At 53.1% G+C, this 142502-nt stretch overlaps 1 protein-coding gene across 1 annotated transcript; it reads right to left on the minus strand.

The window, feature by feature from the left end:
* Positions 1-24502: 24502 nt before the first annotated feature.
* Runx3 (RUNX family transcription factor 3) lies at positions 24503-48163 on the minus strand. The gene is made up of 5 exons (XM_041652502.1): positions 47717-48163; positions 45423-45579; positions 37811-37915; positions 30339-30488; positions 24503-26259 (listed from the first exon to the last, which is right to left on the minus strand). Exons 1-5 carry the CDS (start codon positions 47990-47992, stop codon positions 25727-25729), a joined length of 1221 nt encoding a protein of 406 aa, XP_041508436.1. The 5' UTR covers positions 47993-48163; the 3' UTR covers positions 24503-25726.
* Between the last annotated feature and the right edge of the window lie 94339 nt (positions 48164-142502).

Here is a 142502-nt window from a genome sequence, read left to right on the forward strand (position 1 = left end):
TATGGGGTTTAGAAGAAATAATCAGAAATGGGAAATGAAAGCGTGAACATTTGAAGGAGGGGGGGGGCAGAGGGGAGGGCGGGGGAGGGCGGGGAGGTGTCCCACCAGTGTAGCTCCCAGACAGGGCCTTCGGAAACGGATTTGAAAATGTGAACGAAAAGGAGCTGTTGGAAAGCTTTGCCGTGGTTTATGGGGGTGGGGTTGGGGTGGGGGTGGGGGTCGCTGGCTCCATTCCTCATGGCTTCAGTGGAAAACACGCCCCCTAGCGGCTGAGCGGTATTACAGTCCCAGCCATTTTCACTTACTGTCCATTGCTTAAGGACTAGTATCTTATCCACTGGCGCCTTGGTCTTTTCAACTAACTTATATGTGTTCTTTACAAGTTAATGATATGAAAGATTTTTATTTATTATTATTAGTGTGTGTGTATGTGTGTGTGTGCATGCGTGCATACACACACTCCAACACACATGTGGCAGGCAGAGAACAATTTTTGGGTGTCGTGTTTCTTTTTCTATAGGTTCCAGTGCAAACTGAGGTCTTCAGGACCGTGCCACAAGTGGCCTGACATCACCAGCCCCGATTCTAATGGCCTCGGTTTTCTTTGTGATCTCTGCTGCGAACATCTTCTCAGCTTGTTTTTAGTTTTGCTCATTTTAATCCTCTCTGTCTTTCTCTCTGTCTCTCGTGTGTGTGTGTGTGTGTGTGTGTGTGTGTGTGTGTGTGTGTTTTACAGGGCTGCAAGTCACGAGGACATGTTCTCTTAAGCAGCTTCCCTCTTCCCTGGCCTCAGCCTGGCCATATATATCTACATTTTACACAGTGGGTGGGGAATAATAATTCTAAAACGTTTTTAAAAATGGAACCTCACATTTTTAGTGAAATAGACAACCTTGAATGATTTTATACATTTTTATTGAGCTCCACTGTTGTCCGCAGGGCAGCTTGCATGGTCACAGCGTGCTGGCGGGGTTTGGGAAGCTAAAGGATGTGGCGCTGGAGAGGTGGCGCTGCAGTTAGGAGCACTGGTTGTTTTTCCAGAGGACCTGGTTCAATTCCCATCACCTACCCAGTGGCTTACAACCATCTGAAACTCCAGTCCCTCTCTGGCTTCTGGGGGCACTGCATGCGTGTGGTGCACAAACATAGAAACATGCAAAACACGCACACACATGGGAGAAAAAGGATGCTAGCAGCTCTTGTGGGGAGGGGCCCTGCAGACCTATCCTGCCGCTAAGCAAAGGTAGCCGATATCCCGCGTTTATAAAGCACAAGTGAACTTTGGCTATTCTGTGTTTATATGTGTGTGTACATGTGTGTGGGGGGGCGTTGTCACACCCCCCTGCATACACATGTGTGCTAGAGGCCAGAGGTCAGTGTCACATGACTTGCTCAACCACTTTCCACGTTCTTCCTTTCTTATTTTATTCTATTTTATTTTGAGAGAAGGTCTCAGTATGTAGCTCTGACTGGCCTGGAACTCTTGAAGATCCACCTGCCTCTGCCTCCAGGGTGTTGGAGTTAAAGACTTGCACCGCCACACCCTGCAGGCTTTTTGAGACATGGTCTCTCACTGATTCAGCTAGACTGGCCAGTCCAAATGCTCCAGGATTCCCCGTCTCTGCTTCCCTAGTGCTGGATTACAGGGTGTACCCCGTGCTCTGCCTTCTGTGTGGGCACTGGGGATCCCCTTCCTAGCACTGGATTACAGTGCACCCCATTCTCTGCCTTCTGTGTGGGCACTGGGGATCCTCTTCCCTAGAGCTGGATTACAGTGCACCCCATTCTCTGCCTTCTGTGTGGGCACTGGGGATCCCCTTCCTAGCACTGGATTACAGTGCACCCCATTCTCTGCCTTCTGTGTGGGCACTGGGGATCCCCTTCCTAGCACTGGATTACAGAGCGCACTCAGTGCTCTGCCTTCTGTGTGGGCGCTGGGGATCCCCTTCCCTAGCACTGGATTATAGGGTGCACCCCGTGTTCTGCCCTCTGTGTGGGCGCTGGGACTCAAGCTCACGTCCTACATTTGTGTGGCAAGCACTTCACTCACTGAGCCATCTCTACGGCTCCAGAATTTTGACAGTTTTTGATCTTTGCATCCATGAAACCATAAACCATGTCCTCTCTGGCATCTGCATCTCTTGCTCCACTTCATGTCCGTTCCATCTCACCACTGAGCTTACGGGGCAGGAAACTCTGCTCCCCTGCACTTGGGCCTCTTCACGCTGTACCTCAAGAATTTTGATGGTCTAGCAGCTGACTTCTGCAGAGGGAGCTATGGAGACCAAGACAGAAGTTGCAACACCTTGATGACCTCACCTTGGAAGTTCCACACCCTCTGGACCACTGGATTAGCCCCATTCAGGATGAGATGGGCTTCTTCAGGAGGTGGCATCACCAGCAGTCTCGCAGAAGTTGGAACCGTTATTGATCCATTGTCGATACTTTTATAGTCTTCCCCATTGGGCTATTCGAAATGATAATTCCTTGCTGCACTGGTTGACCCTGACACAGACATATTTATGCACATGGCTTCTTCTTTCTGGATTCTCCCAAACAATCCATTCTTTGCCAAAGGACTCTCTGGGTCAACGGATCTTGCCCTATTTACGGTTATTGTTTCCAAGAGAAGAAAGCCAATAGTGGCCATATCTACTGTGGCTTTTTATTCGGTACCAATGTTGCCAGTCTAGCCCATGTGCCCAGAACACAAGTCAAGCCTCGGTCCTAAAGAAAAATGCAAATGACGGCAAGACAGGTGGCTCAGTAAACAGGGTTTACTGCTCTTGCCGGAGACCCGAGTTTGGTTCCCAGCACCCACACTGGTGGCTCACAACTGCCTGTAACTCCAGCTCGGGGGATCCAGTGACTTCTTCTGGTTTCTGAAGGAATCTGGTTTCTCTCTCTTTGTCTCTTTGTCTTTCTCTGTCTCTCTGTCTCTCTGTCTCTGTCTCTGTCTCTCTCTCTCTCTCTCTCTCTCTCTCTCACACACACACACACACACACATATCAAATAATTCTTTAAAAACGAAATGAGAGGGCTGGAGAGATGGCTCAGAGGTTAAGAGCACTGACTGCTCTTCCAAAGGTCCTGAGTTCAATTCCCAGCAACCACATGGTGGCTCACAACCATCTGTAATGGGGTCTGGTGCCCTCTTCTGGCCTGCAGGCATACACACAGACTGAATATGTGTACCTAATAAATAAATAAATATTAAAAAAAAACAAAATGAAAAAGACAAATGACATACACCACTCTGGATTATGGTCTCTTGTTGGCTGATGGATGGGGTGGGGTGTCCCTGTCATGAGGAAGTGGACCCTCTTCTCCAGAGTGCCTGCATGATTGATTGGTCCTCTGCATGTTTTGAAATCAAATGTCCTACCAGAGGTAGAGAGAACAAGATGGTCTTGGGTTTGATTTTCGCTCCATTAAATACCAACTAGGTGAACATGAGCAAGGTGCCCCACCTGCATGCCTCAGTATCCCCACTGGTGAACCAGGGACCAGAACAGCAGAGTCCTGAGTAGTTGAGACAATGGATACGGTGTCTGTGCCACCACATCTGCCCCATGGCAGGCACCAGTGAGGGTGGTCCCCTCTCCTTTGCCCATTTCCTTTCTGGGTTAACAAGCTTGGCGCCCCTTACACTCAATGGCTGGAAGGCTTCCGACGCTGTGTCTCCTGGGAGGAAAAGAGAAACCCCATCACGGTGTTTTTTGGTTTTTTTTTTTTTTAATTCTCTTTCTCTAATTATAACAGCAATGCATATTCACTGTAGAAAAATCTGGAAGCTGTGGGAAAGTACGAAGAAGGAAATCAAAATTACCCGCAATTTCACGCCCCAGATCTGCCACTGTTCGCATGTGGGTGTGTCCCCTGCAGGGTGTTGGGCCAGGTCTTATTTTGAGAATTCTAAGATGTGACTCCAGGGCAGGGTGATGATTCTGAGGCCCAACACTACGAAGGACGGGGCTGGGGAGAGCCCGCTTTCTGTGGCAGATGTGGAAGTAGATAGGATTTCAAGACTCAACTTCGCTGCAGAAGCAAGTTACAAGCTGGAGGGGACGGAACTGTCCTTCATCCTCCCCGGCTCTACAAGTCGCTGCCCAAGCTGAAACAGACCCGTGGCTCTGACTGCCTCTGGGCTTCAGTGACCAGGGCTAACGTGTGGCATGGGGGCGTCCTGGCAGGGGAAGCGCTTGGGGGCTTGCTGGCCTGTTCCTTCCTCGGAGAAGATGAGAAAACAAGCCTCCTGCCATCTCTTCGGTACCAGCTGAGTGAACACCGGCATGCTGGGGGGGAGGGGGGAGCGTCTCACCCAGCTCCTCATCTCCGCATCAGCATCCCCACTGCAACAGCTGCCTGGGACAAGGGCCTTCTAAACACACAGCTTTCACCTGTGCATTTGCAGGGTTGAGCCTGTGACCCACTGGCCATGATGCTCTGGGACCTGTTCATCATGATAGCACGCAAATGGTGGCAGCTGCAGGACAGGGTACCACTATTTACCTCATGGCTGGGATGATGACAAAGAGGAAGATTTGGGGTCCCACAGTCCCCTTCAAAGTCAAGTTCCTAGTAGCCAAAACCCTTATTCCAGACCCCACCCTTACATTTTCTAGTCCCTCTCCCTTCCTCTAGAACAAGGGCCTTCGGAGAATATTCTGTGAAGTGAGTCCACAGAGAAGCCCCTGGTGCACAGTAGGTGCTGTGTGCACAGTAGGTTTCTTATTAGCAGCCACACTGTGCTGTGCTCAGGGAGTCACAGTAGGTACTCTAAACAGATTCCAGAAAGAATGTAGGTAGGTGTGTCTGACGTGAAAACGGAAGGTTTCTCCTGCTCCAGCCCAGCCCAGAAGTAATCTCCTTTGAGCAGCGCCAGGAATCTTCCAGGCTTTCCTCAAGTGTAGTGACCCCTGCAGAACCCTGCTGGTGGGGACTGCAGTGCTGGTGCCCCATCGCAGGGTACCTGGAGTTGGCAGCTGGCCTTCTCCAAAGCAGCAGGTGAGCATAGGTGTAGTGACGTTTTTGTTTGTGATCTAACAAATAAAGCTTGTCTGAAGATCAGAGCTAAGCCACTAGTTAGCCAGAGGTCAGGCCGTGGTGGCACACACCTTTAATCCCAGCACTAGGGAGACAGAGGGAGGTGGATCTCTGTGAGTTCGAGGTCACCCTGGACTATGTGAGATTGAATCTGTCTGAAAAAGAAACAAAGTTCACACTTTTGATCCCAGCATTTGGGATGACACGCTTTTAATCCCGGCCCTAGGGAGGTGGAGACAGGAAGGGATGTGACTGGGTGGAGGGAGGAATGTAAGGCGGGAGGAGACAGGAGCTCAGGGCAGTCTGGAAATTCATAGAAAAGAGATGCAGTCTGAGGACTCATGGGGACAGGAGCGCCCCTTTTGTCTGAGCACTGGTAGAAGTGAGAACTCTCTAGTGACTGGCCGCTCCGCTCCTCTGATTCTCCAGTCTTCACCCCCTGAGAGCTGACTCGGAGTTCTCATTATTAAGACCAATTAGAATTCATGCTACACAAAATTCAGCAGAAATCATGGAAGTGCTGCTGGGATCCTGGCTGGCATGGCAGCTGACAGTCAGTGCAAGAGAGAATGCTGTCTGGAGGGGGCGGGCCGCGGGCGCTGCTATTGGGGTATCCAGCTATCACTCGGCCCGGGGTGAATCTAGCTGCCAGAGAAGACAAGGTCACAGGTAACCTTGGTATGGTTGCTCAAGATGTCCCAGTGGAGAAAGAAGAAGTTAAGGTGGTGTGTGTGTGTGAATGTGTGTGCAGGAGCTGTATGAGTCTGTGTGTGTGTTAAGTGTGAGACGAGATGTGTCTTGTGCCAGGTGAACGCTCAGGACCCGTGGGAGGGTGCAGAGGGAACTCCTTGCAGGTGAACAGGACACGGGATTCTGGGGCATGACTTTGAGCACCACTGCCGGGCATGCCCCTGTCCCCAAGACTGAAGAGGGCCTTGCTCTGTAGGTGTGTGCAAGCCTGTGTGCATCTGACCAATCCCTCTTCTCCATCTTCTCTAATCCCAGCCACTCCTGTGTCATCCTCGTCAGGGACCTCGTGGGGCTCAGTGCCTGGCGCGATTCAGTGTTGCCGGCTGTAAATTGCCTCTTTACCTCATTTTCTGTCTTCCCTGGCTCCTCCCAGATTCTCCGCTCCATACTGTGGGTGTGTTTCTTGCGTGTGGCCAGAAGTAGAACACACCCGCCACGGGGGAAGGAAGCGGCCTCTGGCTTGGGGGTAGAACTCTGAGTGCCAGTGAGGGATCCAAGCTTCCTCTGTTTATCCTGTTACTTCACCTAGGACCTGGTATCTGGGGCCCTGGGATAGAATCTGACGCCACCCGCTTCTCCTATCCATGTGCCCCCCCCCTTTTTTAAACCTCCATAGACTCCTCTGGGCTTGCTTCTTTTGTTTTGTTTTATTCCTTTTTTTAGTAACAACCAAAAAAAAATATGTATGTTTGTTTTCCAAGCTACTGACTGTGTAGCGATAAGGCCCTTCCATGGGGCTGGAGGGGCAGCCCAGAGGTAAAGAACACTTGCTGTTCCAGCGGAGAAACCAGGGTTCAGTTCCTGGCACCCACACTAGGCACCTCACAATTATCTATAATTCTGCTTCTAGGGGATCCGGTACCCTCTTCTGGCCCCTGCACACATATTGACTCAACCAGGCTAACACATGTAAGCATAAATAAAAATCAATAAATCTGAGAGAGAGACGAGGGTGGGTGAGAGAGAGAGAAAGAGCGTCCTTCCTGTCAAGCCCTCTGCTAACCTGGTCCCCTGCACACTGCAGAGGCCAGCTTAGCTGTTTTTCTCTGTCTGGGATGCACATCCCGTCAGTCTTCCACCTGCTAAGGTGTCAAGTGGGAAGGAGGACAGCGAAGCTGCATTGAGCAGCCTTCCCCAGGAGAGGGGTTGATTCCTCGGACACCCCCAGAGCTGGGAAGTGCAGGTTTCGGGAGTGGCCTCTTCCCTCTTTCCTTTGGGCAGATGTCATTTGTTTTGGGAAAGTTTCTAGTTTTCCATCTGGGAAATGGGCTTCTCACATGTCCAGCAAGCATTCACATCTGTGCAGGTCTGAGCAGAAGCAAGGAGGGATGATGCTGTGTGTCCACTCTACATATGTGTTGTCTGTGTGTGTATGGGTGTGTGTGTGTGCACATGGGTGTGTACGGGTGTGTACAGGTGTGCCCACGGGTGTGTACAGGAATGCACATGGGTGTGTATGGGTGTGCACAGGGTGTGTAATGGGTTGCCCACGGGTGTGTACAGGTGTGCACATGGGTATGTATGGGTGTGCATGTGGGTGGGTGTGCACTTTGTGAGTGTGCATGTGGAAGTCAGAGGGTGACACGGGGCATCTTCCACATTAAATTGTGTTTGTTTTTAGTTCTCACGTCTATTATTGATCTTGTGTTTGTGGGTGTGGGTGGGTGCAGCTTGCAGATGACATGTACCACAGCTTACAGATGGAGGTCAGAAGACAACCCACACTGTGGGTCCCGGGACTGCACTTGGGTCATCGGGATTGGCAGCAAGCATCTTCCCTACTGTACCCCCTCACTGGCATGGCACACTGGGCTTTGAGACAGAGTTTCTCACTGAATCTGGACAGGCAACACTGGCTGGCTGGTGAGCTTTGGGGATCCCCAGGCCCGCACCACCACGCCTGGCTTTTTATGGGGTCACTGGGCATCCTCACGCTTCATTGGCTGAGCCGTCTGTCCAGACACACCACAGACATCTGTGCAGCTGTAAAGGAAGTGAAATCCGGAATGGAAACGAAGCCTCTGCAGGGAGCTGAGTGGAACTGGAATTGCGTGTCACAGTGAAATAAGTCACACAGAGATAAATGTCACATGATTCTCTCACACGTGCAGCCTAGGCTTCAAATTACATGTGTGTACACGTGTGTGTGCGTGAGTGTGTGTGTATGTGTGTGTGCGTGTACGTGCGTGCGTGTGTATGTGTGTATATGTGTGTATGTGTGTGTGCACGTGTGTGTGCACGTGTGTATGTGTGTGTGCGCATGTGTGTGTGCGTGTGTATGTGTGTGTATGTGTGTGTGTGTGCATGTGTGTGTGTGTGTGCGTGTGTAGGCCATGGAGCTAAAAAGGGGACCCTGGGAGGAGGAGAAGGAGGTCTTCTGGGAGGGAAAGAGAGGACTGGAGCATCAGGGATAGTGAAGAAGAGAGGACCATCAGGGAAGGAAGGGAACTAGTTGGAGGTGAGAGGCATGGAGAGGGATGCGCGAAAGGGGACGGGATGAGAACAGGGATAGCAACACACACGTGTGAAGATGTCCTCACCTATCACTCTGCATGCTACTCTAAACTTTAAAGGAGTCAGTTGTGTTCCTGGGTCCACCCCCAGCTTTCTAACAAACAATGACTCCGTCTCCTGCACCTCCAACCCCCCAATCCCCCCTCTCCCGTTCCCACCCAGGAGCTGCTCTGGGCCAACAGTGCCGACATGTCACATGTCAAGTGGGCCTGTTTCCTGACCTGGACACAAGGTGCGGGGTCTGTCCCAGAAAACACACAATATGAGCGTCACTCACCGCCAGGCAGAGTGGGGACCAGGAAACGCAGGTGGGTAGAAGAAGAAGGCAGGTGTTTGAGGACTCAGTGCGAAGCTGTCAATGAAGGCAGAAGGGACGTGGGGACAGTGTTGGGCTGTTGGTGGGGTGGGAGCAGTCTCTTGCCCATGTTCAATCTTCACATGGTGACTGTGGCTCCAGAATGTGTGGGGCAAGGTCCTTGTCTCATGAGGCTATGCTGGCAGGGACTCAAGAGCCAGCACAGTCCGCTCAGGTTGACAATCCTCCTGGGGCGCAGCAAGCATCATGTGGATGTGTAGGGAGAGCCAGGAGCTATGTGCTAACTGATGGAGAAGCCAGGGCAAGGAGCCCGGGCTCAACTGCTTTCCTTGACATACAATTCTCGGGGTTTAATTTTTATTATTGTTTGTCTTGGAGACAGGGTCTCTCTACATAGCTCCAGCTGTCCAGAACCTCTCTGTGTACACCAGCCTGGCCTCAAACTCAGAGATCCACCTACCTCTGCCTCCCAAAGTGCTGGGATTAAAGGTATATGCCACCTGGGTGAGGCAAGACTTAATTTTCTTTTTTTTTTTTAAATATTTATTTATTTACTTATTATGTATACAGTGTTCTGTCTGTGTGTATGCCTGCAGGCCAGAAGAGGGCACCAGACCTCATTACAGATGGTTGTGAGCCACCATGTGGTTGCTGGGAATTGAACTCAGGACCTTTGGAAGAGCAGGCAATGCTCTTAACCGCTGAGTCATCTCTCCAGCCCCCAAGACTTAATTTTCTTTAAACAGAATAGAACAGAATGCTAAAACGTGTGGCAGAGGCCTTGGGAGACCATGATGGGAGAGGGGGAGGAACTGTCCTGGCTGTGACTGAGGGTCACAGGCAGGGTAACTTACAGAGACGGTGTCTTAGGCTGATGATCCTAAAGGCTGTGGGGATCAACAGCCCACACTATAGCGTGACTGAGACCTTGTAGCTGAGGTTGCGAGGTGCCAGGGAAAGGAACACTCAATCTCTGTTCTACAAGGCACAGCAGTTGGCTTCCCCAGAGTAACTGTGAAGAGAACCCATGATTCATGCATCCAGAAATGGAGGACTCTGCTCCCCAGACTGGAGCTTATGTCCTACCGAGAAATCCTGTTCACATGTCCTGTGGGGGATTATGTGACCAGTTTAGAAGATGCTTGGATATTTGGTTTTTAGAGAGTGAAACAGTTTGGGAAGGATTGGGAGGTGTGGCCTTGTTAGAAGAAGTGTGGCCTTGTTGGAGGAGGTGTGGCCTTGTTGGAGGGGGTGTGGCCTTGTTGGAGGAGGTGTGGCCTTGTTGGAGGAGGTGTGGCATGTCAATGCTTTTGTACCATTCCCAGTATGCTCTCTGCCTTCTGCCTGCTGATGTTCCTGCCGCCATGCCTACTATCACCTTTGCAGATTCTCGCTCCCTGGAACTTGCAAACCCAGTGAAATGTTTTCTTTTATAAGTTGCTTTGATCATCATGTTTTATCATAGCAATAGAAAAGTCCTTGTCCTGAGTGAGTTCTTTGGCCATGAGTTATAAACTCAGGTGAAAGAAACCCTTAGAGATAAAAGAATCCACCTGTATGTCCTTTGATTCACCCCTTCCACCTCATCCCTGCTGGGCAGTGTCCTTCCCCTGCTTGATCTCCCCCAGTGGGCACCCCATCCCCTACCCTTCAAAGCTGCCTATGCCGTCTGCAGCAGGAAGCAGAGAGCGTGCACTGGGGCTGGCTTAGGGCCTCTAAACCTCAAACTCCGCCTTCAGTGACCTTCACCCTCCAACAAGACCACGCCATCTGAACTTCCCCAAACAATGCCACTAACTGGGGACCAAGTGTCCAAGCATCTGAGACTATGGGAGGACGGTCATCCAGACCACCACACTGTTGAGGTTTTCTGCTTGCACGTGCTGTGACCATGGCAGACTGGCCCACCAGCTGCCCGTGAGCACAAGGCTGGATGCTCCCTGCTTCCCAGTCGACAGCCTATTGAGAGGCATAGATTTCTTTGGGCTTCCCTTTCAAGGAGGCCGCTGTGAGTATCAGTAACCTTGACTCTATATGGGGACATTGTTAAATGGTGGCTCCCCCAGTGTGGGCTCACTAGGCCTTAACTGCCTGAGTGTAGGTTTGCTGGCCTTTGCCAAGACATCCTACAGAGGCCCATCTTTACCCCGCCTCACTAAGCACTGAGTACCCCATTTCTGAGTGTCCCAGGGGACAGAGTCCCAGTGGGGAGCTGGAAGCTTGGAAGCCCCAGAGCATCTGTGCCCCTCTCCTGTTGACTGTCTGTGGGGACGTTCCTTCCTTCAATTTTCTCACTCTTAAATGGGGGTGGTGATGGCAGTTGCCTGTCCCCAGGGCTTTTGGAGGCCTTGCCAGGCTTGCATATGGAAATCAGTCTGCAAAACTGTGGGACAAGGGACTGTCCCCAGCACTCTGGAGAGTTAGTTCTTCCTGCTGGGGCTCCCCTGAGGCTCTTCCCTCTTTTGGAGGAGGCAGCTTCTGCTGCTGACCTTTGCCAGTCTGGGCAGAGCTGGCGTATCTGATGGCCATCTCCTGGAAGCTGGCATTTACATAGGCGGGCATACTGATGCCCTTACCTAAGGTTAAGCCCAGAGACTCAGGCTTGAGAAGGGTATTTCAGGTCAGCCATCTGTACACAGCATCAGGAGGGGCTGGTGTTCTTCTGAATCCAAGCAAAGAAACAGAAGCTCTCCTTTTGTTTGTTGTTTGCTTGTTTGTTTTTCTTTCTGAGACAGGGTTTCCCTAGCACAACAGTCCTTTTCCTGGAACTCAATCTGTAGACCAGGCTGGCCTTAAACTTGGAGATCCACCTGCCTCTGCCTCCCGAGTGCTGGAGATTAAAGGTGTGCGCCACCACTACCCAGTCAGAAGCACTCCTGTCTCTGGATAGACAAAGGGACTTAATACAGAGGGTTAGTTACACAGGCTTTAGGGGAGCTTAGGCCAAGTAAACCAGGAGACAATGAGTGAACCTTGAGACAGAACAAGGAGGGAAAGGCCACCATCCTGAGGATGGAAGGGCCAGGAGAGGTGATGGCGTTAGCAGAGCCCAGAGTCCTGGCTACTGGGGTCATAGGAAGCTTGTTTGGCGGGACCTGGGACATACATAGAGGAGACACAGCTGCTTCTGGGGACCTGCTGAGGCAGGATACTCCAGCTTTTCTCTTCATGCAGCTGAAAGCAAGCCCAGGAAAGGCAGCATGCAGTCAGCCCCTGTGGCACAGGAGGAGCGCCAGAGTTGGAGTCCAGCACTGTCATGGTGATTTCCAGTTAAGCTTTGGACACGGGGAAGCTCACTCTCCTGACTCTAAAGGCAGCAGCTAAGAGTCCATCTAGTACAGACCAGGTCAGCAGAGCGGGAGGATTTGGCTACCGTGGTGAGCGAGCGTGAACCTCTATGCAGTCCCTAACCTAAAGCCGGGCTTGCCTTCGGAGCAACGGTGTCACCAGCCAGCAATAGCTCATTCTCCTGCACTCTGCTAATCTTCACCTTCCCACAGGAGATGAGTGCTCCCAGGAAGCTTGCACCCCGTGCTGAGCCACAGTACCCAGCGTTCTTTCCCGGCACCAGGCTTCCGTCTTTACTGAGCATTTATGCTCTATTCGTGTGAATTTCCCGGTCCATCGTGTCGGGTGTGGCGTTTAGGGAACTCAACTCTGCTACCTCGCATTTGAACCAGTGCAGGCACCCACAGTGTGGGGGCTGCTGAGTACTGCCTAAACCACGTCTGCTGGAATTCTCCAGAGCCCAATGGCTGAAGGTGAGCCTGCGGAGGCAGCGTGACCAGTCAGCGTGGCAGAGCTCAGGTCGGGGTCTGCCTGGGAAAGTCATGTTGCTCAATCACAGTCTCAACCACGTGCTCTTCCTCCCACCCAGCTGCGCAGCAGGGTGAGCCCCCAGGAGCCCTTTCCAGTTTGGCTGCTGGAGCCTGGTTCCTAGGTCCCAGGGTCTACGTCAGCCCACTGCAGACAGAAATCACTTCCACAGCCACTTCTCCATTCTGAGTGAGCAAGACGCCAGGGCAGGATGGCAGGTCTGACCACAGGACAGATGTTCCCACATGTGGAAGTGGGCTCGAGCCTGCCACACTGTTCTCAGGGTCTCTCCTACCTCGGCTGCGGGTGACATGTCCAGTCGCTGTCTGGTTGTCGATTCTGCGTCTGTATCTCGTGAGAGCACGTTTTCATTTGCATGGTGCTTGGAAGGGGGGGCAGGGGCCATGACAACGGTGTATGACCAACCGTTGGGGTCTCACAGAACCTTTACCAAAGCCCTCTAGGGCAGAGGATAGTGCTACCCCTATTGTGGAAGTAGGGAAATGGAGGTTCAGAGAGGGTAACTGACTTGCTTAATGTCACACAGCACTGCACACCTGGAACCTGTCTTACAGTTTTACCTCTTGGCCCAGTGTTCTACCCAGATCTGGAGAGCAAAACCAAAACAAAACAAACAAACAAACAAAAAGCACTTTTTTTTAATTTTATGGTTTATTTAACTTTATTTTATGTGCATTGGTGTGAAGGTGTCAGATCCCCTGGAACCGGATCTTCAGACAGTTGTGAGCTGCCATGTGGGTGCTGGGAATTGAACCCGGATCCTCAGAAAGAGCAGTCAGTGCTCTTAACCGCTGAGCTATCTCTCCAGCCCCCAACAAAAAGCACTTTAAAGGGGTTTGTGGTTCTATTTGAACAGATCTGTGACATCATTCAAAGTAGACAGACCTCAGGTGGGCGGTGGTAGTGCATGCCTTTAATTCCAGCCCTTGGGAGACAGAGGCAGGAGGATCTCTGTGAGTTTGAGGCCAGCCTGGTCTACAAGAGCTAGTTCCAGGACAGGCTACAAAACCACAGAGAAACCCTGTCTTGAGCCACCTCCACAAAGTAGATAGACTTCTGCTTCACATGCCCTAGGAAGTAAAAATGCTGTCAATAAAATTACAATTCTTTATAACTTAGAACTTTTTAATCCTACTCGTAAGAGTTCTTTGAGGTTTATAAGCACTGTGTGTGGTGTTTGCACCATGGGAATTAGCAAACATCACAGTTCAGGGGGTTTGTTGTCCAGCTTACTAGTTCATCAGTTCACCAAGGAGTGTAACTCCGATGTGTCAGGAGAGAGCTGTTGGCTCACAGCCGGCAGACGCTGCTCCACCGCCCATGCCTACTTAGGAAGCTTTGGTTTGCTCTAGTTTTGAGAGGTGGTATCATGTAGCCCAGGTTGGCCTCAAACTCCATCCGTAACTGAGGCTGGCCTTGAACTCCTGATTCTCCTGCCCAGAGTGCCGGGATTGCGGGGATGGGTCACCAAACTGAACTTGGACACGGCGCTTTTCAGCGAGTCCCCAGATGGCAGAGAGCCGCTGGCACAAGCTGAGCCATTGTGTGGCCAGTGTCTGCGACTCCCCGGTGAGGAATGCCGCTGAGCCCGCCTGCTTCGCCACCTCCTCCACCCTGCACCCACAACGGTTTGGTTCCTAGGACTTGAAGGAATACTCCTCCATTGTCTCTGAGGGTTCCCCAAGCCACAGAGTCGCCTACAAGTTGTGACGTTCAGCATCGGCAGGCAGCGAGAGAGCCCCGCAGGCAGCGAGAGAGCCCCGCCAGAGCTGCGGTGGGACACACCCAATTCCAGAAATACTAAAACAGGACAAACCCAATCTCCCAGAGATACCCAAACACAGTGTCTCACCATTGAAGATTGTGTTTTTCTTACAGGGAATGGGGCCTTGCGAAGATATACATTTTGAAGGTTGAGCCTCACAAAGTGGCCAGACCCAGGTTCTCCTGGCTAGCGCCTTCCCTGGTCTCCTCCCCTCCACCAGCTGAGCTGGACCTGTCTTTGCTACCATCTTGGTTCATGCCAAGAATACATGGATAATTCAGAATCTCCCCACCACCGCGGCATCAGGCTGCTGCAGGCAGTGTGGTCTGTGCCGTGCCTTCTATGCACAGGGGTCTTGGAATACGGCCTCGACACCGTTTGCAATGATGGTTCCAGTCCATAGGTACCTTTGTCACCTGGGAGCCCCTACAACTGGGTTTAAACTCCATATTGTATCCCCAAAGCCAAGTATGTCTCAAACAGGTCAAGAGCCAGGCAAGATCTGAAGCCAGGAACACATGCGTTTGCTGTATAAGGCAGGCTTGGAGAGGGCCGCTTTCTGTACTCACGACAGCAACTAGAAGCCACTGATGTAATATGACCTGGAACAAGCGCCATGGAACTCACTATGACAGTCATGAATTGATTTTAATATTTGAGACAGGGTCTGTTCATGTTACCCAGGTAGGCCTTGAATTCATGATCCTCAATCTTCCTAGTGGTTCAGTTATGGGTGTAGGCCATCATACCCAGCTCTGACTGTTTCTAAATGACACCTTGAGAGACCTCAGAATCATGTCTTCTGTGACTTGGTCCCCCTGCCGGGATGCAGGCCAGACTCTCAGGTTGAGTGGTACCCTAGTTCCACTTCTGTGGCTGTGATAAGATGTCCTGATAAAGCAGCTTCGGGGAGAACGGGGCTACTTCAGTTTACAATTCCAGGCTTTGCCAATCATTGTGGGGACGTCAAATCAGGAATGCTAAATACCTGGACACGTCTAGTCAAGAGCCCAGAGTAGCGCATGCAGGCAAGGTCAATGCTGGCCGGGGCTCCGTCTGATTTCTTCACTCTTATAGTTCGGGACCTCCTGACTAGAGAATGGTGCCACCCACAGTGGGCTGGGTCTTTCTCTACAGCAATCATTTTAATTAAGACAATTCCCCACAGACATGCCCACAATCCCCTAAGACAAGACAGACAGACAAGACAATGTAGACAGTCCCTCACTGAGACTCTTTGCAGGTGATTCTATGTTGTGGCAAGCTGACAAAGTTAAGGGTCACAGAGTGGGGGGGGTGCCTGTGGGGACAGGCGGGGGTACCTCTGCTCCAGAGAGAGCACAGGGAGGGGGAGTGGCATAAAGGAGGGAAACATCCTGAGCCAGACTGAGTGGAGGCGGTGGGGAGATGAAGGACGGAATGAGGCCAGAGAGCTGGTACCCTCCCTCCCCCAATCCTGGGACATGTCTTCAAGCCAGAGTCAGAAGACATGGACTTGTGTCCCAGCTCTGCCACGTCCTACCAGTAGCCAATGTCTTCTCTGAGCCTCAGTTTCCCTAACTGGAAAACCAAGACAAAAGCACACAGGAGTGTTTGGCTGTCGGGCTCAGGGCAGTGCATTCACAGGATGCTGAGGCCTCCCCCAGTCAGACTTAGAGTGTTGTCTGCAAGTGGATTTATGCAAACGTCAGCACTGGGGAAATTACCAGAAATGTAAATTCCCAGGCTGCCCTGGCTGAGTCAGGAGCATCCCAGAGATGGCTCATGTTTTAGCACACACTCTTGGAGCGTCTAAGGAAGCCTGTGATCTGAGAGTGGACTGTTAGCTCACGGTTCTGTTGATTGACAACCCTGTGACACAAGAACAGTCGTCATGTGGAGAAAACGTGTCTGTCATCCCCACTGGACCTCAGCTTCTGACTTCAAGATAATGTGATTTTATCTTTTGTTGTGTGTGTGTGTGTGTGTGCATGTGAGTGTGTGTGTAGTGTGCATGCAAGTATGTGCGTGTGTGTGTGTGGTGTGCAAGAGCATGTGTGTATTGGTGTCTTCACAGGCATCATATCTGGTAGTTGTGAGTCATCTGGGATAAGTGCTGGGAACCAAACTCAGCATTAAGCACTCTTAATCACCGAGTCATCTCTCCCAGGCCATTAATTAATTAGTTAATTAATTATTGTTATTAGTACTAGTATTTAGTAGTTGGTGGGAGGACAGGATCTCTCTCTTTTTTCTCTCTCTCTCTTTTTTTTTTAAATACTTACTTATTTATTATGTATACAATATTCTGTCTGTGTGTATGTCTGCAGGCCAGAAGAGGGCACCAGACCTCATTCCAGATGGTTGTGAGCTACCATGTGGTTGCCGGGAATTGAACTCAGGACCTTTGGAAGAGCAGACAATGCTCTTAACCACTGAGCCATCTCTCCAGCCCCCAGGACAGGATCTCTTGTAGCTCAGTCTGACCATTAGCTATCTATGTAGACCAGGCTGGCTTCAAACTCCTCATTCTCCTGCCTCTGCCTCCCAAGAACTAGGACTGCAGATGCGGACAACCATGCCTACCCTATGCACTGCTTGGGCATCGGACCCAGGCCTTCACGCAGGCCAGGCAAACACTCTACCCGTGAAGCTACATCTCCAGCCCCTATTAACCCACGCACTAATTAGTGGCTGGAAATGTGGCTCAGAGGTAGAGCGCTCGCTGTCATGTCCACGGTCCTGGGTTTGATACGTGCACTAATCGACAGTATTTATTTATTAACTAAAAGGTTATCCAACCATCACCAGTAGTTGCAGAATAATTTCATTGCCGCCCCCCATGGGAATTTGAACCTTTCACAAGCCCGTCTCATTTTCTAGTCTCTGGCCACCACCGGTCGGCTTTCCACGCGTGGGTTTGCTTGTTCTGGGCATGGGCACACTGGAACGGCACGTGTGTGATATCATCATTCTCTTACAGTAACTAACACTTTCCAGGTTCATCTGTACTGTTGTGTGTTGATACACGCTGGGCTGATGATACATGCCAGCCATAGTCTGTTTCATTCATTCATTCATTCATTCCTCGTTACACACCCCGAAGTCAAAAGCTTAGACACCCCCCCCCCCCGACAAACTCGCTGATGGGTGCTTACAGCAGCTTTAGCCACGGTCATCAAAACCAGGAAGAAACCAAGATGCTCTTCAGTAGGTGAATGGACGGAAAAACTGGGCCACATCCGGAAAACGGAAGACTGCTCGGCACTAAAATGAAAGGAACGACCAAGCCACGAAAAGAACTAGGAAGCCACCTATCCCACAGCTCTCTTTTGGTGTGGAAAATAAAACACAAGCACACAGCAAGTGGGTGGCACCGTGTCTCAGCAGGTGAAGGCACCTGCTGCCAAGCCCGACAACCTGAGCTTGATCCCCAGGACCTTGGGATAAAAAGATAGAACCAGTTCTTGCCAATTGTCCCCTGGCTTCTGCACGTGTACTTTGTATGTACATATGTACAGGTGTGGTCACACACACACACACACGAGAGAGAGAGAGAGAAAGAGAGGAGGGGAGGGTGGGGATAGTTTAAAATGAGAACACTTAAATCCATATTACTAAGTCTAAGAAGGCTAAGAAATATGACCATCCGACATTCTAGGAATGGAAAATTATCCCCAAAGTGAGTGAGGTCAGGGGTCAGGAGTCGGGGCAGGGGGTGAATCCTGAAGGCAGAGATGCGACATGTCATTGTGCACTGTGCAAACCCACAGAAGGGCCAAACAAGAAGGAACTCCAAAGACAGCCATGGGCGAGGAGTGGAATGGCTGTACCTCCTGGGGTTCTCAGCAGGGACAGTGTCACGTCTCTGTGGGGGAGCTGCTAGGGGCATAGCTGTGTGTGTGTGTCTGTGTGTCTGTGCGCGCATGTGTGTCTGTGTGTGAATGCTGCTAGAGGCATAGCTGTGTGTGTGTGTGTGTGTGTCTGTGTGTCTGTGCGCGCATGTGTGTCTGTGTGTGTGCATGCACGCATGTGTGCGTCTGTGTGCGTGAATACTGCTAAGGGGCATAGCCGTGTGTGTGTCTGTGTCTGTGTGTCTGTGCACACATGTGTGTCTGTGTGTCTGTGCGCGCATGTGTGTCTGTGTGTGAATGCTGCTAAGGGGCATAGCCGTGTGTGTGTGTGTGTCTGTGTCTGTGTGTCTGTGCGCGCATGTGTGTCTGTGTGTGAATGCTGCTAAGGGGCATAGCCATGTGTATGTGTGTCTGTGTGTGTGCATGCACGCATGTGTACGTCTGTGTGTGTGAATACTGCTAAGGGGCATAGCCGTGTGTGTGTCTGTGTCTGTGTCTGTGTCTGTGTCTGTGTCTGTGTGTCTGTGCACGCATGTGTGTCTGTGTGTGAACGCTGCTAAGGAGCAGTGCCATGTCCTGTTAAGAAATGGTGTTCACAGAGGATTCAAATACCACACAGGATGACAGTTATGCACAAATTTATATTCCTAACAGAACAGGTCAAAAGGGGAACAGTGAGGCTGGAAAATGGAACCCCAACTATAACCATAACCCTAATACCTAAACCCTAACCCTAACTCCAAACCCTTAAACCTAACTCCTAACTCCTGACCCTAACCCTAACACCAAATATAACCCCCTAATACTAATCCTAAACCCTAATCCTAATCAATAACATTAACCCCTAATACTAACCCTAACCCCTGTCCTAATCTCTAATCCTAATAACAAATCCCTAGCCTTTACCTTAACCTCTAATCCTCATCCCTGACCTCTAACCCTAACCCCTAATCCAAATCCCAAACACTAACCCCTAATCCCAATACCTGGACCCTAACCCCTAGCCCTGACCCTAACCTCTAACCCTAATCCCTAACCCTAACCCCTAGACCTAACCCTAACCCCTCACCCTAACCCTAACCTCAGAGGCTCAGTGGTTCACAGCATTTGCTGTACAACCATGGGGACCTGAGTTCAGTTCCCACCAGGCAGTTGGATGATGAGATGGGCCTTGTTCTGCTGTTGCTGTATTGTTGATGTTGTTTTTAAATGTTAGCTATAGGTGATTAAGGACTGAGTTGTTCTCATGGAGAAAGAAAGAAAACCTATCCGAGGCTGAAAAAGGCAGCCATCTTGGCAGAGACTCCCTGTGGGAAAAGGTCTACACTCAGGCTAAAGTGTTAGAAAGAACAGCTGGGGGTTACCAGGGAGACGGAGGTGTGAATTCATTTCCAACTTCATGCTTTGTGCAACAGAGAAAGACAATTTGTTTTCTAAAGTGGAGAAGGGACTGTAGACAGTCTTTCTGCATATTCAGTCATCCATCCATCCATCCATCCATCTATCCATCCATCTATCTATCTTCTATCTCTTTATCTTTTTTCTTTCTTCTTTACTTTCTTTTTAGAAATAGGGTCTCATGTAGCCCAGGTTGGTCTCAAACCCACTATGTAGCTGAGGCTGACCTTGAACTCCTGGGCCTCCTGCTTCTCCCCCCCGCCCCAGGTATTGAAATTACATGCCTGGTTTGCACAGGGCTGGGGATGGAACCCAGGCCCCAAGCATGCTGGATAAGTTCTCCTCTGTGGAGCCTCATCCCCAGACTCAAGTTCCTCCCGCTTCTGCTTTTAAGCAAGGATGTTTTCTCACTCCTACTTCTCCTTCCCCCACCCCCAAGATGGTTTTTATAGCAAAATTATGTCATGGAAGGCACAACTCAGGAGAATGAGAATGGTCTTGTTTCCCCTCAGGGTGCGCGTTAGACCCTTGAGGGACTTCCTTCTGACTTGGAGGCCTCACCAAATGGGAAACTGGAACTCACTATGTAGACCAGACTGGCTACAAACCCACAGAGATCTACCTGTCCCTGCCTTCTGAGTACTGGATGCATGAGCCACTATGCCTGGCTCTTTATCTACTTTTAAAACTACTTTGATAGTTCTAGGAAAGCCAGGATGGTTACATAGAGAAGCTCTGCCTCGGAAAGAAATAAAAAGAAAAAAGAAAAAACAAACAAACAAATTTGATAAACTATGCCCAGTGAAAATGACTAGAAAGTTGTTTCTTTCTAAAAAGCAATAATACAGTTAATAAAAGACAAAGGTCTGAATGTGGGAAAACTCAAAATGCTCACACTGGTCACTTTTGGAGAGACTGAAATTGCCAGTAAATTTTCTCATGTTTCTTTTAGGACTCTGTATTCCTCTCTTTTTTCTTTTCATAATCAAGAATTATCTAATGTCACTTTAAGAAACATTATTTAGCTAAGTGTGGTTTAGACCTGTAATCTCAGAATTTGGGAGGCAGAAAGAGGATCAGGAGTTCAAAGCCAGCCTGGGCTACAAGAGACTCTATCTCTTAAAAAAATGTATTTAAGATGTAATACATAAACACAGGAACCTGGGGCTTCTCTCTCATAATCTCCACATCCTCAGACTCCAGAAGGGAGTGGATGGCTGGACAAGATTGAGATCAACAGGACCTGGACCTTGGCCGAGGTCAGAGGCCTGTGATGAGGAAACCAAGGCGGGGATGGGAAAATCCCAAGAGAGCTGAGTGGTAGCAATGACTGCTCCTAAGACTTTGTTCCAGCGATTCTGTTAATCACCATTCACCCTGGCCAGGCATGGTGGTGCATGCCTTTGATCCAAGCATTCTGGAGGCAGAGGCAGAGGCAGGCGGATCTCTGTGAGTTTGAGGCTAGCCTGATCTACATAGCAAGTTCCAGGACATCCAGGACTGCACAACACTAGCTTGTCCAAAACTCAACAATGGTTGGGACATGGAGCCCTTCTTGTGACCTCAGAGCTAGAGGTACCCACGACATTGTCTAGCTCTTCCTGCTCCGATGCCCACAGCTTCCGCTTCCTGTGCTCAGACCATTGTTTATCCCACCCCCCCCCCCACTCTCGTCTTGGCTCCCCAGGACCCCATGACCAAGGCCAGCCCCCCATCCTCAGCCCCCTCTCCAGCTATCTATGGTTGGAGAAGGCTGTCCTGCCTGCCCTATGTTCTACTCGTCTTTCCATCTTGTCTGAGGGGGAGAGACGCCTCCTCCAAGGAGCCCGCGTGCTTGTTCTGACCTGCTGTCCCCCATCTGTCCCAAGAGGAGCACTCTGCTGTGACTTGCTTATCTGCAGATGGCACTTGGGAAGTGACTGAGTGAGTGGTGGCCAAAGCCTCGAAGAGACTGTCCCCAGGAGTAGAGCAGGGTTATGTGGCCAGAGCAGCCACCCATTAACACTGAGGAGTCTTGGCCGTTTTCCAGCATTGGGGCACAGCGGGGAAGTGGCATCGCTGGCAGGGCCACCCACCCCTCCGCATTCTGACCGGCTCTGCCCTCTGTACTGGATATAAATATAGAAAACAAACAGCCCACTCTTGGTGGAAACTAAAAATAGGAAGCTTGGAATCCGGCTTCCCAGACTTCCCTGGCCAGGACCACACAGGTGTAGCGGCGGATATTGGGGGGACACGGGCCCTCACTCCGTACAGCCCCCATGGGGAGGAGTTAGGGGAGGTCTGGGTTCCTGCCAGAGAGGCTTGTTCTTACACTCGGCTCTTCTGACAGCTCGTTTCATTTATGACCCTGAGATGAACGGAGCCACTGCAGTGCTCTTAGCTGGGATGTGGGGTGCGGTGGAGAACTGCCCCTTCCTGGGCTGTGCTGGGGGTCTGGTGGTTTGTGGCCATGCAGGCCGGGGGCAGGGAAGGGTACTGGTTAAGAAGGGAGGCAGATCTGGGTCTGTGTCAGGTCCTGTCCCCATGTCACATGGCAGCCCAGACTTGTTTCCTGTGGCCCAGACAAGATGGGCGCTTCTCAGGACAAGAGTCAAAGCCATCCCGGGCCTGATGTCACAGGCTTGGGTCCTTTCTGGGAACTGCCTCTTAGTCAGCCACTAAGCCAGTCACAGATCATTAAGTCAGCGTATTCTTGACTCTTCAGATGAGACAGGAGGACCTTGGGGCTTCCAGACTGGCAGCATTCTGGCCTCCTCGCCTGGGCTGGCTGGCTGTGCCAGATCCTTTGATTCTGGACAGTGACCGAGCCTGGCTGGGGCCGCTGAGCCGAGGAGCCTTCCCACCCAGAAGTCCGTTCTCCCCCAGTCCTTGTCTTCCGGTGGGACCTGGGAGCTCAGGGTCCGCAACTGTGCTAACATACGGGACATGTGACCAGGAGAGTGGCTCTGAAGGGCAGAGACAGGAAGCTGGTACTGTCACTACCTGGGCAGGGCAAGAGCAACTCTCTTGAGGCTGAGGAGTTCTTCCTAAACATCCATCCACATTTCTCTCCAAAGCAGGGGTTTGGGGGTGGGTAGGGAGGGACTGGATGGGGGGGAGTGCTTTTTTCTCTCTGCCACTCCTTCTGCCACCCACAGGCCACAGAGGTAACTGCGGGGCTTCCTCAGGGCCCTGCCTCTAGCTAGGCCAGGACTTCTCTTGGTTTGTTACCTTTTGACACGCAGGGTGCAGTTGACAGGAGAAAAAGTCAGGGCTTTTGTTAAATTGTAGGGGCCGCCTTACAGGTCCACCCTCAGATAAACCAATTAAAAGAACGTGGAACTGTGCAGATGTTGCTTCTAACCCAAGGAGAGGCCCTGCTGGGGGACCCACTCAGGGTGTACCTGGGGGCAGGTTCTATGGTAGTGGTGGTCAGAATTCTGTGGGCAGAGCTGCTGCTGGGTAGGAAAACAGGAACTTCCTGTTGGGGGCTGATCTTGGGCAGGCTAACACAACAGGGCAGGACCTCAGAACTTTGAGGAGGGCACCACAGCACTTTGGCTGTCTTACGAAAATCTGTCTGTCTGTCTGTTCCATCTGGTCAGGCACAGGCTGGGGTAGGGTTCTGAACCTCCCTGATGGAAGGGTAAAAAGGGATTATCAGGCTGGGTCCCCCACTGTCATCCACAGCCCCCTGTTTTCAGGGTGTGGTCTCAGCTTGGCAACCACCAGCTACAGGGAGCCATGGGACCCATGACAGCTCTTTCTTACTCAGCTACCTCATCTCCAAATGACCGCTTTGCCGCCCTGTGTCCCAGCAAGCCTACCCTGGTGGGGGTGAGGGACACCTACTTCAGAGGGGCTTACCAAAGGGATCCTTATTTCCTAGAGCTCCTCACTCTGGAAAGGTCTTCACCTAAGAGGGGTTCTCACTCTTGAGGGGCCTCCGCCACACCCGTTCCAGGGTACCCACCCGGAAGGTTCCACACCGGGGTGTCCGGCTGCTCCTTCAACCTGTCCCTTCTCAAATCTGATCTGTGTCAGACAGGACTGTGCAGGAACATGATTGACATGGCCAGCAGAGGGAAAACAGGTTGGTGTAATCTTGAGGGTCTATCTGATGTTCTGGGGTGCTAGCCCAGCCAGGAGGGTGGCCTTTTAGAGGTCCTTGGGCCAGGTCTCTGGAGCTACCTCGATGGAGCAGGTTGGAGGACTTCCCAGCACGGGGGTATCTCCCACACAGCCAGCCCTGTCTCCTGCCCAGGAGCAGGAGGTTCCCCCCCACACAACTCTAGAAGACCAACACAGGTCCTTCAAGGCATCTGTTATATTATTGTAACAAATACAATTTTCATTTTACAGTTAAATAGTACCCAAGATGGGCAGTTGACTGTACAAGCGAATTGTGCATTAAAAAAAAAACCAACAACAAACACATCAAAGCAGCCTATAGTGCAAAGCAGGCCCTCTCCTCCCCCTGGACTCTGAGCCCGCTTCAGGAAGACCTGCTCACAGCAGGTAGGGTACTTCAGGGGAACAATGTCACCAAGGATCAGCACCCACCAGCACACTTACAGTGACATTGTATCAAGCCCTTCAGCCTCCTTGTGCTTCTAGCCAGTGCTTCCAGGTAGCACTTTAAAGCAGCCTTGCGAGTAAGGACCCATTTTTACCAGCCCCCGCTGCCTGTACTGACCGTAGGACCAAAAACAGACTGAGCTGTCACTGTTAATCAGAGATGGGAAAGAGAAGTAATGGCGTGTGTGTGATTTCCCATCTCCACCTGCGTTTGGATATCAGGAAGGGCAGTTGTCTGGGGTGGTTTGCACAGTGTTGGGTGCTAGGACCCTGGAGGTGTCTTCCTTGGTAGCCTGGGCCAGCCTACACCATGGACCAGTAGTGAGGCAGGTAGGAGGGCAATGGGCTATAGCTGCTTCCTGAGAAGAGGTGAGGAGACCCCTCTGGGTGCAGGAGCTGGAAGGCTAACTCAGCTACTTCCAAGAGATAGAAAATGTTTTGGTCCCGCCCCCCCCCCCCCCCCCCCCAGCAGGTAGGTTAAAAGAAACTGTAACAAACAAGAGGCTTTTGCAAGGGATTGTCAGGACTCTCTGACCTGCGGAGTGCTTACCGGTGGGGGAAGGCCAAGCACTACCACAGAGACGTCACTAAGGAGCCTTTTAGAGGAACGCTCCAAGGCCACACAGGATGTGGCTCACTCAGTTTGTGGAGCAGCTCTGGTAAAGCCTTCTAACCTAGCCCACTGTCAGTTTCCCACAGTCTCCATGACCCAAGCCCTAGGCCAAGACCTCACTTCCCATCTGACCTCTGTCTGGACACTGATCTGCAATTGCACACCTCAGCAGAGACCCCAAAAGGTCTCCTGGAGCCCCCTGCCCTCCTATGAGGAATGTGGGGTCCGAGAGTGGCAGGATCCTGCTGACATCACACCAGTAGAGGCGGGGCTTTCAGATACACAGTACCTCATCTCTCAGACTTCGTTTTAAAACGCATGACGAAGCCACTTTTTCTTTGGCTTCTAGGCTGTTTTCTTCTTATAAACATGTAGGGAGCAGAGCTGCGGGTTGGGTTGGGAGTCAAGACCTGGGACACAGCTCGGCTGGACCGAGGGAGCCTACTGAGCAGGGATGTTGGCCATCCCATTGCTTCCCACGGTGAGCCTTTCTGCTCCCACCTCTCTGCCCCTGAGAACCAAGCTGTCCCTTCAGGCTGGAATGTGCTGGGAGGTGTTGAGGCCATCCTCACTTTAGGGACCTGCCACCAGGGATGGGTCTGCTCTGGAGCTTGATATCTTTAGGGGAAGCTAGAACTGGCCAAGGATCACTTGCCTAGGGTAATGGGGGAAGTCAAGTCTGGGATTGTGGGGGTGTGTCCTGGGTCCTTCATCTCAGGGGTTGGGGTTTCCAGTTGACTTGATGGGTACGAATGCAGAGTGAGGGCTGGTCCCCGGGTGCAGGGTGAGAGAGAGGAAGTATGGATATCTCCGAGCCTGGGCTTCTCTTGCCAGCAAAGGCCTCCTTCCTCATGGACAGGGGTAGCCTCTGACTCAGGAGATAATCCTAGGCATGGCTGGAGAAAACAGAGGTGGGTCTGGGCTGGGGCAGTGTCCTGGGGGAGGTCCTCACATTCTCTGTTCAAACTTGTTGGACAGAGCTCTGGGAGCCATTGCTAGCTCTGGCCCCTGGGACCAGGCCAAAGTCTGTTTCTTCTTGTAGCCTGGAGCTGGAGGGCCAGTCCTGGTGGCCCGCGAGTCCCCAGGGTGCTGCTCAGTAGGGCCGCCACACGGCCTCGTCCATACGGCCCGGCGTGGTCAGGGCCGTGGGCGAGTTGCTGTGGCTGCCATCGGCCTCCACGCCATCAGCCTGACCCAGGCTGGGGTTCATGAGGTTGCCCGCGGACACCGAGGCGCCGCTGGGGCAGGAGGTCAGCATGCGGGTGGGCGAGCGCTCGCCACCGCCCGCAGCCGCCATGGAGAACTGGTAGGAGCCGGAGGAGGCACCGTAGAAGAGGTGGTAGGGCGCGGGGTTGGCCTGAAAGGGCCCGCTCTGGCTCTGAGGGGCCCCGGGATAGGGCGGCGGGAGGTAGGTGTGGTGGAAGCGGCTGCTGGCTGGCATGCCCGCCACGCTCAGGCTGCCCAGGCTGGTGCCCGACGGCGTGGCGCTGTAGGGGAAGGCGGCAGACATGGCGCCCGGGTAGTGCATCCTGGGGTCCGGGAAGCGGCTCTCCGTGAGGCTTTGCAGCGTAGAGAATGAGCGGTCAAACTGGCGTGGGTCCGAGAAGGGGTTCAGGTCTGAGGAGCCTAGGGATAGCAAGAGGGGGTGTCAGGTTCGCAGGCCATGATCACCGTGGGTCCTCTGCCACTGTGGGGTAACCCTCCTGGGGACCCTTTCCTCTGCCTGAGCTGGGCTGTGCAGGACCCTGCTCTGGGACCTCTTGTGAGATCTAGGTGAGTGGAACTCTAGGCCAAAGCAGAGGGGACAAAAGGGGACAGCCCTTCGTCGCCCTATGTGTCCTTCCCAGCCTGCTAGGACATGCACTAGATAGGGCTCCCCACAAGCTCACTCTGGAGAGCTGGCAAGACCAAGCGTGTGAATAGGGTCTCCAGGGCCCAGCAAGACCGGAAGCTGAAAGAGGAGGAAACTGAGGCAGAGATAGAGAAAGGCTGATTGTCCCCCTCATGCACAGAAAGTACTGGAATGCTCCAGAAGGTCTCTTCTCCGTTGGGGCCACTGTGTGTGTGTGTGTGTGTGTGTGTGTGTGTGTGTGTGCGTGCGCGCATGCATGTATGTATGTATGTACGTATGATAAACAGCACCTGCCTGTAAACTGCACAGTCAAGAGGGTCAAGGCATCAGATGATGGTCAGAACAGTTCTCAGCAGGACAGTGAGACAGACATGTCACTTTTGATCTTGGGAGCAGCCATGGGCTAAGTAACAGAGCCTAGGCAGCAGCATTCAAACATCCCCGTGCCCTCTGGAGGGGCACACCTGTAGATTGGGGTCCTGGTTGGGGGAGGTGGGCTCTGCTGGTCCTCATCCCCACTTCCTGAGTCTATGTCTTCTAAGTCTGCCCTGCAGGCTGAAGCTACCTGTTAGTCACACAACTCCACACACGAAACCCTCACCACCTCCGCAGCTAAGAGAAACACTTGCGGGTCCAGACCCCAGGCTGGTTAGTATGCAGTCAGAGCCGGCACAGCAATGCCAGGGGTCTGAATTTCTCAGTGGGCTCTAAGAGGGGATGTGGCAACTGTATACCTACTTCTATAATCACAGGTCCCCGATCCCAGCATTCCCATGGGCTTTGGGAACAAACCTAACGCCACTGGTGGGAAAACAGGGACCCAGCAAGGGAGAGGCATGCGGGTCACACAGCACACTGTTCTGAGCCCCAACACTGCCTGCTGGGCACTGCCTCTTTGTGGAGGCAGCAGGACTTTCCATGGGGCCTCTGGAGCCGTCCACTCTTCCTGGCTTTGATTCTCATTCCCTGTGTGTCCTCTGTCAAATCACTTAATCTCTCCGCGCATCAATTTCCTGGGGACCTGGATCAAATTTGTTAATCCACTTAAAACGCCGAGAACTGAGCCAGGTCTGGCATCCCGTGCTGCTCTCTCTGATCGTGGCGGCCGCCGTCACACCTCTTGCTGTGGGTACCCAGACGTGGCCGGTTTGGGTCCCCAATAAGGTGAAACCCTGACCTGGGGCCTTCCTCATACCCTGACAGGGAACAGTCCCCAGAACCTTGGCCCGCCAAGCCTCAGCCCGTTGTCTCCCCCATCATGAATGGAAGACCAGGGGAGGTCTATCTCTGGGCCAGCAGGATCTGGGTGGGCCCCCTGGCCAAGACCAGCTGTGTCTGGGGATGCAGGCTCAAGGGCTCCTGATTCCTGGGTTCTGCCAAAGGCATTAGGTGACCTCAGGTGTCTGCTACCCCTTGGGTCTCCATGCACCAGCATCTCAGGCTGTGGAGCATCACAACGGGCTGCCCTTGGCTCCAGGTGGGGAGACAGGACAAGGGTCAGGCAGCTGAGGCTTTCTGACATGAAAACCGAGGGCTCTCTGTCTGCTTAGTCTGCCTTGAGGTCTGGGAGGTCGAGGTGCCTGATGCCCATCTACATGCTGGTGTCCCGTGGAGGGGACGTTCTAAGATGAGAGGACACCGGACACTGACGCCCGCTCTCAGGGACCTCACTTCTCCAAGCAGACCGAACAAGACTTGCGATGGGACAGTGGGACCGAGGCCCTGCAGCAGAGGGACTGGGATGTGTGGAGAGGCCACTGACCCCTCCTTCCTCTCTCCTTGTTGCTCCCGCGTCTCCTCCAGAGTGGTGGGGAAGTACCTGCCCTAGGTGCCCCCTCAGATCCTCAGCCTCAGCCTCACAGCCCCAAGAAATCTGAGCTGCCGGGTCCACTGTCAGACAGCCAACCCAGCAGCAGGAGGAAAGGTTCATTTTCTCCAAATTGCCCCAGCTGCTACATGTAGCTGAATGAGCCCTTTGAGCTGTGAGAAGCCCCCATTGTGGGCATCTGCGGCAATCTCCCCCCTTCCCCATCTTGGCACTGCCTGCAGTAACCAAAGCTAGGGGTCAAAGCGATTAACCGGCACCAAGGAAAGTGGTGAGGTATCCTGGGGGGCTTCTGGGACCTAGTCCCACCAGGACGGAGGACCAGAGAGTGTGACTCTTCATATCTGAGCCTGCCAAAGCCACTCTGATGGAGACCTCTTTTTACTTTATGGATGAGCACACTAAGTAAGGCTCAGAGAAGTTAGGTTACTGGCCCAAGATCACACAGCCAATGCACGCGAGCTAGAACTGCCTAGGTGGACCTGATAATGAAGTCCATGCTTCTTTCCTGTGGTGGGTATCCAGGACCCTCTCCTGAACCCCAGAAGGCCAGCTGGAGCTAACATGGGGCTGAGGAGTCCTCTATCAGGATGCAACAAGAGAAGGACTGGCCCTCTATGCCACATTGGCTGGGTGAGGCCCAGGGCTGTTGAGAGGCTGAGTCTGGCTCCAGGGAGCATGGAGTCCAAAGACCATACCCTCTCCCTGTGGCAGGGCAGCCATGTGCTCTTCCCTCACAGGAACTGGTGCACAGGAAGTACTGTCCAGTACTATTGACTCGAGGTGTTCCTGGCTGGACTCCATCCATCTCTTCCAGGCCAGACTCTGTAGGAGCTGGCCTGTGGAGCTGGGGCAAGGACAAACTCCTGGACAGGGCTGGGCATGGGGTAGAGGCAGGGCACTTACTGAGGCCAGAAATGAACCTCAAAGGCCCAGGGCTCAAAAGCTGAATCTCAAAATCACAAGCCCATGGGTTTAGGCAAGCTGGGCGTAAGGCCTTTCCTTACCTTGAGCCAGCTTCCTGGCTCACCAAGGGATGATGCCACGCCCCTGATACTGTCTCATGCCTAGGACACATGGTTAATGTCCTCATGGAAAGACCAATGTGGAGAAGGACATAAGGTAAGGAGGGCAGAGATGAGCCAGCACACAGCCCACTCTGGCCCTCATGGCCAGTCCCTTCTCAGGCCTCTAACCTAGGGACAGGCCAAGGGAGACACTGAACTTGGTCACCAGATGGCTACATGGCCCAAGGGTGGCACAACCCTCTTCAGTTTCAATTCACTCATCTGCCACATTGCCCCTGAGCCAACGCTGGTGAGCTGAAGGGACAGGTACTGCACAGGGCAGCAGCCAGCTCTCAGGCCTCGGTGGCTTGGACTAACAGAACTCAGGGAGATCTGCTTGCGGCCTAGCCTCCTCAGCGAGGCCGTGGGGACAGAGCCCAGTCCTAGAGTTCTCTATTCGTGCGACCATGGGTGGAGAGACCGGATGAGGAGGTGCTGGCACCCCATGCCACAGTTTCAGGTGTGAATAGCACCCGGTGCCAGGAAGGGATATCTCCAACCTGCTGGGTGGTGGTGGTGGCGCACACCTTTAATCTCAGCACTCGGGAGGCAGAGGCAGACGGATCCCTCTGAGTTCGAGGCCAGCCTGGTCTACAGAGGTAGTTCTGGATAGCCAGGGCTATACAAAGAAGCCCTGTCTCAAGGGAAGAAGGAAATGAGATATCCCCATGGTATCTCCCCTCACCACGAGAAGGCTGAGGTAGTGGGAGTATGCGCAAAGTGGGGACCCGGTGGCTATGGCTCTATGCCCACCACGGGATTACCCTCATGTCTCTAGGGAATAGTAAGTTTCAGAGGGAGGAATGGTCACCACATCTCATGCTCATCCCAGGGCCAGGCACCTGGTCGTGCAAACTGCAAACTGCCCCAGCTGTCCACCGAGATCTTCCCCAAGGACTTCACATCCTGGCTCCCTTTCCACAGCCCGGCCTGATCCCCACAGAGCTTTGCTGTTCTGTACCTTGGATTGGGGTCTGGGCTTGACTGCTGAAATGGCTCGTGGTGCTGAGCGAGCTCCGGGGGCTGGGGGTGCTGGGCGTTACACGCATGCGCAGGTCTCCGAAGCGGTCGGGGAAGGCCTTGGTCTGATCTTCTATCTTCTGCCGGTGCCCTGTGGAGCACGGGGAGCCCATTAGCCACTGCAATGCCTTGCCCTGTTGGGAACTTCTCCCTGGAGTCTAATTTGGGCCTCCGTGGAACTCTCTGATTTTTCTGAACAAAACAGAGATTGTGGCTACGTGCCTCCTCAGGCTGTCTGATCTCGCCTCAGAATGGTTATTTTTACATTACCCGGGAGCTCTGACTGGGACAGCAGGCTGTGGTGGTAAGCTATGAACCACCTAAACCTCCCCAGCATGGTCTGACAGAAAAGGATACCGAGGCAGCAACAGGCCTAGAAGAATTACTTGGGCAGGTGTTGCCAAGGAGTCAGGAGGAGGTGTGATACTCCCCTCATCCCGACCATGCAGATCCCAATATGCTACATCATGAAAAGTTTGCCTGAATCTTTGGGTCTGGACTGACACGGACTTTTCTTGATTGACATAAAGCTGAGTGGGACGAGAGGGTCTTTCACTGTTCTACCTGAGGCTGGACAAGTGAGTCCAGGGCTTTGGCAATGACCGCTGACCCCTGCTGGGACGAGGGACCTGAGGAGGCTGTGAAAAGAACCCGATTCCTGACTTTGAAAGTGAAGCATAAAGATGCTAGGCCTCATGGATCTCAGCGCTCCCACCCATGCCTGCCCCAGGTCCAAGTGGACTCGGGAGAGCCCAGGAACGAGCAGGGGGTCCAGGAAGGCAGGCCGCTATAGCCAGGGAACCCTGCTGTCCTCTCATAAGACACCAGCTGAGGCCAGCGGGATGGTGGGCAGCAGCTGTCGCAACCCCACGGCTCTAGGAAAGGAAGAGGAGAGCGTGCTCTGAGGCACCTGGAGCGGGTGCTGCAGACTCCGGTGCCTGGGGACCTGGAGGTCGGGCAAGCCTGTGATGAGACAGGTGGGTGGCTGCGGACTGGACCGAAAGCTTCTGCCTCACTGAGGATGACTGACTGGCATCATGGTGCCACCGTGTGGTTTCTGGCTCAGTAGAAGTGCCAGAACCCAGCTCTGAGGCTACTGGCGATGGCAGGGATGTGTGGATGAGCTGGGGACAATAAATTCCAAGACATCTCAACAGGCAGGAAGCCCACCGGATAGATGGGAGGTTGTGGGTTGGCTGGATGGCAGCTTGGGTGCGAGGAAATGGGTGTCTCAGTCAACCGCAAGCTCCAAGGCAGCCAGTGGGGCCAAACAAATGCTGGTGTAAAACCTCAGGCCTGCCATTGTCGTCACTGGTGAGCAAAGGACCTGGTTCTGAGTCACAGTGAACTGTGTGTTTGTAACTGCTCCTGTGACCAGCGGAAGGAGAGGGGGCTTGGGGACAGTCTGGGTTCAAGGACGGACCTAAACAGGTGCAACATGGGTCTCACCCATCACACCTCCCTCCCCTTGGGCTACAGTGTCGTTATCACAGTGACCACAGGGAAGGCCGATGGCACAGCAGGACACCGAGGCCAGGGTGATGACCAGAAGACAGCCCAGATCCCTAACTCAAGACCCCTTGTTCCTTCTCTGCTGTTTCCCCTTGGAGCTCCCATGGGTCAGTGGGGACACTGGAAGACAGGATGGCACAGGACTGCTTCCTGTGGCTGTGCAGGACTAGAGGCAGACACTGCCAGGGAAGAGGCAGACACTGCCAGGGAAGAGGCAGAGGGGAGCCTGGTGACCCCACGTGGCTAGGGCGCCAGAAAGTCTCAGAGCCCGGAGGCTGAGGCCCTCATGCTGGGAACAGAACTGAAAGGAAGTGCCTGGCCTGTGCCCGGGGAGGAGGACCACAGAAAAACCCTTTTATTCCTTTTCCCACAGTGAGAGCAGGGAGCTGTCTGGTTCCCTCAGTCACTTGGGTCTTGCCCTTCTGTGCCTCAGTCACTGTCTTCCCCCACACCCACTGCACAGCCTGTTCACCTAAGTCCCCTCCTTTGCAGAGTTACTAACTTAAAACCACAAGAAGTTAGCATTGGTCATATTGGCCTCAAGTTGCCAGTAGAAAGAGAGGCACCCCTGAACAGCTCTGGCCTCCTGCTGCTACTGGCTTGTCCTCTCTCAAACCCTCTGCCCTGAGAGCATGACAGCCTCTACCGGAAAGGCTCCCTATCCTTTGGGTCCAGCCTAAGAGCCCTGTGAACAGCCCCGTAACAGCTAAGAGCAGAAGAAATTGGAGCCTGTTGGGCCCAGGGAGCTTTCTCTGCAGCAGGCTTAGGAGGCACACCAGCCGCTGGCCTGTGTGGCCTCATCAGGGAGAACCGCCATGCCCCCACTGTACAGGTGGGAAAGGGCGAGGCTGGGAGGAGCCACTGACAGGCTGACAACTCACAGGAGACAACTGGTCACCTCTTATCCCCAGAGCCCATCTCCGGAAGGGGCAAGGCTGTGAAGCTCAGGGTGTGACATGGTGTTAGGGCCCAGCCCCGACTGCACTTTGTGGGGGGGGACATGAGCAGAGGGACACGACAGGCGTCTTGGTTACTTTTCTGTTTCTGAGATAAAACACTATGACCAAAAGCATCTTGGGAAGGAAAGGGTTTCCGTCATCTTCCATCACTGAGGAACAAGCCAGGAAGCAGCGCTCCTCGGCCACCTCTGAGTCTGCTCCTGCTTTCAGGTTCCTGCGTTGAATTCCTGCCCTGACTTCCCTCAGTGAGGGAGTGTGACCGGGAACTGGAAGATGAAGTCACTCGTAACCCCTTGCTTGTGGCTGGGATGTTACATTACAGCAACAAAAATCCTAACTAGGACTCAGGGTCTCAGTGGAGCCCTGACGGGTTCTGCCTTGCTTTGAAACTCAGGGTTGAGTGCCAATCACACAGCTACCGCAGCCCAAGTTGCTTTCCTCTGGGCCTCAGTTTCCGTATCTGTAGAGTGGCTGTCACCCTCCCCCGGGGTGGGTAGATCTGCCTGGTGAAAGTAGAGTCCCTCATGGGGAGGAGGGCACTGGGGAAGGACCCTTGACTTGTGGGTCTGGCTTGCACTGCCTGCCAGCCTCCTGCTGGGGGTCTTCGATCACAGATCTCAGCTAGCCCAACCCAGGGCCAGTAGCCCCAGGCCCACTGTAGGCAGCCATCATCCGATGGTGGCTCCTGGAAAGTTTGCTGATGTTGGGCCTCCATGGTTTCTTCTGTAAAATGGGGGGAAAAGCTTAGAGCCTCCCCTACACTCTTGGGGGAAGTAGGGTCTGAATACACAGCCCACAGACTCCGATCTTCAGGGGAGGTGTCAGTCCCCCGCTTTGACCTGACTCCCACTCCTGGGTCACCAACTCCCATGCTACAGAGCCAAGCCATTATCCAACCTCACAGGCAGGTGACCCAGATCAAAGCCCCTGGACTGGGAGACTCCCCAGGGACACACTATGTAGTCCAGCTGGGACTCCCTTACTGTCCCCCAACCAGGCCAGCATGGGTTCCTCCACCTGCCAGACTCCTGGTGCATCCGCCAGGGTTAGCCCCAGCCTTCAGCTGGCAGGGCAAGAGGCTGGGGTTCCTATGCCTGGTGCACCACACATACAACTTCAAGGCCACAGCTCTCTGGTAGGCTCCCTTGCTCCCACCCCCACCCCCAGCTTCACAGTGGAAAAGGAGAAGGCACCAGGCCAAGGTCACAAGGTGATAGAAAACCTGGAATGAGCTGCCTAGCCCACAGAGTTCCTCTGACAGAGGAGAGCGGGGCTCTGGCTGGCAGGAGGCCAACTCCATGTCTGGCCTCAGTGAGGCAGGAGGTAGGATGCTGGGAGAGGCAAAGTCGGGCAGGGCCCCGGGAACAAGGTGAGCTCAGCCGCCAGGCCCTGCGCTGGCTCAGCGCTTCCTAACAGCCGCTCTGCAGCCTGCTACTCCCCAACCCACACACAGCAGCCACTGTGCGCCTGCTGCGGAGCTTGCTCTGCGGCCTGTGGGGAGATTTACACCGGACTCGGATCAGCCGCTGGGATGGCAGGCGGGTGCCGGACCTGGGGTGGTCTGCTGTGAATTGGCCCCCTGTGAGCAGATGAAAACCAGTGGTGGCGGGGCAGGGAAGCCGCCTGGCGGAGGGCCAGTGGCAGGGAGGTAGCTCCCGCCCAGGGCTGCAACTGGGGCTTCCAGGCCTGGGCCTGATTAGGGGAGCTGGGAGGTCTGAGGTTAACCCTTTCTCTTCTGCTGGGCAGGTTCTTAAGGATCTGCCAGACTTTAGTGGGTGTTCCCAGGCTCTGGGGAGCCGGAGGTACTGAATGACCAGGTGTGGTTCTCTAGACCTTTCAGCTTCCCCGCACCTGAAGCCCAGGGTGACACCACGCGTCAGTCTTCTCCAAAGCCCACGTCTGACACTGCGTCATTTTCCCTGCCCATACCAGGTCCTAAGAGGCCACACTACTATTAGTCCACTTCCTTCAGGACTGAACCTCACCAGGAGACCCCCAACACCTGCCTCCTGCAACTGCCCACCCTCTGCCTACTCCAGCCTCCTCCCAGCTTTGCTGGAAATGAACACCTACTTACTTAGCTTATTCCTGAATGGTTGTGTGGGCATCCTCAGGGCCAGGGGCAAGTGATTGACAAGCACAAGAAAAGAAGCCTGGCACAGTGGAACGTGCAGACCAGTGTGCAGGCACAACTCTGGCATGGAAGCAGCTGTGCAAAGGCCCCGAGGCAGGACTGCACCTGGGAGACCAGCAGCTGGAGTGGCGTGAGTTGGGGAAGAGAGGGCAGGAGAGGAAGGCAGAGTCTCCACCAGATTTGGCCATGGTCACTGTAAAACCTGCTTCCCCTTCTCTCCTCTGGAATGTGAGGCCCAGGAGGGTGGGAACCAGAAGGTGGGGTTCAGGGTGGTGTCCCCTGCACATGGAACAGTGCTGGAGGGATGCCAGGTGCCCGGGAAACTATTTGTGGGAATTGCTTTGTGTGCATTTAGGGGAAGAGACACTTCCAGGCCATGCCCTCAGCTTCTGGGAGGTGAGAAAGCTGGGTCCCACACTGTAGGTACCAGCACCTGCTGAGCCTGGCAGAGGAGGCTAGTTGTTCCCAAACTGTGGTCACCACCAGTGTGGTCAGGCCCTGCATCACCTCCCATCCTGATGTTGAATCCAGTTCAGCAACCTGCATTTGAACCAGTCCCCAGCGACTGGGAGGGATGCATCAGAAACCCGAGGCCACACAGGCAGGAAGCCACTGAGCCAGCCTCAGCCCCAGCTGGCCACCCGGCTGCAGGCTGGGCACGCTCTGCAAGGCACCAGAGGGGAACGACCTGGCCACAGAAACCACAGCTGGGCCTCAGGGATGCAGACTCCTGGATTCGGGGCCAGCCCCACCTACCCACAGAGGCTCTGACCTCACGGGGGTCCCAGAGCCAGCTGACCAGGGGGAAAGTACAGAAATCTAAGAGCCAGGAGGCTGGTCAGATCTCAGAGGGTTGTGACATTTCCTGTGGGTCAACACTGAAAAGTCAGGAACTGCAAAATCCCTCTAAATCCCACTCAACCTGGGCCTCCTGGGCCTCCAGGAGACCCACTTGGAGTCTGGAGATGCTATGGTCACCTCAGGCAGTGGTGCTACCTCCCCATGGTGAGGGATGTTGCAGAGGGTTGGCTCATGCAAAGACTGCAGGGGGCTGTGAGAGAGGATCACTTGGTGGCCAGCAGCTGTGTGTGTTTGGGGGCGGGGCGTCTTCACTCTCCTACATAGGGAAACTGAGTCCAACAAAGAGGAAGGATAAACATATTGAGACTAGAGGCTAGGTATTGCAGTCCTGATTTCTGGGTCAGGTCGGCCATGGGCAGGAGTAAGTATGTCCCAAGGATGGGGTATCCTGGTGAAAGGCCACTCCCCTCTGCTCTGTGGCAAAAGGAGCTATTAAGCAGGCCCAGAGAGGGATAATATGTGTTCAAGGGCACACGGCAATCCCAGCCTCTGACCCCAGCTACCTCTTCCTGTTTTGTCCCCCTCCCAGCCACCTTATTACAGAAAGGGCCAGCTAAGGTGTGGGGTTGAGGAACCAGGAGAAGGTAGGCAGGGGACTCATAGGACCCCCTGGGCAGGCTGAGCCACATCCTCATCCACAGGCCTCAGGAAGCACTGGGCTAGCAGATGAACAGAGGGGACGCTGGGGACACTTGGGACCTCTCCATCCTGCCCCTAACTAACTCCCAGACCCACTGGTGGCCCTAAGTGCTGCGTCTTCATGCTGAGCCCACTCTGGGGAGATGGCCCCTTTAATGGGGCTCCAGCAGCTACCCTGCTACCCTGCTGCTCCTGAGGGAGGAGGGCTATCTGCTGATGGCGCTGATGGTAGGAGTACAGGGGAAGAACCAGACATGGGGGCCCATGAAGCCTTTCTATCCTCCAAAGCCCTCCGCTATGTACACACCACCACTGAGCTGCAGGCTCGCGGGGAGGGGGAGTGTAGATCAGCACCCTTAACAGAGAAGGTGCTCAGTGCCTGTCTCCTGGCCATAGAGTCGCCTGCTTGTGCAAACCCATTCTTCAGACAAGAAAAATGAGCCTGGAAGTGGCCTGTCTAAGACCTACAGTTAAGGACATGGAGGAGGTGACCCTGAGGCAAAGAGACTTCCCGAAGGCCAAAGGTCCATTTCTGGGCCCCTCCCAAGAGCTACCTGAGGGAAGTCAAGCTTGCCTCCAAGGCTTGACCGGCACTCACCAGTGTGAATGCAAGCCACACTCTTTTGAGTCTCCTGGGCCCTAAGCAGAGGTCCCAGGGCCTGCTCTCCTGTTACAAGCCCTACCAGCCTGAGGTGAAGCCTGAGGCAGGAGCAGAACCCCCCTGGCATAGGTCAAGGTCCCCACGAACACCCAGCCATCAGGCCTGGGCCATCACCTCCCTGGCACAGGGACACCCTTTGTCTCAGGTGTCATGAGGAGACCCTGAAGAAACTGCAAATTCCACCTCCCGCTGCAGACACTACTCTGATGGACCGAGATGCCCTGGATGCAGTCGGGGCTCAGTATATACTGCAAACTCCAAGTGCACTCCTTTTCTCGTCTCTGTGGATCCCGGGCTCAGTGTGGCTGGACCCTGAAGATCCAGTGGTTTCAGAAGCCGGGTGGCTTCATGGCACAAGGGAGCAGCTTTAGTCTGGGAGGCTGTTACCCTATATTTCTCATCAGTGCAGAGTCAACTAAGACATAGAGAAAACTGGCCTAATCCCCGCCCTAAATGCACCCCCATGGTTCCATCCCTCTTCCAGGCCATCCTTAGAGAGCTCTGCTCTCTTGGCCTCCTTGCTGACCCTTCAGAGCCTGGGCTGAGCCAGTTAAAGACAGCTCTGAGCGAGACACAAAGTTATAGTCCAACCTCTGCCACCCTTCCCCCTGGACTCTTTGCCCTGGCCAGGGCTCCGTGGCACTTACGTCGGGGCTCTCGGGGTCCATCCACGGTGACCTTGATGGCTCGGTGGTAGGTGGCCACTTGGGTAGGGTTGGTGAACACGGTGATTGTGAGCGTGAAACTTTTCCCTGGGGAAATCAAGGCAGGAGTTTGATGCCAGACACGTTCACTGCCCCCCAGTCTCCCACCTGCATTCTGCTGCCACAGTCCCTGACTTTAAACACAAAGAGAGGGAAGGGGGAGTTTCGCTCAAGCTGCTGGGCTCGGCATTCCAGGCCTCAGGAGGCATGCCTCCCCCCCCCCCCCCCACCACCACACACCATGTCCTACCACACACTGCCCTCCTGGCTTCTCTCCCTTCTGTGTGACTATATTTTTGTGATAATCTTTCTGTTTAGGGACTCATACCATTTTGAGGTAAAGATCACAAATGGGTGTGTGTGTTTTCCTGAAAATAATTAGTGATCTTTATAGAAAAAAATGAGAACACAAAACATATTTGAAAGAGAAGAAACCCCGCCCCCAGTTCCACTAGCGGAGATAACCGCCAGCATCATTTGGGGTTTTCTCTTCCACCCCCTGGGTGTGGGCACGCATATTTACACAGTTGCTGTGGCACTAAAATCGATAGCTTTTTTTTTCCCGTTTTATCTTTTGTTTGTTTTGAGACAGGGTTTCTTTATGTAACTCTGGCTGTCTTGGAACTTGATGTGTAGACCAGGCTGGCCTCTAACTCACAAAGATCCTCCTGCATCTGCCTCCCAAGTACTGTACTGGGACCTATCTTTTTTTTTTTCAATTAAAAATTATTTATTTTATTTGTCTGAGTGTTCTGCCTGCATCTATGTATGTATGTATGTATGTATATATGTATGTATGTATATGCACCCTGTGTGTGACCTGGCCCCCACAGAGGCCAGAACAGGGTTTCAGATCCCTGGGAAACATATTTACAGACTGTCGTGAACCATCATGTAGGTGCTGGGAATTGAACCCAGGTCCTCTGCAAGACCAGCCAGTGCTCTAACCGCTGAGCAACCTCTCTAGTCCTGTCTTGTTTTCTTTCCCCGCGACAGCATTACAAGTTCTCCATAAAATGGCTGCTAACTATTCCCCTGGTGGAAGTCTCCGTTTTGATTGGTTCACCTCCTGATGTCGTTGATTATTTCTTGCTGCTGTGTGCAGCCAGAGCTCCAGGAGGACCGACCTGAGAGCTGTAGACATGACTGTTATTTCCAGAACCCTGTTCTATTTTTAGATAGACGTTTGGCTCCAACGTCTCCATTCAAAATTCCTGAGAGGGGAAAAATCTTTTAAAATAATACTTTTTTTTCTTTCTTTTTTAAAAATCTTTACCATTTAAAATAAAATGGAAGTGACCTTCCATGTGTCAAAATCTCTGTCTGCATCTCTGCCTTCCTCCCAGAGAGTCTCAAGAAATGTCGAGCGAATAGGCCACTTCAGGGGATGAGTTGTGAGGACCAATCTTGGCTCTCTGGGGACACATACCTCATCATGAGCGATGTGAGGCCATACGTCACCCGAGTGCCACTGGCTCGTGTCTATCGTGAGGAAGATCTCGAATTGCTCTTGATTTTGTTTGCCTTTCTTTCCTTTATTACTGAGACTGAAACTTTGTGTCTGGCCACTATCCATCACCAGAATCTGGCACACATCACCACCTCCTAGTCTTGATACTTTCCCATTGGGGCTTGAGGACCTTTGACAGTCTCTCCATCTGACGCTTGTCCATAGCTCTGGGCTGTCTGGGTGAAGGCCACCACACTCCGATTTCTAAATTCAGCCCTTTCTCACCCTGCCTTCTCTTTCTCGGTGTTAGACAGGTCTTCCCAGGCAGGGAACAGATGAAGGTGTATTTGCAAGGTATTCTGCCGCGAAGGCTCTGTCTGGCCCACCGCAAGGTCTAAGGTGAGGGGATGTCAAAGGGCAAGCCTATTTTTTCTTTTTAAAGCAACTTAGTCATTCTGTCACTTTGTATGCTGAGCTGTGTCCAAAGCTTTGTTGTGCCTTGCGTGTCTCGCCAAGGACTAGGCCAGCACCGTTACGGTTTAAGATGAGACTGGGCTGAAGGGGGGAACTCCACAGATACCCAAGCCCGACTTCCCCTTGACCTGCTTTGCTTCTCTGGATCTAACTGTCAACCCGAGTTAGAAGCTCGGGAACTCCCCGTGGGCAGCCCAAGTCCAAGCATTTGTGCTTCTTTGGAGTGGCCCCCCAGTGGCCCCAGCAGCCTGCTGGAGACAGGTCTCGCTAATGGTGCCCCAAGGAGTGGGTTAGTTTCCACAGCCCTGCTGTGCAAGAGGGCAGAAGCCATCTTAATGTTCTCTTTGCTCAAGGGAAAATTCTAGCCCCGGAAACAGGAGACGTCTGAGCACGGCTAAGGCAGGCAGGCGGGCCAGCTGAGCCTCGGAACCCAAGGGCTTCTGGGATTCGGGAGAATGCAGTTGGAGCACCCTGGGAAATAGCTCCCTCACTGAAGAGGGTCTCCAGGCGGGCAGCAGAGGTCAGAATGGATCCATCCTTGGACATTTGATTAGGAAAGCCAGCTTGGCTCTCACCCTCAGACCAGAGCCCATTTGCTTCATTTCTGGAAAGAGAAACTGCAGTCTAGGGAAACACAGGGCAGGTGGCCGCAGATTCTTTTCCACTTGCCTTGGGGACACTCCTCTCTCTGCCATTTCTCTCCTATACTCCTCCTCCCAATCAAGGGGGCACTAAGGGGAAGCAGGTCTGGCTCTTTGACCTCATTGCTTCTGGGGTCACAGTGAAGGTGGGGTGGGCTGATACCTGGAGCCCTAGCTGCCAGGACTCCTGACTCAGAGGATTAAATCTGTATTGGAGAGTCACCTTCTCAACGAGGGCTTTCCCTCGCCACTTTATTTAAAGCTGACATTTCAGAGGCCATGGGGTGTGACTCCGTGGTAGAAGGTTTGTCTAGAATGCTTCAGGCCCTGAGTTCCATCCCCAGGGCCCAAAACCCCAAACAAACAAAGTGGACATTTTCAGTTTGGCCTCTGTGGTTGACCCTTCTTAGCATAGATCGGGCCAGGGATCTGGGATAGAAAAATTTGCAATAGTATTGTCCCCAACCCCTAACTGGAAGAGCCTCTCTCAAGCCAGAGCGCAAGCCACAAGCCACACAAGTTTAATGAGCGGTACCTTGACCTTGCTACCAACAAGCTACACAGACATTCAGAGATCACGCGACAGTCCTTACAGATTTTTCCGAACACCTGCCCCCCGCCGCCCAATGCTCATCATAAAGTCAGTATTATGGTCAGCATCAGACCCGTGCCTAGAACTCACTATGAAATCTGTTCCACAGAGTGGCAACATACCACAAACCCCCTCCCCAGCAGCCATTCCCCTCTGTAGCCCCATGCACCTCCTGCCCTGAAACCCTTGCAAAGTTCCCTTCAGAATCCATGTTCGAGCTGACCACCTCTCCCTCTCCATAATGCTAAATTCACGGGAGCCAGAGGTGTTCCGCTATTGCCCCCAGTCCCCAGCATGCCACCAGGTGTGTGGTAGAGAATGCATTAACTATTTTAAATGCAGCAGTTTCCCCGATGCAAAGACTGCGGATCACAGAGGGGCCATGCTCGGTCAGCTCACACAGTATCCAGGCAGGACCCAGAATCTGCTGCAGTTGCTCCCTGCCCCCAGCCCCGCAAACACCCACCACTCCCCTCCCATCCTGCCCCCAGGGAGCAAACCACATGCCACCCCTGAGGTCACCAACAGACCTCAACAGTTAGTTCCTTGCCTTCTCAGCTACCCACAGAGAGGAAAGGGAATCAGGACATCGGGGTTGGGGTCTAGGAGCCTGAGAAACCTTGAGAAGCATGGGTGGGTGGGGCCAACTGCCCCCAGTACCCAATTCTCCCCCTGGTGGTGCACGGTGTGAGCATCTCTCTTTCGGAACAGGAAGCTGAGAGGAAGATGGAGGAGGTGGGTGGCAGTACAGGAGCCCAGTAACCATGCAATGGGGCCAGGCCACAAGGCCAGGAGTTGCAGTCCAGGAACTGGAGAGCTGGCCCTAGCTGGAGAGCAGAAGGCTGGGCTGTTCCGGGTGCATGAAACACACGTCGCTTTCTGCAGTCCTCACAATCAGCTATCGCAAGAGGGTCAGGAAGCACGAGTGGGACAAGCCCCGCCCATAGGAGCTGCCTGGACTCTGGGGACCGCGCCTCAGCTCTGCAGCCTCTCAGCTTCTGCGAGACACCTGACCTTGTCTACTGGTCCCATCAGCCTGCACCTGCGGCTCCTCATACCCAGGCTGCTTCTTAGCCAGTCAATGACAGATCCCTAGGCCAGTGGTTACTTTGCCTCCTAGAAGACAAGCTGGGGACTGGCCATGGCGATGGGCTAATAGGGCACCAGTCCTAGAGGTGGGCGCCTGCGCGCTAGAGTTCATGCACACGTGGACTGGTGTGTGTGTGTGTGTGTGTGTGTGTGAGCACACACAAGCCCAGTACTGTACAGGGCCACAAAGAATTAATTTTTCCTAAGAAGGAAAAAATGTGCTAAAAAAACAAAAAACAAAAAAACTACTCCCTGAGCCATGAACCTACGTCAGTTTTACCTAAATTAAAGCAAATTCGGGGATTCTTTTAATAACTACTGGATTTTTCAGAGGATGGGGTCTTGTTTTGTTTTTAGCTGGGGACCGTGGATGGGGCTCAGTGTAAGATCACTGAGCTAGCACGAGTTAGAGTCAGGCTTTGATACCTAGCAAACACAAAACAACCCCCCCCCCCCCGCAAAAGCAAAACCAAACAAAACACTGTTCAGAGAATTTTCCCATCTACCGCAAGTCCTGGCACAGACCGACAGCTAGGCCACGGTCACGCTTTGAGTCCTGTCACCCCGACGTCAGGGGCTTCTTTGAAGGACGCCCTGCCCATGTTTAAGGGGCGTGGTCTCACGGGGTATTTACATATTCAAATCTGTATCTGCCGCGAATGATTTTTATTTTCTTTTCCTCTCAGTTGTGGAGCGACAGAGGCTGTCCCTGGACTGAACGGCCCCTGAAGGAAGCTAAAGTGCAGATTACAAAGCATTTAGGGCAAGGAGGGAGGGCTGCAGCTGGAGAGGGGGGCTGCCTGGCTTGCTCGCCGCCGCAGTTTGGTTCACACCTGCAGCCCGGTGAGAGGGCCAGGGGGCCGATGCATGCAGGGTGCTAGTGCTAGCCTGGCTTTTACGGAAAGTGACCTTTCTGGGATTCAGACAAAATCAGGAATTAAAAAAAAAAACACCAAAATGCACAGAAATTTTTATCTAGGATTCTTAGTTCTGGCAGACATCAAAGGATGAGGGAAAACTCTTGGGTTGTCTCTCCTGGCCCAAAGTGGCCCAGGTTCTCCGTGTCAGAGGAATGTTCTCAAGAGGGAATTTCCCAGCTGTTGGGACAGGCATGACAGAGGCGTGGCCACCTGCACCCTGGACCTCAACACAGCCCTCCTCACATCAGCGCCTCCATCTCTCCCACTCAACAGTGCACACCTTCTGGGTTTCCCCCACCCCCGGCCAAACCACACTGCAATCAGAGAATCAGAGAGTGTGGCAGTGCTCAAAGGGACCTCAAAGGCTCTCCCAGTGCCAACCATCTAAAGAACAAAATCTCTACCGTGTACCCAACTCTCAGGACCTGAGAACTCCTTCATCCACCCCATATCTCATTAAAATGGGCCATCATCACCCACCCATTTCACAGATAAAGAAACGGAGGCACAGAGAGGTTAGGTCAATTCCCTAATGCTATCCAGGAAGTCCTTTGCTGGTTTGGAACTCAGGCTGGAAGAGCAGGAGCCAAGAGCACTCGGTCCAGAGTTCCACTGGCATTGGGATGTCTATGGGGCTTCCTCCTCCCTTCTCGGAACCACTGGGGCTGGCAAGGAGACGTTGAGCTTCTATCCCAGACCCAGCCTCCAAAGGTCCCAGATCATGCAAGTCAGTGGCACCCTAGAAACATCTCTCTCCCCGAGGGGCCTTCGGGGTCTGTGGGTGGCAAGATTCACTAAGAAATCTTCCGTGGGCTAGGTGTGGCAGCACACCCCTGCAATCCTAGCACCCAGGAGGCCGAGGCAGTGCTGAAAACCTGCCGTTAATCTGGACTCCGTAACAGGTTCCAGGGCAGCCTATAGTGCCGCAAGACTGTTTCAAAATGAGGCAAAAATACGTCTTAGTAGGTAGAGAGGCCATCGTACATCAGAGAAGCATCACCCTTTAATTTTCCTGTCACTTCCCCGGAGAGGGAGCAGAATGATGGCAGAGGGGAGCCCAGAGTGCTTAGTGCCTTGTGGGGCTCCCAGAATGCTTCGCTTTCTACCAACTTGTCTAGGGACAGGCGCTCTAATGTGCCCCCTCACCTGGGCCCTGTACCAGAGACGGTCCACTCAGGCAGGGACAGGGCTCCGATTAAGTTGCAAAGGGTTCAGGGACTGGGGATGACAAAAGGGGCTTGGGGACTAATTAGGAGCAGCAACGAGAGCTTAATTCATAAAAGCAAACATTTTCCATCCATCAACCTGCAGCCAGTTAAGGGCTACGTTTGAAAGAAATCTGTGCATGGGGAAGGGAGCCAACAGGAACAGGAAATGTTCAAAAGAATGTAAACTATTTCAGTTTCATAAAAAGTAACAAGTAAACAGTTATTACATGCAAATAACGCTCTGGTTTTAATTAATGCTGAAAAGTCAAAAAATATGTTTGACATTTGTATGTATATACCGCACGGCTGCAGCGGGCAAAATGGTGCCCAGATGCCCAGTGGGAGCAGGCTGCCGGCTCCCAGGGAACGCCAACCTTGAGAAGGTCTTGTTTATTGGTGTTGAAAAGTACCATTTTGCCCCAGCCTTGGCAGCTGGGAGCCAGCTCACTTCCTAACCCTGGAGGGCTCACAGAGCTTCAGAGGAAGGTGACTGCCTAGCCACTTCAAGGCTCAGCCACTTCTCAGCAGCCTTAAAGCCGCAGATCCTCCTATCCTCAGGGCATGGGAACTAGAAGGGCTCCTCCACCCCAGAGTTACATGATGACGGGTTTCGGGTCCCAGCGCCTCCCACTCAACAGCCCCTGGCGGCAGCCACTGTGGCGTCTGGTCCTGCCTTCTTGCCACTACCGGGGTGGGTCAGACTGACAGGGCAGCCACCAGCGTGATCCCGGAGCTGGAATGATAGCCTCCAAACTTCTCTTTCCAACATTCACCGTTCCAATCTGAATTTTCCTTGAGGAATCCCAGAGCTCTCCAGAGACCACGGGGACTCTTGCCCCTGAGGCGAGTGACTGGGGTGCCTAGGCCCCAACCAAAAGACACCCACACCCTGTTTGAACTTGTGCTCATAGGGCCTTCTTCCAGCATCTTTTGGGAGGTCAGGGGTGCTAATGGGATAAGGCAGCAGCGCTAGAGGCTTTTAGGAGTTGCTAAACCCTGGAACCTGGGAGAAAACTACTAGTAAGAGACCATACACATAGCCACATAAAAGGGCTAACCTGACAGCACTGGGCTTGCAGATCTACGTCCATCCTCCGACCGACCGGGGCTCTTGCTGAGACCCAGCTGCCTCCCTCAATTCCAGTCCCTACCTTTGTCATCCCAGGGTCCCTCCAGCTCACCTCGCCCGCTCCGGCCCACGAAGCGAAGGTCGTTGAACCTGGCCACTTGGTTCTTCATGACAGCGGAAGCATTGCGTAGCTCAGCGGAGTAATTCTCATCATTGCCGGCCATCACTGTCACCACCGTCCCATCAGGCACGTCCCCCAGTGCCACCACCTGAGGAAATCGGCAGGAAAGAGGACAGCTGAGAAAGGCCAAGAGGAGGAGTGCACCCAGCAGCTCCCCTAGGTCCGGGGCTCACGGAAGCTTTCTCGGAGGCTGCCGTTAGAACAGGCCAAAATGGTGTACACCCTTCTCCTATATGGATGAATTTTCTACCCTCCCTACCTAAATGAGCCCCAAGAAACCATCCCTTTACTATTATTATTATTAAATTTAGTCTAAGCTAGAGCTGTCAATCAGCAAGGTCACTGCTAAGGGCGGGGCGCTAAAGAAGACTAGAGCTCCTAGCAAAAGAATCAGCAATGATAACAACGGGGGTACTCCTTGCTCTCGGTTAATGCATCGCCCTTTGGGGTACGAAATTTGGCCCGGCCATGTGACCAAGGCGTAGTTAAATAGCCTCAGTGGAGTCTGGATTCGTTATGTAGAGAAAATGCAAAATGCGATCCAGAAAACCCCCGTTTTGATGGCTTCCCGGGTACCTGCTGGGAACTGCTGGATGGGTGGGTGTAGCTGCCCCTCCTCCCCACCCAAGGCACACCAAGAGGCAGATGCCTTTTGAACCAGACTTTAAACAGAGTCACAGCCATTTAAACGTGGCTGCCGTGTGCAGGGGCTGGGGATCCAGATGGTAAAGATTTCAAGGAGAAAATGTTTGGGGTCTGATTAAAAAGGCCAGATTTCCTGTCAACATCCTGTCTTCTTTTAATTTCAAAGATTCCTTTTAAGCTCCAAGTGACAGTAAAACCTCCGATCTGACGATTACAGTCACACGGGCCTCCTCCCGCTCCTCCCCCTCCTCCTCGGGAGATTTCCCCCACTGGTATTTTAAGATGTCACCCGGGAGACCTCAAAGAGATCTCTATAGTTCTCTCTCTCTCTCTCTCTCTCTCTCTCTCTCTCTCTCTCTCTTCAATTTGAAGTCTTAATGGGAGCAAGGAGGGCCTCAGCTGTCAGCAGCCGGCGATTCCAGCCACCTAGGGCACCACTACCTCCTCAAGCCGCTGGCCCTTCCTGCCCTGCCCTTTCTCGCGGCAGCTGTGAGAGGTTTAGGGGAAAACCAAGGCGTTTTCGTTTCATCTGGCTGTCCCCTTTAAAAAAAAATAAAAAGAAAGAAAGAAGAGAAGAAAATGAAACACTTGGCTATCCCTGGCATAGATGGGGGAAAAAAACCTCTCTGAACGACTCAGGGCTACCAGAATGGAGTCCTAAGCCTGTCATTCGGGATGCAGACTTCTGCGGGAGGCAGCACTTTAGGGACCCACGCTCCAGGATCGGCCTATGGTCGCCCCGTGCAAAATTGCAGCTGCCCGAGGTGGAGAGTGTGGGAAGGAAGTGTTTCTGCGGCAGCGCAGGAGGCGCGGCGCCGCGGGGTAGGCCAGGCCCTCCTCGCCCTCTGCACCCCACACCTCCCGGTCCTCGCCCAGCTCTGCTGATTCTCTTCCCGGTTAGACTGTGCCCGAAGAATCTGGAAGCTCCAATCATCTCGTTTCCACGTCGCCATACTACGCAGGGCCCTGCCAAGGCCAGGTGGAGAGGTTTGGCCCCTCCAAGCTGTCGGTGCATCCGAGAGGGAGCTCCCCAAGTCCCCGCGTTCTGTGGCTGTGAGGCCGCGGTGCACCGATCTCTACTCGGGGTCCCCGGTAACGGTAACTGGTTCCTGCAGCAGGAGCGGCAGGAGGACTACCCTCGCCCATTTCTCCTGGCCGCCCTCCTGTATCGTCCCTGACTTCGGCACACCATATATTTCTGGACCCGGGGCTCTTGCAGAGGGACACCCAGGTTCCCTCCACGTCCTTCCAGGCCTGGGTTCCTGCAGCGTGGGTGACCAGGCACTCCTGCGTCCTACTGTCTGGGTGCTCCCCTTTCCTCCCAACCTGGTGTCCCCACGTCCTCTGGGTTCTGGGCTCTTATAGCGGGATCGTCTGGGGTCCAGCAGAATATTTCCGGATCTGGGGCCCTGCAGCAGGGGTGCCTGGGCACCCCCGTGTCCTGCCAGCTATCATCTCCCTTTATGTCCTCCCAGCCCAATGCTTCCCATGCCCTCTCCAACCTGGGTTCCCACAATGGGGGCGCCCAGGTTCCTCCATGTCCTCCCGGTCCGCCCCCCCCCCCCCCCCCCCGCACTCACCTTGAAGGCGACTGGCAGAGTCTTGTTGCAGCGCCAATGCGAAGGCAGAACGGAGCAGAGGAAGTTGGGGCTGTCGGTGCGCACAAGCTCTCCCGCGTGGTCGGCCAGCACGTCCACCATTGAGCGCACCTCGGGCCGGGTGCGGCCGCCGGGGCCCGCGGCAGCCTGCGCGCTCAGCGCGCCGCTGTTCTCGCCCATCTTTCCGCCGCCGCAGGGGAAGGCCGTGGAGGGGGGAGTGAAGCGGCGGCTGGTGCTCGGGTCTACGGGAATACGCATACCGCAGCCGTCAGGGCGCGGGCGGCCGTAGCCGCGGAAAGCAGGAGGCGGGAAGGCGGCGGCTCGGGGCCCGGCCAGCGCGGGGGGCGGCGCCGGAGGGGGGGGGGGACGCCCCGACGGTCGGCCGCGCGCCCGCTAGTCCCGCATCCCGCGCGCGCGGCCGCCCCACGGACTCGGCGGCCGCGGCCCCAGCCCGGATCCTAGAGAATCGAGTGTCGGCGTCGCGGCCGCCGCGCGCGGGGTTAGTACCCCGGGCCGTGGGGCGGGGCCGCGCGAGCGACGCGGGGCGCAACCAATCGCAGCCCCCAGGCTCGGGGTTCGCCCGGCAGGATCGGGCGTCTGGGGCCCGCGCGAGCCTAGCAGGGGCCAGGCCCCGCCCCGAAAGGTCTAGACACCCGCGTCCCTGCAGCCTCGCGGGAGCCGCGGTCCCCCGGAGTCGGGAGCAGTCGCAGCAACCTGGGCAGAAATCGGTTTCCAGCGTTCTGACTGCTCCTCGGGCCCCCCCTCCCTCGGGTCACAGCCTGGCTGCTCCAGCTCTGGCCACCGCAGCCCGGAACCTGCACCCTCAGCTGGTCGCTGCGGTGACACCCAAGGCTGGTTCCTCACTCCCTCTACCCCACAACAATTTTGATCCTAGAGCTTCCACCCTACGCGAGATTCCACGTTCCCCAGCTCCGCACGGCCTTGGCCCTCTGTAGCCTCTGTGTCAACATTCAAGGCAAACAGAATGGGGGTTCCCACACGGATCGACAGTGGGTTGGGGTCAACCACCCTGCTCCTGTCCAATCAAAACTAGTTTCAGGATCTCATAAGCCTCTCCGTCGTGGCGGCCCGCGGCTCTTTGAAAAATACAGCAGGGCCTGCATCATGTGTGCTTTTTGGTGTCACCTCCCCTCCCCCTTATGCATGCACCTTTCCGTGACGTGGAAAGGGACACAGGTCTGTGGCAGGAAGAAAGCTGTCAGTGACTTGGAGAGGGGCCGGACTGATTTCTCCCTGTGGGTAGAAAGGGGTCTTCCTAGGGCAGAGCCATCGTCTTCTTGGCCCCAGTGCGCCAAGGGGCTCTGTAGGAAACTGGTCCCAGGGTCTGCACTGTTACTCATGCCTGGTGGCCCAGCCATTCCTGGGGTACGCAATGCCAGCAAAGCTTCCTTCTCCCGGCTCCTAGGCCTGGCATGGGTGCACAGACGCACAACTATAGGGCTACAGAGGAGAGGAGAGCCTGACGAAGCCCACAGTCACTGGGTGCCGCCCCCTCCCCAGGTGCACTCCTGGGACTGCTGAACGAATGCCTGTGTTTCTCTAGGTTCTTTGGAAATTCGACTGCATTTTCGTTGCCAGCAGCGGTGGACGTGTCTCTAACGACCAATTCCAAGCCCCAAGAGCGACGCTACCTAGGATCCAAAGGCAGCGGCATCAAGACTTCATCCTGGAGCCCAGTTTAGCACACTCCATTTTGTTAAAAACGAAATCAGGCCCTGGGTGCACGACAGTGGGAACGAGCTCTGTCCCCTAATCCGAGGAACACCCGAATTGTCCCGCCCTGCTCTCTGGGCCTCAAGCCAGCGCCCCAGGCTATCGAGGAAGCGAGGGATAGTGAGGGTCCCTTGCTGGACATTTTAGTGAACTAGTGACTCCGAGTCGCCCATCACTAGACCGAAGTCCTTGCGCAACGACCTCAGGACCAGAGGAACTCCTGGAAGCCTGGCTATGGTACAAGTGCCCTCAGGGGCCTCCCCTGGAAAGGGACCACTGCTTGCCACCAGGTAGGGATCATACCCACGACGAGGCACCTACTTTGCCCTCGAATGACTGCGGGCCATGACCATGACATGGGATCCTCAGTGGTGTGTAAATTCGATTTCTCCAGTCGTTTCCAGTTTGCATCTGCCCCGTTTATTAGCCCCTCCGCAGGATTTCTCTTTATGTCCCTACAGCGAGTTAACAAACAGGTTTCCAGAGAATGAAGTTCTGGTGTAACCTTGTGTCTGACCCCAAATCCGTACTCTGCTACAACCCTTGGAAGGCACCTGCCCCCTGTGGGCACCAGAACGAAGGATTGGGGAACTGTACGCAGCCCGACTTCTCGGGCGCAGGGACGTTCGGGCTGAAGCAGTGATCGGAACCTCCCACTAGTTGGCGCTGGCGCCTTGCTGGCTGCAGCGTCGCCCGCCAGACTCAGCGCACAGATGTGCGCCAGCTGCAGTGCCTTGGTTTTCCCGGGAGCCGTGAAAGAACAGCTTTCTGACAGAGTGCTTGTTCGCCTCACTGTATCTGCGGCCACGTTTTGGACAACGAAAAGCGTGGTGTTAGTTCAATGGCTCGCCCTGGCTCTAATGGATAGGTGCCCTCATCTGGAGTTTCGGACACCGAAGGGCCTGCGACCAGCAGAACTCTCTCCAACAGAAAACGCACCCTACTTCTGTTCCAAGACCCATTCTGAGACTAGGATAGAAGGCTCAGACTTTCATCCTTAGATCCGTCTGGTGCCCACACAGTTTCCTTCTGCTGTTCTGTACTGACAAACCTAGACCTACCTCGGTATTGTCAGTTTTCAGACGGGGAGAGCCCCTGCCACCAACCAGGACTCATCCATCACACCCTCTCTCCCCCATATGATCTGTCTCCTTTTCTGTCCTACTGAAAGACACTATCCTGCTGTCTCTCAAATGCCCCATTAAAGAGCACCTCGGTGTGTCCTCTACAGGGCCAGGAAGCCCGAGGTCGGAGCTCCTCTCTCATATGCCTGTGTGTTGCTGGGTAAATTGGACCAGCCTGGGTCAGCTACAGCAGCCCCTCTCCTGAGAGGGACCCCCACCTAAGAGAGGGTTCTAGTGGCCTCTTGGCAGTGTGGTGCTGCCCCTGTCTCCAGAAGGACGGAGTAGGTCTGATTCCTTGGGAGTCTGGAGCCTGGGGAGGGTCGACTTTGGAGAATCTGTTTCTGAGCTATGCTCTGGTTTATTACTAAGTCTGTCTTCCTTCATCACTCTGGTCTAAGAACCCCGCATCAAATATCCTTGAGGCTTCCTTTCATCTGTACAAGGGATAACAGCTGCGCTGGTAATAATGTGTAAAGTGTTTGACAGGGCCTAGCACAGAGGGATGCTCTGTCATGCCGGCTGTCTTTGGCAAGTGCCGCACCCTCAAAGGTGACACACCCACAGCTTGCCAGGACTCAGAACCCAGACTAAGGCCATGGCCATCTTGACCCATTTTCCTCCTAGGCTGGCCGGAGGGCTACCTGGGACCTAAAGACTGTCTGGTGCCTGCCTTGAGACAGGGCTAGCCCTGGAGGCAACCCTTCAAGGGCTTTCTTGCCTTCCAGGCTCCCAGACTCTCACTATCTCCCTTCCACAAGCAGCCCTGACGTAAACAGCAAGTCACCACCAACACCATAGTCCCCACCCTGCCCACCCCTGGAGGTGTCTGTTCCCTTTAGAAACTGAATTTATCCATTCTGGTCCTGGCACCCACGTGCGAGGGGATCCTGCCTCCTGCCTAGTCCCTGGAACTCTCAGGGGACTTTCCTGCTCACAAGGAACTTCACTTCTCTTGGACACCGGACACCACTGTTTGATAGGGAGGAGGCTAAGCGGTTCCCGCTGGGAGGGAGGAGCAGTGAACCTCCCCTAAAGGCCAAGAAAGAAAAAGCCAGAAAGTAAAGGGAGTTCTGCATCCCATTTTCAGATACACGATATAAAATATCAAAATACAAAAGATGTCGTGTAACCTGGCTGTGCACACACACTGAACCAATCAGCACCTGTGACGGAACACAGTAATACAGCTAAATTCCTGAAGCGGGGGGGGGGGACCCCTACCTCAGAAGTTTCAACTCTGCAGTCACCTCTCCTGGGTGACTTGAGGGAAGGATCCAGAATGGGTGGGTGGGTGGGAGGATGGGTGTGTTTTTCAATTGCAGAAGGGATAGTCAGACTTAGGGGGGGGGGCAGGGGAGCGAGGGACATCATTCCTAGCTCTGTGGGAGTCTGGTCTTCAAATGGAACCAGGCTGGGAAACCAGTCCTTCCTTGGCAGATCGAGAACCGGGCAGGTACATCCAGGGCTGAGTGCAGACTGCAGACCGAAGGGGAGCGCAGTGCTTCAGTGTGTTAAGCAAAGTAAGGCTGCCTTCAATTGGAAGGAGGGAGGATGAGACCCCAGCACCCAGAGGAAAGCGGGAGGACCAGAGCTGGTCCAATTCCCTTTGGCTTCAAGTTCCCATCTGAACGAGGAGAGTGCACTTCCTAAGTTGTTCTTGGTTCCAGCTGACTCTCCAACCCCAGGGACACCAGACAGGTTTTGTCCGTGACCAGAACCTATGAGCCATCCCCCGCACTCCCAGAACACGTTTGCCTTTTATAGGATGGGGACTTCCTCCCTCCTATCTGTCCTATCTGGCTGCAGAGCAACCCTGAGGGAGGTCATTGGGTTTCCGAGGTGGGGAGGAAGCCCACTGTAGCCTCCATATCTGGAGAGAGTTGGTCCAGCCTGGTAGCGCTCTTAAGCAGCTGAGAGCCCCGGTTCTCAGACCCTCTGTTGCGCATGCTCGCTCACTCCCTCGCTCAGCCTCCCGGTGCCCCTGCAGGGCAGAGGTTTCATTCTCTGGGTTTCCAGGATGATTTGGGCTTCCAGAAGAATGCTCTTCCTCTGCACCAGATCAACAGTCACCTTGACTCCCCACCAGCGCCACAGCAGGGACCCCCACTTTGTACCTGGAGCCCAAGGGGATTCTGACCAAAAAAAAAATCTGTAGTTTCCCCCCATCTCTGCCTATCATCTCCACATGGCTCAGCATGGGGTGACTCCTGCAGTAGGCAGGGACAGGAAGGGCTCCTCCCCTATAAGTGGCAGTCACCTCTACACTTCCTGCTCACTTATGCCTCCTTAGAGCATTTTTAGGGGGCTGTTGTCTTCATGTCCATTTTACAAGTGAAAAAAATCAGAAGTACAGAGAGGTTAAGAAACTTACACAAGGCTACACAGCTGGGAAACCACAGAACTGGGATTCCATCCAGGCAGCCTGACCCCAGAGCCCATGTTCCTGACCACTCTGCTTGTCTCATGGGGAAGAATCAGTTTGGAGAAGTGACAGCCAAGGGACAGAATTAGAATCCTGGCAGAGGTGTCCTGGGTTGGCTTCAGAATACGAGTGTCAAAATGAAGCCCCTAAAGATGTAGCATAACGACTGTACCACGCGATAGTTGGTGAGTCAGGCAAAGGGCTGGAGATTGAAACACACAGACAGAGACACAGGTCATCCTTGAAACAAGAATGCCCATTTTATTGCATTCCATTGCAGCTTATATAGCGCTCCCCTTGACTAATGGCCTCGCCCTAGCTCTCGGGATACTTCAGCTGCAAGCCCACCAGAAACCTGCCATCAGGAACTCAGCTACAAGCATAGGCAAACAAGTTGTTTACTCCGGCAGGCAAGGGGGTCATAGAAAATTCAGGGTCTGAGGGTCTGCAGTCCCCAACGCTAAGACATCAAGTTCAAGACCCTGACTTTGTCAAATGGCAGAACCAAGACCTAGGGAGGGAAGGGGCTGTGTTAAGATCACAGCTTAGACTGGGGTAATGCCTGGGCACCTCCTGCTGCCACCTCCTGCTGGCTGGGTCCCCGATCTTCTGTCAATTGTAGGCCCCCTTGTCCCTGAAGCCCACCCAGCAATACCCAGGCCACAGGGTCCTATTAGGGATTTTCCACCTCTCTAAAAAGGTCTTAATGCCTGTCAGTCCTTGTGAAACTTTAATTAATCTCAGAGGCTGATGGCTTGAAGGGGAGCAGCCTTGGCCTTACAAGGCTGAAGATGACGGCTCCATTTATGTGGTGGGGAGGAACGCTGCCGACATTCCTGCCAGCAATAAAAGCCACATGGCTTTCCAGCGTCGCCCTTGGAAAAGAAAAAAAAAAGTGCAGCCCTCTGCGGAAAGAAAGCAGCTATGTACTGTATGCATGGCGTGAGATAAAAACAGGCGTTCCGAGGTGGAGAACAGTCAGGCTTTTATGCCTCCTCCATGACCACCGACAGTGTCAGGGGCCGGCGGTCACCCTCTCGGCCACAGGCAAGCACAGGGAACAGGGTTGGCCCCAGTGTAAGGCCTTTAGCTGCTAGGAAAGGGCTTCAGCTTCTCCACCTGGGCTGGGTCTGAGCTCTCCCTGGCTGTCTCTGAGGTGGTGCCAGCTCCCTAGGGTGTGACCTGTGCAGTGTCACAGGGCCCTGTTCTAGGAAGGGCACACACTATTTTGGGCACTTGCTCTGCCACAGGAACTCTGAAACTTTTAGTACCTGCTGAATACGGATCTGTGTTTTTATTTTTCATGGGGTCCCCCAAATCGTGTGGCCATTCCTGGTTGTAGATCTCCCGTAGGCTAGGTACCCACCCCATGCCACGGCTTGGCACGTAGGTTGGAAGGGTGTACTGGGTTCACATTGCTTCTTTTGCTTATAGTAGCTTAGGTGAGTTTCAAAACAACTTGTGGAATGAACAGAGGCATCGCATGCCAAGGAAATCAAGATTTGAATTCAGTTCTCACAGACTCCAAAACAAGGTGTGTGTGTGTGTGTGTTTCTTTGTGTGTCAGAACACACATGTGCATACACACAGACCCAAGATAGACACCAGGAATCTTCCTTGGTTACGTGCCACCTTATTCACTGAGACAGTGTCTCTCAACTGAAGCCAGAGCTCATGGGATGATACAACTTGTCTGGCTAGCCAGTTTGCTTTGGGGACCCCCTGCCTTTGACTGTCAATCTCACCCAGCATTTCTATGAATGCTCGGGATCTGAACTCAGGTTCTCAGCCGCAAAGCAAGTGTTCCCGACCGCTCTGCATTATTCTAGAGTGTTCCTCATTTGCGGGGCCAGACGGCCATGCACGGTCAGGCTTCTTCCCTGTTATTACTGAACAAACGAAAACACAGCATAAACAATGGGGGGAGTCTGGTTCGTGTGGACCTGGCATGTGTCCACGGAGCTGGGCTGAGGAGTGGGTTCTATTGCCCTTTGTGTCATTTATTAACCCCTGCGTGGGTCATTGGCCTGAGCCCGGGGTGGAGAACAGAGTGTAGAACAGAATCAATAGTCATCAGGTCCTACGGCCTGACTTGAGTCTGAGGCTCATAGACCTGGCTGTCTGTGCGGCTCCAAAGAAGCCACCCCGTCATGTCACCGGGTGAGTCAGGGCAGTCCCTTCCTTCCCTGGGCCTCGGGCTCTCTTTGGGGGACACGGTGGCTTGGCTCCTGCCTCCTCCCTAAGAGACCTAGAATTTACTCAGCTACAGTAGTTTTGCTTGTTTTCCATCCTGTTGCTGGAGAAACTGAGAGCTCGGAGAGGTCACTGGATTGCCCAGGTGCACAGGGTGCTGGCAGGACCCTGCCTCCGGCTCTGGGCACTGACTGACGGTAGCGGCTCCATTTGTTTTCATCCTATATCCCTCGCCACATTGGCCTGTCAGGAGCCTCAAGTGCCAAGTGCAGAAGTCACAGCCACACTTTCTGACAGGTGTTAGTGAGCCCCCACTGTGGTAGGCACGGTTGCAGCTCACTGCAAAGACTGCCTCCAGCCCCAGCTCACTGCAGAGACTGCCTCTGGCTCCAGCTCGCTGCAGAGACTGCCTCCGCACTGCCTCAGAGTTGAGGTAAGGTCTCTGGGAAGGGTTTCCACCGAGAGAGCTGTGTGCATCGGTGGCTGGCAGACTGGCATCTTGTAAAGGTGTGGGAAGCAGCTGAGGCTGCTATGGAGAACACCGGGACAGGTGCCACCTTGGAAGCTGAGCAGTGCTCGCCTCACCAGCTCTGCAGGGTCTTGGAGTTACTCTTTATGGAGTCGGAGGAATATGACCCCGGCTCAGGCGTCATTCTACACCTCTTTCCCCACTAACATCCAGCAGCATGCGCTTCCAGAGGAAGGGGTCCTTCTCAGGGCTGTACTGCCACTGAGTAGCTGGAGGGGAGAGCAGATGGTGGGCCTGCTCTGCAGGTGGCGTGGGAAGCCATCCTTGCCCTGCACCTGAGCTTCACTCCTCCCCCTGTGTCCCAGGGTGGACAGGATACCATCCACCTGACTTTGGCCAGTAGCAGAACCCCCACCCCGCCCCACACCTCCAGACCTGGAGGGCAGAGTATTAGCCAGGGCTGGACCCTAGGTTCCTGGTTAGATCAACACATTCCCCTCTGCTTCATCACCCTCACCTGGAAGTGGGGAACATTCCAGTGCTCAAAGCGGATTGTGAGGCTCTGGCACATGGGGGCTCACACAGTGGCTATAGCTGGTACCCCCATGAAGAAGAATCACTGGACCCCTTGGTCAAGACCCTGTGACATCCCCAGGGACCTTAGTGGGGGAAGATTACTGAAGCCATGTCACATGACACACTGTTGTGGCCACTGGGGACTTTGTTTGGGGGGGCACGCCCTGAGTCAGAACTCCTGTTCACACTAACGGGTTCTATCTACTTCCGCTTGTTTTCCCTATGTGGGTACATGTGCAGGAGTACGCGTGTATAGACAGGTATGCCTGTACACGCTTGTGGAGGTCAGAGATTAATGCCTTTCTCAGTTTCTTTCCACTTGGTTTTGTGAGGCAGGATCTCTCATTGGCCTGGAGATCACTGATGGTGCTAAATTTGGTTGTCCAGTAAGTCTTAGGCATCCTCCTGTATCCATTCCCCCAACAATGAGATTTCAGGCACAAATGCTACCACACCTGCTTTTTTAAACATAGGTTCTGAGGGATTGAACTCAAATCCTCATGCTTGCACAGAAAACACTTTACTGACTGAGTTGTCTCCTCAGCCTTGACCACTATTTATCATCATCATCATAATGACCATCACCATCATCATCACCATCATCATCATCACCGTCATCGTCACCATCGTCACCATCACCTTCATCATCACCATCACTATCATCATCACCATCATCATCACCATCACCACCATCATCACCATCATCATCATCATCACCGTCATCGTCACCATCGTCACCATCACCTTCATCATCACCATCACTATCATCATCACCATCATCATCACCTTCATCATCACCATCACTATCATCATCACCATCATCATCACCATCACCACCATCATCATCATCATCATCACCGTCATCGTCACCATCACCTTCATCATCACCATCACTATCATCATCACCATCATCATCACCATCACCACCATCATCACCACCATCATCACCATCACCACCACCATCATCATCATCATCACCACCATCACCATCATCATAATGACCATTACCATCATCATCACCATCACCATCATCATCATAACCATCACCACCATCATCACCACTATCATCACCATCACCACCATCATCACCATCATCATCATCACCATCACCATCATCATCATCACCATCACCACCATCATCACCATCACCATCATCATCACCATCATCATCATCATCACCACCATCATCACCATCATCATCATCACCATCACCACCATCATCACCATCACCACCATCATCACCATCATCATCATCATCACCATCACCACCATCATCACCATCACCACCATCATCACCATCATCACCATCACCACCACCATCATCATCGCCATCACCACCATCATCATCATCATCATTAGCAGTAGTACTGAGAAAAGGTCTCAAATATTCCAATCTGGCCTCGAGCTCACTGTGTAGCTAAGGACAACCTTGGATACCCGATCCTCCTGCCTCTACCTCCTAAGTCATGGGGTCACATGTGTGTGCCACCGTGCCTGGCTCACATTTGGATCTATGAAGAACCCCCTGTGGCAGTGGCCACACAATGCTGAGGAGGAACCAGGGATGGTGAGTGCTGGGCTCCACACAAGCAAAGGAAGTTTTGGGAATGTGCTCCAAAGAGAGCTTCAGGTATTCAAGCCGAGAGCCCTGGGGAGGTATCCAAGCCGAGAACAGAACGTTAGACAGCCAGCTCAGTTGTCAAACACAGCAGGGGGCTAAACCAGGACAGGGTCAGCTAATAGAAAAGGATTATTAAACAGAGAAAGTCCTGGGCTACATCCTGGTCTCGCTGAGTTCAGGCCTTGCAACCCCATCTCTCCTCGGGCTGAGACAGGAGTTCCCTGAGGCTAATTGCTGACCCACTGCATGGGGAGACGAAGACACCCTCAGGACTCCTCTCAGCCTCACGACTCAGGAGCCCTAGGGTGGGTCTACACATCTACCAAGATCTGCTCTCACAAGCCTACACACACAGCCAGGCTGGTGAGATGGCTCAGCGGGCAAAGAGGCTGCTAAGCCTTCGTGATCTGAGTTCCATCTCTGGGGACCCACATGGTAGAGAGAGAGAGCCAGTTCCTGCAGGTTCTTCTCTAATCCCCAAATGTGTGCTATGGCACAAGAGTTCCCACTCCCGTAAGTCAATAAGTACAGTAAAAATTAATTTAGAAAGGATACGCAGGGGCCAGAGGGTGATCCCCACCTTCACCATGGAAGGTGCAACGAGCGGTGTGGCTGGGGGAGGGGAGGGGCCTAGTCCCACTTTAGCCTTCTAAATCCAAAATGGGCGCAGAGACTGCTTTGTCACTGTTTCTTTCTTTTCTTTTCCTTTTTTTTTTTTTGAGGCAGGGTTTCTCTATATAGCCTATATGTGTCACCACTGCTCAGTTTACAATAAAATATTTTTTTTATATTTTTATTTATTATGTATACAATATTCTTTCTGTGTGTATGCCTGCAGGCCAGAAGAGGGCACCAGACCTCATTACAGATGGTTGTGAGCCACCATGTGGTTGCCAGGAATTGAACTCAGGGCCTTTGCAAGAGCAGGCAATGCTCTTACCCTCTGAGCCATCTCTCCAGCCCCCACAATAAAATATTTTAAAGGTAAGCAAAATATATACAAAAAAATTAAGCCAACTGGGTTGAGTGGAGTCTGCCTTTAATCCCAGCCCTCTAGAGACAGAGGCAGGAGAATCACTGTCGAGGCCAGCCTGGTCTACAAAGTGAGTTCCAGGACAACTGATCTACATAGCAAATTTCAGGATGGCCAGAGCTACATAGTAGATCTTGTCTCAAAAAATATTATTTTAAAGCCAAAGTATAGTGATGTATGTCTGTAATTCTAGCACTTGAAAGGTGGGGCAGGAAGATCAGGAATTTAAGGCCTTTCTCTGCTTCACAGGGAGTTTGAGGCCAGTCTGGGTTATGTCAATACATAAATATATAGAAAAAGTCTTAAAAGGTTCTCTGTCTTTCAAACCTCTGGGGGAGGGAGAAAAAAAAACAGATTTAAAAATCTTACATCTAGGCACACAACTTTAATCTCAGCATTTGGGAGGCAGAGGCAAGCAAATCTCCGTGAGTTCGAGGCCAGCCTGGTGTCCAGACTGAGGTCAGGCCAGCTGGGTTTACCTAGTTAGAACCTGTCTCAAAAACAAGAACAAGAACAGCAACAAAACACCAAGCCAGCAAAGCTTACATTTGTGTTGCTGTATGACTGTCTACGGTGCTTCCAACCTGGGACTGATAATCATTTTAGTTTTTGTTTCTGAATTTATTCTGGTACTGGGGATTGAACACAGGGCCTCCCGTATTCCAGGCAAGCGCTGTTTTACTGGCCCAAGCCCCAGTTGCATTTGTTATTCTACCACCTAGCTCTCCATCCAATTGCCTGGTCATTCTTGGCGCCATCTCATGGCAGCGGGCTCACTCATTGGCATCTCCTGGGACCCAGCAGGTACCCAGTGCCCACTGAGCATGCTCCCTGTGGCCTCCTCCAATACCAACAACCCCCTAGATCTCTACATGGTTCACTTCACAGGTCAGAGTGGGTTCGGCCTGGTGATTCAGCTTGGGAAGGCGGGGCTCTGGGTGTTGGCACTGTGCTGTTATGTGCAGCAGCCGAACCCCCACGTCCACCCAGGGACCCTCGTTCCTAACAATATAAACCAGATATGTTTTGCAGATAGGTTCATGCACTTGCCATAGACACTGGGCCCCCGCCAATCATCACCCTTTTCTCACAGGAGGAAACTGAGGGAAAGCTGGCAGCTGGTCCAAGTTCTCATCAAACCTTATAGGGTCAGAGCGGAGCACAGACTCCAGAAGCAGGATGGACCTGTGGCCCTGGCTCTACAGTGGGCGCTAGGGATGGAGGGCCAGCAGCGGGAATGGCAAGGACTGCTTGGGAAGATGGTTTATCAGCTGAGCAGCCCTGTGCACTGAGCTGCTGGCTGTCTCTTCCTTCTTACTTTGTCTGTGGCCCTTGGGGAGGGAGACGTTGAGGATGTGGGCAGCTGACCCTGGGCTGGAGTGGGCTCATAAAACCCTGCCCCACCATCTTGGTGACAGGCTCAGACAGGGGTTCTCTTTGTTATTTGTTTCTCACTGACGAGTGTGGCATGCCCGGAGTCGGCTTTCACAGGCTCACAGACGTCCTCGGACCCAGCGTTTCTCTCCCAGCCAATCTCAGAAAGGCAATCAGACAGAGCCTTTAGCTTAGAGACCTGCTCTGTCCTGTCTCAACCTGGTTCCCAGGGCCAGGCTTCCTTTACAGTCCTGGGCTCAGGAGCTGTGTGCTTCTAAGTAAGGCAGAGATAGATGAGGTGGGAGGTACCAAATTCTATTTCTTGTTACATCCGGCACATGCAATACGCCACGGGTGTTGGGGACCTGGAAGCTGGTAGGGAAGTCGGGAGACATTGCTGAAAGTGATGGGAAGAGAAATGGGTGCTGAGGGATGGCCACTGATGCCTTAGGGCAGTCAGGAAGGGCCTCCCAAAGGAGGTGACAGTGGGCTAAGCCCCGAGGGTTGGGGAGGATTAAAGAGCCAACAGCAGATAGCAAGGCTCACCCAGGACACCACCTTCCCTCCCCACAGGCTCCTGCCATTCTCTGTCTGGGTGTCTTCTGTCTTTCATCTCTTCTGCTTTTGCTCACTAGCCCTGAGAAACGGAGGCAGATTCAGGGTCCTGAAAGTTGAGGAAACTGAGGCTGGAGAGGTGGAGGGATTCAGATGGCGCTGCCAGTACGACTTGTGGCCCTAGTATTGTGACTGCAGCTCTCCTGCGGGTCCCAGGCTGCGCCTGGGAGGACCAGGGCTGGCGCTGGGCACGGTCCCCAGCGGAAGGCGCCCGGCCCTGATTGGAACAAGGTGGCGACGCCCCGCTGGCCGCATTGATCTCGCCCGGTGTTCCAGCCGCGGGGCGGGGCCGCGCTGGGCGCTCTGCCGGCTTTCCCAGGTGTGGGGACACCCCGGGGAAATGGCTTTTCATGTGGTTGTGGCAAAGCCTTGCCACCCAGCACGTGGAGGAGGCCAGAGAGTCGGGGGTTACGCTGGCAGTGGGGAGGGGGGTCTGGAGGCTGGAGACCCACAGCCAGCCAGTGCCACACCCTGGAGAAGGTCAGGAGACAGGGACCGAGGGATTCCAGGTACTGAAGGCTGTGGGACATTGTGTTCCCTTACTGTCCTTCTATTCCCTCTGTGTGGCGCATAGGTTTGGGACCCCTCCCCACACTTACACATGGGGACACTGCCGCCCTTCAAAGTCAGAGGTTCTTTGTCCTGGATCGGGACTGCGATTGGAACTCGGCTGGTGAAGACATCGCTTAGCACCAGGAAGCCCTGGGCTCAACTCTCTACAGCACCCAATAAATTGGCGATGGCGCAGGCCTATAGTCTCAGCACAGGGGAGGTGGAGCTGTAGGATCAGCTGCTCAACGCCATTCTTAGCTATCTGAGACATTCCCTCAAGTACAAAAGAACCAGGATTCCCAGGATCAGTTGGTTCACAAAGCAGGAGGGGTTTGGACAGACTATCCCCGCATCCATTAGGCTTTGCTAGAGACACAGGTCCAGAGAGGGGACAGGGTGTGCTGAAGAGACAGGATGTTGAGTGGCCACGAAGGAGACCACGGAGGGCTATGGTAAGCTACTAATCTTCATGGGCAGTTCCCTCTGGCACATGGAAAGTTCTACTTAAAACAAAACTTACTGCATTTATTTATTTGTGCGCATGCTTTGGCATTCGTGTGGAGGTAAGAGGACAACCTGTGGGAGTTGGTTCTCGTCTTCTACCTTGTGGGTCTTGGGGGGTCGAACTCAGGTCATCAAACTTGGCAGCAAGCGCCTTTTCTCACTGAACCATTTTGCCCACCCCACTGTTTGTTTGTTTTTGTTTTCTTAAACTTCTAAATCAGGTTCCTCGTGCTTCAGGGAATTCTCTCTTATCTGGGATTAGCTTTACTAAGTCAGTAAACACCGCTGGTGTCTGGTGCTATGTCTGGGGAGAGAGTGGCCTTCTCTAATAGGCTGTTCCCTGTCTGCCACTGTGGTGGATACAGCAACTTGCTTTAACCTGTGAAGTAAGTGCTCTCAGAGTGGATTGTGACTGAGCGGAATGGGGCGCTCCTGGGGACAGGATTGAGGCAGCAGAGGACAAGGAGGGATGGGAGCATCATTTATTGTCTGTTCCCTTCTGATTGGCATCGATGGGATCCTGTGTGGCTTGCACTTTTCTGTAGCTCTGTCTTTGTCTCCTATCTGTTCCTCCATGGCCCCAATTCATCCACAGAATCTCTTCTGCCCCCTGCCGCAGGGCCTCTGCCTATCCTTCAGTCTGTCTGTGCTAGACAACTCAACTCCGCCTGGTACTTCCTCCTTCTCTGAGCCCCTGACTTAGGCAGATCACAGTCCCGTGAAATCCCTGTCCTTATCTCAAGATCCAGAGATAAGCCATCTTATAGGGCCACAGGGACTTGGCTGGATTCCAGGAAGGTAAAGGCTTGGAGACTTTCCTGGGCTGCAAGGTGGGTACGGAGGGGCGATGAGAGAATGAGAGATGTAGGGAAAAGGCTAGAGAACTGGCCCATCAGCACTGGATGGCAAGATGGATTAAGACCAGGAGCCAGGGACATGGGTACCAGGAGCCAGTAGCAGACCAAGACCCAGTGATGACGGCTCCAGGGCATCAGAGTGCAGCTCCGCCTTGGGATCCCAGAGGTCGCATGGGGCTAGCGGCAAGGACCTCTCTGGGTTTTGGCTCCCCTGCAGACATCAGGGCCTCAGCTGTGGTGCCCTTGTGTCCAAGCCTTTTCCCCAGAGGACATTTGTTGCAGAGGGACAAGAGCTTTCCTTACTTTGACTGGAGTTTCCCAGACAGAAACAGATGGAAAAACTATAAACCTGGCCCCGGTACAGCAATGTTTTTCTTGTTTTCTTGGAGTCTAGGTATCCTGGGTGCCCCTCCGTTCCATCCCCTTAGCTGAAACAAGTCCTAGTTACACACCTGGAGCTCAGCATATGCCCACCAGATGGGTTGAGCGAGTGGATGGACGTTTAGTGACCAACCTAGTTTCAGTGACCGTTCTGACTTCCAGACCACTGTCCGGATAAAGTGAGTTGGAAGCAAGTAGCCCAGCGCTGGGGAGACTGAGGCAGGAGGATTGTTGCAAGTTTGATGCCAACCTAGTCTACAAGATAAATTCTAGACCAGTCAGGGCTACATAGAAAGACCCTGTATCAGAAAACAAAGAAAAACCACCCCTCCCTCGGTGCCAGGGGAGGTTCTGAGCTCTCTCTAATGCTCCATTAACACAGTGATGTCATTAACCCATTTTCTAGAGGACAAAACCAAGGCCTAGGAGGTGACTTAGTCGGAGTGCTGGAGCCAGGCAATGCCAAGTGCTCGGAGGAGCAGGGTGTCCAGTTCTGTCTCCTTCCTCACCCCCTTCTCAAGGCAGATCTTTGTTTATTAGCCCAGGGTGTCTTTATTTTCTCACTGCCAAACTCCTACTCATACACCGAAGCCCCATCTCCCCTGGCTCCCTGTCCTGATGTACTATAAGTACTGTAAGGACTTTCTGGTGGCACTGTCCTTCCTAGTACTGTGACGCCCTGAGGACAGACGTGGGTCACTTCCAGCTCTCTGACCAAGGAACAGAGGGTCCCTGGAGCTGTGCAGGACGGGTAAATGAGTGAAGTCCGCCTTTCCCACTCTGGGCCTTGATTTTAGAGTCCAGAGTCCACAAGAGGGGGGAAGAGAACCCTTCATTCTCTCTTCTCTAAAAGAAAACACATATTTTTCTGGGCATGAAAATAATACCTATTCATTAAGGAAAAATTGGAAAATAATAGAATTATGAAGAAGAAAATTAAAACCACCCCTAGTCTGCCACCCAGAACCGTTGCTGGCGTCTGCCTGTTGGTCGCTACTCTTCCTCCTATGCAGCCTTCTTTCCATCTTCGTAGAATGCTGAGAACACACAGCACACGCTGTTGAAACAACCCGACTTATTGTGGGTATCCCTGGTGTCCCTGAGTCCCCACCATGACGGCAACAACCGGAAGCTGCTGAGCTGGGGACCCCAGGCAGGACCACCATCGTGTTCCCTCAGGCCAACAGTCCAGCTGCCTAGGGTGTCACTGCGCGGGACACCCCTTAGATGGAGCCTGTCACATCCCTGACTCCACCGCCCTTAGGACAAATTTTGGGGCAGGGGTGGCTGAGCCAGGGATGACTGCCCTGCACACTAACCCTCCAGCCGTTTCTCCAGCGACCCCTGCCAGAACCTCAAAGTCCCCACCAGGCAGAAAGCTCTGAGCAGTCCCTTCTCTTCCCAAGGAAAGCCTTCCACACTCAAGGCCTCCAGCTTCCAGCCGAGGGTAAGAACACCCATTATCCGGAGCTCCATCCAAGCCAAGCCCAGGGCCTGTCATCAGTCTCTGAGTCGCTAGACTCTAAGGGGACTGTCATAGGTCACCTCAGTCTTAGGGTGCTGTGACCTCAGGCTGTACGCACCTCAGACTTTTAATAACCCGCAAGCTGGCCAGGCAGCAGATCCCGGAGCTCTGTATTCTTGGAGGTGAGTGTGTTGTCTACTGCCCTACTGAAGAGAAGACAGACGGAAGGCCCGAGAAAGCCTGTGGCTGAGCCTCACCCACAGTGAATTAGCTGATTCTCCACTTCAGGCTGCCTGTGCTGCCACAGGGAGCTGAGGGACCCAGGCCTTGTGGTCTGTGGTCACAGTTCTATCCTTGCGAGGTAAAACTTTGGCCTGACAATGAGGTAGCCAGATCCTGCCCGGAATCTCCTTCTCGTATGCCCTGGGAGATTCTTCCACCGCCCTGTCTCCATTGCAGAGCAGCTGCTAACATGGAGACCTTTCAAGGGGCCATCTTCCTAGAGTCGGCTTGCCTGCACCAGACCTCATTCCTGCTGTGCTGGGAGGCCCGACACCCCCAGGTGGAGCGCTCCCCAAGCCGGTGATAGATGGGTTCTTTTTTAGGCTGCCTCACAGGAAGAAGGGGCCAGAAATGAACTCTGGGGTTGCCCAGGGCCCTGGGGACCCTTCCTATTTGCATGTCTTTCCCCACCGCCCTGACAGCCCTGTGGATTCACCATGCTGAGAGGCTTCCCAGCTCTGGCACAGGGGACTGTGGCAATGGGAGGTCCCTGACAGCCCCCTGTGTGAGGGCTGAAGAGCTCAAAGCCCAGAAGGGTGTCACCAGCTTCCTTGTAGCCCCCTTGCCTTTCAGAGCGGCCCCCGACAGTCACATCAGTGCTTAGATGAGCCGGGGCCTCCAAGATATTTCCTGGTGAGAAAAGCAGGTTCGGTGCTGCCCTGCCCCCCCACAGCGACTGTGGCACCCCCAGGTGGGGGTTCCTATGGGGGTGCACCTGACTGCTGAGGCAGACGGCCCAAAGCCCAAGGCCCAGGGCTCAGCACGTAGGGCATGAGGAAGCTATGGGGTCCAGTTTGACTGTTGTGTTGGTCTAGTACAAAGGAGGGCACAGGTGGGAGGGTTTGGGGAGGGCCACTTCCACACAGGAGAGGGGCACACCTTGGGGGCTATGTGGAGGATGGGAATGGCTGGGTTCCATGCTGTCAGGGTCTGGGGCAGCTGGAGCTGGGGGATGCCTGCTGGGGGAATTGCCTTGCGTGGCCTCTCTTATTTATTGTCTCTTTAAACAATGGAGCTAATACGGAGCATTAATCGAACAGCCATCCTACCCACCCTGGGACGCAAATCGCAAGAGTATGGTGAGAAACTGGGAAAAACAGAGAAAAATGAGCAAAAAAATGTCAAAGCTGGAGATCTTGTTCTTGGAGAGAACAGTGTGTGTGTGTGGTGTGTATGGTGTGTGTGTGTGTGTGGTGTGTGTGGTGTGCATATATGTGTGTGTGTGGTGTGTATGGTGTGTGTGTGGTGTGTATATATGTGTGTGTGTGGTGTGTATATATGTGTGTGTGTGGTGTGTATATGTGTGTGTGTGGTGTGTATATATGTGTGTGTGGTGTGTATGGTGTGTGTGTGTGGTGTGTATATGTGTGTGTGTGGTGTGTATATGTGTGTGTGGTGTGTATGGTGTGGGTGTGTGTGTGGTGTGTATATGTGTGTGTGGTGTGTATATATGTGTGTGTGGTGTGTATATGTGTGTGTGTGGTGTGTATATGTGTGTGTGTGGTGTGTATGGTGTGTGTGTGTGTGTGGTGTGTATATGTGTGTGTGGTGTGTATATGTGTGTGTGTGGTGTGTATATGTGTGTGTGGTGTGTATATATGTGTGTGTGTGGTGTGTATGGTGTGTGTGTGTGGTGTGTATGGTGTGTGTGTGGTGTGTATATATGTGTGTGTGTGCTGTGTATATATGCGTGTGTGGTGTGTATGGTGTGTGTGTGTGTGGTGTGTGTGGTGTGTATATATGTGTGTGTGTGGTGTGTATATATGTGTGTGTGTGCTGTGTATATATGTGTGTGTGGTGTGTATGGTGTGTGTGTGTGTGTGGTGTTTGTGGTGTGTATATGTGTGTGTGTGGTGTGTATATGTGTGTGTGTGGTGTGTATATATGTGTGTGTGTGGTGTGTATATATGTGTGTGTGTGGTGTGTATGGTGTGTGTGTGTGGTGTGTATATATGTGTGTGTGTGGTGTGTATGGTGTGTGTGTGTGTGGTGTGTATATGTGTGTGTGTGGTGTGTATATATGTGTGTGTGTGGTGTGTATGGTGTGTGTGTGTGGTGTGTATATATGTGTGTGTGTGCTGTGTATATATGTGTGTGTATGGTGTGTGTGTGTGTGGTGTGTATATATGTGTGTGTGTGCTGTGTATATATGTGTGTGTGGTGTGTATGGTGTGTGTGTGTGTGTGTGTGTGAGATGGGGGCAGGGTAGGGGGTGTTCCAGGGACAGTGTGTGAGTGTGTGTGTGTGTGTGTGTATGTATGTGTGTGTGTGTGTGTGTGGTGTGTGTGGTGGGGGCAGGGTAGGAGGGCGTTCCAGGGACAGTGTGTGTGTGTCTGTGTGTGTGTGTGTGTGGTGGGGGGCAGGGTAGGAGGGCGTTCCAGGGACAAGGCTATGCTCAACAATGGCACCGCTAGTTACTAGGCTCTGTGTCCTTTGCGGGTCCCCAACGGCACTCAGGCTTCTTGATACTGACAACCTGGGGGTGACCGCTGTCTTCCCTGGTGCAGGGATCAAAACTAAGTCAAAGAAGCTAGAGTGACACCCTCTGGGTGGAGATGGCAGAACCAAGATGGAATCTGGAATCTGGGCTTGGTGACCTTGAAAGAGATTCCAGCTGAGATCTGAAGCTGGAGCCCAGCTAGGTCACTGGCAGAACTGCTCACGGGCCCCACCTTTTGCGGTGTGTACCAGGAACAAGACACTCAGGTCCAGGACATGAAACCCCAGATGCCACAACCAGGCCCCAACCATGATCTTAGCTGGCCTGGCCCAGGGGCCACTGTCCTCAGCCCTAGCTCTGGTGGCTGACTGAGCCGCAGTCCCAATACTCTTGTTCATCAGGGTCTCTTAGAAGCATCTCTAAATCAAGAGCAGAAGGCTTTACCACCAGCCCACTGTCCACACAGGCAGGGCAGGAAGGATGTGGCACCTCCTGCCACCCCAGGTCTGCTACTCTAGGCCAAGTCTCTGGGGCTCCGAGTGGCTTTGGACCTGGCCAGTCTGGGAAGGCTATGGGGGCCACACTCAGAGCTGAGGATGTCTTTGACTGGTCTGTACAGTCGGCTCAGCGTACCGACCACGGGCTCCCAAGTTCCCATATCCGCACACTCTGCTCTCTTTCCTGCTCGGACCCCAGGAAGGGGTGTGGTGTGGACCTGGGGTTGAACTGAGGTCTGAAGGATTCTGCAGGCCTTCAGCTCTGGCTGAGTCCCCTCTCAGTTTCTCACTTCTGCCCTTGTGAAGACGATGCCCCAGTACCTTCGGAGGGTCCACAGTCAGCTTCCACCGCCTCATCCTATGGGCCCCAGACCCATTCCTCTGGTGACAACACTGAACCAGGGTCGTTACTAAGGATCTCTGCAGGAAAGCACAGAGTCCGTTCTGCCTCCTACCCTACATCCCTCCTCCTTTCTAGAGCTGTTTGGGATCACATGACCTGGGCTCATGGATGCCTGATGGAAGGTGGGCAGTGGAGCCATAGGGCAGTCCTCGATGTAGGGAAGCCCAGACTTCTGGGTAGCTGCCCTGTGGCAGTGAGGTGTGCCTGCTCCCATGCAGGCTGCTTTGGTTTGAACCCAGGCGGGGTGATCTCAGGCATGTGGATCAACCTCTTTGGGCCATAGCATTTTCATTTATTAAATGGGTTCCATACTAGCATCTATGGGGCTCGTTGAGCAAAGGCGTGGAAACACCCAGTGCGTGAATCCTGTGACTATTTAAAAGGTGAGCCATCGTCATTCATGTTTTCTAGAGAGTCAGTTTGTGACTGGCAAGAATGGAGGTGCTCTAAAGAAACACCTGTGCCTCTTTCAGAAACTATGGTTTCCAAAAAATGGAATGCCCCCAGGAGTCTTGGGCTGAGAGGAGTAAAAGGCCGAAGCCTGGTGCCAGGGAGAAGAGGTTACACGTCAGTCAGATTTCCTATGTCAGATCTCCTTGTGAGAGAGACTGGAAGCCAGACCATGCTGGGCAGGTGATGGGCGGGTGATGGGCGGGACCCAGACCCAGACCATGATGGATGGGACCCAGACCATAATGGACAGACCCGATGGGCAGGATCCAGACCGTGATGGGCGGGTGATGGGCAGGACCCAGACCGTGATGGGTGGGTGATGGGCGGAACCCAGACCATGATGGGCGGGCAATGGGCCGGACAGACACATGACCAGGACTGCTGAGCCATCTGCCTCTTTTTCTCTATTTAAACCTAAACCTCATGTCAGGACCTGAAGATGGACTTTTAGGGTCACCCACCCCCATTTTACCCTTCTCTTTAATGGGCCACGCCTGGCTTGTTAGAGCTGCCAGGGCCCAGGCTTTGACCCTAACAACTCCAGGACCACAGCGTGGATTTCTGAAGCTTTGTGCTTTCTTCTCTAACGTGCTCCTGTAAGGTCTCCTTACAGTTATATCGCTCCCTGGCCTGGTGGTGCTGGTGGCAGGTGGAGACATGGCAGCTTTCCCTGCCACAGCCTATCCCGAGGTGGGCTCGGGTGAACCTTCTGAAGGCCATGTTCCCCAGCAAAGGCCCTCAAAGCCTGCAGCAGAACCTCGTGTGAAATCCCCAGTTTCTGACCTTGTGCCCTCTGTTGCTCTGAACATCACCTGATACCTCTGCTGAGCACACACAGGGACACCCCACCTTTTCCTGGTCTCTAGGAAACAGGAGAGGAGTTAGCACTTAGAGCCACAGCAGCTCGTGGTGAGGGAAGAGTGGTTCCCCACTCAAAAACATCATCCAGAGTCCTCCCATCCCTCCTCTACTGTCTAAGGCCCCCGTGAGGCATTACTGAGCATCTTAGGTGTTTTTCCTTCCTGCAATGTCCGATGCATTAAAAGCAGGGTCATCAGGAGTCGTCTTCCAAACTGTAAAAGCGCCATGCCTGAGACCTCCCGTGGTCTGAGAGAGAATGAAGGAAACAGCTGGGCATGCTTTTAGAAGAATAATTGAAATTAATAGGAGCCTGGAGAGATGGCTCAGTGGTTAAAAGCACTTGCAGCTCTTCCAGAGAACCCAAACTCTGTTCCCAGCCCTATACCAGGCACCTCAGAGCTGCCTGTACCTAGCTCCAGGGATCTGACCTCTGGCCTCTAAGAGCACCTGCAATCATGGGTACACACTTTCACGCACAGACTCAGTCACACACCTGTGCACACGCTCAGACTCACATACCTACACACAACTGAAATAAGTGATAAACGTAAATCTTTACAGTGAGGTTAATAATCTGGCCTTGTGGCCCAGGCATCCCAGTTACTCAGCAGCCTGGGCTATACATACAGACTGACTCCACAAGGCCAGCCTGGGCAACTTAATAAGAACCCTGATTCAAAGTGAAAAAGTAAAAATGGGGCCGAGGCTGTGGCTCAGTGGTAGTATGCCATCCCAGCATGTCTGAGGCACTGGGTTCAATCCTCAGCCCTGCATCAACAAACGAATAAATTAAAGACCAAACATCCAGTGTCTCCATTGTACGAGGCTGTCCACTGAGCGTTCAGTGTTTGCATGCGACAGTGGTCACTGGGTGGGATGCCTGGAGGAGAACGCTTCCTCCATCATGACAAGTCCCTTGAGACGGGATTCTCCTCACAGCATAGGCCGGCTGACTGCTGATAATTGTCCTGAGGTTCTGGGATACTTTCTGTGTGGCCTCACACAGGACAGGAAACCACACCATGGAGCGTTATAGAAGGAAATACACCGAATAATGGTGGTTTTGTCTAGGGGTGGGGCCTCCAACTTGCTTTTAAATTCCGTGAATTCTGAAGGTGTTTTGTAACCTTAACTGCTATGGGGTCGGGGGTCAGCTGGATATTTCCGGGGTGCTCTCACTGTCTCTGAAATCTTCAGGGCTTATTCTCACCACGGCTTCGTTCTTGTGTGTGTGTGTGTGTGTGTGTGTGTGTGTGTGTGTGTTTGTGTGTGTGTGTGTAGGGGGCATGTTTGTGTGTATACGCTCACGTGTGCATGTATGTGGAGGGCAAAAGTTAACACTGTGTGTTTTCAATTACCCTCCACCTTAGTTTCTCTCATCCAAGTACTAACCAGGCCTGACCTTACTTAACTTCTGGGATCAGATGAGATCGGGTGAGTCCAGGGTGGTGTGGGGCAGTAAACCACCTTAGTTTCTGAGACAGGGTCTCCCAGTGAATCGGGAGCTGTCAGTTGGGTTAGACTTCCCAGGAGTGCCCATGTCTCCTCCTCCCCTAGGCTGCCAGGTGTGCATTGCCACACCCAGCTTTTCTGTGGGGCCTGGGAATCCAGACTTCGGTTCTCATGCTTGCGCAACAGGGTATTTTACCAACCAAGTGTGCTCTCAGCCCCATTCATTCTTCCTCGGTGGGGGACAGCAGGGGCTGTGCGGCCGGATGACTGGCAGCAGCAGGGAAGTGAAAGTAGCCAGGTTTGTTTTCAGGCCCATGGTCCTTTGAAAAGAAGGGCTCCGGCCCTGGCTTCATGCTCTGATGGTGTCTGTTCTGAAACTTTGTTGTTTGCTTTTTATTTAAAATTCATTTTACAAGGAGGTGTGTGTGCATGTGTGTCACAGTATGTACCATGTGTGCGTGTGTGTGTGTTTGTCACAGAGTGTGTGTGTATCACATTGCGTGTGTGTCACCGTGTGTGTGTAGAGTGTGTAGGGTGTTGGTCTTTAGCCGCTTAGTTTGAGACATGGTCCTTGTTCTGCTGTGCAGACCAGACAAGGTAGCTGTGAGCCCGAGTATCCTCTTCTCTCTACCTCCCCTTGTGCTGTAGAGGCTCTGATCTACAGCTGCATACAAGTGCGCCTGTCTTTGTGGATTCTGGGGATCCGAACTCAGATCCTCACGTGAGCTTCTGTAGCAGGGACTCTGTTACTGGGCTCTCTCCCTATCCCTATCCCCAAATACATACAACTTTGAACATATGTCCTGCAGCCCTGCACCCTGAAAATACCACTACCTGCCCAGGTCCCTGGGATGTCCCTGGGATAGGTCTTTGCCCTTGTCCTGGACAGAACAGACTCAGACATCCCTTGCAGGCACAGTCTTTGTGTCAGAGAAGCAGTGTGCCCTGGTTGGTTATATGTTTGTGTGTCTAGAGAGGGATAAAAATAGGGCTGTGAGTGGCTCGGGAGGCCTGTGGTCTCGCCACACTCATGCACACACGCACATACGCGCGTGCATCTGCGCTGGCCTATTTCACAGAGCTGCCTGTGTGTCACGGGATGTGGGCAGCCATCTCTGCCCAGCCTGCGCTCAGCCTGGACTCCACCTACCTAGAAGTCATGCCCAACTCTCATGTCTGGCTGTCTCTTTCCATGCTCCCCTCCTGTGTCCCCTCCACAGGACACACAAGCCCCCATCTCTAGGAATTCCTCTGCATGATTCTTTTCATTCGGTCAACTCCACATGAGCCACCAGCATTTTCTAGCCCCCAGAGCTGCCTATGGTGGTTCCAGTTCAGACTCCACCTTCCTCAGAAACATTCGGGAATTCTTGGAACAGGGCTGGGGACATTCAGGAAGAATTCTGAGGAGGTGGTGCATCTGAGCCTCAAGGAAGAGGAGACAGGCTCCAGATAGGAGGTGTCTCTGATTGCTCACAACCGTGGCATTCACTAGGCACAGACCTCTTGCTGGGCCTCAGTTCGTCAACTGTGAAATGGCGACAGTCGCAACAATGCTGCCCACTGCATGGATTCTGGTGGAGAGTAAGTGGGAGTGAGACCCGACCGTGACAGAACCTTCGCAGTGCCTGGCGCACGACAAGCTGCCAGCAGAGGCCACACCTGTCTCCTTCACTCTTTTCTTCAGACTCCCTGAGTCTGGGTGTGTCTTCACTTCTGCAGAGGAACTCATGATGCCCCCTCCACGGCAGTGTGGACTCAGTGTGCTCAAAAACATCTATAGAGGCCCCAGGAGGCCGATTCAGAAATGTAGGTGGGCTAAAGGGGGCTATAGCAGCTCTCAGGGCCCCAGAACTCCTTAGCTGCCTCCATTCTGGGCCTCACTTCTCTCATCTATAAACTGGGTATATGTGTGTGGGGAGGGGTGGATACCAGGTCCAGGAGGGCAAGCACAGTCGCCTGTTGGGTTCAACTCTTGCATGCAGTAGGTCAGTGGTTCTCAACCTGGGGGTCACGGCCCCTATAGGGGTCATATGTCAGGTATCCTGTGTATCTGATATTTATGTTATGATTCATAACGGTAGCAAAACTAGTTATGAAGTAGCAATGAATAATTCTATGGTTGGGGTCACCACAATGTGAGGAGCTGTATTACAGGCTCGCAGCACTGGGAAGCTTGAAAACCACTGAGTAGGTGTTCAACTGATGTGCACCAGAGGGGTCAGTAGTACCCACAGTAGAGGAGAGAGAGATGCTGGGAAACCGGGCTGCCTCTCCCAGGGAGCTACAGGACCCATGCCTCAAATGCAAGAAGGGCCTCAGAGGCAAGCAGGGGCCTCAGAGGCAAGCAGGGCCTGAGGGTCTTCTGCATACAAAGCTCCACCTGAAACCAAGGGAGACCCTGTCCCCACTACCCAACAGACCAGAGCTGTGGTGGTAAAGACAGACGTGGAGAGATGAGGAAAAGCACAGAGGGTGGGTGTCCTTCAACCCCTGCTCCCGAGAGAGAGAGGGCAAAACCCCTCTTTTGCTTTCTTTCTTTAAAAAGACAAAACAGTTTTTTTTCTTCCTATAAGTACCCCAGGCTCCATGTTGAGATGCCTAAAAAGTGCGACCACTAAGAGAATTTCCCACAAAGCCTCTGAGCCCCTCTGGCTCCACTCACTCCAAGTGGCCTGGTCTACAGTCAGTATTTTATTCCGTTTATTATTGCCTGAAGGTGTCCTCGTTTGGCTTCATGTAGAGAACCCAGCTGGGGGTAATCAGGGTTTGCCCAAGGGCCCTATGAACCCACCTGAAACTCTGCTCCCACCTGCCCAGGGCCTGCACCTCTTGCTAAGACAGCCAGGATCTGGGGCACTGGTAGCAACTCAGCAGGTCCCGAGGCCTCCAGGGCTGGGTGGGCAAGGCCAGCACCTGAGGGAGCCCTGGAAGAGGTATTGGGGCAGCTACCTGCACACCCTCCTCCCCTTGTGATGTGGGTTTGGGGCAAATGCATGACACTAAGGATACGCTCCTCTCCTCTGCTCCTTCTCTTCACCTCCTTCCTCCCCTTCAGGGTCTCCAAGGGCTCCCAACACCTGCTGACCCTGTTACTAGCCACTCCCCTCTTCTCAACAGAAGCGAAGGGGCCAGATGACCCACAGATGTGTAGTTGGGAGACAAGAAGGAGTCCACTTACAGTCCCATGGCGGTGGCACCCCGGCAGGGGTCAAGATTCCCATGGACTCTCTGATTTTCCACTGGAAGGTGTCTGGGTGGGTGGGGCTGACCATGGCAATCTCGAAAATCGTAACTTATACGAATCTACCCTCTCCGCCCACACGTAAGTCTGAGCCTTGTGCCAAAAATGCCTTTCCCAGACTTAAAAGAAAACCCCAAAGAGGAACCTAAACCTCTGAGCTGCCAGCGCCCATAGGCTGGGAGAGCTTTGGCTTGGCGTTCAGAGAAAAACCAGCCAGCCTAGGGGAAGTGAGGGGGGCACGGAAACCTGCTCACAACAGCAGAGCCGTTCACCCCCCCCCCATCGATAACCACCCATCATCAGGCTTTCTGCTCCCCCGACTTTGTAGCAAGGGATAATGAACACTAGGGAGCCCACACCCACTACTTGAATCTCTCTTTGAATGCTTCAAGAGTGAGGGGTGGCAACAGCAAGCACCCCAATTCCTGGGAAAAGAGACTCTTGAGAGGGGGTGGCCTTGAAGCTGGGTCTTGAGGTGAGGCAGGGCTCCTACTTTTTCTATCATCCCAGAATCACAGTTTTTTTCCTTTTCTATTTACTGGAAGAGGAAGAATATCTATTCATAATTCTTTCTGACATTGACGGAGGGCTTGATTGTGTCAGGCCCTGTATTGGCCTCATCCTATCCCTTGGCCATCCAAACAGCCGGCGGTGGAAACTGTTAATGTCTCCTATTTTACAGAGGAGAGAATAAGCCCAGAGAGGCTAGCTGCTTCTCCCCAGGCTGCACAGCTTGGCTATAGCTTGGGTATAGATGGCTGAACTTTGTGCTGTGTTCCTCTCCCCAGGGCTCCATGTGCAAAGGCTCCCCTAGTCTACCTGAGCATCCGGCATAGTTCTCTCTGCACTGGGAAAGAAGGAGCCACATCCTGGTGTGTGTGAGCAAGCTGGAGGCTTCCGGACAGGAGGCCAACCTGTGTGGCAAACACTGCTAACCTGTGTGTTTACTCTTTGGAATTCCTTTTGTTAGCCCCCTCCTGTGTGTGTGTGTGTGTGTGTGTGTGTGTGTGTGTTATATTTTTATTGAGACAGAGTCTTAAGTATCCCAGGCTGACTTTGAAACGATGCGGAAAGAGGAAGAATGACTTTGACGTCCCATCATCCTCCAGTGTCTCACGCTCCTGCCTCCATCTCCCTACCGCTAAGAATCACAGGTACACTCCGCTTTCTGCTGTGCTGAGATGGACCCAAGACCTCATTAACACAATCGGACCACATCCCCAGTCCCAACCCCATTTACACAACTGCGGTTCAAAGACGCCAACAGATGAGCATGCCCGAGTACCAGCTGCTACACAGCCTAACATGGCGCCTGAGCCCTGAACTGAGGGCAGGGTGGGCAGTGACTCCCAGACTGTCGAGAAAGCCAAACTGTTTCCCCTGGAACTGAATCGGAGGGGCAGTCTCTTCTTGCCTACTCCACCTTTCTCTGGAACAACTTGTTATTGATGTTCCAGGTCCTTGTCCTGACTTCTGCGGGTGAGACCAAGTCGGTTCTGCCCTCAACTCCTCCCTCCACTAAGAGGAGTACCCAGGACCCGTCTCCATCCAGAGCTGCTGTTTTAAGGCCTGCAATTGGGCCCAAATACAGCATCCAGGCACTTAAGCCCTTCCTTCTCCCCTTTTCCCCCCTTTTCCTCCCTTCCTTCTCTGGAAATGACCTAGGAAGTCCTGAAGCTGCTCTGGGAACTGATGCTCAGAGTGCAAAGTTCCCGGTCTGCTGTAGATGGTCTTGGAGTGACTCCTGGCTCTCTGGGTGATGGAGATGAAGGCTGGGCAGGACATGTAGCTCAATGTAGCACACTTGCCTAGAATGCTGAGGGCTCTGGGCTTGATCCCCTGTAACACAAACACACACACACACACACACACACACACACACACACACACACACACACGGTTTGACTCACCAACCCATGGTAGCTACAGGTCTGTAGAGGGTACAAAACCAGACACATAGGTCAATCAGTTAGAAGACTGGAGCATATGTAATCCACACAGCTACGGCCACCTGATTTTTGATGAAGATGACAAAAATGTACATTGCGGTAAAGACAGCATCTTCAACAAACAGGAAGGCTGGGTACCCACAGGATGAAGGACAAAGAGGATGCTTTCCTCCCACCCTTCAGGAAGAGAGCTCCAGATGGATCAAAGGGTTTTTTTTTTTGGAGTTATTTATTTTTATTTTATGTGTGTGTGTGTTTGTCTGCATGTATGTAGGTGTACCACAGGTGTGCAGTGCCCTGGAATTGGAATTTTAGATGATTCTGAGCCACCATGTGAGTGATGGGAATCGAACCTGTGTCCTCGGGAAGAACACCCAGTGCTGTTAACCTCTGAGCCATCTCCAGCCTTGGGTCAAAGACCTTAATGTCAGGCCTGAGGCTCTGACACTATTGGAAGAAAAAGAAAAAGAAAAAAAAAACCCTTCCATAAACAGATACATGGAAGCCTTCCCAAGTAGGATTCTCATACAGGCAGTTTAGGCCAACAATTGACAAACAGGACCTCATGGAATTAGATCAATCGAAGCAACAGCTTACAGAGTGGTAGAAATCCCTTGCTTGCTATGTACCTGACAGACTAGTGTCTGGAATACACAAAGAACTTGGGAAAAAAAAAACAACAGCGAGAATTCAAACGACCCAATCAATAAGCAGACTAGAGATGAGCAGACAGTTCTCCAAGGAGGAAATACAAATGGAAAATGGACCGTTGAAAACCCAGCTTTCCCAGCACAAGAGAATCAAAACCCACACTGGGGGTCCCTCTCATCCCAGTCAGACTGGCAGTCATCAGGAAAACAAGAGCAGACGCTGGCGAGGCAGAAGTGGCCCTGCTGCGCTGCTGTGGGGGTAGGAGCTGATCCTGCCGCAGTGCAAGTCAGCTAGAGCTTTCTCAAGAAACTAGAAATGTCTGGGCGTGGTGGCTCGCACCTTCACTCCGAGGACTTGGGAGGCAGAGGCCAGTAGATATCTTCAATTCGAGGCCAGCCCTGTCTACATAACGAATTCCAGGTCAGCCATAGCTGCACAAATAGACCCTTGTCTCAAACAACAAACAAACAAACAACCCCCCTGAAAGTAGAATTTCCACGTGGCCCAGTTATATTACTCCTGGGCAGTCACTCAACGGGCTCCGAGCTCAACAATACTGGACTTTGTAAGGAAGGTGTGTGTGTGTGTGGGGGGGGGTGGATCTACTACTTATCTGTCTGTCTATTTTTCTGCCTATCTATCTATCTATCTATCTATCTATCTATCTATCTATCATCTATCTATTTATCTATCTATGGTGGAACATTTTTCATTCATAAATAACGAAGTCAAGTCACGTGCAGGAAAACAGAGCAGCCATGGGCAATCACATTGCACACATTAAGCCAGCTTCAAACGATGCGTTTCCCCTCTTTTGCGGGTCGTAGATTTTCTATAGGTACCTAAAATCATGTCTGCATACGCGACAAGACAGTAGAGATGAAACTGCCAAGGGGATAGAGAGGACTAAATGGAGGGGGAGGGACGAGAGGAGAACGCTCCCCATATAATATGTTCGTTCATCAACTTAATTAATTTAAGAAACTTCTAAATTTTTTAAAAGTTCAAAGAGAGAGCGGCACATGGCGGGTCCCTGGGAGATGGGATTAAGACAGTGCTTTGGATGCTGTACTGAGCCCCAAGTTCAGGGCTGTCTCCCCACCTCTCACCAGCCCAGGTCTGCCAGACGCTGGACTTTCTTTTCCGTCATGGCTTTCTTCTTCTCTCACAGAGTCTTCTGGAAGGTCATGTTTTCAGGCCCCTCCCCTTCAGGTAACCAAGCAAGCCTCAGCTTTGATGTGGCCACCTTAAGGCGCCACCATCAATGGGCCCACTATCTGACCTGCAGGGCCACCAGGGGACGCCGGTTGGCTGTAGTGGGTGTGGATGAGGCCTGGACACACATTACCACTGTGTGGGGCTGGCTCACACCCACCCAGACCCTGTGGGCAGTGGGGGGCTCCTAGGAACTCCTTTCCAGCCTGGGGGGTGAGACAGGAGAGATGGTATTTGCAGGGTGGCCTCAGCAGCCACCATCAAAGAAGCCTGGTAGACGAGGCGCCATAATGGGTGGGGAAAGACAGACGGTCACTCATCTCCCGCCAGGGTCAGTGGAGGAGGAGGCCATGGGTCATATACTAAGGGTGATCAACCGCCAGGGCGGCCTGTGACTGGGGTGGGGAGGGCTCCCTGCTGCTAGCCACATCCTGAAGCTTAGGAAAGGTCGTAGACGTCTCTCCTGCCTCCTCCCTATCCAGTGACATCCGAGTCAGGTGATTTAGGCTAGACATACCCGGAGCCATGTTGTCAGTCCCCAGCCATCAACAGGTACGCCCATGCCTGAGAGCCCAGTTCCCTTTTCTCCCAGAAGTCTAGAGGGTAGAGTCTGCACTGCCTGCTGCCCCCAGCCTCTGCTAAGAGAACAGAAGTCAAACCCATGTAGAGGGTCCTGTGTGTATGGCCATCCCCAGGACCACACAGGGCATCTTCCTGCCATCCTTGCCCTTGGGAATCTTAAGGTATCTGGATCTTACTCTGTTATCTTTCCCTTTGCCACCTCCTTACCCTGTAAGACTTGGTACTGTCAACTCCCACAGTCCCCAACTTAACCACACATCACATCCCTGCCTATCTTACTCTACCAGCATATGTCCCCAGGATAGAGACCCTCACCCCACTCTCTTGATCCAGCTCCTGGCAGGAGGCCAGCCTTGTTGCTCTGAGCTGGGCCCTCTGTTCATCTGATTTTGTCTCCAGCCCCAGAAGGCTGGAGCTGCTACCATCTCCTGCAGACGTGGAAGCTGAGCATACAGGGGTGAAGAGCCTGTGTTGGCTAGGAGCAGACAGCACTCAGGCACGAATTAGCGTCCACCTCCAGAGTCTGAGCCTGGTGAGCTTTTGTGGAATGGTTGAAGTAACAGGTAAAAGCTATCTCTGTACAGGGTACCCCTAAATCTACATGCAGGTAGTACAACCCACTTCCTCAGGTGCCCCCTCCTAAATACCTCTCCCGCTCCGTGTCTTTGGGAGTGATATTTTGCCAGTGAAGGAACAATGTTGGGTGCTTCTGGGAGTGAGGGACCTGCTGGTGGGAGGTGCCTCGGTGCCAAGAAGGGCCTCAGGTAGACTTCGGGTGATGTTGGCCAGCCCCCAACAGACCTAAGATGCCTTTCTGGTTCCTCCATCCTCTCCTTGGCCTTTGCTGCTGGGCAGGGTCTTTCTCTGCCCCATTTCCTTCCAGGAAAAGCTAGGGATATCCCAGGTCCAGTGAATGACCAGGTTCAAGGGCAGGACTGAGAAAGCATGAAGGGCAGGTTGGGCAGCTTCTAAAAGGTTCTACTCAAGCCCTGACTAAAGAGGCCCAATCGTCTGTCCCCTGTTGCTTCCAGAGGCCCCAGATGTGTGTTGAGGACTCATGCCCAGAGGCAAGGCACAGAAACAGGCCAGTGAAAACATAGACGAAGCTATTCTCTTCTGGTCTATGGGGACTCCGAGTTGGCAGAGCTTCACGACAATACAGAGGACCCACCCTGGGCTGGGGCAAGGACAGGCAAGGGTTGGGGACAGCCTGAGGAGCATCGAGTCTAATTCACATGTCCCCTTTTACCAATGGCACTCAGAGATGTCAAGCAGCTTGCATGCAGTCACACAGCACATGGACATCAGAGGCCGGTGAAGGACTGGGCCTTCTGCCAGCACTGCCCAAGTCGGCTTGCATGGATTTCCAAACCCAAACTCGACACACACTGATTCCACAGTCTAAGTCAGGAATCTGGAACATGGCATTTTCAAGTTCTCTAGGAGAGTGACGGAGGGTCTTGCTGAGGCAGTGAGGAGGGTTAGCGTTTGGGGAAGACAGGGGAAGCGGATGGATGCTGTCGGAGAACAAAGACAGGGGCTCCCTTCTGTGAAACCCCCACAGGTGGATCCTGAGGATCAGAGTGTGAGAACACAATGGTGCTAGGGTTCTTGACCTCAGCAGAAATCCAGGGGCTCCATGAACCACGTTGGAAATAGTGAGTTTTCCCTCCATTAGCAACCATGAGGCAAAATTTAGCATCTTTTTTCACCATGATGGTGTCACCAACGGAAACCACAGATTGTTTCCGATTTCAGGAAGGTTATAGCAGATGACCCTTTCCTATCTGCCATCAGCCCTTGTCACCCCAGGGTGACACTGGGTTCTGGATCCATGGGAAGGACCACTGTCATTCAAGTGTCTCCAGAGGCCCAAGGTCACAGTCTACAAACGGGCCTTTATATATTGGAAACTGTTTCCCTCACTCCAGAGGGCTCCAAAAATCCTTTTGATTTTTTTTTATGTCTTTAATAGTGGGACTTGAGAAGTCACGGGCTTTCTGAGGGTTTAGGATGGTGTGTGGATGCGAGGGGACCCTGAGACTGGAGCTGTGGGGGCTCTGAATTAGAGAGCTGAGCCCACATGGGCAGGTTTAAAGGAGATGAGACAAGGGCAGGATACCTTCTTGGGGTCTTCAGGCTGCCCCATGACTCTGACACCTTCCCCCTTGCTGACCAGGGACCAGTCACTCAGCTCGGTTGCCTCTTTCCTTTCTCCCCGTGTGTTAGGCCAGAGCTGCTGCAATCCCCTCTCTGTCCCCTTGCCTCCAACTGCCACTTCCAGGGTTTTGTGTCAGGAGTCTACCTAAGGCAGCTGGCGCTAGCCCTGTCTTCTTTGTTTTAAGCTCAACTTCTCCATCTTGCTCAGGGAGGGAGAAATACAGACTACAAAGACCCAGCAACTTGTTTGTATAAATTCGTATTTTCTTGCCTAGGAACTGCCTTTAATTAACACTGGAGGTTACAACGGGTGCACAGTACAACAGCGGTGGCCGCAAGGGACAGGACCTGGGGCACCCATTTTACCAGTCCCGGCCAGGTTTGAGGGAATGTCCCTTCTCCAGTGACTCAATCACCATCTGAGCACACAACCTTCTTCGGCCTCCCCAGGTCACCAGGAAAGGCAAAGTCTTATCACACAGACCCAGAGGTGTCCAGGCCCTCTAGAGCTGAATGCTGGGCACTGGCTGTGGTCACACATAGCCGGAGCCAGGCAGGCAGACCTCTGTGTCTCATTTGGTCACCTTGACTCAAAAAAGGCAATGTCCCTCAACCCTAGAATTCTAGAACATTCTGCCCCCTTTTCTGAAGAGAAGCTAGTTCTCAAAGCAGCCCAGAAGTATTGCCTCACGCACAGCTCAGATGACAGAACGCCACAGTTAGAGAGAGGGAACACCATCGGGAGCGGAGAGGTTAAGTGACCCATATCAGGTCATTCATCGAGGTTGGCACAGCCTAGGGCTGAAGTCTGGGGACTGCAGTCTCCTGATCTCAGGTGCTACAGCCCCATGGGCTCCCGCAAAGGAGCAGGAAAGTGGCCCAAGTATGTAAAGTTGGGGTACCTCAAAGGCCAGAAGCAGGGCATGTCTTCCTGGGGTTCAGCCTAAGTCAGAGGCTCCCCATCAGCTATCCTGGCACCTATCCTTGCTGAGGGACACACCCCAGAACTCTGTGTCCTTCCAGATCATGAATAGAGACAGAAGCCACCCCTGAAACGCCTTCTTATACGACTAAGCCTTTAAGCCTTCCAGGGACAGGGTCTCCCATAGTCTCCACCAGTGTTGAACAGATTCCCATAGAGGCCTCCGGCTCCTTTCTCCTCCCTTTGACCCCACTGTTCAGAGTGCCAGAGAATGCCAAGATGGTCCTCAAGATCTGTGGGTCCAGGCACAGCCCTGGCCCTGCTTGCCTCCCATGGCCCCCCTGGACACACCTGACTTCAGTCCATCCGAGCCCTGGTCTGGGCAGACAGGCCCCAGTGCCCTGTTGGGGAGGCAGTAAGCAGAGGACCATGGTCTTACCTTGTTCTCTCCATCCCAGGACCCTCTGAGATTTAGTCTCTGAAGTCTATAGTGAGCCATTGCCTCTGTTACACACTCCACCAGAAGAGAATCAAAGTCACACAGCGATGCTCATGCCAGGAGACCACGGAGGCCACCAATCCCTCTCTCCACTTAGCGTCTCAGAGGCGAGCCATTGAGGTGGCTAGAGCGATGGACTGGGAGGGGGTCACGGTCTGAGGCCGTTATAACACCCCACCAGGATAGCCAAGCAGAGCCCCATCACTGGTACTCACCTCGTATGAAGGTCGGTGTGTAGTTGGGGAAGGAGTCGAAGATGCTGTTGGAGGCCATACCCCACGCTGACAGAGTCAAGGACTCGGCCTCAGGGGGTTGGGTTCGGACCCACTTGGTTGGCTGCTGTTTTGTTATATTTTTTTTTTTCAAGTTGCTTTTGAAAATAAAAGGGGGGAGGTGTTGCCTTTTCGTTGGTTTTTTTTGGTTTGGTTTCTTTTTTCTCCCCCTGCTGCTACGAAAAAGAAAAAAGAAAAAAAAAAAGAAAAAGGAAAGAACGCGAGAGTATCTGTGGGCGAGAGAGAAGAAAATCTCCAAGGAAAGAAAGTTTCGGTTTGTACCCAAGAATTTGGCTTCCCGGTCCCACAGGAATGTCTAGCCACAAATTTTCAACAGCACTATGTGCAGAGAGTATCATTAAAGAGTGGGAAGGGGCTCTGGGCAGCCAGGGCGGAGGAGCCCGGGGCTGCAGCAGTGAGGCAAGACTCAGCAGCCGGAATGAATGAATGAATGAACGAGGCTCACCCTCCACAGAGCCCAGGCTGTGGTGGGGGCCAGGATGGCCGGGGGGTGGGGACGCCAGGAGCCAACCAGCTCCTCGCAGGGCCCTGGAGGCGGCGAGGGCCTGGCCTTGTGGTTCTGTGGTTGAGGGACCAGGCCTTCCCAGTGTCAACCCAGCCTCACATCACAGGATGCTAGAAGCCAGCTCGCGGCCTAGGCCCATTGGCTAGGGCACCGTCACCTGGGCCATGATGTCACGGCCCCTTAGAAGATCTTGTGGCTACCGTCCCCGTCTCCCCCCCCCCCCCCCCCACCCCAGCGCTTCTTTGGAGGCTGAAAGAAAAGAATAAAAGGAGAGAAAAAAGGTAGGGTTCCTGTTTGTGGGTCTGGCCTCATCATACAACCCAGGAAACAGAGCTGGGAGCCACCGAGTGGCAGCAGGCTGTGGTTCACAGTGGCCAGGGAGAGAGAGAGACCCTTTCATAACAGTAGGCCTGGCTGCTCCTCCCCAGGAGAGGGCGAAGGACCCCTCACGATGGCTGTCACTGCCCTGGGCTGCGGCTGACACCCTGCCATGTCCGTCACCACACTGCCAGGCAGAGGCATCCACATATGTGGCTGGTGGCACTTCAGGGGGTTTTATGGGAGCTGGGATTTATGTACAAATGGGAAACATATGAGCCGGCTGCTGCGGCCTGCCCACCAAGAAAGGCCTTGCTTGGGAAAGCTGTGGCATGGCTGTGCCGGGACCGCCCCTGCTCTCTGCTGGAGCCCGCAGCCTGAGCTCACTGGTCTGGGGCCTTTGCCATGCCCTTAGGGTGTTGCAGCCAGAGAGATTCGGAGCTTCCAGCTGCAGGGCCTTAGCACCGACAGGCTCTCCGGCGACCCCTTTTTAACCTTTCCTACGCCAAGACTTGGAAAAGCTCGAAAGACAGGGACTCTCTAATTGTACTAAGGAGTCTGTCAGGTATGGGGCATAGGGAGTGTGGCTTTTCCTATTTATCTTAAGAGCTCTTCCCTTGCAGCTCACGGCCCCAACACGGAGGCCCAGGACCACGATAGCATCATGCCAAAGACCTCACAGCCTTTCAGAACGGGATTAGAACCTCCACCTTCAGCTCTCCTACCCAGGCCCCGGTTGACAACACAGGAACGTCAGCTGTCCTTTGAGCTATCTTCAGACAGGGCACCATGCCAGCTCACGCCAGAGTCCAGGCCAGGGGCTAAGCCCCCATACCAGCCTTGACTAAGCTCTTACATTAGGGAGGAGGCGATTATCGAAGGCTGGACCTTCCTGTCTCCTGGCTAGACTGGACCTTCGGTCAGGGTGACACCCCCTAAACGTGTCCCATCTGAACCTCAGGTACAGTCCTCTGCCCCACGGGCAAGCTGAGAACTGCCGAGGTTGAAGGGGACCAGCGGGTGGTGATGAAGGGCTGGCTGGAGGGCTCTGGAGACACTTTTGGGTCCCGAAACTGCAAGACACTGGGGCCTTCTGTTTCCCTTCCCTGGGCCTCAGTTTGTATTCCTGTAAAACGGGGATGACACCTTGGTCAGAGGAACCTTGCTTGGTGAGGGCCTGGCACACACTGGTTCCCTTGGCAGTCTCCATGACGTAACAGGGCTCCATTATGAGTAAGCTGGGCAGGGAAGCCGCACAACTGTGTAGGGAGAACACACCCCTCCCAGCTCGGTGAATTTATCAGCTGGCCTGACCTGGGCTGTGGGGGGTTGGGGGCCAGTGGTGGAGCTGGCCACCACCTGGGGGGCTTTGGGAGCCTTTGGAGCTGCAATGTGAAATAGAGCAGAAAACGATGCCGCGGGAAGACCTCCTTTTCTAGAAATGGAAACTGAGCCCCACCCCACCCCCCAGGTGGGCGGACTCATCCAAGTACCCCGAGTGAGTCAGTGGGACCCACTGCCCTGTTCCCAGGCAGAGGCTGTTTCCACCCGGCCGACACCACCCCCTCCACTTTCTAACTTCCCACTGCACCTCGTGGGTTTTTCCACACCTACGAGTGCCCCCCTAAGCGCCTGTCACTTGCTCACCCTGAGGGGCTCTCCCTTTCATAGAAACTGAGTCTAGGCCCAGGAACTGGAGGGAAGCCCAAGAGGCTTATGGAGGGGCCTAGGGGCTCGTCCTAACCCCGGATCCTGAACTGGTTGTCTCATGCAAGGCAGCAGTCACCAGGGAACGCCAGACAGGGTCCTTACCCTCCTTTCCCCTGAGAGATTTACCATTTCCATGTGTAGGCTGCCTCGGGCATGGGGGAAATACAGAGGCTGGAACCAGCCATGCCTGAAGCCTGACTTTAATTCTAAATTGCCCTGAGATTGTACAGGCCTCACTCTCCTGAGGCTGTTGGTCTTTTGTTTTGTTTTTTGAGACAAGGTTTACTCTGTAGTTTTGAGCCTGTCTGGAACTAGCTCTGTAGACCAGGCTAGCCTCAAACTCAGAAATCTGCCTGCCTCTGCCTTCTAAGTGCTGGGGTTAAAGGCGTGCGCCACCACCACCCAGCTTTCGTGAGCTGGTTTTTCTGAACTCCAAGGTCACTTGTACTTACCCTAGATCACAGAGGAGTCAATGAGAAAATAACCAGGACTGGAGTTGACTCGCTGTTGGAACTGAGTTCCCAGCTTTCTCCTTTTCTTTCCTTCCTTCCTTCCTTCCTTCCTTCCTTCCTTCCTTCCATCTTTCCTTTCCTTCCTTCTTTACTTCTTTCCTCCCTCCCTCCCTCCCTCCCTCCCTCCCTTCCTTCCTTCCACTGTGTGTATTTGTATGTACGCAGGTCTATGTATATGTCTGTGTGCACGTACGTGTGTATGTGTGGGTGCTCATGTGCACACAGAGGACAGAGGTTACCCCAGGAGCTGTTTCTCTGGGTCTGGAGCTCATCAAGTAATCTAGACTGGCTGGCTAGAGGACCCCAGGGATTCTCCTGTCTGCACCTCCCCAGCCCCGGGATCGCAAATGAGCGCCACCACACCCAGGTTTTAATTTTCTTAACGTGAGTTCTAGGAATTGAATTCAGGCCCTCGTTCTCTCGAGGCAAACAGTGCCGACCAAGCCATCTCTGACGGTCATTCTCCAGGCATGCGTGGCACAGCCTGGTCTTCTCTTAACAGTGTGCTAAAAATGACTGGAGAAACTCAGTCATAAAAATAAGGAGAACATAAAAACGTTTTCTACAAATAAAAGGCAGTATCTTAAAGCCTTTAACTTCATCGGTTTATTTACTTATTTTTGTTCTGTTTTGTATTGTCTAGATTTGTTTTTGAGACAAAAGTTTCAGTGGCTGGGTCAGGCTGGTCGTCAATTTACAACTCTCCTGCTTCAGCCGTCCTCCTGAGTACCTGGAAGTCCACGCCCGGATCACCAGGCCCAGCTTCAGTTGTTTTCTTAGCAGTTTGCCTTCGCTTAGTCTTCGAAAATATTCCGTCTAATTTTCCTAAAATCAGAGTCTAGTGTTAGACACCAAGCCATGGGGGTTCACAGCATCCCCTTAGAGTCCAGCTGAGGGAAAGAGGAGGCTGGGAGGGGAGCGGGGAGAGGGCTGTCACCTGGTCATCAGGGAAGAGCCAGGCAGGACGGCACGATGGAGGTCAGGAAGATGCTCATGGGAGGTGATCCCCTTGGAACCAGTACTGTGGTGGACTTAGGGCTGACGGGAGAGACAGGAGGGGGAGGGGCACATGGACAACGACACCTACCATGGCGTGACTCGGCCACTCTGGAGATATCTCTTGGGCAAAGAACACAGGGCAGAAATCTTAGCCAGAGGACCAGCTGGAGTGGGACCTGCACCTGAGCTGGTGATGCTCTGTCTCCATGGTGTCAGATACACCTGCCTCACACGCAGTGCTGGATGGGAGTGAGGGTACTGGGGGCTGGAAATGAAGTTGGTCCTTCACCACAAGCAGAGCTGGGACCACAGCCTTGACCATGGGCTGCTGGCACTAGGGAATCCTGTCACTCGGGAGTTTTGACAGTAGTTCTCAAAGACAGCCCTTCCCTGAGCTCTTGGCTCCTCCCCATCCCCTCACCCCACAGCTGCATCTGGCCTCGCTTTCAGGCCGGAAAAAGAGGAATAAGAGAAACCAACACCACGTCTTAGCCTCCTGTCCTTTGCACAGACGCTAGCGCCAGACATCCACAGATCTGAGCTGAGCCCTGGAACTGAGTTCAGATTCTGTTGCCACCAGAAAGCCATGTGCCAGGGAGGAAGGGGCTGAGTGGTGTTTGATATTTGGCTGGTCAGAGGGCTCTGCTCCAAGAGGCCTGCAGGGAGATACCAAGCTGTTAGTGTCCAGGCCAGAGCCGTGCCTTCTCCCGAGCTGGCTGGTGAGGTCCCTTGCTGCGTGTAGCCCTCCTGGGGACCAGGGTAGACAGGCCTGGCTGAGATACAGGGAGTCGAGGACCCCATGCACTGTGAGGTTTACAACTACGTACTTTTCTCGTAGTGTCTCTGAAAGGGACTCTGAGAAGACTTAGCTTCCCACACCTAGTGGCTTTACTGTCATTTGTCCTTACTGCTGCTTTCCAGGGAGGGCCAGAGGTGAAGGGCGATGTCAAAGGTCATCTATCTTGCAGGTAAAGGTTGCAGGATCCCACCCTGGAGAGCACCACCTGCGTTCTGGGTTTTCGTTCCCCACCCTTGCTCTCTTTCCTGTTATTCTGAGAAGCTGTCTGTGCTGCCCCCTCAAAGTCAAGCCCTCCCCTCCCCCACCTTCCTGCCTTGAGAGACCCTTCACTCGCTTCCCAGGGGAGCCAGTTGTCGCCTGTGACAGCTCAGAGCATGCCGTGAGGACAAACTTCGATGTATTTCTCAAGGACCCCAACAGCCTCTCTCACCCTGAAGGCCTTCCAGTCACAGGTCTCAGTTAAAAGCCCCGATCCAGCAGGGGTAGACTCAGTGTTCTCTGAACAGCCAGAAGCCCTTGCTATTGTGGGTTGTCTCCCACATCCCTACCCAGGTCCCTAGCATGAACATTTGGTCACCTGTTCCATCTAGCGCAGGTTGGCTGTGCCTGGCTGCCACCCCGCATACAGGGAGTAAACGGAAGCTTGCAGAGGTGAGGGCTCTGTGAATACCCAGGGACGGGGCTCAACCCCAGTCTGCCACGTCCCCAAGTGACTCCTCAGTTTGTCCTCTCTCCCTGAAGCCCCCCACAAAAAGACAGAAGACCCTGGTCTGTGTCAGAAGAGCGATCTGCTCTTGCGGCAGCTGTAGGGAAGGCTGTGAGGCCAGTGTCTTTACGGGGGGCGGGGGGGGGGATTAGTAAAGGGCTCCGATAGGTCTTGAAGGCTGGGGAGGTGAGGCACTCTCAGAAGAGAACAGCAGCGTGGGTGCTGGGCCAAGTTGGCCCTTGCTCAGGAATGGTCAGAGAGCTATGGGAATGTACATCTGTGCACAGATGTAAAGGAAGGGAAGGTGGGAGGGCAGACTCCTCGGTAGGTTTCTCTTCCCACAGCTCCCTAAGTCCCTGTGCTCACAATCCCTAAACACCTCTAGGCTCCAGAGGTTGCTCCAGGAACATCTGGGTGCTAGAGGGGCCAGCTCGGGCTCAGGGCTTTCATCCCTGAGACTCTGGTGAGCGAGAACCTTCTCCTGTGTTCATCCAAGGCCTAAGAGGCCAGCTCAGAGCCCCCTTTCTCATTAACTACTCCAGAAGGAAGGAACAAACCTCAAACATCGGTTCTCTTTGCTTATAACCTTCCTCTGGGTGTTTGGGTAGAACAATGTATTTTTAGCATCATTGAACTATGCTGGAGGCCTTTACCTGTTGAGGGATGGCTCTTAAGGAGGTCACACTTGTTTTGAAGGGGGCAAAGAAGGTACCCCTAACATCAGGAGAGGCAAGAGGGAAGGGCCCGCCTTCATGAGGGGCCTACCCTACAGGCTCCCAGCTGGAGTTTCTGGCCAGGCCCTCTCCCTGAACTTGGGTTTGGAGCTGGGATATATTCTTACCATGAAGCTAAAGTAAGAACAAACATGAATCATGACCTTGCGCTTGAATCAGATTTTCCACGAGCCTGCTGGGCTTCTAAGGGCCCACAGAAATCAGCTCCCTAGATCTCATAGCATTCCTGCCACACACAAGCAACTAAGTCACATGTCCGGCACTGGAGTCCAGAGAATCCTCAGGACTGTTATCTGACTTACAGTGGAGGAAAGAGGCTCGGGGAAGTTGGCAAATTAATTCTGTATAATTGGATAAGGAGTGGGCATTCAGATCCATGGGCATGTCCTAGAACCCCTGTGACTTATGGGTACTTCAGGATGCTGTGAACCGCAGCTAATTCTACCAAATGTACACGTGGTGGGTGTTACTACCCTCTCTCCCGTTTTACTAGGAAGGATGCAAAGCTCAGAGACGCAAAGAAACTGGTGGATTCTATCGCACATCCGAGAGGTGGTGATGTCAGTATTGGAACCTTGGCCACCCCCTCCCAACACACCCAACTTTCCGGAAGCTCCATTCCCAGCTCCCAGCCCCATCTGTCTTTCCATTTGAGAGCCTTGGGCCTAAGGAGAAGCTTTCTTCTGCCCTCCCCCCCTTTTCCTTTCAGTTGTAATAGCCTGGTTTGCAGGGGGGTGTGCTGGCCAGCAAATTTGCTGACCCAGGCAAAAGGAGAGGGGCTATCATTATGTGGTCGGGGAATGGCAGGGCATCGCGCATGCCACTGAGCTAGCATCCCAGGAATCCCAGCGGCACTACATGAGAGGATCCTCTCCCAGCCAGGCCTGTGGCTTCCCTATCCTTGTGTATGCTCATTCACTGGGACGCTTGGAGCCTCTGTGAGGAAAAGGCAGCTCTGTGGGACCAGAGAGCCTGGCCAGTGAGGCTACAGGTATGGCTGACATTTAAGGGGGCCCAACACAGAGCAGAGCAGAATTTTTCCTAGGCCACATGGCTAAAGCTATGACCCACATGTGACTTGCTTGGTGCACTCACTCAGGAGCAGGGCCGTTGCCTTAGTTTGGGTCCCTATACAGGCAGACCTTGAGTCTCAGAAGTAATATATAAGGAATATGTCTTGGAGGTGTCTCAGGAAGCATCAGGGGTGGGGAGTGAGGAAATGGGGAGGGACACAGACCAGGGAAGGCAGCTGACTCTGCCACCTGAAACTCAGCCAGGTGGGGACCTTATGGAACCCAACACAGGGCAACTCCCTGGTGGCAAGGGAGTGGTGCGTGTCCCCACTGTTTCCCGGTGTTATCAGTAAGCATCACTCTGGAAATGTTCGCTCTCAGGCCATTCTTGCTCTGTTCTCTGGGGACCAGGCGCACAGTCTGACAACCTCCTCAGGACAACCCAGGGTGCCTCCATGTGGGCGAGCAGGAATTCACGTCACATGTGCCTTCATCGGTGTCCTTCTGTCACCCTTCCAACTGCCACACTGTCAGGGAAGCCATGTAAAGGTGCACCTCGGGGAGAAGAGCTTCTCTCACTACTGGGTCCAGTTCTGGGTGTGGTGGCTCACTCCTTTAATCTCAACACTTGGGAGGTAAAAGCAAGCAAATCCCTGAGTTTAAGGCCAGCCTGGTTTACATAGTAAGTCCCAGGCCAGCCATGGCTACATAATACTACATAATGAGACCCTGTTTAAAAACAAACAAACAAACAAACAAGCAAGCAAAAGCAATTGGGTACAGTGCCTGAGATTCTCCAGTTCAATTTGCAAGACAGCCTGGCTTACGAATAGTGATCCTGGATTTTGTGGACTCTAGGGCACTCTGTGTGTGTGTGTGTGTGTGTGTGTGTGTGTGTGTGTGTGTGTTTTCTAGAATATTACTTAGAAACAATACAAAGGAGCTAGATTTACATAGTCTTCCCGGATAGTTTAGCTGGGTATAGAAATAATGATTGAAGTTGGTTTTCCTTTCTTTGTGCTTGAGGCATTTCTCCACTGCCTTCTCTGTCTTCTCCTTCACCACTCTGTGGTGGTGAGTCTGGAGACGTTCTGATTCTTCTGTCTTGAGAGGCTGAATGAGGAATAACCAGGATTTGTGGAAATGCCAGATCCTTCAGAGGTCTCTTAGGCAAGAGGAAGCCTCAGCTCCCCTCACTGTCTCTTGTGAATGCTCCAAGTCAGGTCCCAGCTCTCCTACCACGCCCTGTTCCCTGCTGGTGACACCTTCCAAATCACTTGCTGGTGGCCTCTTTCTTGTTTTTCGGTGCTGGGGCAGGCACCCAGGGCCTGGAGCACACTAAGCATGCACTCTATTATGGGGCCATACCCCATTCTCACGCTGCCTCTTACCCCCAATGTGAGCAATTTGTTCTTTGCCTCTCAGTCAGGTAGGCAGAGTCACTCAGAACCTGCCTCAGTTTCTACAAAATCCTGGTTTCTGTGACAAAGCCTAGACTTCCCTTACCGGCACAACTGGCTCCAGGCCCAGGCAGTATGAGGCATACAGTGCTCTAGACTGGCTCAACAATATGACCTTGCCCCTCTGTGGTCATCTCTATGGGTGACCTGCCACCACCTGCCACCCACTCCCTATCTATGGAGAGGTCAGTGGCCCTCAGAAACCTTTGTTTTTCCTTTTTTTTGTTTTTTGTTTTAAATTGATATTTATTGAGCTCTACATTTTTCTCTGCTCCCCTCTCTGCCTCTCCCCTCCCCATCAACCCTCTCCCAAGGTCCCCATGCTCCCAATTTACTCAGGAGATCTTGTCTTTTTCTACTTCCCATGTAGATTAGATCAATGTATGTCTCTCTTAGGGTCCTCATTGTTGTCTAGATTCTCTGGGACTTTTTTTGTTTTTTTGAGAAAGGGTTTTTCTTTGAAGCTTTGGAACTTGTCCTGGAACTCTGTCTATATATCAGGCTGGCCTCGAACTCACAGAGATCCACCTGCCTCTGCCTCCCGAGTGCTGAAATTAAAGGCATGTGCCACCACTTTCCGGCTTCAGAAACATTTTTTTTTATCTGGGCTCTTCAACCCTTCCATATTTTCCAATTTCTCTAATTCCTATATCTTGCCTTCTTCACCAATCTGTGGGTTTTCTAAGAACCAAAAGTGTGTCCTTAACTCCCTGCACAGGGTTGGTACAAAGTAGGCATGCGCGGGGGTTTGTTGAATAAATACACAATTGAATGACCAAAGAAGGGGATCTAATGAGCATCTTGTTTTACTGCAAGCCCAACAAAGAGGCTCACTGTTCATTTCTTTGCTGCTGCAGGGCTGTGTGAGGGCTCGGGCTCTCTGGTGGGCTGCAGAAATAGCATACAGCACAGCATCCCCCAAACAGGACTAACAGTATAATGGGCGAAACCAGAGCCCAGCAAGTGACTTCACAGATATGACTCAGCTGGAGTCCAGAAGGTTCCTTTACTGATGTGATAGCTATAGATTCAGGAGTGGTAGGAATCCAATTGCGGAGTGGGGCAGCCTTGTAAAAGGTGGATGAGGGACAGAGGGCATGGGCAAAGGTCTGGAAAAGGAAAGAGACACGTGCCAGCACGGGCCATGAAGAGGTCCATCTTGGGGCTGAAGAAGTGGAAAACATGCCTACATTTGTGGGGAGTGGCCCCGGGGCAGGCACAAGAATAGAGGGTTGTCAGAAGGTCTCCCCATTTCCCCCCAGCAGGTCATCCCTAGGGGGCTGTGAGGGAGGGCCACTGCTCACAGTCACTTTGAGCCCAGGGGCATCCCGATTCTGCAGATGATTATAGGAATGCTTCCGGAGCGGCACCGCAATGCCATCAGCCGGCAGATCAACTGTGGCTCTATGGCAAGGCTGATATGAAGGACAGAGAGGGGTTGAAATACCCGGCACTAATAACCAGCAGGGAACTTTTCATTTACTTTAATTGGGTTTCATATAGCACAGGCTGGCCTCAAACTTGCTACGTAGCCAAGGATGACCTTGAACTCCTGATCTTAAAGCCTCTACCTCCCCAGTGTTAGGATTATAGGTGTGCCCCGCCCCACACAGTTTACACAGTGCTAGAGATTGAACCGGGGCTTTGTGCATACAACACAAACATCCAACCCCAGCACCCTAGAATCTCTAAGCTTCAGCTGTCCCAGGACCCCACCTGTCTCACCCCATACCCCCAAGTTTGTTTGCAGATCAACAACGGTGGCTTTCTTATCAAGCGGATAGACTGCAGAGCCACCAGCCCCACCCATAGCGGGAACGTGGACCCAGCAGGCCTAAGGCCAGGGAGGCAGCTGTGCTGGGGGGTGTCACATGTGGGAGCAGAGGGGACAGACAGATCCATCCAGCATTGCACGTTCCTTCAGCGGCTGCAATGGTGCTAAAAGCCTCCCCCATATGACTCTGAGAACTTGGTGGCCTGGAAATACAGTTGGGTGGCATTTCCCCTAGCCCCACCAAGGCTACAGAGGCCATTCCTAGGCAGAGCAGCCAGAAGCAAGAAAGAAATCAAGACACCTTCCTCGCCTGCTCTGCAGCCTGCACCCGAAGGTAACTAGATAAGCTTCCTCTCTCGTATGTGGTTAAGGTGTCAGACAGGCTGGTTGCTGGCTGCCTCTCTCAAGAGTTCTCACTGCTCAGCCTGGCCTCCTCTGGGAAGGCCAGGGAAAGCGTGGGCAGAGCCCGCTCATTCATGGAGCCTGAACTAGATGGAATCATAAGTCCCAGCAATGCTGGTCCTGGAATCAGAAGCCCTGGGAGTTTGCAAAATGTCGGGTCTTTTCCCCATCTAAGTCTCAAATGGCTCCCCGGGACCTAGAGCATCACCTCCACAGCCCTCAGCCTACGCTCAAGGCCTTTCTGGCTTTTAAGGCTCTTCCCTCTTTGTGTTTAACTTGTTAAGACTCCATAATGATATGCTAATGACGGTGCTCCATTTCCGTTCTCCACGTTTAGTGTCTCAAGCACAGAGAGGTCAAGGGACTTGACTTCCCTCAGTCACACAGCCAGGGAGTGTCAGAGTCAATTGGAATATATATATATATATATATATATATATATATATATATATATATATATATATAAATCTCATTTATTTGGTGTGCATTGCCACAGCACACACGTCAAGGCCAAAGAACAACTAACAGACCGTTCTCTTCTTCCACCCTAAGGGTCCGGGGAGTCCAGTGGTCTGGTGGCAAGCGCTTCTACCCACTGAGCTCTCTTGCCAGCCCCTATGTCTTCTCTTATAGCAGCAACAACAAAAAATTGAGCCCAGGTTTGATTCTTACATCCATCAGGCTTTCCCAGCTGCTTCAGCTCCAGATAGAATCCCTGAGCCTGGGAAGGCAGGAAGGTGATCTGCCCATCCCTGCCTCAAGGCAGCTGACCTAATTAGTTAGAACCCAACTGGCTATGCTAAGTAACAACACCCAACTCTGAAGGGTGACTCGAAGTGTCAATGGAGCTAAGCCTGGGTGCCCAAGCACACGGTCCGTCAGTCGGATGCATGACTGGAGGCTGCTGGGAAGGCGTTCTCAGATGAGAGGAACACCAAAGCAACACAGGCTGAGTAGATAGGCTAGCCCTCATTGTGTGGATGGTGCTCAAAAAATTAGTTTAAGGCCAAAGAAGTGTGTGGTGGGAGGAGGGTTGTGACTTCTGCTTGCTGACAGCCCCCGTACATGCCCAGTAATCTTAGCTCCCCCGGGCTCTCCATCATGAAGCCTGTTGCAGATATGGGTTCAGCCTCCACAAGAGAGGTGGCCAGTTCTGCAGAGGTGCCTCTGTGGGTCTACTGAGCTGTGTCTCCACTTCCTGAGCGGGGTCTTCATGGTGTGGAGATTAGGCCATCAGGAGTCTGACTCATGGCTTTGGTTTAGTCTGCCTTGGGACGGACAGGGCTCAAACAGTTCCCTTGAAAGCTTGGGGAGCAAACCTCACTGACCTTGCCTAGTGTGTAGGGTGACTGGAAACCTGCTGTTCTGTGACCAGCCAAGGGCAAGTGCCCTCCATGCTACTCGGGTACTTATGTCACTGTGGTTCCAAGAGTTCGAGTCCTGAGTCCGCTAAAAAGGAGAAGGGTGGGTCTCAAGAGAGAGAGAGCATTTCAGTGGGGGTGGAACCAGGGGACTCATGGGAGTGGGGGATGGGAGCAGGTGGCAGAACCCAAAGTCTCCAAACTAGCTGCCTGTCAGCCCCACCCTGCGGAGGTCCATCGGTTCCCGCCTCTGATTGGTGTCTGTAGCTCTCCATCGAACTCCCCCTGAGAGGCACACACCTCCTGCACTGAGAGCTCAAGCCGGTTCAGGCAGTCTGTGCAGCGTTCAGCTTACTCATTGGTAGAAAGTCTCCTCCTAGGGAGCTGTGGCCTGCTTCAGCAAACCCCAACCCCCAATCTTGAGTCTGCCCCCTCTTCCCACCCCTTTCCTCTCCTCTCTGGCCATACTGTGGTCCTCAGGCTTCTGGGTTAGTGCTGGGGTGGCACATGACTCATGGGGACCCCACAGCTTCCTCTCTGAGGTGGTGATATCATGGCATCCACTTCACAAGGAAGGGGAAGGGGCCTTGGGACTGGAAGTCAGTCATACCCAGGGCAGCAGAGGAGGCCTCCCTGATTCCAAGGCCAGTGGCCCTGGCTTCAGGCTGCGCTGTCCTTAGCTGTCTCCTAGATGTGGCTGTGTGACTCCTGGCCCCTTGCTCTCCCAGAAGCCTCTGTTCATGACCCAGTAGGTGACAGCCTTGTCGAGTGGAGTAAAGGACAGACAGCAACAGCCGGGACTCTTCTGCTCCGTGTCACCCAAAGCCCCTCACCCTGGCTCGTAGAAGAGACCATCCGGAGCATCCAGAAGTTTCATGGCTGGAACTGGAGGCAGGAGCAGATTCCTGACTAGTCCTCGCCTCTCCATGTCTCCACAGAGTCCCTGACCAGGCCTCACCTGCATCACCTTCAGCAACTGAAGCTTGACTTATCAGAAGTTCACTGACACCAGAGGAAGGGTGTTTATCCCGTTCCCACACACCCAGGGCTGACTTTGTTTTGTCTTAACTTGGGGTCTGGGCTCCTCTTAAACCACCAACTGTATTCAAGATCTGGCTCTCGGGTTGGCCGGGGCTGGTTCGTGGGCTTGGAACAGGGAAGCTTGTTATTACCACCCGAAGTACATGGCCTAGAAGTGGGGGAGTGGAGGGTGTGCAGGCGGCCATCAGGACCCTGCCTCCACAACAGGAACAGTGGTCTGTCCCAGGCCCATCTGCTTGTTGCGGAAGGCTGGCACGTCCTGCACCACCCTCCGAGAGCGCCTCCATAGCCTGCTGTGGGAAGTCTTTCTGTATGCCGTGAATATGCGTTGGTCTCATTGGTTGATAAATAAAGCTGTTTTGGCCTATGGCAAGGCAGGATAGAGCCAGGTGGGAAATCCAAGCAGAAATACAGGAGAAGGGTGGAGTCTGAGAGACACCAGCAGCCACCCAAGGAGCAAGATGCCAGAACACCACCAGTAAGACATGGGTCACATGTCAATACATAGATTAATAGAAATGAGTTAGTATAAATGTAAGAGTGAGCTGGCAATAAGCCTGAGTCATTGGCCAAATATTTATAAGCAATATTAAGCCTCTGAATGGTTATTCAGGAACTGGCGGGTGGGAGAGAAACTTCCAGTTACAACAGCCCTTTGTGGGCTCAGAAGAGTAATGTAAGTGCCAGCAAGGTCACAGAGTCAGGCTGTGCAAAGCTCAGGTGTCACTTACTTAGGGGAATGAGACTGGAACCCTACTCCAAATGACTGCCATGTGTCACGGCAGACACACACTGGACACCACACCTCAGGTCCCTCTCCATCATCTCCACTAACTGAGGAAGAAACTGAGATCCAGAAGCTTTATGTGGTGTGCCCAAGCACCTCAGTAAGCTGAGCTGAGCTGGGATTTGAGGCCAGGCTTGTTCCCTCCGGCTTAGCTGCCCCTGAGCTACAGATGCCCTGCGCACTGTCCTAGGTGCTGGGAATGCAGCCAAAGAGACCAGCTAAGACCCTGGTCTCACCCTCCTTCCTCCTCTTCCCCCCTTTCCCCCTCACAGAGTGGTGCACCCATAGGTAGATCAGAGGACTAACAGACCATAAACAAAAAAAGAATATTTTTAAAAAGTTGTGCTATTGAAGGAGACAGAGTCATTTGGAGTGTGAGGACAGACCTCTGTGACCAGGGGACATGTGAGCTGAACAAAATGAGTACCCATGAGCCGAATGCATTTTTTTTTTTTTTTGGTCATAGGAAGAACACATGCAAAGGCCCTGGGGTAGGAGCAGCCTTGCCACACTCCGGAATCAGAAAGGCTGGCATACCTAGTGTCAGCATGTGAGGTGGCAGGGCAGAGGCGAGAAACAGGCCAGATAGTGTGGGACCCGAAGCCCTTGATGAATTTCGTCTCCTTTTCCTGGGCACTGAGAGTCACTGTGAAACTTTGAGCAGCCGAGTGTCACGGTCTGACTCGTGATCAGCCCTGGATGCTGTCAAGGACAAATAGGTGGCAAGTGTGGAAATGGAAATCCTCAAGGGACTCCGACAGCAGCCAGGTTAGAGACGCGAGGGCCATCAGCGGCAGCTCTGGCACGGCCATGGGGAAACTGAGTCTCAGAACGGCCAGCTGACTTCCCCGAGTTCAGGTCTGAGTGAAAAACAAAGAATATTGGTGAAGTATTGGGGTGCTGCCCCGTCAAGGTGCGTGGGAAGTGACTGGTGGCCCGTCTCTCAAAAAGCCTTAAGCAGAAGTCAAACAGATAGCAGCAAATGTATCAGTTTGAAGAGACGCGAAGTCTAGAAGTAGGGTCTGCCTCAGGTACGGACGGAGCTAGGGGTTCCGGTGATGTCGTCAGAAATCCACGTGACGTCGTCAGAAATCCTCCTGCCTGTCGTTCGGTTCTGCTCTCGGCTGCTTTCGCCATCTTCTCAGCCGGCTTTTCTAGCTCAAGGTCGAGGTGCCATGATCCATACTATTTGTTGTAGTTTGTAGGTAGTTTTGGTGGGGATATTCACACCACAGAAATCAGCCGACATCTGCTCTACCATAGTGGGTAGCAATAGCTCAGGGACTGTTCCATCCCAAGTACTTGAGATTTTGCTTTCCAGCCAACCTCCATCCCCCATGCCTCTCTGCTGCCGCCCTCACAGCGTTGCCCACTCAAGCCCAGGGCCTTTGCTTCTAAATCAGTTCTTCCTGGAAGCCACCACCACCACCACGCTGCGGCCAGAGGACCACGCTGCATGGACCAGGTATCTGTGGGTATATCCTCCTACCTGTGAGCTCCTAGAGGGTGAGGTACCTGCTGCCTTTCTGGGTTCTCATCCTTAGGTCTACACCGGGGGTGGGAGATCCCAGAGAGTGAATAAATGTTGAAGGACAACATCACAAAAGACGGATTAGGAGGGAGAGGGCATTTATACCATGGAAAGTGGCAGATGCTGCAAATCAGGACGCACACTCTGCACCCCACTGACTGGGGCCCACTCCTAGCCATGTCTCTCTGTGGTTGTGTGTCTTCACTCTAGAGGACAATGCAGTTCCCCCAGTTTTACCCAGTTCATGTGCTACCCACTCCGGAAGCCTCTCCCAAGTCTCATGTTGATGCCAGATGAGATTTATGTTTTCACACCTGCCTCACCCTCTGCCTCTCTGATTCCAGGAAATACACTCGGCTCCCCCTACCTTCCCTCCCCAGTCCCCATCCTTTCTCTGGCTTGAGTTCCCCAGAGTCTTAGGAACCATGTGTGAAAGGGTTAAAGGCCTCTGAAACACACCTGTGTTCTCCCCTGAAACAGCAGTAGGGCCCGAGAACAAGGCTCCGATCTGCTCTTCTCTAGTGGGGCAACACGGGACATAGGTAGACAGACTTCGGGGTTCTCCAGGGAAGAAGGGAACATTCGTGGGATGCCTTAGACACATTCTGACTTTAATTTTATAAAAGCTCAATAAGTATTTGTCTAATCACATAGTCGATAAAACGGGCTCAGAGAGGTGAAGTAGAAAGAGCAAGATCACACAGCTCTTATTAAGAGAAACAGCAGAGAGAGAGAGAGGGAGAGAGAGAGAGCACAGATGTCTGCCGATTTCTGTGGTGTGAACACCCCCACCAAAACTATCTACAAACTACAACAAATAGATCTGCAGCATTCAGAATACTCAACCACAGTGGGTAGCAACAGCACAGGGAGCCAGAGCTCCAGGGGAAGCTTGTCTGCCTCCCTGCACAGCCTGGGGAAGCGAGGGGCAGACAGATGTTGCCAGGTTCTGGGCTGTGGATCCACACCTCTGTGGGGCCAACCCCCTTGGCCTTCTCTGTGTCCCCAGGATTGTGCTTCGTGTCCCCTTTGGCTTCTCCCTGGCAGGCCTCTCTCTAGACTATTCCCTCCGTATTAGGGAGCTTTTCAAAGGCAGCTGGGTGAAAAACAACTCACACTGACTCTACACGGTTTGGGTTTTTTTTTTTTTTTTTCCCTCCTTGCTCTTCTAGAGAACAGGACGTGAGCCGGCCAGGGCGAAGCTTCCTGTGTGAGATGATGTGTGGGCTTTCTGAGCAAAACAAGGGCCAGGCTGTGGTCCTGAAGGAACCGAGGCCACAGTCACCTGGAATGGAGCCTCAGGCAGCTCCTGCCCTCCCTGGGGACAGGTTTTCTGCCTGGGCACAGAATGTTCCCCCACACACCGCAGTTGCGCCCCATTTATTGAGACCTTCGCCACAGGCCACCCTGACCCTACCCAGTCCTGGCCTGTGTGGCCTCTTTCCACGTGTGTGACCTGAGAATCCCTGACTCTGTCTTGGGGAGCCTCAGGTTCCTTATCTCGGAAGTGGGGATGACAGAGTAGACCTCGGGTCTAATTTGTCTCGCCTGTGGAACACCCCACAGGATGTCCGGCAGGTGGGAGGGGGTGAGGCGACATCGCTGGCCAGTCTGGTATGAATACTAGTTGACGTCTATTAGGGCAGATGATGGCCAATGACTCACTGAGCCTCCCTGGAGGGAAATTTTCTAATATAAGCTGAGGGGGCCTTCAGCAACTTACCTAAGCTAATTGTGCCTCAGTTTCCCAATCTGTAGGGCAGAGGCACGGGCCTAGGAATAATACCAGTAGAGTGCTCAGAACCCCGTCTGTCCTGTGGCACTATCAACAGTCGCTAACGCTGCCACCATTAATTTGATGGCACCCGACAGTTGTTTACCAGAACGCATGGTTCTATTACTAACTTCAGGCATGCCTCCGGTAGGAGTCACAACACCTTCTTCTGGAGGCTTCGTCATCCAGGCCCCTAGCGTCACTCACCTCTGTATCCATGACAGCCCCACACAGCACGGCAACTGTCAACACCACCCATAGTCCTCAGAGAAGGTGGAGGCGTACCTCTCGAGGGGCTCAGAAGGGATGGCTGCCATACTCACAGATCCACTCTGTCCCCAGCTCTGGTAGACCCGGCCATGCTTCCATTTGGACAGCACCTAACCCAGGCTTGCCACTCAGGGCTTCCTGAGCCCTGGCCACATGGACGGGATTGGCTCTTGCAGCCAGATATGTGACCCAAGCTGGGCCAGTGAAAGTAGGACTTTGGCCCCTACTGGCTGCCATGTTCAGGACCACTGTATGCCCAATGTGGCCTCCCGCGGGAAAGTACAGGATCGTCACAGCTTGGCTCCCACCCACTACAGAGCTTCCCATCCCCACCCTCTCTCTCTCTCTCTCTCTCTCTCTCTCTCTCTCTCACACACACACACACACACACACACACACACACACACGCACTATTGCCTTGGGGAAGTCTCCCATCTAACAACAGACACCTGTCATATGCCCAGTGTCTGGGAACTGTGCTCATTCCCCCTGAGAGATTCGCTTCTAGAATCATCTTACAGGTTGGAAAACTGAGGTAAAAGGTTCGCACAGCGAATTCTGCTGCGAAGTGTTGTCGGCACCTCTGTGTAACTAATATTACTGTCCTGCTGAGAAGGGATGCTTTCCTGAACCCCTCAGAGAGGGTGTCCCCAAGGTGGGGAATCCTGGCTGGCCTTGTCCACTTCCTGGTTGATTTTAGTTTTAAGCAGAGGGAAGGGGACCCTGTCTCATGCCGGCTCTGGCCTCACTCTTATGTGTCCCTGGGTAGGTCTTGGCTTCTCCTCTTCCGGCCTATTTCTCTAGTTCTGAATAGATGCTTTCTGTTGCCTCCAGCTTTTTACATCCAGGGAGTCCTCCGCGAGTCCTCCTGGTGGTCCCCTTCCCCTCCACAAGGCCACTTCATTTTCAGAGCCAGTATGCGTGTGTCTCCTGGGCTCCATCCCCTAACCAGGGAGGCAGATGGAAGAGCAGGAAGAATCGGAAGGTCTGGGGTTGGTACAGTAACAGCTCTAGAGCCTGCCTGACCTGGCGAGGGCAGGGGTGACTTGTGTTCATCCAGCCTGTCAGGTGTGGGAAGCAGAGCTGTTTTTCTCCCAATCTGAAATGGATGGGACAGAGTCTTGCAGACTGGGGTGGGACAAACAGAACCAGGAAGCAAAGCCCTTTGATTCTCGGAAGTTCAGCTCTTGAAAGAGCAGACAGCATGCTCTCAGTCAAGGATCAGCTGTCAAGGTGGGCTGTAGAGCTTGCTGGGAAAAGGTGTGGGCCATCAGAACCTTCCAGATTCCGGACCTGGACTTCAGGAGTGGCCTGCTGATGCTGATCTGAACGTCCTTGGCCCCTTCTACATTCACCATCTGGGCCCTGCTATCTCTGAATATCAATTCTACCACCTTCCACATATTCCTCCTCACTTCCGCAAGTTCTCCCGACCCCTTCATCCCCCAGCCACAGGGCCCTGTCTCCCCAGAAGGCTATAGCTGGCCATGGAGTCAGATGCAGAAGTTCTGGAGCTTTGGCTTCAGCAGTGGGGCCCGGTCCCGGGAGCAGGCTGCAGTGTGCCCTAGGATGGAAACGGTGGACTGGAAGCCAGGCTTGGCCCTGAGTCTTGGACGTATCTGACACCCAGCCCTCAGTATCCACCTCTGAAAGGGACCCACTGAGCCAGGTGGAGCTTATACCCTTGCAGTCTATCGGGTGCAGCCACAGCCACCTGACCTAGATCCTCCCCTGCTCAGCATCTCACTCATTGTCCCTGGACTCAGATCCAGTCCTAAGCAGCAGCCAGGGTCCTTGCTCATCCATCCTGCTGTCGTGTGGATATGAAGCCTCCTCAAGAGGCATTTGTGTGGAAGGTTTGGTTCCATCATGGGAGCTGGGAGTGGGTCTAGTCTCTGAGAGGCTCTGCCTGGGTGCATTATGGGAATGGACAGGAGGAAGTGGATCACTGGCAGGTTTTACAGGGCACACCTGTCGGCTGCCCTTTCTTCTCTCTGCTTCCCGCTGCTAGCGTGGGAACAGGGAAGCAGCTTTCCTTCACCATGGTCTCCACCAAAACGTCACGGCTTCACCACAGGCCTGAAAGCCATGGAACCAACCAGTCAACAAGTGAGACCTCTGATAAACCAGAACAAATCATGCCTTAAGTCCAGTTCCCAGCCATCTTGTCTCAGTAGTGACCGTCTGGCTGGCACTCCTCCTCTCCCTCTGGGCTCCCAGCTCTCAGCCCTTAGGCCTTGGTGCTGGGTGCCTCCCACCCTTCCTCTTGTCATTCTTCACGACATGGGTCCCCCTTCACAGTTCCCTCAGCCCTGCCTTTATCTTTCCCACCCTGTTGGTCTGAGTCAGACTCAAGGTGGCCCCCTGACAGAGAATCTGTGGAGGCTGGCGTCACCTCCCAGGGCCTGGGATTTCCTCATGGCTTTTCTGAGGGGTGCAGTCAATATTAAAGAAGGTGGCGGTGACATTGGAGGGAGGGCCTGGCTAGCTTGTCAGAAACAGGCTGGATTGGGAAGGGTGACCCTACACCCGTGGGTTGAGGTTGGGTTAGAAGGGCTCAGCCTCTGGCTAGATTAGGCTTGGTCATCTGGACCAGAGGATGTCACTGGGCTCACTAGTGGGTGGGACTAAGGTGGGTGGGTGGTCTTGGAGTCGGGTGAAGTGATTGTGGAGTGGGTAAGGTGATGTTGGGTTTGGGTTGTTATGTGGTGGGTGCTCGTGTGGATGGGGTATCATGGTTATGGGGTAGGGTGGGGTGTTTGTGGTGGTGGAGTTGAGCGGTTGTGTGGTATGATGGGGTGGGACAGGTTGGTCGTGTTGTGAAGTAGGGTGGTCATGTTGGGGTCAGGTGGTGGTGTGCTGGGGTGGGGTGTTTGTGTGGGTGGGGTACAATGGCTTATGTGGTAAAAATGTGGATTTTCCAGACTGAGGATCTGGTTGGCCTAAGCTGGGTAAGTTGAGTGGTGGGGTTCATTGAATAGAATTACTTAACTGCTAGGTTGAAATGATTATTTGGAGATGGGGCTGGTGGTCTATGGCTTTGAGGAACGGTCTGTCCACCCCGCTGCTGACTGAGCTGGGCGGCGGACTTGGCTGGGGCTGCATTGGTGGCCTAGGCTGTATGAGTGGGCTGGTTGACTGAGTTAGGCTTGGTTAGACCGTTTGAGCTCATTATCCAGACTAGGTCAGTCGACTGGCTGATGGCTTTGGGCTCTTTTGAGCAGGGTTAGTTAGTTAGTTAGTTAGTTAGTTAGTTAGTTGTCGCCACCAGTGGGACAGGTTGGTCGCATGAGTTTTTAGCTTTCATGGCTTAGGCAAGCTGGTTATAAGACTTGGGGATGGGTTATGAGCTGGTCTGGTCTGGCCGTCTTGAGGACGGCCACAGTGCTAACTTCTGCTCTGTCCCCACCTCTAAGCCAGGGCCGTGGGGGGTGGTGGGCGCCTTGGCCACAAATAGCTGTGGGGAACACACAAACAGTTTGGTCTTCAAAGCCCTTGGTGGCGGCTGTAACTTTCCATAGAGCCCCAGTGAACACGACTCTGGGCCTTGTGTGCAGCCCGGCTTCTGCTTCCTCTGCAGCTAACCACAGTATGGGGGGCGGGAGAGTGGGGGAGCTGGGGGCTCAGAAGCTCCTCTGTAGGAGCCAGTAGGCCCCCCAGCAACTCCTACCCAGGGTCCAGGTGCTCTGTCCCTGGGAAGAAGGACTGACCATGGGTAGGAGAGCTTTCTGAGGCCTGTGACTCTCCTGGCACAGTTACAATGCCAGGCCTGGAGGCGTGACGAGAGACTGGGGGGGAAGAGGGGAGCATAAGAGTCAGGTACATAGCCGGGGGTGGTTAGACCACAGGCTGGACCTTGGTCTCTTGCAGCTGGAGTGGAGACCGGCCACACATTGGTCCTCCTTTCATGCCCAAACCATTCTTGATCTCTCACTATGGACAAGGACCTGAGGGAGAGGTAGCCAGAGCCACAAAGACAGGCATCTTAGGGGCAATGTGCCCCAGCCACTCCTGGTCTCGGTCTTGTTCAGTACTCCTTTGAAGGCTCCTACAGTGGGTAGCTCTGAGCCCACTGCGCCCGGAAGAGGTACGGCTGTGGTCAGCAACACAACGGTGGCCAAGCCCAGACAGCAGGGCTGGCCCTTGAGGCCCAGCTCCCCTTCCCCTCAGCTCCCTTTCCTCTCTGGGCCTGGCCACATGTCACCTCCTCACCATGCCAGTAGAGCTGACCCTCCCTGGCTCTGGGAAGGTAGATGCCGCCTGTGAGACTAAAGCCAGCAATTTAGGGATGGGGAAGAGGTGCGGTTGGAAGGGTCCTGCCTGGGAGGCAGCAGGCTGGAGGTGAACTCAAGGGCCCTCTCTGTCCAGATGTTCTGATGGCTAGACTATGAGCAGCTACGTGGCTCAGTGGAAGTCCTAAGCTTGCCGTGTGTACGTGTGAGGCCTTGAGCTGGCATCTTAGTCACCCAGCCTCAATTCCCTCAAAGACACTGGCTCTCCGGGCAGTTTTGCCATCTGGAGGGACACTTGGCACCATCCCAAGAGTGCAATAATGTTCCCTGGGTGCCACCTAGAACAGAGGAACACCTACGGTGCCGGAGGAAGACAACCCCCACACTTGGGCTTCTCAGGTCCCAGATGTCGGCAGGCTGACATGCTGTCCTTAGTGACCAGTCTTCCCAGTTTGCTTGGGACCAAGGAGCTTCTTGGGACATGAGGCATCCATGCCAACCAGGACGGTTAGCCACAGCAGCTCCCTCTGCAGAACGGGATAAATGGACCTTCCCCAGCCTGTCATGAGTTTAGACAGGAGTCGATATGCGCAAGGTCTGGCCCACAATGCAAGCGTGGTTCTCACTTCTCAGTGGCTTCCCTCCGGTGGGTATTTTCTTGGTGGGCTCTGCATTTTCTCCTCTACACCTGGCCCTCCTCTTTAAGTTCCCAGCTCCACTGCCCCCAGGATGCTGTCTGGGCTTGTGCAGTCAGCCTGACGTCTCCCTCCTTGGATTGCTTGAGGCCAAGCCATCTTCCTAATGGTTCTAGTCAGTCTCCTGGAACTAGCTGGAGCCCATTCCTGTCTCTGCTTGCCTCAGACACCGTGAGGTACAGGTCTGTAGCAGGTGCGCATCTGGGCCTCAATGCCAGCTTTGGCCTGGCACATAGGTGGCGAGAGCAGTCACCCACTTGGGTAAATATCCAACCCTCCCAGGCGGCTCCTCAGCCCTCTACACACCCTGGAGGCTGCGTCTTTGCTGTCACGCCTCACATGGCACTGGTTTTTGACTCAGACCTCAAAACTTTGAGCAACCCAGGTCTAAGATTGCTGGGAGGGTGGTGGGACCCCAAGTGAACACATCAACTAGAATAGCAGGTGGGTGGGAACGTACCCCAGGAAGCTGCATTCGTAGGAAGCATGACCTTTAATGGCTTGAAGTGAATAGTAGCTCTTGAGGGTGGTGGTGACTGGGGTTGGCAGGAGCTGGTGTATGCCACTTCCCTGCCGTCTGACACCGAAACTGCTTTAAGGCCCTCGAGTCCCTGTCTCGATGTCGGTACAGGGAGGCACTGTCAAAGTACCTCTTTCCTGGGCCTTCTGGGTAGTGGAGAGTCTGGGAATCTGATGGAGTAGCACCAGGAAGGTCCCCTCACAGTTTGTACTCAGTGGGTGCCCTGCCGTGCGGCTTGTTAAATACACTTCCAGCAGCTGTAGGAGCAGTGAGTTCTCTCTCTTTTCTTTGCCACCCCACTCCCAGCCCCAGCTCCCTTGCCCTAGGCTTTCTGCTAACAGAGTCTTCCATCACAGTTTGCGCATGAGCACTTGTAGCTGGTGTAGCAGGATGGACTCTGTGGGCTTGCCCTAGGTTCCTAGAAGAAGCCATGTCACTTCTATAACATATGCCCTGTTCCCCCAAGCAGATAGTCTGTGCCCCTTGGAGAGCCCTGCCTATCATGCCATCAGACAACAGGTTTGGTCTTCCTCACTGATGCCACCCTCGGTATTGAGAACACCCGATACATGTTCCTGTTTGCTGGATGAGTTTGCCCTGACCTGGTGTTGGGCTGATGTGTCTTTCAACCACCCCACCTGGGCCTCTCCACCCTTGCCACAAGCTCCCTCCACATAGGCTTCCTAGCCACAGAAAAGAAAATCAGGCGCTCCAGGGCCCCCCAGGTTCTTCCTCAGCAGGGAACTGGCATTCACGGGCCACTGGCTCAGGCCAGGATGTCCTCTGGGCCAGTTGGGAGGCCGCAGACTACACACTGGTCAGCGGCTCCAGGCCCTGCAGCAGCTGGGGCTTCACACAGCTGTGTTCTGTGTCCACTGCTCTGCCCACAGTTGGACACAGGCCCCCAAGCGTGGCTGGCATGTGGGGGCTGGCCAGTGACCTGTCTTAAACTCCCTGCCTTTGGCTTGATGACTCAGGAAGAAATGGAGCCCCACCCCATGGTCTTGGGCATCAGGGCTGCTCTGTGGTGGACTTGCCTCCCAAAAATGTTTTCTTTCCAAATTTTTGGTCATTCCAGTAATAGCTTCTATGAGTCTCTAACCCTAAATTCATCTTGAATGTATTCCTTAATATGTTTTTCAAATGCATACGTTCTTTTTACTGAAATAAGTTTGATTTTTTTCTTTTAAAATTATTTCTTTCTTTCTTATTATTTTGCGGGAGTGAGGGGGATGGTATATGGGAGTAAGAACAGCCCCCCCCCCCCCCGGAAGTTGGTTCTTTGCTTCTACCACACGAATCCCAGAATCAAACTCAGGTCTTCAGGCTTAGAGGCAACCTAACAAATTTAATTTCTTAAGGTTTACTTAAGAAGCCCAGATTTAGCTGGGCGGTGGTGGCACATGCCTTTAATCCCAGCACTCGGAAGGCAGAGGCAGAGGCAGATGGATCTCTGTGAGTTCGAGACCAGCCTGGTCTACAAGAGCTAGTTCCAGGACAGGCTCCAAAGCTGCAGAGAAACCCTGTCTCGAAAAACCAAAAAAAAAAAAAAAAAAAAAAAGCCAGAATTGTGGAGTACACCTTTAAGTCCAGTAATTGGGAGACAGGCAGGTGGATCTCGATGAGTTTTAGGCCAGCCTGGTTTACATAGAGAGTTCCAGGACAGCCAAGGCTGTGCATATAAAAATATCTTGTCTCAATTAATTGACTTTAGGACATCTTATTTCTCATAATCACAAGTTTGACTTACTACTTCAGTACCAGGGATCAAAGCCAGCACCTTCCACATGGTAGCCAAGAGCTCTGTTGCTGAGCCACACCCCATCTGACTGTGACTTCGTCCTCAAAGGTATATTAACTATGAGCCAGGCAGGAGCCATGGGTGGGCCATCCATCACGTTGTCCTAGCGAGAGAATTAAAGAGCAACCTCTATGGAAATACCCAAACCCCTGCCTCTCCACGCTCTAAGATGACAGAGTCCGATCCTGTCTGAGCCCCCTAGCTACAAGATCACTAGAACCTTCAGGATCAACAGAGTTAATGGGGATCCGGGCTCTGATGGTCTTGCTTTTATGAGGACCCAGAGGTCCTCCTTGATGCTTGCCCAGGTTGGCTTCCTCAGTGGCAGAGTTAGAAGTTAAGGTTAATAACAACCACACATACCAACCAGGCCTTTGTGGTTGCAGCGTCCATGCTGAAACCTGGGCCTGAGGCTGTATACGTACAAGGAACAGAGCAGAGAGTGATGCCCAGAGCCTCAGAATCATGCTAGAAATACCCAGGGAGTCTCTGGCTTCAAGCTTCCCAGGGGGCTGGGCTCTGAGGCAACTCAAGCAGCCTAAGTGGGGACTGGCACTGAGAGGGGGTGAGGTGTCTTTTCCCACCCCCGGGCATCAGGGCTGAGGTCCCTGGTGCTAGCGTCTTCTTCTCCTGCACACTGGCTGACTTCTGCGGATGAGGTGTGCCCTTGCAGGTTTGGGAAGATGACAGAGCCCAGCTGACATTTCAGAATGGTCGTGACAGGTCATAATGTGGCCTCCTGACCCTTTGGGCGTGGGCAAGACTTGGGAAAGGAAACCTTGACTGTAAAGGAAGTTTATCTTGATGACTGGGTGACAGTGAATCTCGATTGTCATCTTGATGAGATCTAGATCCTCCTGGGAGATGAGCCCAGGTGGTTAGGTTAACTGAGGTGTGTGCCCACGGTGGGAGGCTCTATTCCCTAGGCTGGGATTCTAGAGTGTTCGAAAAGAAAGGGGGTCGAGCACAAACCTCTGTTCCTCTCATCTTCTTGACTCTGGATGGGATGTGACCCTACATTCCTGCTGCCAGGGCTTCTCTGAGATGACAGACTGTTCCCTGGAAATGTGAGTCACAATGAATCCTCTTTGCTTCAGGTTGGCTTTGTCAGAGTATTTTATCACAGCAGCAGAACGAGAAGAAAGAGAAAAGGTGTTCCTGAGAAGTTTGGCCATTCCTGCGACCATGCGGTTCTTAGGCCTTTGGAACTGTTTTGTGGTGTCAATGTGGAAGAGTCTGGAACCTAGGGCTAAAAAAAGCCCTAAAATGCTGGAAGCAGATGTTAGTGGGGCATTCTGATGGGCGCTTAGAAGGCAGGAATGTGTGCTGGAGCATGAACTTATGAAATTTGAGAGGGAAAGTGTCTACAAGGAACTGGGTTAAGGAAATGTTCTCATATTTTGGCCAAGAATCTGACTTTTGTTCTGCCTATGTCCGAAGAACTTGAGTGAAGTTGAATTTAAAAGTAGTTGACTTATTTTATTTTTTTTATTTATTTGGGCGAAGAAAACCTGAGAGAAGAGGACATTCCCACTGGTGTTACTGTTACAGGGTCATGAGCTCTGAAGAGCAAGTCCCCTGGCACCACGCGGGGACAAGAGAAGCATCCTCAGGGAAAAATACCACCCAAAGGAGGCTCTATCTCATTTATATCCAAATTCATTCAAATCAAGAAAGCCTAAATAAGGGGTTCCCTGTCACTCAAAGGCATCAGTCTAGGGAAGTGCTCCCCCCACCCAGGGGAAGTGCTCCCTCAGGGTCAGCACACAGAAGCTGATACCACTGTGGTCTAGAGAGCCTGGCTACGTCTCTGTCTGGCATCAGAGTCCGGCAATGTCATCTTTGTGGTACTGGTTTTGCAGGCACGAAAGACTCAAGATTGAGGTGATCATGGAGAACAGCTGGGACCAGGCCATATGTGACAGGACAGAGTACCTGCAAGGGGGCCCCGAGAGGCCAGTTTTAAGCTGTGAAGGGCAGCAAGGAGGCACTAAGAGGCCAAGTGTAAAGCCGTGAAGGAGGGTATTGAGGATGCCATGGCTATGAGATGCCCACCAAGAAAAGGAGGAGGCGTGCAGTGGAGGCAGCCTAAGAGAGAGGCTGTGTGCTGCACGCAGCAGAACTGGAGGAATGGGGTTACCCAAGCCCTCTGGAGTCCCGCCAAATTTATTTTGGCTCCCCAGATGCTAGATAAGGAATTGCAGGATTTGCCTTACTTTGGTCTGAAAAATCCTTACTATAAACCACGTCCCCCTTTATTTTGAGACAGGGTCTCACTATGTAGCTGACTGCCTTGGAACTAGCTTTGTAGACCAGGCTGGCCTCGAACTCAGAAATCCGCCTACCTCTGCCTCCCAAGTGATGGGATTAAAGCATGCACCACCATGCTAATACTTCTCTTTTGAAATTAGGAATGTTTACTATGCCATCATATAGCAGAAAGATGTAACTTGTTATTTATTATTATTATTGTACGTGTGTGATGCACTGGGGAGTACACACTGCTTTACATGTGTGGCGATCCGAGGACAGCTTTGTGACGTTGGGCTCTCTCCTCCTTTACCCAGGCTCCTGGGATCAAGCACAGGCTTTGTGCAGCGTTCTCTTTAGCCACAGCACCATCTTAATGGCTTCTTGTTTTGCACTGAGAGATTGCCGTGGGTCTTAGACGAGACACCGACTTTTAAAAGTGTTCGAGATGGTGGCGCCTTTCAATTATATTTTGCATTCTGAGATAAGCATGAGAATTTGGGGACAACGGAAGGCCAATAGGATTAAGTTGATGCATTTGGGTGTCAACTTGACCAGGAGTGGGTAAAGGAGGGGTTGGAGCGGCTTTTCTCAGTTTTCAAGTTGAGATCTAGGATTGTCTGGGAGGTGGGTTTCTGGGAATGCTGCGGTGGGGAGGGGGGATGTATCTTATTTAGATTCAGTGAGATGGGCAGACCTACCTACTGCAGGCAGAACTGTTCCCTGGGCTTGGGTTCTGGTCCCTATGGAAGGGAGAAAACCACCTGCGCACTAGGATTCATGACTTCCTGATTGTGGACACAACACATCTGTCCTCTTCAAGGCCACGCCCCCTTCACTTCCTCCCTGTAGTGGGCGGTGCCCTGAGACTGTAGGTCAGAATAACCCTTTCTCCCTCAAGCTGCTTTTGTGAACGCCTTTTGTCATAGCAATAGCACTAATACACAGCCTGACCTCACCCCAAGAACCTTTAAAAAGGAGGTGAGGGATCAGGTGCTGTGCTTTGCTGTCTTGGGGACAAATGGCCCTGCATGGGCACACGGTGGGGGCTCTGGGTGGCCTTTAGGAGTCTGTTGACAGATGAGCTAGAGACTGTCACTCTTCTCCAACCAACTCCAGATACTGACCATCATTTAGAAGGGACCCAGGAGTGTGGTAAGTGGTTAGCTCAGTCAACACAGTGCTAGTAGCCAGAAGACACCCAAACCTATTCGTGGGGGCGTGGCTCCCAGTCCACCCGTGCTGTTGGTGTGGATGGCGTGGCTGCTTGAGGCAGGAGGGGCTGAGAGTCTGCTTCCCTTATGTAAATGGTTCTCTGAGTACAAGGGGCTGCTCAGAGGGGGCCTGCTCCCACCCCCTCCCCAACCCTCCCCCAGGCAGGTGTGTATTCCCACTGGTGCACCCAGATCTCACCTCAGTAAAGGCAGAACAGCTGGCGTGTGTCCCTTGCGACTGTGGGGTCAACCAGGAGCTGAGTTTATTGCCACTGCTTAGCACCAGGAGAGACGATCAGAGTCAGGTGTGGTGGTTATGGGCCTGAAATACCAGCATAGGGAGGTAGAAATCAGAGGAGGTAGGATCAGGAGTTCAAGGGCTATCCTCAGCACCATAGGAGGTTTGAAGTTAGCCTGGGCTACATGAGATAAATCTCAAAAGAACAAGAGGAGGAGACTTTTCGTATAGCGATACAAAGCTGGCTTTGTGCTCACTCTGTAGCCCAGACTGGCCTTGAACTTTTGATTCTCCTGCCTCAGTCTCTCAAGTTGCTGGGATTATAAATGTGTCCAGTAGGCGCAGTTTCCTTAGGAATTTTAAGTCGAACTAGTTCGATTCATAAAATAACTAGCATGAAGTGTTTTTAAAAATGGTTTCAATTCTCTGACCTCACCAAACGGCAGACCTCCTTACCTCCTCCCAGTGGGACTGGGTGGCCCTTGTCGTGTGAGGACACATGTGACCTCCATAACTGGTCACAGAAAGCTGAGTGACTGAAGGCTGGAGCATGTGGGACACTCACACTTGAAAAGCCAGCTGTCTCATGAAGTCGCCACCCGAGAGGCACACGCAGGCCCTCCAGCAGCTGGTCCAGCTGAGCTCCTAGCCTCCGGCCAGCACAAAGTACCAGCATGGCCATGCAGCCTGTTCAGGTCTCCAGATGGACACAGCCCAGCCGGCTCTGACCACAACGGCACAAGAGACCCCAAGCAAAAGAAGCATGGTGCCACGCCCCTGCCTTTCTCCAGTGCCCGACCGCAGTGGCTCTGCAGAGTGAATGGCGGCTTTCAGCTGTGGTGCTGCAGAGTCCTTGGGCAGCAGCAATAGCAGCCAGGACAATTCATGACACAACCGTGTGGTTCCGAATCTGCAAGTGTCCAGGATGGTTTGGGACCCACTGTGGGGGAAGTCTGTGCGGAGACTGGGCTCCCATGAGCTTTTGCTCCTACTCCTCTTCCTCACTAGTGGCCCCACTGATGTGTGTATGCCTTGCGTGCTGTTTGCCCTGCCTGCTGTATGCTCTGCCTGAGAGGCAACTCCAACCTTGCTGAGAGAGACATCACAGAGGCAGGAAAGGGACATGGATTAAGCCAACCAGTTTCAACCAGGGTATACAGATGGTGCTCAATTCATGCTTCTTCAATGAACCAGACCCCAAGCCAGCAGTGCTGGGTGCTCATTTGTTCAAAAATTCTGGGGTTAAGCTCTTTTGTCCCACGTCCCAGGAATAGGACAGACATATGGTTTCCAATATGTGCAGGGACCCTACAGGGGCACACTGTCTGGGAAGCTTTTACAGACCTCATAATGATTGAAATTATGCATTTACTGCATACCAGGCACCGTGCTAAACGCATAAGAACTGCATCTCAAAGCCAGAGGCTGATGCGATCTCAGGGGCAAAATCAGTTGCAGGACAGAGAGGAAATAGTGCTAGGATCTGAACAGTGTGAGCCTGGAACTGTGGCTTCCTCACTACCTTCTCCCACTTCCTGGTCATGGGCCCAGAAGAAGGGAGGATGCTGCTGATGGAGCAGAGGCAGGAGCAGAGGCAGGACACCGCCTCCTGTGCTAGAGCATCACATGGGCAGGGTGAGGAGGAGGAGGCAGGAAGGGGTGAGAAAGAGGAAGGAGCACTAGAGGGGAGGGGAGGAAGAGAACGTGGAGGGAAGAAAGGGCAGCGAGGAAGAGAGGAGAAGAGAAGGGGCGAGGAAAGAGAAGAAGTACTGTCTTTAGGAAGCTTGTCCCCTTTAAAGGCATTTCAGCTCGCACAACACATTGCAGAGGACTGGCTTTGTAGCTGTGGCCTGGGTGGACTTCGGTGACAGCAGAATTATACAACCTAAGCCCTGCGGGTTGTCTGAGACACAGGTCCAGGCTTAAACATGAGGTTCCCAGGTCCCTCAGAACAGGGTACAGGCGGAACCCTTCTGCACCCAGACACAGTCCCAACCCGTGCCCTCTTATTTCCTGGATGACTCTTAAGAAGGGTAAAGGTCTTCTTAAGACCATTCAGTGAGGGGGGTGACATAGATCTCCAGATTTTTGTTCCACTCCTGACTGGCTTTTGGGGGGCTTCTGTGGATGATCACACAAAAAGAGATGAGTGTGCTGAACTAGAAGTTGGGCAGCCCCCATTTCAAGGTGGTTGGTCAGTCATAGCTTCCTCCGTCTTGAGTCTCAATAGCAAGAAAGTGATCAAACTGAGCCAAACTGAAATAGGTCCCCCCAATGCTTCTGGGGAGGCCCCCAAAATGGTAATATGGGGAAAGGGCCATGTGAATGGCTCTGGAAGGTTGGGTTGATGTGGGCGAGAGTGGACAGCTGGGTGCTGGAATGAGTATTGTAAATGGAGTCAGAGGCCAGGAGTCCAGCTTGAGGCAGCATCCTTCCCCTGGGACCTGACATTTATCAGATGCAGGACTGTCCTGTGTGGGACAAATAGGAACACAGTAGAAAGTATAATGGGAATGGGACTGTGGGGAAAACCGGAGGGAATGTGGGGACTGGAGGTGGGGAGCGTGGTACAAGTGGTCCAGCTTGGCCGGACTGTATCCTGGGGGAGAAAACGACATCTGGGAAGGATGCTTGGTATATGGTTTCCAGTGCATGCAGGGAGCCTATGAGGGCACACTCTCCGGGAAGCTTTTACAGATCTTATAATTGAAATTAGGCAATTCCTGCATACCAGGCACTGTGCTAAGCGTGAGAGAGCCACATCTCAAAGCCAGCAGGTGATGCGGCTGTGATCTCAGGGGGCAGCTAAAGACTTCGGGTCTTCATAGGCAGCAGAGCCACTGACAGCATTTGAGTGCAGACACGTGAGTGAGTGAATGTATGAAGCCAACACCCCTTTGGGAAACATAATGCCCCTTGACCTCTTGAGGGCTCAGCTGCCAGACCAGGAGATTGGAAGAACAGATTAGAGAAGGCAAATCCTTGGTCTGGTACCTTCCATTCCTGGCAAAGGTGTGTCCACAGCAGACATCACTAGCTGATCCTTGCACTAGCCCATTCCAGACGCTACCAATTGAATATCACAGACTAGGAGGAGGGCGCCAATTGGAAGTGATGATCAAGGCAATAATAGTTCTCTTCCCTGCATAGAAGAGCACATCACCCACTTGCCCGGATTCTGCTCACCACTCCAGGCATCCATTGCTGGATGCAGTCCCCAAGGAGGGAAACTGAGGCCAAGCCCCTCCCAGGCTTCTGCACCAGCACTCAGGGCCCAACACCCCTTCTCAGTTGAATATCAGCGCCCTTCAGTCCAGTGAAGGACGTGGGGACACATCCAGTCTTGTCACCATCCCTGAAGCTGCTGGGGGCTTCTCTGCTGCCCCTGGCCACAGCCCTGGTGGTCCCAGACGCAGAGCGCAAGAAGCTTTGGGAGTTGTTGGCACAGGACAGACGCCCAGTTAGTTAGAAAAACATGTGGCTCACTCTTCCCTCTCCTGCCCCCTCCAACCGCCACCACCTTCTAATTCAATTTCCCTTGAAAAACAATGGTTTCAATGAAGGGGGAAACAAGATTTTCCGAAACTTCGTAAAGTTTTGCAAAATAATTACCCCCCAAACTGGCAGGCGTCCTCCCTTTCCTGCTCAAATGAATGTCTCTGGGACATTTCACAGGCTGGACAAGCCCCTGTCTCCAAGCCGCCCACCCAGATCCGAGGCTGGCCATCAGACTGTCAGGGGCCCCGAGTCAACACCTTTTGCTGGGTGGCCCTCCTAGGATTTTTAGGAAGCTCGGGGCAAGAGAAAGGGAGCCAGAAGGAGCCTGGCTCACCCTCAGTCCAGCTGGCTGGGCAAACCTCAGTGATGTCCCCGGAGCGGGCTCTGAGCATGGCCTCCTGAGCTGAGAGTGAGATGGACCAGGTGAACTTGGCATCTCAGCACAGTACAGCAGAAGTCAGAGCCGGGACTGAGCTGGACCTAGACTCTTCCTGTCAGCTGCTTCTTCTGGAAGTTTTGGGTTGGAGGCCCCAGAAATGTTGGGGTTAGGTTGTTGCAGCAGGGCTAAGCTACCTACCTGACCTCTCTGCCACCTCTCACCTAGTTTATGGTCCACCCCCACCTCCAGGATTGTCACTAGGGACAACCTCCTTAATTCTCACCTCACTCCCCCCTCAGGATCCTCCCATGCCCTGGGGAATCCTCTCCAGTTGCTCCCCACTGAGGGCCACTATCAGGTGCTCTCCTTGGTCTATGCTCCCTACAACCTTGGCCCCCTCCCTCCACTGGATTATACTCCAAAATCTGTCTTTTATTATGGCCTGAAGATGAAGTAATTCATACCACGACTAACCAGTCTCACTGTCTCAGAGAGCAGCATGGTTCTGAGCCGAGCGTCTGGTGCAGGGAGGCCCTGGGAAGTCATGCCAGGTGCTCCAGGGAGGCTTGGAAGCAGAGTCACCTGCTCAGGCCCCGACTGTGAAACTGACACAAGCAGGTGACTAGGAATGACTTTCGGCCAGGGCACTCCCTTGCGCTGCATGCTGCGACCTCAGCCTCTGGCTGGAGGGAGCAGATGTGCCCAGTTTCGGGAGCCAGTCTCTGAGAAGGCTTGTCCCCCACCTCCTGTATTCATCCCTTGTGATAGTTCAGCCCACCACGGGGAATGGCTGATTTAGCCAACTGGGTAATACAGAAATGATAACATAGCCACTGTACCTCTGTATTCCCAGCACGCAGGAGGGTCATGGGTTCTAGGCCAGCCTGGGCTATAGAGTAAGACCCTGCCAGAAAGAAAATGAGAGAGGGACTAACTTCTGAGACTGGATCCTTGAGGACATGGATGCTCGTGCTTCACACCCTTTCTGGGCCCCCATCACTTGCTCTGACAGAAGCCATCTGTTCTGTTACTACTACACAGTCAAGCAACCCACACAGGCACCTCATGACTAAGGCTCCCGAGAGTCCACACAGAATCCCCAGTCTTGCCAATGAGCCCCCTGGGATCCAGCCTCTGGCATCTGGGGTCAAACCATTAGATGACTGGTCACCATGCTAACTGAAGGCCCACACCGTCTCAGAGAGCCCAAGCTGTGACTGACTCAGCTGCTCCCAAGTCCCAGCCTCCAGAAGTGGCAACACAGTAATTGTTCATTGTTTTAAGCCACTGAGGGTCTTCTGGAAGAGTAACCGGAAAACCAAACCAAACGGTGGCTACAGCAGTGTGAGGTAGCTGGTCTCATGGCATCCCCAGTCAGGAAGCAGAGAGAAAAGAAGGCTGGTGCTCGGCTCACTTTCTCCTTTGTGTGCGGTCCAGGACCCCAGCGTAGGGAATGAAGCCACCCACAGCGGGCATCTTCCTACTTCAGTTAACCTAATAAAATAATCCCTCACAGGCGTGCCCTGAGGCTCATCGCGCAGATGATTCCAGATTGCATCAAGATGACAATTAGATTAAGCCTCATGTAATGAATGTACGCATGCATTCTCTTGGGTCTGTTCCTGCTTTCTGCACTGGCCCAGGGCACTGTCCCTTTGACTCTGTGTGCCATTAAAAGGCTTCTAGATGTTGTGTGCTCAGATGCGGATTTCTGTGTATTAGAAAGTCTCTGTGTGGTTCCTCTTGGTCAACTTGACTGGGTTGAGAAGTGCCTGGGGCATTTGTAAGAAGGTCCACCCTGAATGGGGGGAAGGACAGTATCCCATAGGCCAGGGACCTGATGGAAGAAGGAGAGAAAGGAGAAAGCCTGCATGTGGGTTTCTCACCCACTGCTTCCTGCCTGCCACATACACTTACCCTGAGGGACTGAAAGCCTTTGGGACAGAGAGGCAAAATAATGCTGGGATAGACCATGTGGGCCTTCTCTGCCTTGTCCTGCATTCTGTCTCCAGGACTCATGCTGGGCATGGCAAGACGCAGGCACACAGAGCCTGGGGTGCAGGGCCACCCTGAGTTTGCTGAGTGATTTAACGATGTTGCATTGAGAAGCACAAGAAGGCAGGACCACAGTTAATCTGCCAGGCTCAAGGGAGAGGGCCTCTTGGGCCATCCCAAGTACAGGGCCAAGCATTTTCCTGGCCACATGTAGCCCTAAGTTGTGACCTGAGTAACATGCAAGACTAACAAATACTGTTTCCTCTAAACAAGGCAATTTGCAGTCAAGGGAGGCTTCCACATATCAAGCCTTACCCACCGCTGTCAAGCTTTCTCCCTCAAAAATGCATATCCTGGGCTGGGGGTGCTCAGTTGGTAGAGTGCTTGCCTAACACGCATGAAGCCCTGGGTTCAATGCCAGCACCACATGAATAGGACATGGGACACACACCTGTAATCCCAGCACCACATGGATAGGACACGGGACACACACCCTGTAATCCCAGCACCACATGGATAGGACATAGGACACACACCTGTAATCCCAACACCACATGGATAGGACATGGGACACACACCTGTAATCCCAGCACCATATGGATAGGACATGGGACACACACACCTGTAATCCCAGCGATACATGAATAGGACATGGGACACACACCTGTAATCCAGCACCACATGGATAGGACATGGGACACACACACCTTAGTCCAGCACCACATGGATAGGACACGGGATACACATACCTGTCATCCCAGTACCACATGGATAGGACATGGGACACACACACCTGTAATCCCAGCACCACATGGATAGAACATGGGACACACACCCTGTAATCCCAGTACCATATGGATAGGACATGGGACACACATACCTGTAATCCCAGCACCACATGGATAGGACACGGGACACACATACCTGTAATCCCAGCACCACATGAATAGAACATGGGACACACACCTGTAATCCAGCACCACATGGATAGGACATGGGACACACACCTGTAATCCAGCACCACATGGATAGGACATGGGACACACACCCTGTAATCCCAGAACCACATGGATAGGACATGGGACACACACCTGTAGTCTAGCACCACATGGATAGGACATGGGACACACACACCTGTAGTCCAGCACCACATGGATAGGACATGGGACACATACACCACATGAGGCAGCTGGTCACTTCCCATCCACAACCAGGAAACAGATGAATGCCAGCGCATGTGCCCAGCTCGGTTTCTGTGTTTCATACAGCTCAGGATCCCATGATCAAAGAATGGTCCCACCCACAGTTAAGACGGGGTTTCCCACAGCAATTAACACAATTAATATAATCCGCCACAAGCATGGCAGGAGAAGTCTCCCTGGAGCTTCTAGATTCTGTCAGCACCAACTAGAAAACACTGCTGAGGCCCAGCAAAGGCAAAGGTCATGTCCTACTGTCTCCTTCTGCCACCCGTGTTACCAGCCACACAAGTCACGTGACTGTATGAGTCTAGGGATACCTCTATGGGACTGACGTGGGACCAGGCCATCTTACATAGCAACCCTCATCAGAGGAATGTCTTCATAAGGAAGACATCTGAGTTTTATTCACGTTTCAGAACTGAGGAAACAAAAACACACAGAAAGGCTGAGCACTTGGCTGAAGGTAGCACAGCTTCTGAACGGCAAAGCTGGGATTTGAACCTGGACAACAGGCTCAACAGTCCTCATGTTGCCTTGTGAACCAGGGCTTGGGGAGAAGGAAACTGAGGCTCCCAGAGACAGTGTCCTCTTCCAGGCATTTGATGAACCAGGCCAGGAGCCCCAGTCAGCTGGTTCTCTGGTCGGAGTCAGCTAGGGGCCCTCTGCAGCCTTGTGGCCGTCACAGGGACACGGAAGGTAGGCAAGGTAGGCGTAGGAGTGGTCAGAGGGGTCCTGAGAGCGCAGAACTCAGAGTCACAGCAGTGGCCTGGTGTGGAACTCCTCCACCCACCTGCCCCCCATTCCATCAGGAGATTGCTGCCCTGGGGCACTACTGGCTCCTGGAGTCACGGTACATGGTGCTGTGGCAATGTCCCCTGCCTGGCAGGAAAGCCACTCCAATTGCAGCTTCCCGGTACCAGCTGATGTCCTAGGCTGCCATCTCCGAGGTCAGCCAGTTACCAGCTCTGTCACCCCACAGATTCCTCTGCAGAATCCTTCCTCAGCCAGAGTCAGGAGTCCACAGACCCGGGCCACCGTCTTCTTATAACCCCATAGAGGAGAGGCTAGGATTAGCACAGGTAGAGAAACTGAGGCACAGGCAGGGAAGTAGTATTTTAAGGATTCATTTGGAGAGATCATCAGGGTAGCCATAGATGGACTTGCTACTAAAGCCAAATGTCTCATTTTATAGATGGGGTGTTGGCAACAACTCAGAGAAGACAAACAACTTGTTTAAGGTCATACAGCAAGCATACACCTGACTTCTGACCCTTTCCAAGGTAAATACTGAAAGAGCCAATGATATTTGACCCACAAACGTGTTGTCATCCTGTCTCCCGTGTCCACACCACCTCACCCTACCGTACCCCCACTGCCCAGCGCCAGCCTGGTCCCTCCTAGCTGGCTTTTCAGTATTTGGTGGTTGAGGGGAAATCCACCAGGGGGGACGGCGGCAGGTGTAGCACTTCCTCACCTGGGGCTGTGGATTTGCCTTCCTCTCATGGCTGCTCCTGAGATGCAGGGACTGGAAGAGACCCCAATACTCTGCATTGACCTTGGGGCAGAGGCTGTCTGGCCTGAGCTGGACTGAGAGAGGCATGGTGGGGCTGTCTGCTTGACCCTGGCTCACTCGGGTCATCCTGTCTTCCCTGTGAAGTCGGGTGAGCATGGCCTGAACCCCACCCGGGAACAACTCCCCCATACCCATCAGACTGGGTGCCAATGATCCTGACTGGGTTATCTGAGAAGATCAAGTGGGGACACAGTCTACAGGGGTCCTCGTAATCCTCTCGTTTTCTGTTCATTTGCTTTGAAGACAAGCCTCGGGTAGCCCAGGCTGACCTAAAACTCACTATGTAGCTGATGCTGGCCTGGAACCCCGATTCTCCTGCTACCCACTTCCGAGTGTTCTCATGAGAGGCAGGTATCACCATGCTTGACAGGTTAGAGCCCCCGTTGGAGACGCTGCCCAGTGTGACCCTTGGCTCCAGTGCTCCCTGTAAAATGAAGATCATTTCTGGGGTCCCTTTCAGTCCAATTGTTGGTTGGGGTTTTTGCTTGTTTGTTTGTTTTCGGTGATGGTTTGGGGACCACAAGGGCAGGGCAGACAAAGTCAAGAACGGTGCTCATCTGTCTGCGTGACTCCATTGGTACAGGCCAATCAGCATGTCCGCAGTCTTCCCGTTCATTATAGGCTTGGTGGGGCAGGGACTTGCAGGCTGGTTCTTGCTTTGAGTCTCCCGTCAGCCAGGCTGGCAATGGCCCCGCTGAGGTGACCTATGTGTAGTACCTGGGGTGACAGGGGCTGACAATATCTCCACACACCTGGAGGTGCTGAAGAGAGTTCATGAGCCAAGCAGACCACCTGTGTCTCTGGAGGCGGCCTCCACCTCCACCCGATCCGCTGCACCAAGAGAACAACACTGATCTGGAACATTTGAAAGCTCTTCATTTTCTACGGTTGAGTCATTACATTCCATCCTTCCCCTTGACCCGGACCACAACCCAAACCTTATTCTTGGCCGCATGGAGCCCTGACTCTGGATACAGACAGCTACATAGAGGCCGATGTAGGTGGAATAGCCTGAGGTCAGGCAGGCAGAGGGTGGTCACTCCACAGACTTAAATCACCTAACCCTCCTTACCCCCAGGAGACACGGCTGTAGACAGACCTGGACCAGTCTGGGAACCTTAGTACCATTCACTGCTTCACCAGGGCAGGACTGTCCCACCTTTCGACACCACCTGTGTGCTTCCAGATCGCTCCTGCTCTTGCTGCCTTGGCCCCAACTGCTCAGAGTGACTCCCCACCGTGGGAGCAGCCTGATGACCCAGATGGCACTCCCAGGCCAGGGGTCTTTGTGGTTTCCCACACCAAGCCTTGGCCTGTCAGTCTGTGGTATGAGGACCATGGTGTGTCTGTGCTCTTGTCCCAAGGCCCCGCATGAACCTCGGGGACCATCCACGGACTTCCTGGGCTCTGCTCTAGGGGTGACTGAAAATACTGTTTCCCCTTTCCCTCTCCCAGCAGGGAAACTGGGGCCACCGTTTCCTGCAAGCTGAACCAAGGCTGTGGAGCCTCTGCCTTTTCTCCTTTACATGTTTCACAGAATCTTCCAGAACCTCTGGTAACTTTGGGCAGGTCCCAGCTCTCTCAGACTCAGTCTCCCGACTGCAGGAGCAGGCAGCCAGGCCACGGCAGGAGGTGAGGGCAGCCATGCAATGGCAGAGGTGAGGGCAGCCAGGCCATGGCAAGAAGTGAGAGACATCGAGAATGCTTTGGAACAAGAGTGGAAAGTTGGTGCCCGCTTTTACAAGGTCCCCACCCCCTGCCATTCATCTCATGACATCGTACCAACTGTTTTTTTCCCTTAATCCAAACCATTGTTTTTCCAGGGTGAAACTGGAATGAAAGCCACATGGTCCCCACAGCACATGGTCCCCACAGCACATGGTCCCCACAGCACACGGTCCCACAGCACACAGTCCCTATGGCATATGTTCCCTACTGCACATACCCTCACCAATCAGAAGCAAGTTCTGGGCAAAATGTAACGAGCATGTGGAAGAGTGTCTACTCTCTGTGGGGTCACCAGGCAGAGGCTGTCTGGCCATGGCGACACTTAGGACTTCTGGAGGCCAATCTGGCATAGGCTTAGAGGTCTCCAACTGACGGCGCTGAGTTAAAGACCCTCTGTTAGGGGAGCAGGAGCCCAGTCCTGCTGATGGAGCTAGGGAGACGGCTCAGTGGTCAAGAGCATATGTTGCTCTTCCACAGGACCCAAGTTCAGTTCCCAGCACCCACTTCCATGGCCCACACCCACCTGTAACCCCAGTTCTAGAGGGATATGACTCTTTGACCCTCTATGGGAATTTGCACTCACGTGCACATACCTGTACACATGTGCACACAATTAGAAATACAAAAATAATTTTAAAACGTCTGCCGCCGGCAAGATAGGTGGGGCGTCAGGTGCTGGGACATGGTACAGACCTCAGAAGCAACTGTTGACACCTGTGTAGAGCGAGGGGCCCCAGAAAGGAAGAGGGGCACCAGGCATGATGTGAGAGAGGAAGCTGAGAAGGTGGGGTAGAAGACAGGGAAATCTGGGTGCAGATCATGGCTCCTTGGCACCCGGGGAGCTCCGGTGTGGAAGGCGTGGGATTTTGGAAGGGGCAGGCTGCTTTAGTGAATGGAGGGGCACACCCGGGAAGGAGGGGGCTTGGATGTCCCTGTAAGGGAGTCTCTAAGGTTCTCCCCAGGTCTTGCCCCCTGAGACACACACACATATATAACACACGCATACACACACACACACACATACACACACGCATACACAGCCCCCCCAGCCCCCTCCACAGGCCCATGCACACAGAGGTCCCTGCACTTGGCTGATATGTGCATGCAAGAGCCATGCGCAAAGTGCATGCTCAGAGAGGCTCCCTCCAAAGACGCTGCTACAGCAGCCAGACCACAGCAAGAGAGCAAGGCATGGAAATACAGTATGCAGGCACATACCCATGCCTGCACACGCTTGCCTGTGCACGCACACCTGTGCATGCACGCCTACCCACACAGTCTCACAATACACATATGCATGTATGTCTACACGCATGTACACATGCAGACATGCATGCTGAACACATGCAGAGGCCTCCCAGCCCAAGCTCAGGATGATAGCTTACCCTGAGCCCGTCAGCTGGTCTACACACACTTATTGTCAGGCCCCAGCCTGAAGCTCCCAACCCAGAGAGAAGGTCACAGCGTGCTTGTTGAAATAATGCCTCCTCACACCGGCGTCCCCGCTACGACTCTCCTGAGTCAGGGTGTCCCTGTGCAGCTGAGGAATGGGTGTGTGAAGGCCAGAGTGTGCTGCCCGCCATCCCAGAACTAGAGCACAGCTGTTCACTTGCAGGGGCTGGAACAGGTTCTCGGCTCCTGTACAATAACTGCAGTCCTCTTGGCCCCCAAGCAGGCCAGGGAGGTGCCTCCCCTGGAGATGCCGGAATCTGGGATGTTCCCACTAGCTGACTGTGACCCTGCCCAGCCCCCACCCTATTCCTCCTGCCAGCCACTCCCTCTGCATCCGCTGCCCCTTGTACAGAAGGCTGCACAAAATCCCTGAAGACAGTGGCCCCCATAGCCACCAGTCAGAGCTGAGAGAGAGAGAGACAGACAGAGAGAGAGAGAGAGAGAGAGAGAGAGAGAGAGAGAGAGAACACCTGGGAGGCTCTAGCACTTGAATGCCTCCCCTCCCCCTGCAATCCTCAGGCTTCCTATTTATGTCCTGTAGCCAGTGCAGACCCAGATCCCCCAGCCCGAACCACAGGCATGCTACACAGTGCCACCCGATGTCCTGAGCATCAGAGAGTTGCCACAGTGTTGCAAGTGCCCAGTGGGGGCTTAGCAGATGGCTGCCCCTCTCCCATCCTGTGGGACATCCACCATGCCCCATCTGTGTGCCACTTCCAGAGGCCCTGAAGAGGGACAGAGGCCAGCAGGAGAGCAGGTGTCCCTGAGCTGCTGACTAGCAGCCCTCAACTCCTCAGAACTTATTCTGGACTCTCTGAGCTGTCAGATGACCTGAGGAACCACGTACAATGAAGGATCCTGGGCCCTTCCTCCTTAGACTGCTCCTCCAAATCTAGAAGGCCAGATAGGCAAACATCACAAGCACCTGGGCCTCAGCCTGGTTTCAGCTTAGAAATATATATAACATTATATATATTCCTACATTAATATATAATTTATATGTTAATATAATATAAACATATAAATATGTTATATAGACTATTATGTAGAATTTTATATATTAAATATAATATAGTAACATAATAGTAAAATTACTATATAATTAATTATATGTAATTAATGTATGATATAATATGACATAATAGTATAATATTAACTATATTATAATAGAATGTGATAATATATTAAATTTATAAATATTTGATATAATATGGATATGTACATTATATTTAATTTTATTTTATATGCATTGGTGTGAAGGTGTCAGGTCCCCTGGAACTAGATCTTCAGACAGTTGTGAGCTGCCATGTGGGTGCTGGGAATTGAACCCGGGTCTTCTGGAAGAGCAGTCAGTGCTCTTAACCACTGAGCCATCTCTCCAGCCCCGGATATGTACATTATGTATTAAATGTATGATTTCTACATTAATATATGTAATATATTAAAATTCTATACATACACTAATCTCTCAGGTATGATGGTATCTTATTAATCTAGAGTCTGTCATCTGCCGAGGGATTCGGTGAGTTTGTTTTGTGAATGTTTGACATCTCTGGACTGGTCAGGATGTGAAATCACACAGTGTCATGCTGTGTGACTGGCCAAGCCATGGCTTTCTGTGGACCTTGACTCAGCTGGTCACCAAAGCCTGGAACTGGTGAGCTGATGACAGTCTTTAAGGGCTTTGTGGACTTGGGGTGACCTCCCTGACCAAGGAGGGAGCGTGGCTGTTCCCCCATGTATCTGAGGGCCTGTCCATTTGTCCTCTGAGAGACAGACCCAGGTCTCAGAGATGCGATGACCCTAGCGTTTGTCCACACCCCCAGGGAAGGGCTTTGCCAGCCTGAGGTGGCCCCTGCCCCGGGCCAGGATTGAGGAAGGAGCACTGTGGATGAGGGACTGGGTGCTCATCTCCCACTTCTTAGAACCCTGTGCAGCTGGGGTGAGCTCATTTACGGGAAAGGCAGATGGGGGCTCCATTCACACCCGGCCCTTCTGGGGGGCGGCAAGTGCGTCAACAGCCCAGCTCTGAGCCTGCCTCCGGAAACCGCCCCGGGAGCAGTCACGAATGGGCTGGGTGAGGGGGGCAGCGGAGCACCAGGGGGGTCAGGTGACGACCAGGAGGCCCAGCAAGGCCTGAAGGCTGCTTAGGGTGCACCGAGAGGTCAACTTCCCCCTTTCCGGCATCACCCCACTCCTGCTGCTGGCTGGAGATCTGTCCAGCTGTCTGTGTGTCCAGCTGCTGTCTCCAGGCTTCTGCACATCTGCAGGGTCCCCAGGAGGTTGAGCTCCAGTCCACACAGCTTCAGTTGGGCTTAGATGTCAGGATCCAGTCTGGAGTGGGGATCCTGGCAGACTGGCACCAAGCCCTGGCTCTCCACCCCTCCCCACTACCTCCTCCAAGGCTGATGCAGCTATTTAAAGCCGGTGGTGGCCCGTGGGAAACTTCTTCAGATGTGTGGTTTCGTCTTCTCGAGCTAGTTCAAGGGCTGCTCTCGAGGCGGGTGACTCACTCATGGCGAGAAAGGCCTTTTTGTTGTTTGATGCCTGCTGGAGGCTCTGCCGCCTGAGAACCCAGTCTTCTGGGGCCTTCCCCTGCAGGGACTCCTGGAAGGCTTGGGGAGTGCCCAGAGCAGCTTCTTTGTCCCTTGGGAGCCAAAGCCCCTGGTACTCAAGGGCTTGAATGCTCTGCCCAAGCTGGGACCACTGGCTACTAGGGAGGAGACATCCTCAAATCTCACCTTCCTCTCCACTAGCACCTCCAGGAAGCCACCACCCTCAACTCCTCCAGGACTTCAGTCAATCTCTGCTTTCCTGGTTTAAACCCCTGGCTCCCTGTCTTCTCACCAGTGACACAGCATTGGATCCAGCTGTGTGGGTCAGCTGCCGGGGCCTGGGGCACAGCTGATGCTCAGTGAACACTTTCAGGGTGAGAGAGGCAAGCGAGATTTAACGCGTGTTTACTCTGTGTGAAACTCTTCACGTGAATAAATCCCACCAAGGGGCTGTGGGTGAAGCTCGGCGGTAGACCAGTTGCCTCATTAGTGTATATAAGCCTTGGGTTCCATCCACAGCACCACAAAAAAACAAAACAAAAACACCCCCAAACTTCCTGCCCATGAAGAGTTCCACTGAACCCCCCTGACAGTTCCATGGAGCAGTCTTCGAGACTGAGGCACAAGGGGGTGGTGTGGGAACAAACAATCAAAGTAAGACTCGAACCTAGGACATGTGGTCTAAAGGCCCCGTGCCACCAACCACAGCTGTTAGTTAGGCTGTCCCCAGTGTTTGGTGATGGTGGTCGACACTGGTCCCCAAGAGCGAGAAAGAAAGGCTCTGTTATCAGAGCCTCATACAAGCTCCTTCCACACAGTCTCTGCCCCTCCTCACCTGCCTGCTCCTAACCTTGAGACCTCAAGAAATCACTTCTTGGGGTTCTTGCCCTTGTCTGTGCACATACCACTATGGTGACAGCAGGCCACACATTTTTGCCTACGTCCCTGTCCTGACAGGAATGTCTTCAGGGTAGAAACCAGCCTGGCCCCCAACGCCCCAGTCCCTGGGCAAACACAATATCTGGCCCACAGTAAGCACCCAAGGTTTGTAGGCTGAACAGGGACATTTTATAGAAACTTCTTTGTCACAAACCAGAAATCCCTGTGGTCACCTTCAAGGGAATCAGGACCTTGGGTCTGCAGATTGGTTAGGATCTAAGGTTGCAGCAAAGTCCCAGAGGACCCGCTTCCCTGGACAGCAGGTAACCACCCCTCTCTGGACCCTCCGTGTTATAGAGTTCCAGAGCATCAGGGAGCATTGTGGGGAGGTAACCCTGGGCTCTGCTATGTTCAGCCAGTCATTGACAATGGCCAGTGTCCCCTGAGACAGGTAGACTGAGGTCAAGAGGTCACCAGGACCAGAGCGGGGCAGTGCTCTCATCCCAGGGAGGCAGGAGAGAGCGGTGGATGGAGAGCGAGGCTGGCCTGTCTCTGTGGGAGGACCAGTGTGTCTAGAGATTGCCAGCAGGTGTCTGGAATGCTGCTGCCGGCCCAGACAGTCCCGGCCACGCCACCAGCTGCAGGACACCACATGTTCCATGAGGGACGTTCCACATGCACAGGCAAACAACCCGCCCTTGACCCCAGAGGCTTGTGGGGCTCTCAGAAATGCAAAACGCACCCAGCCCAGCATCTACCACCTCAGAGCTGCCGCTTGCAGTCGCAACACCATTCAAAAGACCACAGACTTGTTGATGCAACAGATCAATACGCTCCAGCATCTGAGAGGCAGAGGCAGCAAGGCCACCGAGGTCTAAAACCACTTCTGAGATGCACCCTTCTCCGTGAGCCCCTGCAAAATCAAGAAGCAACTCAGAGGGGCTGGAGAAACGGCTCCGTGGTTAAGAGGACTTGTTGCTCTTGCAAAGGATCTGGGCTTAGTTCCCAGCATCCACACGGTGGTTCACAGCCATCTGTAACTCCAGTTAAATTCCAGGGAACCTGATATGCTCTTCTGATCTCTGCGGGCACCAGGCACACGTGTGGTATATACATATATCTGTAGGCAAAACACCCGTGTACATAAAATTAAATAAATATATCTAATTTTTTTAAAAAAGTTTTATGCCAGCAAGGTGACTCAGCAGATAAAAATGCTTACTGCCCTTGCCTGGCAACCTAAGTTTGATTCCCCAAACCCATGTAAAGTTTGAAGGAGAGGACCAATACCCACACACTATGACATGTAGTGATATTTTTGTTTATGTTTTAACAAATAAAGCCTGCCTGAAGATCAGAATGCAGAGCTAAACCACTAGAGGCCCGGCAGTGGTGGCACACACCTTTAATCCCAGGACTCAGGGACAGACTCAGGGGACTATTAGTTTAAGGCCACCCTGGCCTACACAAAATTGGTCTAGAATAAAAGAGACAGAGCTCACACAAAGGTGATCCCAGCACTTGGAATCACATGTTTTTAATCCCAGCACTAGGGAGGTGGAGACAGGAGTGATATGGCTGGGCAGAGAGAGGAAGACAAGGTGGGCGGAGACAGGAGCTCAGTGCAGTCTGAGGATACAGTCTGAGGACAGAACCACCCCTTTGGTGTGAGTATTGGTAGAAGTAAGAACTCTCTAGTGACTGGCCTCTCTGCTTCCCTGATCTTCAGCATTAACCCCTATATCTGACTCCAAGTTTTTATTATTAAAACCAATTAAGATTCATGTTATAGTGACATGCATCCCTCCCCAAACAATAATACTAAGCAAAAAGTTAAATAAAAAAAAATTAAACTACGTACTTCCAGTATACAATGACAAGGAGTACACACTCCCTTCCAAAAGGGAGGAATGGGAGGGGAAAGACCACACAAGTCCCCAAGCCAGCAAGGCCAGGCTCTAAGTCTGGGTAGCATCTGGGGCACACAGTGGCAGTGCGCGGGCTCCAACAGATTGGAGTGCTCTGTCCCTTTGCCACCACACAGAACTGGTTCAAGCTGCCTGTGGCCGACCTGCCAGTCACATGGCTTCCTGCTGTGACAACCAAGTCCCTGGATCAGCTCGCCAGACTGAAGCACCTTGGCGCCTCCACCCACCTCCGTCCATCAGTCTCCAGGAAATGCTGGGAGGCTTCAGGTAGGAGCCGAGTTAGGCCAGAGCAGAAAGCCTTCCTCTCCAGATATTTCTGCAGAAGAACAAGCCATCAAAGTTTATCCCCCAGATTTGACAGTTGATGGAGCAAAGATGTTTCCTTGGAGGCGGCCTAGCGTCCTCCCTGGAGCCCGCAGTGAGACCAAGGGACCTGCTCTATGGAGGAAAACCCCACAGGAGATGTGTTCACATCTTTTTCAACGTGTGTGCTGCCATGGGGGGTCGGGGATACATGTGGGAGCCTCCCGGAGACACCAGAAGATGTTTTCATAGGGATGCTGGAGCCGTGAGGGGCAGCGTCGGAGAGGGAGAGAGACCTGTCCGAGACACGAAGTTGCTCCGGAGTCTGCCTCCCGCAGCAGCTCTCGGCTCTAATCCAGCTCATGACATGAGGACGGTCCTTGCGAGTGAGTCTGGGGGACCCTGACAGAGTCAGAAGACCCAAGCCAACCGAGGGGAATCCCAGTACCAGACAGCTGTGGAAAGCAAGTGTCTCTTGCCCATGACAGAACGTCTGACCTGGGCCCCCGGCTGGATCCAAGTCCGGCTCAGAACCTAAAATTTCCCCTGTGGTTAGGAATGGGTTGTAGCCATCACTTCCTGTGAGGGGTGAGAATGGGACAGGGGGCCGCAAAGGGACTGGCCCTGCTGTGGGGGGAGGGAGGAGCGCTCGACACAAGCAACTTCTGCCGAGGGTCCTGTCCTGACCAGGACATTGACTTCTCCTTTATCTTGTCCTCTGAAAAGAATGTCACCAGCTTCACGTCCCACTCTGGGGTCTCTGATATTAATCACTTTGTTTAACAAAGGGACCAGAAGAGGCACCAGAGAGGTTGTGGGGAGCCATGTGGACTGAAGGGGTGGGGCTTTGAAAAAGATAGATCTAAAGATCCAGTTCTAGCTTTACCACTTGTTTGCTGTGTGATCTTGGGCAACTAGCTTGACCTCTCTGAACCTTCATGAGGTTCATATCATTATATCAATAATCACGATTTCCCTCTTCAGTTTCTGCTAGACCTTGTGACAATTGATGGCTCTCAGACACTGCCCAGGCCTCCTCCTGGTGGGAGATGGGGGGGGCTACCCTGACAACCTGATTCTCGGTTCGGTTCCATGGTCTTCGTTACCTGCCAGAGGACAAAGATCAGTGTGAGTCAAAGGTCATCTGAGACAAACCCTTCACTCGGAGCTCAGCACTGAACCCCACTGCCCAGCCATTGTCACACTGCGCCAGCCTCCGCCACCTCCCCTACGCCCAATCACTTGGTGCCACCAGCACTCAGGGCTGTGGATTGGAGGGGCTTCTGAAGGCACGTGACCCATGGGGGGCAGGCCACATCCAGGAGCACGGGGCACACGCGTCCCTTCTCACTCCACTTCCTGTGCCCTTTTCTCTGAGCCTTCTGTCTCTTGCCACGGAGACAGCTGGGTCTCAGGGGACTGCTGGGTAGAGCCCTGGTGGCCTTTATGTGGCAGAGAGAAGTCATTGCCCATCCAGTAGGCATTCTTTCTGCTGGAAGGTCGCCATGTTGTGCCACAGCTGTCTACCGTCCTAGCTCACGCAAGGACACCACGTCATGCCGTCTCTTAGTCATCACGCTTTTCGCTCGATTCCCGGTGGCCTTTGGCATTTGGACCTTGGGTTGCAAGTTGACTGTGGGGTTGGAGTCTGAGCCCCTTGCTGTGGGCGCTGAGCAGAAGGCTCAGGCAGGGGACGCTGTCTAGACAGGGCCAGGCGCTTTTTCCAGGGCCCAGACTACACTGTCTCCACCTCCTGCACTGTCTCTACTGTCCCCGTGCCAACAGCATGGAGATCAGAGATACCCTTGAGCCCTAAAATCACATGACTGAGCTCTCAGGAAGGTTCTAATCAAGTGGTTTTCAACCTGTGGGTTGTGACCCGTTTGGGGGTCACATATCAGGTATCCTGCATATCAAATATTTACATTACGATTCATAACAGTAGAAAAATTACAGCTATGAAGTATTGACGAAAATAATTTTACGGTTGGGGGTCACCACGATATGAGGAACTGCGTTAAAGGGTCGCAGCCTTAGGAAGGTTGAGAAGCACGGGTTTAATCCTTCCTGAGCCAGGGCCTCTTTCTCTCCACCCTATTCATCTAATGAGGTTCAGGACCCTGAAAACAACAGAGGGACCCCTGGAAACAGAGGGACACAGGCCTCTCCTTCGGTCTCTCTGTCTGAGTCAGCCTCAGTGAGGTGACTCAGAGGAGACAAAGCCCAGAGCCACACCCTATTCACAGTGTGTAAGGAGCCTCACCCAGCCCAGACCAGGTTTCCCAGGACTGGCTGCCCTCCCACAGCCCCTCAGTGTCCTGGAGAAGGCAGCTGGGGGGACAGAGGAGGAAAAAAAGGAGCAGATAGGGCTCCGGAGCAGAGCCTCCAGTGTCTAGGAGGCCTGGAGACAGTTTGGGGCAGTTTCAAAATCAGAAGGCCGAAAGGTTCTCCCTGATAGACGCCTCCATCACTCAGTTGACTCAATCCAAATACGCGCGCAGCTCTCTCTTTGCCTGGTAACAGCTGGGACTCGGGGGTCTGAGAGGAACCAGGCCTGTTCCCCAGGGACTCCTCACCACTGAGGGGGACAGACACAGTAACAAATAATTACAGGTATGAGCAAAAGTCTAGGCATAAAAACCCACAGGTTTGGTGAACCCAGAAAGGCCACGGAGACAATGAACTCAACGCTTTGTATGATGATGCAGGGGAGTACCCATGACTCTCCAGAATGGAGCTAGCCAGGGGAGGCTGGGGGTCCTGGGGGGTGTAGTAAACAGCTTATCCTGTCCCCTAACTGCTCCTGCAGTTCCTCAGTCCTGCTAAAATCCGAGATGGGGGCGGGGGCGTGTAAACTGTAGAAATGTCCTGGGGGTGTGGGCATGCAGACAGCTCAAGCCGAGGCCCTCCTCTGGAGCCGGCTGTTTTCAAGACTTGAGTCTCCCTCCATGCCCCCATGTTCTCTACCGAACAGGGACCCAACCTGATGACAATTACACCAGCTGGTGTGACCCGCGAGGGCAAGACCAATGGTAGAATAGTCAAAAGAAAATATATTTACAGTCAGAAATCTTAGGAGATGCTACGTCAGTGTTTGATCCAAAACAGTGTACTGAACAGTATTGAAAATAGCCCGGGAGTTTTCCCCATGTGATGGGGTGAGGCAAGGCCAATGATGTCTTGGTGACAGGCCTCTGCTGGAAGTGCCTCTCTCTCTCTCTCTCTCTCTCTCTCTCTCTCTCTCTCTCTCTTCTCTCAAAGGTACCTCAACAGCAGCACTGATGGTCCTGTCTGGTTGTTTTAACATGGTGGCCTTATCAGGCCTGTGAGGTGACCTGGTTCAGGATTCTGGGGTGTGTGTGTGTTCTTGTGTATGTGTCTGTGCGTGGGAACATACCTGTGAATGTAAGCGCCCGTGGAGCTCCAGGCAGTTGTGAGCTGCCCCACACGGATTCTAGACATTGAACTTGCGTCCTCCAGAAGAGCAGTGTGTGCTCTTAACCGCTGAACCATCTCTCCAGCCCCTGCCTTATTTTTATTTACTCATTTCTTACCACGCCTGAAGTTGACTGGTTTAGCCTGACTGACAGGGGATCCTCCTGTCTCTGCCTCCCCAGTCCTCCCCAGTGCTGAGATGATGCGCAAGCACCCCCACACCCAGGCTTTGATGTGGACAAGGGATCAGAATCAGGTCCTCGTGCACGCACAACAAGCACTTCACTGACTAAGCCATGGGCCCAGTCCTCGTTCAGAGTTTGTTTTCTTTTTCCTTTTTTCTTTTTTAGCTGCAGTGGTCCCCGTGGATGCTCAAGAGATCGTCCTGAACTCTATAATGCACGTGGTTTTTCCTATAGGCGTCTCCCGTGTCACCCGGCACTAGAGTTCACAACTCTCGGTGCTTTCTGCCCTTTACTGTGCCATACTTAGTCTACGGCAGTGGATTCTCAACCTGTGGGTTGCAACCCCTTGGGGGGGGGGGTCTAATGACCCTTTTACATGGGGTCGTCATTAGAAAACACAGATATTTACATTATGATTCATAACCATAGCAGAATTGCAATTATAAAGTAGCAATGAAAATAACTTTATGGTTGGGGTTACCACCATGAGGAACTATGTCAAGTGCTGCAGCATTAGGAAGGTAGAGAATCACTGTTCTCTGGGGACATCAATGGACATGATAAGGCTCTCTCAAACCCAAGTCCTGGCCGAGACAGTCCTTCTGGTAACAAGACAGGCATTTGGTGGCTGATGAGGAGTGTGCACAGCCTGGTACACCAGACAAAGGGACAGCTCACGTGGGCAGGGTGGAGCAGATGTGTGTGAGATTTTAAAAGCTGCCTCAGAGCAGCATGGTTTAAAGCATATGAACTGTTGATTTCTAGATTCTTCCCGTGAATACCTTTGAACTGTGGTACCTGAAACCATAGAAAGTGGAACGAGCCAGCCACGACCACTGTGCTACTCCCAGACTGCCATCTGTCTGTCTTCCTGTCACCTGATTCCATGGCTTTCCCTTTGCCATGTCACCTTTGTGGACTTCCACGCTCTTGCTTACTTTTCGATGGCATGACCACTCTTCCCTCAGCCTCATTTTGGTCTCGAAGCCACAGATTGGGGTACAAACCTCCCTTGCTCAGTGAAGCCTGGAAGCTCCAGGAGATGCCAACCAGTTCGTAAGCTCCTGGGTTTGCCTTGCCCTGGAAAGGGCGGTGCAGTCCATCTGAAGGCACTGGCTACCACCTGCCACTCAGTTTCTGAAGCCACCCCCAGTGGAACAGAGGCTGCATGGGAGCCCAGGCGGTGTAGTGACACATTCTTTACCAAGCACCCCACATCCTCCTGTGGAGAGGCCCCTCAGATCTCTGGCTATCCAGTGAAAGGACTGAAAAATTCAGGGAGGCATTTAAACACCGCCGTCAGTCGGTCAGATCTGATGCCACAGTCTGTGACCCTTTCGACTTGGGAAGTTGAAAGGGGAGGGTCATGAGTTCAAAGCCTTCCTAGGCTCCAGAGTAAGTTCAAGATCAGCCGGGCAGCTTAGTGAGACCCTGTTAAAGAAGGCCTGAGGATGTAACTCCGCAGTAGAACACATAGCATGTACAAGGCCCTGGCTTCAACCCCCCAACACCCCAATAAATAAACAGCCATCATGAGTCCCAACCTTGGGCAAGAATGACGGGCCCACCTCTCAGGCAGACCCTGGGTCAGGGTTCTGTTGCTCGAGTCTGATGTTTCACGGGCGTTCCCAGGCATTTACATGGCTGCGTGTGTGCAATCAATTTGCTCTTTATGTTTGTACAAGTACCCCAAAAACCTGCTCCGGGTGTGGTGTGGGCTGGTTCTGGGGTGAGTCAGGGGAGGAGAGGTGCTATCCCTGCTCTTGATGTTTTCCAGGACTGGCAGGACAGTCTGCGCCCCTTCGTCTGGGTCACATGTCCTTTGAGGGGCACCAGAGATGTTAGCTGTGCAGGATTCAGATCTTAGGGTAAGACTCAACTCAACTTCAGCTGTGGTTCTGTTGCTTAGGGGCAAGCATGTGACCCCAGGCAGACACTAGACCAACTGAAGCCTCTCTGGGCAGGGTAATGCCTCCGTCCAGGTCCCTTGGGCAGACCCCCAGCAGGACTGAAAAGAGTCCCACTCTCAAGCCCCTGAGAAAAGGAGCTCCCCCCCTCTGGAGGGAGGGGCTTAGCCAGGGACAGAGGACCAGGTGGGCAGTTCTGAACAGCTTCCGACCGACCGTTGGTGGCTGTGGAGAGGGATGCAGTGGGGGGGGGGGGATGAAAAGAGGCCAGACGTAGCCCAGGCCACAGCACGCAAAGGGCCACCTCATCCTCCACCCTCCCTCCTGGCTAGAAAGGGGAAGGCGGCCCAGACCGGGAAGTGGTCGGCTTCTGATGACCGCCTCACGGGGGACCGCCAGCCCTGAGCAGGAAGTGGTCAGCCCTTCCCACCCCTGGCCAGCCAGGCCTGCTGGAGCTTACCCTTGGAGATCGCTGGCCTGAAAGTCCCTGCTCTCTCCTTTCCTGCCTGCTCTGGGAGAGACTTTATTCTTAGAAACCCCACACCAGGCAGGCCCCCCATTTTGTGGCTGGGGGTCTAGGAACTGGGTTCTCATCCCAACTGTGTCATTTCGGGATGCTGAAGCGCAAGCCGCCCTGCTTCCCCAACTGGACCTGTGGCTGCTGCGTTCAGTGGGGGTGCAAAGCCTCACCTGCCACCTCAGGGGGACAGAATGTCCCGAAAGATCAGGGCTGGAAAGTCCCCATGACTGTTCACAGAGGGGATGCAGCCTGGGCGGGAAGGAGGTAGCCCCACGTGTAAGCTTGGCAGGTGCAAGGTTACCTGGAGGCAGGATTTGCCCCCTGCAGCTCCTGTCTATTGGGGACTTCAGCCACATCTACCAGCTCTGGGCCTTTCTTTCTGTGTACTTACACACACACTCAGACACACAGTGCAAACAAGTGTGCACGCCCGTGTGAAGGTTGGGGGCAGCCTCACGTGTTCTTCCTGAGTAGTTGGTTATTTCGTTTTTGTTTTCAGTCAGGGTCTCTCCTTGGCCTGGGGTTGGATGAATAGGCCAGGCTAGGCCGATTGGCCGGCAAGCCCCCAGGAGCTGCAGACTGTGTTTCCTTAGCGATACCACGGGCCTGGGCCCCAGAGCTGGGATTACAAGTGTGTACAACCACACCCAGGTCTACATGGGTTCTGGGGATTTGAACTCAGGTCCTTGAGCTTGAATACCAAGCACTTTATCCTGTGGGTCACTTCCCCAGCCCTTCTGGGCCTTTCACTATGGTGAGGGAACGGGTCTTCAGATCCAGGGCCGTCACAGGACCCAGCAAAAACAATATGTGCAGAGACACTCTGGAATGTTCTGTGTGGTATGCCAAGCCTCTCATAGCGGAACTGAACCAGAACCTCCAACTTGTCGGCGTGGAGTCTGCTACTTTGCCTGGGCCTTCCAATGTAGGAGACAGTACCTCCATCTTGCTGGTTCGGGGTCCACTGCAATGTCCTAGGCCTCCCAGTGTGGGAGAGAGTTCTCAACCCAGACTGGCCATCAGAAAGAGGAGCTCTCCTGCTGTCCCTGCCTCCTTTGGGGGAGACACAATCTCTGTGCCTGTTTCCACCGAGTCTCTGGGGTGCCACACTTGGGGAGGGGTGGGCTCAGCAGTCCTGGATGGTAAGGCCAACATCTGCATCGGACCCAGAGTCCATGAGCCTGAAGGACAGCTGGGAGCCCCCACCTCAGATTTTGTCAGATTCTCACAGGGAAACATAAAAAGTATAATAGGAGCTGTCTGCTAGGAGGACACTGAGGCGTGGAGGGGTTCTGGCAAGCAGGAAGAGGAAGGATCATTTGGCATTCCAATACGGTTCTTTCTTCTGGAAAGCTCAGAGGAGCCCGGTGACAGCTGGAGCTGACAGCCCAGCCCCACTCAGAGGAGGAGACAGTCAGGCTGGATCTGCCTGTGCTGTCACCACCACGACTTAACACCACCACCGCCATCACCATTGTCACCTTCACCATCATCAGCACCACTTACCACTGTAGACACCATCACCACCCCATCCCACACCACTCTGACCGCCATCACCATTACCACCTCCCCAGCACCCTCACAGTCTGCTATGGTAGATATCACCCCGCCATCCTTATCTCCACTACCAACGGCTACCATCACCGCCCTCTCCATACCACCAACACCACCGGCACTGCCATCCTTACCTCCACTACCAGCGGCTACCATCACCGCCCTCTCCATACCACCAACACCACCGGCACTGCCATCCTTACCTCCACTACCAACGGCTACCATCACCGCCCTCTCCATACCACCAACACCACCGGCACTGCCATCCTTACCTCCACTACCAACGGCTACCATCACCGCCCTCTCCATACCACCAACACCACCGGCACTGCCATCCTTACCTCCACTACCAACGGCTACCACCACCACCCTCTCCATACCACCGACACCGCCATCACCGCCAGCACCACCATTGCCACCGCTCCCTGCCCAGCGATGCAGCCACCTGGCCTCTGTCGTTACTGCAGGATAAGCACTCCCTTCCCCAACCCAGTGTCCCCCCACCCCAGCCTTCCTCAACCAATCCTACAGGCTCACCCTAGTGTGGGTGAAAGCCAACCTCAGTACCCTGGCGTGGCGGCAGCAAGGAAAATGCGGGCTACAAGATGAAGACACATACTTTTGGAGGAAGGGGGCAGAAGGGTCTAATTTTAATGACTGGAGACTAAACAAATTGGCCATGTCCTCACACACAGCCATGAACTGCAGTAAGACACAGTATTCTCTTTACATTAATTGCCCTTAGGGAACCAAAGGCTCAGGTGTCAAATGACGAGGAAAAGAGTTGAACCCATGAACCTGGCACCAGCAGCGTCCCTGTACCTGACCGCTGCCCTGCGCTGACAGATTGGAGAACTAAGGGTTCAGCCCCCCAACCTTCGAGTGACGGCCACCCAGAGAAATCGCTGTCAGCAGTATCATAGGTCCAGCTGTCTTCACCTACAACACAGTAGGAGTTCGATAAACAGAAGGGGGTTTATTGTGAATACTGGAGCCCCTCCCCCACTTCTGCCCCTTCCTCCCCTGAGCCACCCAGGCCTGGGGCTGCCGCTGTAGTTCTATTTCCAGCCAACAGAGGGCGGCGTGTAAACCAGGCGAAGCGCTTTCCCTGGGAGCCAGACGAAGGAATCAAGAGGAAGTGGAGGTAACACTTTGTGGCGGGCGTGAAGGCGGTTATTGACTCAAAACAAATCCAAACAGACTCTGATGGAACACAAGGGCGGATACGCTCTCTTCCTGCCGAGGTAACAGGACCAGAGATGGCAAAGTCCCTGCCCAAGATCACACAGCCAGGAAGTGGCAGCGTCAAGCTGACAATTCAAGTCTTCTCAGCTTTTTCCTTTACCCAGACAGAAAGCAGGGAGGTAGAGCAGGCCTCCCGATGTCTGCAGGATAAGCTAGGGAACTGGACTAGCCAGTGGCAAATGTTGCTAACCCTGGGCTAACCTCACACCTGCACATAGCCAGGCCACCCCCTGGTGGCCATGACTGGCAGTGTCATGTAGGCTCTGCTACTGATGGGCACTGACGTCTGAACCTTGCCATGGCCTGGGTCTTGCTCGGTGCCTCTTGTGGCAGCAGAGCCGCCCTTATCACTACAGCTCTGAAGAGTGTGGTGTCACTCAGTGGACTGGGGGTGGTCTTGGAAGGCTCCTGGGAGGGAGCGGGGCTCTACCTTCTCAGAGACAAGATCCATTCCCTTCCAGGAACATCCCCTCTGATGATGAGCAAAATGACCGCAATTTACAGTGTGCCAACTGGTGAGACTTTTGGCAGGAGGGGGAGGCTGGTGGTGAATAAGGAAATGAAATAGAGTCCATTTTAGAGACGAGTGGAATTGTTAACTGTGCCCAGCTGTTCCCTGAGCAGATAGCCAGTGAAAAAGACAGGAACCATGATGGGGTGATGCGGAGAGCCTTCCATGGAGAGGAAACCCTTAGCCTGCCATGTGTGGGGGGGGGGGCGGGGGTCGTGTAAATGACAGAGCAACAGAACACTGTGGTTCACAGCCCACCAAGACTCCCACCTCTGGGATGACCTTTCAAGTTGGGTAGGGAAGAAAAAAAGGCTCAGAAAGGCCACAGGGTGAGTCGGTGCCAGGGTTTAATTCAAACCCCAGGCTTTGGCCTCCTGAGTCGGGCTGTTTAGAGAGCGGCCAAGAATTCTGAACCTTCTGTAATATGTCACCATTGGCATACGTGTGCACTCACACGCGCGTGCCAGCACACACACGTCTCATGATGCTGATGCATCCAGCCGTAGTGGGACTGCAGAGGTGGCATCTCATGTGTCCTCCTTTGGAGTGGAGGGACTCTCCCTCTTAGAGAGTTCGTGCCTCTTGCCAACCAGCAGGGGAAAGTGGTCACCAAACGTCAGTGACATGACCACTGCCCAGGCAAGGAAGCAGGGGTTACCTGTGGCCAAGGTCAGCATCCAGCTGGGCCTGAGGTTTGAAGTTGGACCAGCGATCACCCTGGAGTCAGGCCAAGTGTTAGTTAGCATGGGGTTTGGTTCAGGGATCTGTGGCAAGGGGCAGCTGCAAGACTCTGATCAAATAAGGACTCATCCACCACAGGAAAGCAGACTGGGCAAGGTCAGGACTCTCTGTGGCCAGAGGGGAGGGTCCGCATGTGGGCCAGGCCAGGATAAATCCACAGTTACTCTAACCCTGGAGTTCCCAGGCTTGACCCTGGGGACTGGACAGAGGGGACAGACAGGTTTGCTCCCACTATGCCATCCTCAGCCGGACTGGGCAGCACAGCCTCAGACCATCCCACAGTCCCCTTGACTTGGCTGAGCTAACTTTGTATCTTAGCTTCCTTCTGTTGCTGTGCTAAGGCACTCTGAGAAAAGCAATATAAAGGAGAGAGGGTTTGTCTGTCTCAGAAACCCAGGTTATTGTGCATCACTGTGGAGAAGTCAGGCAGCAAGTACTTGAAGCAAGCAGCCAGTCACACTGTATCCACCATCAGGAGCAGATCGGGATGAATGAGTGCATGTATGCCAGCACTCAGCCCCGCCTCCACACTTACACAGCCTAGGGAATAGTGCCACTCACAGTGGGCAGGTACGCCTGATCTAGACAGCCCCTTGTTGACACGCCCTTCCCAGGTGATACTAATTTCACTCAGGCTGATAGTTAACAGTAAACATGATGTGGGAGTCCCCTCTGGGTGCTGTGATTACCATTAATGACTAAAGAAACTGCTTTGGATCTATAGTAGAGCAGAACTTAGCTAGGCAGGGAAAACTAAGCTGAATGCTGGGAGAAAGAAGGGCGGAGTCAGAGAGAAGCCATCGAGCCGCCATAGCCACATGCCCATACACAGATGAATAGAAATGGGTTAAATTAATATGTAAGAGTTAGCCAATAAGAAGCTAGAGCTAAAGGAGGCCAAGCAGTGGTTTAATTAATACAGTTTTTTGTGTCATTATTTCAGGGCTAAGCTAACAGGGCGGCTGGGAACCAACAAGCGGCTCTCTCTTCCAACATAAACATCGTACCATTTAGCAGATGGAGACTGAGCCCCAGGGCCTACCTAGCTTCCTAGATGTGTCCCTGCCCATCTGTCACTAAAGGGGTCTCCATTGGTTCAGCAGAGGTTGTGAGCTAGGGGAAGACAGGCTGTAGCGAGGACTGGGGCCTTGTGGGCTCCAGGAATTACAGAACCACTTCATTGGCAGCTTCTGGGAGGTCCAGCCATTTGCTTGTTCCTTGATGAGTTTATTTGACAAATTCCCCCTTAGGGGACCTCTCTTGGTCTCATTCTCCTCCTCTGTAATGTGTCGTATGTCTTTCCTGGGTGGTTGTGGGAAACTGGTGCGGAAACAGGGGTGTGTGTGTGATTTCCAAACTAAGAGGGTGCGCAGGGGCCACAGCAGAGGTGCTATACGGTCTCCCCACCACCTTCCTGGGGCTTACTCATTCTGCTGCATTCCCACCAGCTGGGCTCTTGCAGCTTTCCCCAGTCACAGGCGTGGGGCCGCCAGATACCCAAGAAGCCATACACTGTGGTGGTTTGCATTGAGAACTGCCCCCATAGACTCATATGCTTGAATGCGTGGTCCCCAGTTGGTGGAACTATTTGGGAGGGGTTGGGAGGTGTGGCCATGCTGGAGGAGGTGTGTCACTGCGAGTGGACCTTGAGGTTTCGCCATTCTCAGTGTCCCTTTCTGCTTCCTGTTTGAGGACCTGGATGTAATCTCTCAGCTGCTCCTCCAGGGCCATGCCTACCTACCTGCTGCCGTGGAGGTCATGGTCTGTAACCCTTGGGGGAACCATGAGCCCCATAGTTAAAATTTTTTTTGAGACAGAGTCTTTCTATTATATAGTTCTGGCTGTCCTGGAACTCAACTGACTCACTCTGTAGACCAGGCTGGCCTGGAATTCATGGAGATACTCCTGCCTCTGCCTCCCAAGTGCTGGGATTAAAGGCATGCGCCACCACTCCTAGATATAAATTTTTTTGGTGTTTTTTTTTCTTTTTTGGTTTTTTTGAGACAGGGTTTCTCTGTAGCTCTGGAGCCTGTCCTGGAACTAGTCCTTGTAGACCAAGCTGGCCTCGAACTCACAGAGATCCACCCGCCTCTGCCTCCCGAGTGCTGGGATTAAAGGTGTGTGCCACCGCTGCTCTGCAGAAGTTTTCTGTTCTAAGATGCCTTGCTCGTGGTGTGTTGTCATGGCAATAGAAAAGTAACTAAGACACACATCACATCCATTGCCTCTCTTCTGTCAGGGTCCCCCAAAGTCTTGCATGTAACAGGCTTTCTGGATGCTCAACACACTATTGGGAGGTGTAGAAACTTTAAAAGGTGGGGACTCGTGGGAGGACTTTAGGGTATTGGAGCAGACAATGAGGTTTGCCTCCCCCTTCTCTCTTACACCTTCTACAGTGAACCAACACAGCCCCAAAGTGGCAGAGCAAACCTGGTCAGAAACCTCTAAAGTTGAGACAAAAGCATTTCTTGCACTGAGAAATGGCTCAGGGGATACAGCACTCGCTGTAACAGGGTCAAGACCGGCATTGAGATCCCTAGCACCCATAAAATACCAAGGTGGATGTGGGGACCCGCCTGCAACCCCAGTGCTTCAGAGATAGAAGTAGGGTCCCCAAGGCAAGCCTTACCCTCACCCCCCCCCCCTTTCCTCCATCTTACCATTCCTCTGGGAGGAACAGCAGCCCTCAGACAGCCCTGGCCAGTCTCAGAGGCCCCCACCAAGAGAGGTAAACTTGTGGGTGCCTTTCCAGACAGGCCGAGAGAGGGCCGGGCGGCTGCTGGCTTACATTTCTGTCTAACTTCATGGACTACTCTGAAATTAGAGCGGAAACATCAGTTCCACTACTGAGCCTCCCACTGATGTGACTTCTGTGTCCCACGTTAGCCACAGCCCCACCAAAGCAGCTTCCCAGAAAACAGCGTGTGCACACATGTGTGTGCATGTGTCTGTGTGCATGAATGCACGCACAGTGTGTGTGGCCATTTGCACATGTATGTATGTGTGTGGTTACTCACATCTATTCATGTAGAGTGATGGGTTACCGCTATACCCATGTAGTTCAATGTTTGCCTCACATGCCCAAGACCCAAAATTCAGCCCCCAGTACACAAAAACAGAAACAAAACCAAAAACATAGAGTCTGCGATTTGGAGTCAGGCTGCCTGAGTCTTACGTTGATCAGAACTACCCACGTTCTTCTACCTCTCTAAGCCTAAGGTGTCTTCTCTCAAATGGGGCAGGAAGAAAGGTTGGTGGGCAGCGCTGAGGGCGGGGTGACGGCCTTGACTGAGTGTCTGTTTAATAGTCCCTTGGCTGCAAACTCTTTGGCCTGGGTCTGACGGGGGAGGGTGGGGAGAACTGTCGTTAGTTCCTTGTCCTGCCCGGGGTCACCTCCCTAGGGCCTGCTGACCTCTCATTGGCCTGGCTGCCCCCATTGATCCTCCGAGGGCCCCCCAGGGAGTCCCTTCTACACAGACAGGTCACCCACTGCCCTGGGTGTCTGCCCTTTGCCAAGTTCATGGTCTAGCACAGCTGGCCAGCTGGTCCTCCGACTAATGAGTCCCGGGTCCACCTAGTTTCCCCATCTCCATTGATCCTTCCCAGGAAGCTCTCCTCCACAAGGCCTCTAGGGCAGCTGTAGCCATGCCCCTCTGGGCTCTCCACAATTCTGATGGAAGTTCGCATAACCTCTGAAATCCAGCCCGCC

This window comes from Microtus oregoni, unplaced genomic scaffold (assembly GCF_018167655.1).
Source record: "Microtus oregoni isolate MIOR12 unplaced genomic scaffold, Mior012 000005F_ref0000423, whole genome shotgun sequence".
NCBI lineage: Eukaryota > Metazoa > Chordata > Mammalia > Rodentia > Cricetidae > Microtus > Microtus oregoni.

What these genes read in the sequence shown, in the direction of transcription:
- Runx3 (XM_041652502.1), bottom strand. Translation starts at nt 47,992, where the DNA reads ATGCGTATTCCCGTAGACCCGAGCACCAGCCGCCGCTTCACTCCCCCC. An exon ending in CGTGGGCCGGAGCGGGCGAG is followed by an intron (nt 37,916 to 45,422) that starts GTGAGCTGGAGG and finishes TGATTTCCCCAG; the next exon opens with GGAAAAGTTTCACGCTCACA. An exon ending in TGGACCCCGAGAGCCCCGAC is followed by an intron (nt 30,489 to 37,810) that starts GTAAGTGCCACG and finishes CGTGCTCCACAG; the next exon opens with GGCACCGGCAGAAGATAGAA.